Source organism: Cryptomeria japonica, chromosome 3 (assembly GCF_030272615.1).
Source record: "Cryptomeria japonica chromosome 3, Sugi_1.0, whole genome shotgun sequence".
Taxonomy (NCBI): Eukaryota; Viridiplantae; Streptophyta; class Pinopsida; order Cupressales; family Cupressaceae; genus Cryptomeria; species Cryptomeria japonica.
In genome coordinates, this window is record NC_081407.1 from 197664062 (window position 1) to 197790739 (window position 126678).

Below are 126678 nucleotides of genomic sequence, written 5' to 3' on the forward strand. Positions count from 1 at the left end.
TTACTTTTCTTTTTCCTAGTTTCTCTCTCAACCCCTCCTCTATAAATATGAGGGTGCTCTTTGTAAATATTATCTTTTAGCAATGCAACGAAACTCTGTCGAATTGTGTAGCATTTTGAGACTTTGAGGTAATTTTGTGAAACAATTTCAAGTGAATAAAGGAGCAGTTGTGCCTTCAAACGTTGTGTTGAAGCATTATTTCATGTGAAGGCATTGTTCTTATGCCAGTGTAATCATTTGACCTTTGAGTTTACTTGAAGCATAGTGTTAATGTTGCGAGTTAATTAAAATAGAATTGAATTTGATATCTGAAAGTCTTGAGCTACAATACGAGGTTTAATATTTAGGAATCAGAGTTAGTAGATAAGGAAGTTTTTGGTAAGTCATTGAGCTTCATATATTCCTTCTCTCACATGTTCTAGATAGTATTATATCTAAAAGTCTTTGAGCTTCAATATATTATCATTTGTTTTTATTTAAATATTTATAAGGAATTTTGATAGTCTTTGTGCTAAACGAGTTCCTCAGTTGAAATCATTCCATTAGTACTACACAACATTACTCTTTTGTGTGATTTTATGGTATCAGTTAGTATCATCCTTTCTTACCTTCCTTAGTTATAAGTCTTGTGAGAAATACCTATTATGAAATAAGAGAATAGGAATAGCATTAATCCTAAAACAAGAGGAGTTAATGATTGTGACACCCAAATTGTGATTTTGTTTTAAGTTCTTATTCAAGACTAGATAGGTAATAGGTGATAAGAAGGCAACCTCCCCTTTATGAGGGGAGATTTAATCTCAAACATTGTGGTTGAAACTATGATTTTGTGAACTTCCCCAATTTACAAAATCTTCAACCAACGGTAAGTTGCAAATAGTTGACTAATTAAAAAAAAGTTGCAAACAGCTGAAGAAGCATATCAATTTGTATTGAATGTAAAAGATAAGTTGCTAAAATAAATTCGTATGACATAGAGTAGGCAAAGAGGAAGACATCAAGGTGGTTTTAGAGGAGATTATAATGAATATGTTGAAACAAAAGGAGGTGATATTTCATACAACAATGAAAGATTTGATAGATATCAATGAGGTAGAGGAATATATTATAGAAGAGGTTAGAGATCATTTTGAGGAATTTTTCCATGTGTAGAGTAGAAATACACAAAGATTTTAAGTGCCCTTGATATCAAAGAATTAATATCAAAAGACCTTAAGGAAGCACATGAGACTCATATGTAGATAAAGAATCAAGTGGATCACCAAGTTGAGGCAATGAACTAGAAATAGGTGAATCATTGTTGATAACAAAAAGATTTTTTGAAAATCAATGGTGTAGATAGAGATGCACCAATACAAAGAAGATATATATTCAGAAAATATGTAAGGTACAAGGAAAGTTTTGTAAAGTTATCATTGATGTGGTAATACTAAAAATATAGTGTCAAGTGGGATGGTTGATAAGTTGAAGTTGAAAATGATGGATCATCCTACTCCATTCAGAATTTCATAGTTGCAGAATGAACATTAGGTGTTAGTAATTTTTGGTCAAGTTCAACATAGGATCATGTCATAATAAAGTGTTGGTTGATGGTATGACTATAGATGTATGAGATTTGTTGTTAGGAAAATTATCTATTACTATGATACAAATATTATTCATAATGATAGAGAACATCCTTATACTTTGATAAAGGATGATGAAAATATATTCTTATTATATTGAAAGAAAAGAAACAATAGTTATATGGTAACAATAAAAAATTTATTTGGTAGATGGTAGAAAACTATTAAATAGTTTGAAGTATAAAAAAATGTGTTTTACATTGATGCCAAGAAATATGTGGTAGTAGGTGTTGGAGTTATCTTTTATTAGCTAATAATTATTTATTTAATTATTAGTCTATTATACTCCATGTTTAAGCTAAACTTAGGAATCTTATAATTCTTTAGGGTTTCAAGTATCCTCTTATAAGGATCCTCTCTTTGTATTTTCATAACTGTAATTATTGAATTGCATTCTTGTTGCACAATCAATATGACTCCTCTTTTCTAGATCTCTGAATTCTGGCCTCCATAGCTTTTTTGCTTCTCTCCTTCTGTGACAGGTTTGCATGCAGGTGATCTTTGGGAATTTTAGAGTTGATTTTTTCTCAACTCCAATATGGTATCAGAGCTCCAGATCTGCATGCCCCTATTCTCTTCATGAGAGATTTTGGCCCTTGTTCTTCATATCTGTGTATTCGGGGGTTTGTGCAGTTGTTTTTTTCCATTTCTAGGGGTAGTTGTTTTTTCGTACATTTTGGTTCCAAAAGGACCTCATGGTTGGATTCACAAGGTCGTTTCCACGAATTTTGATATATAATTCGACCTATTCGCTGGCAAGGGCATCTGGGCCATGATTTTTTCATTGGCACGCTTTACGCAACAAAAATCCGTGCGGATGTACCTGCAAATGCGTCAGAAAATTTTCGTCAAAATAAAATAATAATAATATTTTATTTTTTTTAACCCTCTTTATGCCCTAAAAGACGGGTTTTTTCCTTTTTGTCGTAATTTGGTCATACGGAGGCATTTTTCGACAAACCTTATATCGTCGGAAAGCTCTTCCCGAGCTCTATCCAAATATAGGGTTTGAATTTTTTATTTTGCATTTTTTATGGTGTTTATTTTTTCTGTCAAAGCCAGGAGTTTCTTTTTTCACTCTGGGGGACATAACTTGAGCATCTGAACTCCGTTTTTCGAAAACTTTATATTGTTAGAAAGTTTGTTCTGTGTACTTTCCAGTAATATGAGTTTTCTTATTCTTCTCCAGGCATATTTTATTTAGTTTTTTGTTTTTCAACACTCTAGTGAATATCTTGGATGTTTCAGGTCCTAGGATCTATTTCTTTGAGTAGGATGTCTCGTCTTTGGTTGTTCTTGTTATTTCCAGTCTTCTGTCTCTTCTGATCATCGTAGCATTTTATTTATGCAAACGCACTGAAATAAAGTGCCATCATGCATTGTATACTTGGGATCATGCACATCTTGTGCCTTACTGTACATGCACTACATTATAAAGTGTCATAGGGGGGTTGATGTTTGTCTTTGTTTGCCATCTACCTTTGTCATGTGAGTGTTCCTTCCACGACATTAGCCTCATGATGTGTGTCAAGTGAGTATTCCTTCCACGACATTGTACTTTCTCTGCACCTTCGATGTTCCTGGTTCTTCGTCATGCAGTTCTTGTTGGTCATTTTTTTCAGTGTACATGTCTCTCTCTTTTTTCAGCATTATGGGGAGGTTTGTCCTGTTGTTCTAATACTTCCTTTGTTCTATTGATCAACTCTTCAAGCTCTGGTGTTTCATTCCATCTGTATCTTCGAATTCATTTGTTTGCCTTTGTTTTCCATTTGATTCGAGTAGTGTCATTTGAGGGCACTCATGCAGATTACAGTCTTCTCTACCTGGTCATGTCCCATTTCAGAGGAGGTTCTTTAGATCAGCAGTTACTCTTCGACAGTGTTTGCAACTATTTCATGCTTCAGTGGTGTTCTTCATGCTTTTTTTGTCCCTATCTTTTGGAACACTGTTGTTTGGAGGATTCTTCGTCCTTCACTTGAGTTTTCATCTCTTCTTGGAGAGGAGTTTTGTTCCCACAGGGTTTTCTCCTTTTTCTCCATTTTCCAAAGATTTTATTGTACTTGGGTACCTCATCAGGCCTAGTTGTCGGGACCCATTGTTGCTTTCATGCATTTTTTTACATGGTTTTTTAGTCTTTAGTTGTTTTTTAGCTACTCCCTAGGTTCATCTTAAGGGGGGGTGATGGAGTTATCTTTTATTAGCTAATAATTATTTATTTAATTATTAGTCTATTATACTCCATGCTTAAGCTAAACTTAGGAATCTTATAATTCTTTAGGGTTTTCTCCTTTAAGGTTTCGAGTATCCTCTTATAAGGATTCTCTCTTTGTATTTTCATAACAACTGTAATTATTGAATTGCATTCTTATTGCACAATCAATATGACTCCTCTTTTCTGGATCTCTGAATTCTAGCCTCCATAGCTTTTTTGCTCCTCTTCTTCTGTGACAGGTTTGCATGCAGTTGATATTTGGGAGTTGTAGAGTTGATTTTTCTTCAACTCCAATAGTAGGAATGAAGGAGGACTACAAATATAGGTATGAGAATCGCTAAGATAAAATAGTGGCATAGTGTCATATAATATCCTAGATATATTTCTACCAAATAAGGAGCATTAGTCATCGTATGGATTTGATTCTAGGAGTACGTTTTCCAAGTAAATCTATGCATATATTGATACTAAAAGAAAATGAAGAGTTGAATAAAAAAGTCTAGGAATAATTCAGCAAGTGTTTGATCAAAAAGAGTTCAAATCGATACCAATAGTACTACCACCATAGAAAGAGAAGTCAAAATAATGTATACATATTCAAGAGAAAAAATCACAATAAATTACATATTTTCATAGCTAAGAATCGATAGATCATTTGAGTGGAGAAAATATTTTGCAAGATGGACTTAAAGAGTTGTTATCAATAGATTAGAATCAAAGGAGGAGATGAATGGAAGATTCTAAGACAAAAAAAAGTATATGAATGGTTGGTTATGCCCTTTGAGTTGACTAATACAACAAATGCATTTACGTGATTGATGAATGACATATTGAAGTCATATTTAGGTAAGTTTTGTATTATTTACTTGGATGTTATTCAATTTTTCGTAAGAGTGAAAAAACAACCAGAGCATACCATATTAGCATTGCAAAGACTAAGAGATCACAAATTGTCAACTAATATCAAGAATTATAGTTACACGAAAGAAGAATTGGTATATTTTTTGTTCGTAATTTTTGTTAAGGGTTTGAAGAACCCAAAACCCTTTTTACAAAATCTTGCTTATAAGATAAACATAGCCAAACAACAACCTACTGAAAAATAAATTGAATGAATGATTCAATAATCGGATAATTACATTGAATGATATACACACGTATATATAGAGGTTACAAGACAATGTTCTATAATTAACTAAAAAGAAAAAGCTAAATGCTAAATAAAGCTTAAAAACTAATTAATTAAAAAGAAAAAGCTAAATGCTAAATAAATCTTAAAAGCTAATTAACTAAAAAGCTAAATGACCATTAAACAAGGAACTAAATATAGGTGACTAAAATATAATTAAATATTCTAATACCCTCCGTTAATGGTCATGCTATCTATCACACCAAGTTGCCCTCTAAATTTGAGAAACTTTGTCGGGCTCAAGGACTTGGTGAGGATATCTGCAGTTTGATCTTCTGTAGCAATGTACTGCAATATCACTGATCCATCTTCAACATGCTAGCGGATGAAATGACAATGAAGCTCCACATGCTTTGTCCGCTCATGGAAGACTGATTTTTTGGCTAATTTTAGAACCCCTTGATTATCACAAAACAAGGGAGTAGGTCCTGGTTGAGACATTTGCATGTCTGCAAGCATCCTACGTAGCCAAATTGCCTTACATGATGCCTTAACAGTTCCCCAATACTCTGCTTTGGTCGAGGAAAGAGCTATTGCCTATTGCTTCTTGCTAGTCCATGTGATTGCACCTGTACCCAAGCTGAAAACATACCCAGAAGTTGACTTTCTGTCATCAACACAACCTGCCCAATCTGAGTCTGTAAAACCAACCAACCTAGGATCTTTGCTTCTACTATACAGAATGCCAAAATCAGGAGTGCCCTTCACATATCTAAGCACACGCTTCGTTGCAACCCAATGTTCAACTTTTGGGGCTGACATGAAGCGAGAAATATAGCTCACAACATAACTGATGTCAAGTCTAGTGGCGGTGAGATAGATGAGGCTGCCCACAAGTTGCCCGAATGAAGACTTGTCCACGACAGGTGAATCTGATTTGGCTGATAATTTGAGCCCTATCTTCATAGGTGTACATGCAAGTTTACAATCTTGCATTCGAAACTTATCTAGTAGGCTCTTGGCATACTTTGACTGAGAAATGAATATGTGGCTATCAGTCTGTCAAACCTCTACACTGAGACAATAATGGAGAAGTCCCAAATCTGTCATATCAAAATGCTGACACAAATTCTGTTTGACCTTCATGATCAGATGTGTTGCATTGCCAGTAATGATGAGATCATCAACATAGACTACTAGAAATAGAATATCATCACTAGTATGTTTGACATACAAATTGGGATCTGAAGGACTGCTCTGAAAGCCTTGATCAATCAAGTACTTATCAATTTTGATGTACCATGCATGAGGAGCCTGTTTGAGGGCATAGAGTGCTTTGACTAGTCTACATACTTGGTGTTCCTTACCGGCAACCTTGAAACCTGGAGGCTGCGTCATGTAGACTTCTTCCTGCAAATCACCATTGAGAAAGGCACTCTTGACGTCCATTTGATGGACTTTCCATCCAAATTGAGCTAAGAGAGCGAGGACAAGCCTAATGGTACTCATCTTGGTTGTGGGAGCAAATGTCTCGTCATAGTCGATGCCCTCCTTCTGTGAAAACCCTTTTGCCACCAACCGAGCCTTGTACTTATCAAGACTTCCATCAGCTTTATACTTGACTTTAAACACCCATTTGGAGCCAATGGGCTTCTTTCCTGGAGGAAGATCAGACAATACCCAAGTGTTGTTTTTTAGAAGACTATGTTGCTCCGCTGCCCTAGCCTTTTCCCATTTAGGTACACCTTTAGCCTCTGTATATGTTTGAGGCTCATAAATACTGTGAATGTTGGCCATAAAAGCAAAATCAATTCTGTGTTGTTGGCTCTTACCTCTAATGGATCTACCCTCAATGAGCTCATCATCATGAAGATCACCAATGGTCTTGGCCCACCACTTAGGCCGGAGAGTAGAAGTACCAACATCTGCTGCAGGATGAAGAGTGCCTGGAATATCTGGAGCAAGCTCCTCTGGATGTGGATCGAGAAGATCTTGAGGAAAGTCAGGGGGTGCAATGTCATGCCTAGGAGACCCCACAACTTTAGAGTCAACTAAATCCCTCCCATCAAGTGGAGCTAAGGGAAGACGAACACCCATACTTACAGCCTTTGGAGGGTGATCCTCAGTGCTCAAATCAGGAGAAGAAGGCTGAGAAGGCCCTCTTTCTTCATCAAATACTACATCTCGACTGAATATGAGGTGATTAGTGTCTATATAAACCAGCCGATATGCCTTGTGGTTGTCACTATAGCCGATGAACATCAATTTCTGACTCTTTGGATCCAGTTTGGTGCGCGTGGCATCTGGAATCCAAACATAAGCTGTAGAGCCAAAAACTTTCAAATGACTGATTTTGGGCTTCCTGCCAGACCAAGCTTCCTCTGGAGTCATCTTCTTAACGACCTTTGTGGGAGACCGGTTCAGAAAGTAGACTGCAGTGAAGATCACTTCCGCCCAAAAGTGTTTTGGAACATTTCTATGCTCCAACATAGACCGAGCCATCTCAGTGACTGTACGGTTCCTACGTTCAACAATACCGTTTTGTTGTGGGGTGTAAGGTGTGGTAAGTTGATGCTTAATGCCATGTGATGCACAAAAGTTGGTGAACTTTGTAGAACAAAATTCCCCTCCATTGTCGGACCGAAGAGTGACTATCTGACAGCTAGACTCTTTTTCCACTAAGGCCTTAAATGTTTGAAACATGGTGAACGCCTCTGATTTCTGCTTAAGAAAATAAACCCACATGCGTCTGCTGAAATCATCAACAAATAATAGAAAATACTTGCATCCAGTGACTGATGGAGTGTTCATGGGACCACAAATGTCTGCATGAACAAGTTGCAAGACCTTGGATGCTCTCCAAGCGTCTCCATCTGAAAACAGAGTCCTATGCTAATTTCTAGCTTGACACGCTCCGCAAACTCCATGATTCTGAGTTTGAATCTCAGGTAATCCTACGAATAGATCCTCTCGAACCAACTGAGAGAGATAGTGGACATTGAGATGCCCATATCGCTGATGCCAAAGAGTGTTGATTGAAGTACTCTTAGCTGCCATGGCGAGCTCCTGAGAACCAGTAGAATCAAATAAAGACCATGATCCTCAATACCAACTGCAACTGTAGTGCGAGTCTCCCTGTCAACAATGTTGCACTTGTGCAACCCGAAGACGACATCCAGCTGTGGTGAATGCTGCATAATCTGACTGACTGACAGTAGATTGAGCTTCACACCACGTACAAAGTATGCATTGAGGAATATTAAATCCCTCCCACCAAATGAAATCTGAACATTGCCATTGCCGACAATAGTATACTCTTCACCTCCACCAAAGATCACTGAATCAGTTAAAGGCATGTACTTTGTAAACCAATCCCGACAATGTGTGAAATGTCGAGAGGCTCCAGAGTCAATGTACTAGGCTAATGATTGAACATCATCAGAGGAAGTTTGGGCCATGAACGCATAGAAGGCAAATTCCTTCTGATCAAGATGCGTGGCAGAATTGGCTTTCTGCTTGGACCCTCCCTGTTTGGATTGCTGGGATGCTATCAATTTTCAACAATCTTTCACCAAATGGCCATATATATGACAGTAGGAACACTGTAAGCTCTTCTTTTTGGAAGACTGTTGAGGTTGACCTTGACCTTGTCCTTTTTGCTGGATGGACTAACTAATAGGAAGTATTGTACTCTTATTATTAACTTCATTATTGCATTCACTATTAGTACTCCCCTCTAGAGATCCCTTTTCCTCCCTGGAATGATATAACTCAAGTGTATGCTAATAAGTTCATTATGAATGTAGATCATTATTCTTCTTCACTGTTATTAATATAAAACTGATCATTATGTTTAGTCCAGATTTATCAATAACCTATACCAATTTATCAGTTCATAGTTGACTTTATCCTTATGTCTAGTGATAATCATTTCAATTTGACAGTATACGAATTCATTAGATATTACTTGCCAATCTATAATGCAATTTATTTTATAATATCTAATCCTAGACATGTTGTACCTTACTGCATATTTAATAACAGATTATTATCAAATTTATAACCTTGAGAAATCTGTATATATATAAAACGTATTTTGTCTGTTCTAGTAACTGACACATAATATGGATCTTATTGCAATGTTATAAAGTAGTTTCTGTATTTTTCCTTGAGACGGGTGAGACATACCTGGGACGTCTCCTCTCTGTATAGAATCTGAATCCTCAATGTTGGTGATTCCCGTAATCTTTCCTCCTCTTCTTTTGCTGACTATTCTTCTTTACATCCACGTACGTAATCCCCTTAGCTATATTTTCAATCCGTTGCAGACCTTTGATCTTTTCTAGCCTGATGTTTCGACCATTATAATTTATGTGGCCTTCCCCTCCCTTAATCCTTAGAGGTCATACTTCATTTATATCCTTTCATCTAGCGAAGAGGCATGACTCCTATTATTAATAGCGGTTGGCAAGAGAGTTGTGTCTTTGCCTTCGTGTGTCTTTTGATTATGTTATCTCTATTGATTAGACATCCTTACTAATTGCTATCTCCATCTCTTCTCATGGAATATCGATCTTGTGATAGTTAACATTCCTTAAATAATATCGATGCCTTAAGATACTATTATTACTCTCAATGTTCCATATCACCGTTGGCTGATAAACCACCGTCTTAACAATGCCTTTGTTCTCTTAGTCCTCACTGACTAATTCCCAAATGGTGGTACTTGGTATTTTAATAGGCTTTCTTGATTTAGTCTTTTACATCTTCTTACGTATTGCTTGGAATGTACACCCTTGGCCACCTTCTAATTGTGAATCTTACGTAGCATTGGAGAAGATTCCAATTATTGGTCACGGTTATTAATTTTCGGTACTTATTTATTATCGTATCTTCCTGTTTATCCATATTTGTTATCACATTGGCTGATTCTAGTCTTCTCTTAATTTATCAATGCATTGATGCCTTAATATTAATCAATACTTAGCATCTTGTATTCTTAATTGAATCATTGAAGAGACCGTGTGCTATTACAATTTGGAGTCTTTCTTTCAAATTCGTCTCGTTAGGAGACTTCCCGAATTTGAACCATCTCAACGAACTGTGTTATGAGGATTAATTTTGGACTAATTTGTTTAGGGATATCACATTGGTTCGTTGTTTTGGCCTAGTGACCATGTTCGGGACATGACAAATTGATACAATTTCCAAAAAATTTGGACAACTTTCTTTTGCTCCTCCAACCTTCTTCATGCTTCTACCATTGTTAGACCATTGCCAAATACTGAAATAAGGGGAATATAAGTATGGGTGTTTGGTAGGCATGGAGAGAGGGGAAATGTAAAATTAAATAGGGGGTGGAAGGAAAAAGTGGTATGGGTATTATGGCCGATAATAATAAAATGATGGATGCATGCAGTTGAACTCTTTGTTACAATTTTAATAAGGGTTGCTCAATGCTGAGAGGATTATATTTGTTTTTCATTACTCATCCTTCTTCAAATGTACCTTTTAGGAGTTTTTGGCCTCTTGTAGTTTCAGGCTTGATCTAAGCTTAGTATTTAGACAATCCTCTTAAAAAAAAACTCTAATAATTAGATCACACTGACACTAATTTATTAACAAACCCTATATAACATGCTCGCATTATATGACAAATCAATTGAATGCTCTGAGCTTGAAGAATAAGGTTTTTGTCTAAGGAAAGAACCAGAGAAAGAAAAGGATTAGATTTGCCAAGCTGCTTGAGGAGGTTTAATTTGAAGTGCCAAACCTTCTCGTGAAGAGAAGTAATTATGCCCTTGTGAAAGAAAGTGAAAGTAATATTGAAATAACTATAAAGCAACCAAAACTAGCACAAATGAAAAGACGGGCAAGAAACAAACCACAGTGCACCCATACATTACCAGAGAAAGTGCAAGAAATACTTACACCTATAAGTGCTGACCACAAGCAATTCAAGGTGGTAAACTGAAGTACCCTTGGTTCACAAACCAAACCTCAGCACAGCTTTGAACAAGTTTGCATCAACGATGAGGATATATGATTGTACCAAAGTCGGCATTTGGCATGCACTCACACCAGTCAACTAAATTGCTTCCAGAAAAAAAAACCCTAGTGTGTGATCTTCTCCCTAAGGTACTTCAAAAGTTGAAAATGGAGCATCATTAGCAAGAACTGGCAGCTTAACAAACCCATTACAATTTCCTGATTCTTTTCAAACATGTTCATCCACAATGATTTATAAGTTATAACCCAGGTTTAACATAAAAAAGTTGGAGAAACACAATTGTTGACACAAAAGATTCTTAGTTTCCATGGCAATAAGTATTTCCAAAATCCACAGACTGAAAGGCTTGAATAGCTTGGAATGAAAACAGATGTATCCAAATTTGTCAAAGCAATGCAACTCATTGTAGGAGACAAATTATAAAAGATAGCACTTGATAATTAAAATGGATGCTAACAATGAAGATCTATGGAACTGTGATAGTCAGACACTGAGCATTACCAAACAGGCAACAAGCTCAAACAATCTATGCTTTACAAGAAAACTTCAACAAATGTCCTCAGAAAAGAGTGTCATTTTTGTTTCCATCAAAAAGAAGATTGAAAAATGTATCTAATGACTCTTTTGCACCAGTTGGAGATTTTTCTGAAGGACTGGCATTTGATACAGCTTTTAACTTCTTATCAGACCTCTCTGAACCTGTTGCTGTAAAAGCTGGATTCACTGAGATGAAAGCCACTTTCCTCTTTGTTCTGGAATTTACAACTGTGGGCATTCCACTTCCCATGGAACTATCATTTCCATCTAATACAACCTGTGAACATTCTTGATTATGGTCATGACTATTATTAAAATTGGTTTCTTCTTTTCTAAATTGAATAGCTGATTTCTCATTTGCATTCCTGTCAATATCAGTTGCTTCATTGATTGACTGAACCTCCCTTTGCTTCCCAAGTAAACGGCCTTCCTGATTCAGTTCATTGGCACCTGATGCTGTTTCAGAACACATAAGCGATGTCAATTTTATGCTATCCCCAAATTTGATAAATGGTATTAGGGGATAACATCAACTAGTTTCTCAGATTTCCAAATGCTTTTCTCCCATGGCATTTAGTAGCATGTTAAGTTATACAAAAAAGAAATAAATAAATACAAGGGATTTACAAAATTCAACTACTTATACCACAGGACTTAAGAATGGGACACAATAAACACAATCCTAAGCTGTACTAGTCTCGCTCCTTTCAAACAACCATAGAAAGAAAGGAAAAGTCAATTCATATTAAGTCCACTTTATAAATTATCTGAAAATCAAATAGTTCAAACTCTTCAGATACATAGAATTATTGCACAAGCCCATTCTGATTCAGTTATCATTTTTTGGAAAGATTTGAATTTGTTCTGTTTTTGTGTATCACAGCCAGTCTTTGTACTCAAAAACATGTACATAGTTTAGTGTACTGAGTCTTTCAAAAGAGTTGTCAAATTTACAAATGCAATGGTAGGCATGTAAAGTATGAGGTTCGTTTGAAAAAATAATTTACAAAAAATAGGGGGAGATTAAAGCTGAATGAGGAAGATGAAAAGTCATACTCTGTGTGCTCTGTTAGAGCTTTCTTTGACATGTGATCTACTCCCCTTGGTGATCATTATTTCATTGGTTCCTTACTTAAGGAGTTGATTGGTAATTTTGGGTTTTCTTGTTTTCCATTTTCCTAGTGCTTCTTTGTCTCTGAGTCACTATTCCTTGTATGGGTCTTGTTGGTGGACGTGTTATCATCTACCGAACACTTAGAATAAAATACCACAAGGATACTCTATCGTCTCTTGAACAAAATCACTACTTGTGCCAAGATTGAGAGAAAGACCACAAGGCGACTCCAAGGTCTATATGTGCGAACAAGCGACTTTAGTGGGATAGCCTCTCGGGTAGTGTATGATGAAAATCTCAAGGGGGACTTACGCTTATTAACTGGTATCATTCAAGTTGAACTTAGGTAGGTTTAACAATTTATGTTCTATGTTTTTGGATTTTTCTGGTTTAGGACTTTAAAAGAGATAAAAAGGATGAGGGTTTAGGGATTTTATACTACTTCTAAGCTATTCCTATGAATTCAAGAGACGGTAAAGACTGGGTGAAACCGGTAACGATGCTTTGTTTCGCTACACTCAGACAACTACGCAACAAGTGCAATCTTCTAGGGTTATGCTTAAGATTTTCACACTTAGGAAGAATACCAACAATTGAACAATATCATTCCAAGTAGAAGTTAAACATCCATATTAAAAGCTCAGACTAACTTTGCACATTGAATGAAAATCATTCATCCAACAAAAGTATGAGCAGGATTTCACCAATCAATACTATCAGATCTATCATTCATCTAACAACTTGAAAACAAATTACTTAAGCAAATCTATCTAAGTGTTGAAGGGAATATGCAACCATGCAACCATTTAGCAATAAAAAGATTTCAAGACAATACTGATAATGAGCTTTTATTACTCAAATAGCTCTATGCAACAATTTCATAAATCTCTCCACACTGAAATGAAATGAGAGAATGAATTATATAGAGTTTTTGAAAGCAAAATAAACGGTCGAGATCTTAGCCACACTGAAATGAAATTTTTTAATGGGCATGAGGTTAGACACCTTAGCCAAATTATTCTTCAAGACTGGTCATGTGATTGCAAAGAAGATGTCCTGAACTCTGACCTTCAGATTCTCCAACTACATATTGCTCTCCCGGATGGTCTCCTTCCCAATCATTTTTGCAACTACAAGGAAGATCTTGTCCTTCTATTCTATCAGCATCATCTTTCACCTTTTCCAAGACTTCATTTTGCGCAACCAGTGTCCAGTGCCAACTGCTGAAGTCATAGGCAGCCCCTGCTTCAATTATCTTCTGATCAACCAACTCTCGAGATGAAACTCCTTCCAATTCTCTAAGGCATGGAATGATTCTATCCTGGACATCCTGGAAGTCAGCCCACATTTCTGCCATGTTCTCAATCCTAGAAAGTAAAGAAGAAGTTTGATCATATGCTGATGAGATTCCTTCTATAAACTTGGTTGCTTCTTCTCTTATACTTTCTATCCAATCTTTAGTTTCTCTTGTTGTTACTGCATCTTCCTCAGAACTTTTGACTACCTGTTGTGAATCCAAAAGTGAGAGAACCTCTAGATTGGCTTGATCAAGTGGCTTAGTAGTCAACTGTCGAATATATTCTTTCAAGCGCTCAACTTCTCTCTTATGTTCATTCTTCTTTTGTGTCTCTTCATCCATCTTTGCCTTCGGGGAAGCAACTGAATTATCGAAGTCTTCTTTTACTTCGGCCTTTGTGCTTGGTCCCAAGTCAAAAGTGGTGATCTCATACTCATGAAGACCAATGTCTCCCTTTGCTTTGTTCACCTTTGGTATAGCTATCTGCACTTTACGGTTGCCTGTCTCATACCTTTGGATGGTGGAGAATCTTTTAGCCGGTTTCTTCACTGCAACCTTTTCTAGTCTGGCTAGGAAATCTATCATGTCATCTTCTTTTGGATCCTCTATTGCTGGTATCTTTAGTTTCAATCTTTCTTTCAACCAATCAGGAACAATGGGCTGCTCAATGCCTTCCATCTCCTGATTGTCTTTTTCACGTCCAATACCTCGAAGGGCAAAAATCATCCCTTCTTGAAATTCTCCTTCTTCCATTTTATTTTATGATTCTAGAATCTTTGTGCCAGTAGGAGATGGTGGTTGTTCATTTTCCTCGTGGACTGATTCTGCATTCTCCTCATGAATTGAAGAAGGAATGTCTACTTTTGCCAATGACTCATTAATAGTTTATATATATCTTTCATTCTTAGATGTGGCAGAACGAGATGGTTCCACCCTTTGCTTCTTCTGAGCAGGTTCTTCATTCACAGTTGCTTTCCTCTTTCTATTAGTACTGATACTCTGAGTTGCTTCTTCATTTGAGACATATCCTTTTGTTTCTCCCATCAAACCATAGGTTAAGGCTATATTTCTCCATTTCAATTTATGACACTGTTGTTCAACCCACCACCTGGAATATTTCATGACTGGCCGCATTAGGGTGCTTAGGTATGCATGCTCTGGCTCTGACCACTTGATAGGAGGAAGGGGTGCATGCTCTTCAAAACCGAGTTGAGTATGCTCTCCATTATCTTCCAGCTGATCTGGCACAATGAAAGGTCCAGTCATCCTGATCAGGTTTACTGGCAACCTAGAACACATCTGTTTCCTAACATCAAACTCATTTGCTGTATTGGCCCAAAAATCTTCTATGTCTATCTTGTGTATGTATCTTTCTCCATTAGCTGATCTGATGTTGTTATGCGGATCATAATTTGCTTGAGATTGGTAGAATGTGAAAGGATACCACTATTATGAGGATCATAATTTGCTTGAGATAGGTAGAATGTGAAAGAATACCACAGCATCTCCAACCTGGCACTTTCGGCTGCATGCGTTGTTGGACAAGATTCTTCCATGTTTCCAATGAAAAATGGGAAGGATATAGCTGCTTTCTCCCTTATTCTTTTGAAGTTCTGATATGTCTGAAGCTGCCTGAGAACCTCAAGCAGGACTATCCTGTTAGTTGGGTAAATTGGAAGTTTATAAGGACGACCTTCAAAGCCTTGGACTCTTATGTATGTGAACTTTGGAAACTGGATAAACCAGGATCCATATCTACTGATCAAACTTTTAGCCTCAGGAGATAGCCTCTGGTGAGTTTCTCCTTGTAATATCCTTGTAATGTACATCAGAAATGCATCATATGCTCGACAACTCTTTTCCTTAAGCTGCAGCTGTAGGTAACAATCATAGGATCTGAATTCATTCTCTCCATTGCCAACTATGCCTCTACAAATTAGTCCAAAATATCTATAGGTTGCATTTAGTAGATAGACTATGTAAGAACTCACGTAGAATGATTTGGTCTTTTCCAAATTTATCAGCTGCTCATGGAGGTTATTGTTGATTATGCGAGACCAATTAAACATCCTAACTCCTTATGTGATCTCGTCCATGAAGAAATACATCCATGTTTCGAATGGTGCACCTTTAGGGCTGCCCATTAGCCTATTCAGCTGCAAGATAATATCACCATACTCCTCCTTGAAGTATGGGTGCAGCAGGACCTTAGGTACTTTCCCTTGGGATCTCTTCTTCTCCAACCATGATTTGTTTACATTGGCTACACAGAGCTCAGACTGAGCATCATAAATCTTCTTAGTATCCTTTTTTGTCTTGTAGGTGGTCTTACTAAATTTTGGAATTCCAAATGTTTCTTGGATGAATAGCTCTGAATGGTTGGCTAAAACCCTTCCATCGAGTGCAATTATTTCTCTTGATTGTACATTATAGTGTCTATCACACTCAACCATAAGTTCACAACATTGCTTGGCTAGAGGAAACCCTGCTGCTTGGACGTTGCCATTCCTCATCATCCAGCAGGCTATAGGTGTTGGCAAGTGTCCATCAAGACCATACACTCTTTTCTTGAACTCTTCTACGTCAACATGTCCAAGGTCAGTATCTGTGACATTCTTCCATTTGGATTTGATCTTGGATTCCATCTGCTTCCCTTTGTTGGCAAACTTCATCGATGCTTCCTGAATGGTGTTTCCTGCAAAACACATGAAAACTTAATATTATTTTCAGATTTTAATTCTGATTTCTAATCCTTTTTCCTAAAATTTCACTTTCAGCCTGATAAATGGTTAAGTTTCTGTGAAAAAGTGGATTGAAAGTGAAGGTTTGACCAAGAAATTGAAAAAAATAAGACAGAAGGAGAAGGAAATTCAGTTAGATTGCTTGGCTTCTAACACTTCGAAATTTTTACTTCTTGAAAATTTTCTTGGAGATCAAAGATTTTAGAGAAAACTTCTTCTCAATTACTCTCTTAATTCTCTACCTGAATAGTGAATTGTGAGAATGAATTGGTTGAGAATATATAGAGTTTTAAGATTCTTAAACTTAGAAGTTTTTTTTTTGTTTTATTGTTTTTTTTTTGTTTTTTAATAATTTTTTATTGTTTTTTGTGTTTTTTTATGTTTTAAGTCTTTCCAAAATGGAAAGTTTTATTTTCTTTCAAAATTCCTTCTTAGCTAAAGAATCTTCTAGAACCTTCTAGAAGTCTTGAATTTCTCAAAAAAATTCCAAGTGTTAAAAATTATTTCATGAAATTAACTTTTTATTTTGGAAAATAATTTTAATTTTTCATGTGACAAATTTATTTTGCAACTTGTGTTCTTGATTTCATGTGGATAAAATTTTGTCTTTCCTTATGGCGTGCCAGCTTGATTGTCTTCCCGCTTAATGGATCACATTTAGGTGGCTGATTAGGCATCTTCACATATTCCATTTATGCCCACATGAATCAATTTGTGTCAAGGGTTTGATCAATCTTGCAAGGGTTTGGACAATTTCTTCATGCCTTAGGGTTTGAGTTTTAGAACAAATTTGTTTCAGTCTTGATGTCTTGGCATGCTTCATGGGAAGTTTGGACAATTACATGTCTTCTTGTCTTTGGCAAATTTGGATATATGATCGGACGATTTGTCTTCCCATCTATTATTGATCTTGTTTGCTTGGAAGGGTTTTTAGCATTCCTTTAATCATGGACATGTTTCATGTTGGTGGAAAGTTCGAACAGTCACATGTCTTTGACAAATTCCTTCTTGTGTCATGTTTTGGATTGTTTAGCGTGCCTAGAGACTTTCCTCTTGGCAAGGCAAAGTTCACATCTCCTTGGGCAATTTTTTAATTTGTTCTTGAAGACTTTCCTCTTGGCAAGGCAAAGTTCACATCTTCTTAGACAATTTTCTAATTTGTGCTTGATTCAATTGGACAAGATCTTGAACATGTTTTATTCCTCCGCGAATTTTGGATGATTTTCTTCCTTGGATATAGAAGGGCGGACTTTCCACATCTTTGGACATATTTTGGTTCATGCTTTCAATATGTTATCCTTTTAAAACCCTACGCACGAGTTTGATGAGCTTATGCCATCTTTATTGACTGCAGATCAGAGTTTAGTAGGGTTTGGACAGTCATGTCTTTTGGGCCATGATGGGCATGTGTTTTTGGAAATTGCCTTGTTATTGTGCTTGCTGTTCACAGTGAATTCCAGTGATGATCAGACATTTCATTTTGCCTTCTGTCATATTTTCTGTCAAGGTTTACTTCATCTTTGTGTGATGCTTTATTACCCAACCTTAGGCGGTCTTGGATGAAAATGTTCCATGCTTTGTAAGATCGATTTTATTCTTGAATGTCTTCTTCTTGGCGGAGTTTATATGCCTTTAGACAGGTTTATATTTGCTTGGGAGAGCATTTAGGAGACTGTCAAAACATGTGCAGATTTGAATAATCTCTCCTTTCCATGGAGAATCTTGGAGATTCAGAATATGACAAGAGGAAGATGCACTATTGTCTTATCAGCAAACCTTTAATCTGCTGTCAATGGAAAACTTGGAGGGTTTTGGATATGTCGAACTTCTTAATTGCTTCTTCAAAACCTTTGAACATGCTTTATCTTTTATCTCCAATGCAAATTTTGCTATCTCTGCTGACAGTTTGATAACCTGATCGTGCTTTGTTACTAATCTGATTGTCTTTCATGCTTGGAGGCTGTTCAATCTTTTGCTCGTCCTTGGCTATTTTTAGACACAGGCTTATGCTGCTATCGAACTTTGATTAGCAAAAGAGGTGTTGAAAACCTTATCTTATAGCTTCTTGGAGACTTCTAGAAGCTTTATTGTTTTATTTCATTCGAACTCTTTGCCTTCTTCTAGAGGAGAGCCTTGGAAGCTTCCATCATATGCAAGATTACACCACAGAATGGTTGTGTCCAAGATTACAACACAGAGTTCAAAAGACATGCCATGTTCTTGAACATGGACTTGCAAGATGAGGATGTGCTTATAAAGTACCTCAGAGGTCTTCATGCCCACATCAAGCAAAGGTTAATAAATTAATAATCAAAATCCCACAAGACTTGGACAAAGCTTTTGTCCAAGATTATCATGTAGAATAACAACTATTACCATCAATGAAGGACTTGGTAGTAGGAGAATGAGAAATTTTTCCAAAGGATATGTTGCTGAAATTATAATATCTAAGGAAACTAAGAGTCTTGGTAAGTTGGACTCGGAGTGAAGACACCAAGGCAAGCCAAATGGCTTTCAAAAGGAGGAGGAGGGGAAGCCCATTCCTCACTTAAGATCTCATTGGGCTTTCTTGAGACCAAAATTCTCTCTAAGAAGGGAGGTATGACACATAAGGATCAAGGGAAGTCAAAATTCATCAAAGGAATTACTTCCAGACGTTATAGCGCTCAGAAAATACTCAATTTTGTCACTGGAACAAAACCATCCCAAATATCACCAATTTGTGCAATGAGGTGGTTTCATCCCAATAACAAAAACATACATACAATTCTATGTTCTTCCTAATTCCATTTATTCAACCTTCTAGTGCACAAGAACATCCCAGCGTCTTTATAAGGGCAAAAGGAAGTTGGCTTGTAGCATGAGAAGTAGATTTTAGTGTTCTAGAACATAGTGAAGTAGAACTCCAGTTGTAATTCATACCATAGAGTCAATAGTGTATGTGTAACCAAGTGGAGCAAAGGGCAAATTCTATTCCACAATAATTCACACCTCATTGTATTTGTCTAGCTTATCTTTATAATTCAGCAATAGTACATTTGCCACTACCAAAGCTGGTTTAATCCTTTTTAGGGGTTTCTACGATGAAAATCAATGTGCTTACTTCTCTTATCCAAATATTCTTTGTTTCTTAGCTATCATTTATTTTGATTATAAGTATAACACTCTAAAATTGTGTTAATTCTCTTTTTTCTACTAGTGTGTGAGATTATGGACATGCATTAAGAGGATGATGCTTGTGAAAGAGGTCAAGATACCAATTACTGTAGATTTATTGAGGTACAAGCATGCAACGGGCATAGTCCTCTTTTCTGCTAACTAGGGGAGAAATACCCAAGCACTTGGTAACAAAAAATATCAATCTTAACATCACTTCCCTTGAAAAATTTATTGTGCAGGTTTGCTTATTTACAAACTTATGAATGTCTTCTTTGTAGCTGATTGGTGGTAAGATTTAAGAGCAAAAATCCCAACCTTCAAACACTAGCCATCTACTAAATTGTGTCACAACCTTGTGACGCTTTGGGGTGTAATTGCAATTGGAGCTTCCTTGATGCCTTTATTCACACAAATAAGTGCAACATGTTGACACAAAAGTGCATCAATGACCTCTTCGTTATAAATACAATCTTCAACTTTTCTCAATAAAGTAGTGGACTTAAAAAGTCACGAGACAATTGACTTGGAGACATTGATCCATTTAGTAACTTGAATATCAAAAATGAGGTCCCCATACTTACAAAAGACAAGATTGCTCATTTGACAAGCAAGAAGAGAAGAATGCAACAAAAGCAAAAGAAAGAGGCACTGGATTAAATGGTATCATGGTTGAGGATGATGGTTATCATATGGACGAGTCATTATTGTTGTGACGTTTTCACACATCACCCTGTTGATGTGTTTTTTACGCACATGCACACACAAAATAAAATACCCAAAAGTATCTTATCCTCTCTTGAATAAAATCTCTCAAATGCTGAAGATTAGCTCAAGGATCACTTGAGAAGACTCCAAGGTTCATGAATGTAGGGTCGCTACATGTGGATAAGCCCCATTGGTTGTTGTGATTGCTGTTTCATCAAGGGGCATTTTTGGTTACGAAAGATTTCATGAAATACTTTGTGAATGATATGCAGTGAAGTTTCTTACCAACACTACTGAATGTTTGTCAAAAAAATGGCAAAAGATAAGGGTCTAGAGAGGTTCTAACTTTAAGCTATCCTAAGAATGAATGGATGAAGACGACATCAGTGAAACTCTACTAGTTTGAGTATCGCCATACAAGAACAACTCCACTAGAACTAGTACAATCTTCTAAGGATATTTAGGAATTTTCAAATCATCGCTAAGCATAGAAACCATTACTTCAACGCATGTAGATGATTGAGCAACAATTGAACTTCAGCACTATTAATGATTCCAGTTGACCACACAAGGCGCAATTACAATCAGTAAGAGGTTAGTGGTGTGGATGACAAGTTTCACAATACATCAAGTACAACATCCCATTATTCAATCTAAATACTTAAACTAATATCAAAGATTGACTTGAGAAGATAAAGAACCATGCAATAGGCTTCAAAGATTGAATAGAAACACCATAACTTCAATGTTTTATTAATCTATTTAGCCAAACAACAACAATTCTTTAAGTCCTCTTATCACTCTTGACTTTTATCTCTAATATCTAATCTCTCTTTACTATTATAGCACTATTCACTATTTCTCTATTATTCTATTCACTATTAACTTTTACAAATGAAATGAGCGGAGTTTATTTAGGACTCTCAAATACAATGAAGGGCCGAGATCGAATGGAGATCAAGTGCCAAAATTTCGCCACCTAAACCCTGATTAGGGTTTGATACAAATGAAACCCTATCTAGATAAACATCATCCTGTTAACAACAAATGAGAGAATAGTATGTGCCGACACGGAAATCAAGGAAGCGTCCTCCAATAGGAAAACAAAATGCCAAGTAGGATCATAATAAACTGTCTTCTAGAATCTAGTTCCCTTTCTCACGTTCTTTTCTGGCATATTCGATGAATCTGGTCACTGTGCCTTCTACCTCTGTCATTGGGATCTCAGGTAGAGACTTCAACTGCTCTTAAATGTGCATGACTTCTTCGAAAGCTTTGATGATGGCATTATCCCATTCAGGTTCGAGTTCTTGAGTTTTGCTTGCTAAAACCACGAACTCAAGCATATCATTCAACTGTTTCTAGGTGATCATTCTATCAGTCCCATGGAAGATGATTCTTATCCTTTCCTCCAACTCTCTAGCTTCTATGATCGTTCATGGATCAATCTTTCTCTCTAAAACAATTTGTGCTTCTTCCACTATCTTATCATGAATTCAATGCATATCATCTTGAACTTCAGTGCATCCATTTCCAATCTCCTCAAAAATGACTCTTTGTTCGAAGTAGGCTGCTCCATCGTAGAAAGCTAGGTGTAGATCCTTCTCTTGTTATCTTCTCTCTTGTCAAAACTTCTTGGGATGTTTTCCTTATTACTTGAAGCACTAGAATGATGACATCTCTAGCATGAGCAAATGCTTCAAAGGCTTCTATGAGGACATGAGTTCTCCCAAGAACCTTTATGATTGTGTCTAATGTCTTCATTATGCCCTTCATGAACTTACTAACTCTTGTGTATGCATCCTCTATCCATGCATCCATCAACTGTGTTGAATTCCTCATCTTTTCCATATGATCAACTGCCTCCGCGGGAAGCAAGGGTGGCGGTGTAGTTGCTGGACTCTAATGTCTCAATGGTTGCTAAAATTGTTGGACATAGTTCCTCCACGCACTTATCTCCCTTTCTAATCTTTTGTTCTTTTCTATTTCAGCTCTCAACATATCATTTACTGCTTTCAATGAATCAGTTGCATCACCTATAGCTTGCTCGGAGGTGAGTGGACCCAAATCAATAGTCTCCATATCATACTCATCTGTTGTGATCTCACCTTTATACTTCTCAACTCTTGGAGTAGCTATTTGCAATTTCCTTGATCCCGAATCATCTCTAATCACCTTAGACATTTTCGTAGCTTTCCTCTTCTCGGTGACCTCTTGAGTTTGGCTTAGAAGACTCGCTATATCATATGTTTGCTCTTCCTCAACTACTATCACTTCTTGAGCTAGTCTTCTTTTAGCCATTCTGGAATAGAGGATCTTCCTTCTTGAATTTGTACTTCTTCATGCATTTGCTCATCTCTAGGTGGTGAGGTAGTCTCATCATTATCCTCTTCTTCGCCTCCTTCGATCTCTTGAATGAGATGAGTGAGATCTTCTTGTCCTTGAGATGATTTCTCCTTGCCTTTATCGTTGTGAACTGTAGACTCTGTTGATTCATTAGCTCCTTGACTCAACTCTTTTTCTATCCTTCATTCTTCATGTCTGGAGGAAGGCTGACTTGTATTTGATTTATGCTTCTTTTTTGAGGGCTCCTTTTCTCCACGATCTTCCTTTCTCTTAGATCCTCTTGAGTTAGATGGTTGAGGAGCACTCCCACTTGCGCTTGCTTCATTTTCATCATCTGCTCTTTCTTCTGAGTGAAATGTCAAAGCTATATTATGTTCCTTCAACTTCTGGTGTTGTATGTTTGTCCATATGCGGGTGTATTCCAAAACTGGTTTCATCAATTCTTTCAAGTCATCAACCTCTATGTCGACCCACTTGATTTTGATTTCTTTATCTTCTTTGGCGTAAGCTGCTTGGAGATATTTGCCCCTATCTTGAACTTGATCAACAACATGGAACAACTTGCATTTCTTGATGAAATCAAGTGATAGCCTAGAATACATTTTCTTCTTCACTTCCACATCATTTTGAACATTCATCCAATAGTCCTCAAGATGCCATTGTTGTCTATACTTTCTTCCCAAAACTTCTTTTACATTACCATACGGATCGAAGCAATCTCTAGTTGTGAATGGCTTGAGTGAATGGAATGCTAACTCTTTCTCGACATCTTTTGCTGCATGAGTGGATGGGCATACTTCAATGGAATCTCCAAGCGTGATGGGGAAAGAAATATCGGCTCCATGCTTATGCCTATATGCCTTGACATATGCCAATAACTATCTCACCACCTCGAGTAGTACCACTCTATTCGTTGGGTAGCACGGCAACACGTAGGGAGGAACATGACATCCTTGAACTCTGATATATATGAATTTCGAGAACTGGATGAACCATGCACCATGTTGTTCTACCAATGCTTGTGCTTCTGGAGAGAGTCTTTGCTGCAATCCACCTCGAAGTGTCCTCGTGATATGCATAGTGAATGCATCATTCACTCTCCTATAGTGTTGTTTTGGTGGATGCTTAAGCTATGGATAACAATCATATACCTTAACCTCTCCAGGTCTTCTTCCGACTACGCTTGTGTACATGAGTCCTGGATGCTCATAATTTCTTGCAATGGAGTATATGATGTAGGAGCTCATATAGAATGTCCTGGTGCGCATCAGCCTCCTTAACTGTAGATCAATGTTGTTGTTGATGAGCCTTGCCCAATTGATTGCATTCTTGCCATGAGTAACAGTCTCAATGAAGTAGAACATCCAATCATCAAAATATGAAGCCTCACGTGCACCAACCAATCGATGGAGTAAGGTGATGAAGTCTCTGAATTCATCATTGAAGTCTATCCTATGTAGTCTATCGGGCCATCTGCTTCTACCACCTCTACTCTTCTTCAACCAAAATTTGTCAATGATCATCGCACAAGCATCTGGATCATCATCATAGGCGGACTTAGCTCCTTCCATGCTTATGTAGGCCATGTCCTTAGGTTCGAGTAGATGAAATGTATCACTGATTGTTGTCTCCGAGAGATATGCGAGCATTGTTCCATCCTTCGCCACAATTCTTCTTGAGGTAGAGTCATAATGCTGGGCACATTCCAGAATCAGCTCATAGCTTTGCACCACAGGAGGAAAACTAGATGCATTTATGATCCCACTTTCAATCATCTTCTTGGCTGTAGCAATAGGTTCACTTTTGTATGATGGGTGTCGGAACTTCTTGGTGTCAAACTTCCTGAGATTGGTGTCTCCTACTTCGCTTTAATACGACGTGATCTTGCTTTCGAATGCACCACTCTTCGAGTCTTCCTTGATGAGCGCCTGACGGGAAATGGTTTTGCTTGGTTTAGGAGCCACCATATTTCACCTATGAGAGATATGTAAGTTAGGATAGTGGTAAAATATCGATTTAATGAGATCTACATGATAGCTATTAAATGAGTCTTACATTCAATGAATGTGAATAATTTATTCTTCAAGATGAATTAGGGAGATCTAATTCACATTAACAAAATCACTTTCAGACTTAAATCAGACCTGTCCCTAATTTTATATCAGTCTAAATGATGCAATTACTTCTGATTTGAATTCAAAATATGATCAACAATCTGACTGTTAATGTCCAGAAATTCGTTATCTTTCAAATTCGACTTAATTTCTTGCTATTGAAGGATGAAATTCGCCCTCCAATCTACTCAAATTTTCCCTTGTAATGATGAAGTCGCTGCTCCTTTGGGGTGAATTCGCTATTGATAACGATCGAACTAGCCTTTTCTAATGAACTTTGCTGATTGCTGATGATGAAATTCGCTGAAGAGGGAGAAGAATTGTTTGATGTGATGTTGAAATGATTGTTTGAATGCCTTCTTATATGCGATGTAGGTGAAGAGTTATGTCTTTTCCTATGAAGGCCGACTTGTCTTAATAAAATAAAATAACAAATTACCTCATCACACTAGCCGACTTATCTCTTTTCCTCAATTTCAAATTTTATTTTGGGCGCTAAAGTAATGCTTGGTTAATTTTAATGCATTGTAAAATCAATGAAGCTCGCTCTTCTACTTCGAGACATGAAATTCGCTCATCTCCCTTAACTCATGAAGTTCACTCATGTTCTTCAACTCATGAAGTTCGCTTATGTTTCTCAACTCATGAAGTTCACTTGAAATTCGCTCTTCTCCCTGGATTTGTAAAGTTGAAATTCGCTCTTGTAGTTCAATTCATGAAGTTGAGATTCGCTCTTGGAGTTCAATTCATGAAGATTGTTGATGTAGCTTTGAAGATGAAGATCGCTCTAAGTGGTATGCATATGAAGTTTGTTTCTCTCACCTTGCTTATTAAGTTCACTTGTCTTTTCTCAACTCATGAAGTTCAATTGTATGAAGTTCGCTCCAATCTTCCAACTCATGAAGTTCGCTCCAAATCTTCAAGTCATGAAGTTCGCTCCAATATTCCAACTCAAGAAGTTTGCTCCAAATCTTCAAGTCATGAAGTTCGCTCCAAATCTCCAACTCATGAAGTTCACTCCAAATCCTCAAGTCATGAAGTTCGCTCCAAATCCTCAAGTCATGAAGTTCATTCCAATTCCTCAAGTCATGAAGTTCGCTCTAAATCTCCAACTCATGAAGTTCTCTCCAGTTCTCCAACTCATGAAGTTTGCTCCAAATCCTCAAGTCATGAAGTTCGCTCCTCTATGCCTAAACATGAAGTTAAGGTTTTGGGGGCTTGGAGAATGAGGTGAATTGAAATCAAATATTGCCTTCTTGTACATCACCTTGATTTATTTTCTCCCTTCAAACTTGCAAGATGAGGCCTCTTGGAAACAACTTCAGCCAAGGATATTTAAAGTGAATTTTGCTTCTTATGAGAAACAATTGGAGTTTTACCTTTAACCTCGAACTCTTGGAGTGTCACTAACTAGCAACTTCTTTAGACTCATCAGCTGAGCTCCTGATTGACTCACATGACATCTGGACCTCATAAACTTACTCATTTAACCTGCGAAAAGGAGAGAGACTAGACTAAGAGGCTAGGACTTGAAAAAAAAGGGGGGTCCCCATCTTGATGGGGCGATGTGTGAAGTGGTCATAACACACCCCATTGCAAATGGGGACCCCCACTTTTTCACTTTAGGATTAGGGTTTTAGAATTGTTGTCAATCTCTTAGTTGTTAGCCTTTGCTTGTGAGGAGGTTGGTTTTGTCGGATTGAGACTTGCATGATTAAATTGTATGAGGTGATCAAGTCATCAAGATCTCATTTGCAAGCATGGATAGGTCTTAGGGTTTTTGGATGTCAAAGGCTAGATTTGATGGATGGTCAAGAATTGCTTTCCATGATGAAAACAGTGGGCTTATCTAAATTTGAGGGTAAAAAATTGTCTAGGGCAAAATTTTGCTCAAGGTGTGGTCTTGGCACAGGCTTGCTCATAAGGAGGTATTTGTGCAAATGAGAGGTGAAATTGCGCCTAGGCTAGAGATGGTTTGAGGCAAAGATGCATCAAAACAATCACCTTGACCAACAATTTATCAAAGGCAAAGATGAAATGCAAGTCTTGTTTTGTGCAAATGAAGAGGAAAATGTCGCCCAAGTTTGTGCAAATGCAAGGACAAAAGTCGCCATGTTCGTGCAAACAATCCTTAATTTTCTGCCCTAATTGTCAATACAAGCATGAAATTTCTGCCCAACTTGTGCAGTTAGACCATCAAAAGTCGCCACACCAAGATGAAATATAAGTCTAGTTTGTGCAATCAAACCCCAAAAAGCCTCTCAAACTTGTGCAAATGAAGGCATGAATGTCGCCTAAGCAATTAATTTGTGCAAATGAACCCCAGTTTACTGCCAGCTTTGAGAAATTCAAGCATGGAAAGCCGCCCTAGTTTGTGTCATTGAGCATGAAATTTCCACCAAAGTTGTGCGATTGAGGGCCTAAAAGCCGCATAGGCAAGAACAACTTGTGCAATTGGATGAAGATATGCCGCCAAGTTTGTGAAATTCAATGATGAAATGCTGCCTGATTTGATGCAAATGGATGATCAAAAGCTGACCAAGCAACTTTGTGTGAATGAAGGTCTAAAAGCTGCCACCCTTGTGCAAATGAAGCACAAAAAGCCGCCAAGGAAAAAGATGTAAAACACTTGTTAAGTCGGCCACATAGGAGTGAAGATGAATCGCTTAAGGGAGAAAGTAAAACATTTTATTTGCCAAGCCAAGTCGGCTAAGAGGTGAAAAGATGTGACCCCATACAACACTTATATAGACGGGATTCTTCGTCACATTTCAAACATCATTCAAGCAATCAGAATTCTGATTAACACTTAAAAGCAGAGCAAGCCGAAATTCTTGGACAAAGACAGCGATTTTTCAGATAATTTGATCACTTCATTGATCAAATTCACAACTTGAGTGAATGCAAATTCATTTACAGAAGTTTGGGGGTGTTTTGAAGCAATTTCCATCCATTCCTTGAGCATCAATTGAGCAAATTCGAATATACATCAGACCTGTAGCAGCATCAAGGACAAGGTTAATCAAGATCAGACCTTAATCATACCTGCAACACCACATAACCCAATCTGAAAATAAAGAATCATAGCACATAGAAATGGAAGGCAGGTGAAATTAGTATGTATTATATGTGTTTGATGCCCTCTTGTTTGCTTTGCAGGTGACTAAGGAAGAAATCAGGAGCAAGTCTGATTGTAGGGGGATCAGGACAGCACTTCAAGGAAGGATTTCACCACAAGTAAAGGTAAGGAATCAAGTGAAGGAACTCAGCAACATGAATAAGATTCATTGAGGAGAGAAATTTCATATCATGGAAAAGGCTAGCATGACAGCAAGAGGAGCATAATATCTTCAAGGTTTTCATTGCATCATGGAGTATGTGAAGAATTCAAGACTTCAAGGAGTAAAGGAGAGATCATACCTATACCTCACACTTTCAACACTGCAATTACTACATAGGGGTTACTCCACAAGTTAAAGGTCTCCAACATGAAGAGCTTACAGCACCAAGGTGTTCAAATGAAGATCAAGGTAACTCCAAGACATTCCAGACATAAAGGACAAAGAACACTTTAGCCAAGCAAGGGCAAATCAACATCAAGCCAAGATAAGCAAGGGTTAAGGAAGTTTCCTTAACCATAATGATGCCTTCATCACCATTGCACCAAGCTTGGAGATGCTGGATGTCAAGAGATATTGCTCAAACACTTTGTGGTGATCTACCAAATACAAGCAAACTAAGGTGGCATTCTTGTCGTCATCGACCAATCAAAGGGCTCCACGTCAACATGTCCAGATGCAATGTACCTAACTCACCCATGGAGGCACAAAGTTCCAGATACCTAACCTCATTTTCTATTGATTCACATTCAATGTGTGACACATGTTAAACTAAATGTAATTTTCTCATTGGCCGGAATGGAGTTTGCTGCTACAAACCCTAATTAGGGTTTTATTGTAAAATCTTGGCCATTGATTTATGAATCAATCTAAGCCATTGAATTGTATTGAGAGCACTATAAAAGGCTCAAATCTATCATTGTAAAGGTTAATAGTTAATACTGGAGTAATAGAGAATAGTTCAGCAATAGTTTAGAAGCAATCAATAGTTAGCAATTAGAGTAGAGTAGGAGAAGGCAAAGATTGTTGCCAAGATCTTGTTGTAAGAGACATTGTTTTCATTGAAGTTATAGTGAATTCTCTATGTTAATTCAACATGTTGCATGGTCTCTACTTCTCCTTTGCTTTAAAGTTGGTTAGATGAATGGAAGATATCATTATTGATGAATGGTGTACCTAATGTTCATACTACTTGTAATTTGTTGATTGCAAATTGTAGTGCGTAGTCAACTGAACTTGAGTGAAAGCTTAACTTTTATTACTTTATGCTCATTGTCCATGTGGTTGATGTGCATTGGTGATATGAAAATCATTTGTTTATCCTTAGGAGATTGCACCAGTTTTGTGTAGTCGTTCCTTGATGGCGAAACAAAGCTTGGTTTGGTCACACTTAATCAACAAGTAGTTCCTACATTCTTAGGATTAGATTAGAATCACTAAACATTATGTCTTTTGCCCTTTTATTTTCCAAGGAAGTAGTAAGTGCCAGCAGCATTCAAGCAAGAGCTCAAGTATCAACGTAAGCCCCCCTTGGATTACCAGAAATCACATCAACCGTTGAGGTATCTACACGTCAAGACTTGACAATAGAAACCTTGGAGTAGTCTCACATAATTTAGAATCCGAGGAGATTTTGTTCAAGAAAGGATAGAGTGCCTTTGATATTTTATTCTGTGTTGCATGGTGCATAAAAACACACCAACAATTACCTTCTAGTTTGAGGGTGGAGCTACATCTGGCTGCAAGAAGTAGGACCGCAACCATCAATGGATGTATATGGGAAAGAGACTTATAGTTGTAACTAGCACAAAATTGAAATCATTTATAATAATTTTCAATCATTATGTGATTCATAACATATTATATGGGTTGTTGTATTCACATGTTGATGCAATATTGTACTCTTTTTTATTCAAATCTAATAGAAAACACATCCCTAGCATTCTACAAACCCGTTTCATATGTTATATAATTATATCTTGCATGAAATATGTTTTTAAGGAATGTAGGTATTTTTTCTTAATTTGACATGTCTTGGCCAGATTTTGTCAAGCTATTGAGTTCAAGTCAGAATTGGGTCTCTCAATTTTTTTCAATTCACAAGTTTTTAAACTATGGTAGGAGCTATATTCCTAGGGTGTTGTTGCAAGTGCCATCATCTTCTCATATGACTTTTTGAGAGCACCTACTGTTGGTGTTGGAAATAAGCCACACCCGGACTGACGATGGACTGGTCCAAGAGGGGCCAGTAGCTCAGTGGTAGAGCACTCCAGCAGCATAGGGAAGGTCCTAGGTTCGAGTCCTAGCTGGTCTATGTCTCAACATGGTATCAGAGCCAGGTCCAGGCTAGGAGCCCCGAGCACATGAGAGGTGTGGCTTAAGGGGGGGTGTTGGTGTTGGAAATAAGCCACACCCGGACTGACGATGGACTGGTCCAAGAGGGGCCAGTAGCTCAGTGGTAGAGCACTCCAGCAGCGTATGGAAGGTCCTAGGTTTGAGTCCTAGCTGGTCTATGTCTCAACACCTACAACTTCAAGGACATATTGGGAGCACACAATTTATCCTATAAATATGGATTAATGCTGGAGAACGTTAGTGTATATTCGCACATTTTGGAATCTTACTTCTCAAGTTCTTGATGACTAGTTGTGGATAGTTCTTGATAGAATCATGGGCTTGGTTTATAAAAATAACAAGTTTAGTTGAAAATGAACCAAAACAAAAGATTTTATATTTAAAGCTTGCACTTGTTCACCTTCATCTAATCCTTCAGTGCTGTTGTACTTTAAACCTTCCATTAAATGCTCAGGCAATGGCGTTCTCTGCATATCTGCAACCTTTCTCTCACTTTCCACAAGCTTCTCAATTAGACAAAACTTTACTTCATCCCATTGGCATTCCAAGGTAACTAATTGTTTGTTTGGCGGAAAGTAATCTCTAAATACCTGCAGCAACAACTTGTTAGAAATTTGTTTGTAAACAATACTGAGCAAGAAGTCCTATGCTAAAAAAAGTTTAAAACTGCTAAGTCAGAGACTTCAAATGTCAATCAACCTGCACACCAAAAATTGAAGTGAAAAACATATGTTTCTTTTTTAATACATCTGATGAAAAAATTCAACTAAAGTTTGTTGTGCTCAGTCTAACATCAAAAAGACTGATCCTCTATAGATTCAAGGTAGAACTGATTGGGACACAAAATATTTGCATATCATTTGAGCCATTGTATGAACAAAATGTTCATTTGTTTAATACTTTCAGGAGGAGTTAAAGAAATTACTGATGATGTTTATTGATGTGGTCGCATACTCACCATGTTTAATATCTCCAAATAGGAATAAAGGAAAAACAACAATATCTTCAAAAATATGCAACAGAAAATTCTGAAATTTTATTTGCACATTAAAAACCCTTCAACAAACTCAGATCTAGGCTCAGAATATTCATCTGATTTTTCTGCTAATTTATAGAAATTTCTGAACATGAAAAAGTTACAGGAAACACACTAAATCTGCCCACAATTTTCAGAAATAACTCACATTATTCTTTTTCTCGTTTTTTTGAGATGACAATGACCAGCAGTATCCAGATATGTGCTCAACTACCTCAGAAATGTCTTCAAAACGCGACCCTTGCCAAAACCCTCAGAAAATGAGCACTAGGTCTCACAATGACATCCCAGTTGTCCTTGCTGATGTTAGTTTCAATGATGCTAAAGATTATGTAAGAAATTATCTGTAGGTTGTCCAAATTTGATTCAGATAACTTTGAATCACACCTCCAAAATGGCCTCACAAACCTTATAAGAATATGCAACTCTGAAAATGATATGCTAGGGCATCACAAATCAAAGCCCTTCCACCGAAACACACTCTTCAATAGGGAGCCCATATGTCTCTTTGAAACCAAGAATAGTCAAGGGTTTCAAGCCTCAAGTCAAGATTGCAGTAGCAATAGAGAAAATTCTGATCACATAATGAGCTCCAAGAGAACCCTAATATGTTATATAATGACTCCCAAAATAATGATTTAACCTCAGCTATAGATTCATTGCAAGCCCAATCCAATGCTCCAAATAAAACCCTAAAAATGAGCGAATAGGCTCCTTATTTTCCAATGCCCCCTTTGACCCTTTTTGTGCATGCTTAATAAAAATCATTAAAAGTTTAGACTCAAAAAGGGGACATATTAAGTCTTTAGGCTAAGAGTCACTTAAGTTGCATAAAAAGACATGCCCACAACTTAAAATCACTTTAGTTGAATAAAAACACATGCCCACAACTTAAATCACTTAAGTTGCATATAAAGACATGCCCACAACTTAAGAATAGAAAAGAGAACAAGCCAAAGACTCCAACACTTACCCAATGATGCTCTAAGTCCTCTTCCTCTTGGGTAATCCAAGGAAAGGACAGCCAGTGCATCATTAAGCAGAAGATGCAAGAAATGACATTAGAGTTTATAGTGGTTTTGTTGATTATATTATGCGATGTGGTATTCTAAACTTAATTCCTGTTTTTAGGCTGCAAATAGATATATATCTATAATTTTTACATGTTTTTTGCACAGAACTAACCCAAAATGAACCCAACCCCAATTGTTTTTGCCAAATCCACAATCCCAAACCAAGATCCATGCCAGAATCCGATAACATAATTAATATTAATCCTAATAAAGGGAACCAAAGAAAGCACTTGGATGCTATGTTACATATCTTCTTGTTTTGATAAGTGATGTATGGCTAATTTTGTGTCAAACAGTGAGACAATCATGGATATATAAATTTTAACCCTATGCAATATAAAATAAGTCTGAACACAATATTGAGATACAAATGGAAATCTACATGGAAAATAAAAAAAGGATTCACGTCCTACATAATTTGGAAGAGCATAATGATTTTGATTGCACCACTATTGCACTCAAACCCAAACAAAGAAATTGAACGGTCAACATTATGGTGTCTAATGCAAGTATAAATAAGTACGGAAAGAAAAATGGAAATTGAATTGCATTGATGACATCCAAAGAAAATAATATAAAGAAATGCCTAACCAGCCTAATACTATTTGTATATATTTAATATTTATCATGATAGAGTCTGTTTCTAAATTTAGGATGGCTTGTGCAACCAAAAATTGAGAATAGAATTATATTCTATTAGAAATAACATCCAAAACAAAATAAATATATACAATAAGATCAACAGCTATGTAGAGGTATGTGCCTTATACATGGGCGTGCAAACTGCTGCCATAAATAAAATTAAAATCCTTCGAATGAGGGAGACTCTAAAGTTGTAATGAAACTGCTTGACAGATAGAGAAGAAATAGAACAGATATTCATCAGCAGCTAAAGTATATAATTAGTAAAATTGTTGAAATTCTGGCAGAAATGCAAAATATCACATACAACATGCTACTAGAAATCACAGCACAATGTCAGATCTTTTGGCAGTGCAAGCCATACGCATTGACTCTCTCATGGGTCTAAAACTATGAAAGGTCAAAGCTCTCAACACAAATTCAAACTGCAGTCAACTTACAGAAACCGTAAATCAAACTCTGTTATAAACTTCTGACTTATTATGATGAATAAAATCTTTTTTTAAAAGAGCTGTAAATAGGAGAAACTTAGAATCTGGAATAAGTCCCATGGCCACAAAACAAAATTTATTTCAAGGTGTGAAAATTTCTACTCTTTACCACTCTCAATATGTTCTTTTTTTAACTATGTTCCATAGATGTCTCTCTCGCCCTTATTTCCTATTCCTTTCTTGTTTATCTTTTTAAACACTCCATACTAGCTTGGCCTTTTCCCACATCTTTTCTCTATAACTTCCCAACCCTTGGACTACATGTTAATACTCCTTTGCATCACTATTGGTTCAGCTTATTTTTTCAGCCATCAATGTCCCTAAAACTAACTCAGCACCTTAACTATTTTCCCATTCATGTCTCTCTCTCACTATTATTTCCTCTTAGACTCTTGTTTCACATCCTATCTTTTTAGACTTAAAGTAGCCTGTTCTTTTCACACATTTTTTCTTTTAACTATGAACCCCTCTGACCCCACATAAAATACCTTTATAACAGTCAACTCTCTAGTCACTTTGTTTTTTTCCCACCAATGTCCTTAGCACTAAAGTCCTGCACCCTTCAATCAATTTTTATTAGGTTTTTTTAGCCTCATTGAATCCCAAGAATACGCACTATCCTTTCCACCTATAACCTTTAATTCCTCCATCTCCTTAGATTCCCTCACCTCAATATAGAATTGTTTTTTCCCAGAGCCCCTAAGTGTTTCCATCTAACAAGCTTTCATCTACCATCTCACTTTTTCTCTCCAAGTGAATGGGCTCTTCTGCATATTTATATAATCTGGTATGCATAACACACAAAAATCAGAAATAACTGCTAACATAGATATTCATCAGATCACTTCAAATATGGAGATTGCTCTCTTTCAGAGATCAAACCGAAGAGAAATAATACCAATAATGTATGGAGGAGAAGCAATAGCTAACAAAATCTTAAATGCTACAAAAGGAAATAATGGCACACTACCATATAACATGATTATTTCTGGGAGAAAACCCTTCTGGGAGAAAACCCAGCAAAAAGTAGTACTCATTAAATTAACTCACAATTGTTCATGGGCTTGGCAAGTACTTACGAGTTTTTCCCCACTGTGAGTTATCTCAAAGTAAACCCAAAGAAGTTTTACCTGAGTTTTTGATAAAACATCAATTTTTTCAATTTTTTCCGCAAGTACTCATTGAAATTCAGTGAATCCACACCAAAAAATCTATGTTACCCTGAGTTTTCGGGATGGGGATGGCAAGGGACGGCGGAACGCATTTTTGGGACGGCAAATTTTTTTGCCAAATTTGCAGATGGCAGGGGGACGGCAAAGGGGACGGCTATATAAAATATAGGGAAAATTTAAAATATATAGGAAAATTCGCATATATACATTATATTCATATGAACACATGGATATAGCATGTGTATGATACTATGAAAACATTTTAGAATGTAAATTCTGAACATACAACATTGCCAATACTTGATATGCAATTATGCATTCATAATTCAGAATTTCAATTCATTCACATTGTCAATATGCATATCATAATAGATATTAAAGAAATAACATACAAAATGTCAAAATGCCCAAAGGCTACACTGCTGCCATATAGTTTCATTGTCAATTACGATATGAAAATCAAAATGGGACTAATGAATTAATATTTTATTATTTTGATTTCCTATTTATGATTTATTATTTATTAATTTTAAATTTTTAAATGTTTACCAATTAATTTAATAATTTAATATTTTCTATTTATAATATGAATTAAATTTTAATAAACTTATAATTTAATTAATGTTGCCTTTTAAATTTTTTAATTACAATTGAATTAATAGGGGCCCATATTAGAAAATTCAAAAAAAAATGAAAATACGACATTTTTTATTTTTTTAATATTTTTAATAGTCTTAGATGTGGGGGGCGTCCCAGCCGTCCCCGAGACATATGGACATCCCCCCAAGCTAGGGAAGACGTCCTCCCGTTTCGGGGACGTCCCCTCTAAATTCTTGGCAATTTGGGGACGGGGGGAAACATCCCCTGGCCGTCTCCAAGTCCTTGAAACGTCCCCGGGACTGGGACGGGGGTTTTCAGGTCAGGGACGCGTCCCCGGGTTACATAGCAAAAAATTGGTGCAAGATATCTCTTGGTTAACAAGAGATTGAAAGAGGGCTCTGCTCTTTATCTGGATAAGCCATCCACACAGTGTTCGGAAACTTTAGTCCTAAGCTCCAAATGGTCAGGCACAGGTTAAAAGCAATTTCGACACAAATTTGAAATGAAAAAAAGCAGTCTCCACTCTATAAAACCTCTATTCACCCTTCCATACCACACTCAACAGGAAGCATGTTGTATCATACTGACATAACAAAACATGCGTCACACAGGTTGTCAACTAATTTATCAATGCTGGAAGAATACAACTAACTTCACGTACCAACAAGTTTGTGGATTGATTAAAATTTAATTGATTTACAGAGGATGAGATTTTTTATTTCAAGATGCAAGCTATGGAAGATGTGGTTACAGCAGAAGAAAGGGAGATTGGATTGTCATTGGATAACATTGATATGGCAAAGGAGTCATTTCCATCTAGCAATAGGGTGGAGCCACAAGCACAGTCTTTTAGGCCAAGTAGAGAGCCACAACCAAGTGCAATGACCATACCCTCTACCACCCAATTTTTCACCATAACAAGGAAGAGGAAATTGTAAAAGCTTGTGATTTGTTGCTTGCCTAGATGTGCTATTAATGATGATGATTTTCAAAGACAATCATCATAAATTCATAATAGTAATCAGTTACTATTGTATATGGCTTCACATGATTATATGATCTTGTAATCCATGTGTATTCAAGAATCAAATCTAATCGAAAACACATCCTCTTGTTTTTTGAACTTAGTTGATGCATTATGTAATGAAAAATTGCAAAAAAAAAAAAACTGTTTTTAAGAAATTTAAGTATTCTTTTAAGTTGCCAAGTTTTGTCGAATTTTTGCTGAGTTGAAAAGTTTGGACTTGCCATGTTTTTGCCAAATCCGAGTCTACTAACTGTGGTTTACAATACTATAAGATATTTCTTACTTGTTCTTAACACTAATCCATGTGCATGTTGTATTTAAAGGCACGTCAATAATATAAACCACTAACTTGTATGACAATATAATGGTTATAAACCATTGGCCACAAAACCACCTATAATGCCACGCAAATGACCCACTGTATTCCCTAGCCAAGGCACATCCCTGGACCCCACTAGGTATGCCCATGTGTAGAGCATGCAAAGTATACCGCACATATCCAACATGAGTGAAATACAAGAAACCCTCAAGAGCATGGGCCACACAAGCTTCTAAATAAAGGTGATTAACCTTTGACAAAGCTCTCACAACCTTTTATTAATTAGAACAAAAAAAATTCGAATGACCTGTGAATGGTAATTTTTTATCACTGCATTCTTGATCTGTCTGCAAAAGGATTTCAAGTAGAGCTACATATAATTGTTGGGAAGGGGAGTTGATGATAAGCAGGTAAGATTAGACACTAGCTTACATGAAATAGATTTCGATGGATGTAGAGTATCTACATGGAAAATAATGGTGGGATTTCAACACACCAGAAATATGCTACAATATGAGCATATGACAACATAGCCACAGTGATTATGATATTTCTGAAAAGAAATGGATGCAGGTGTTTAAGAGACAGCAGAAACCAAAAAAAATTGCATACACGAAGATCTGCAATCCTAGTATTCATCAAATGAAAGGCAGCTCCTGAGACTGAGAAAGAGCCTATCCTAATAGATGATGATGGCATGGCCAGTGACCAAGCAATCATTTTTCGATCTCAAATTGCAAAGACGGGACATGGATACATCAGACAACAGGGCTAAAGTAAGATACCACCTATTTCTCAGGTAAATTTTAGGGCATCTACTTGGGAAATCTGTTTTACCTAAATATCAAGACCCCACCCAGGTCTACTCTATTGCTGAAATACATAATAAGGCCACCCAGATAAAAGACCAATCAATCCTGAGTAAAATCATTTTAACCATTTCTCTTTTACAATGCAATCCATATCAGGCAAGTTACCCATCTTGTCCTCCCCGAGGTCTATGCCAGCCCATTTGATGTAGCAATCTCAGTAGTATAATGCCCATACAGATCATATGCAGAATTTTACCTCTGATTATTATCTGAAAGGAAGGCCAACCCCACTGACTGAATCCTCACTGAATAAGGCATGTGTCAGCAACAGTGCAAATCAGTTAATAAATATTCTCACATTAAAACTTAAATATTACTAGCAACTCAATAATTGACCTTATTCAACTTGATTTTCTTATTAATGTTTCTCTAACTATCTTATAAATGTTTCTCAATGTGACATGTTTGAATCGGTATTTACATGTGCTGGAACTACGAAAGCTCTTAAATCAGCATGTTATTCTTAATTCCTGAATTACCAATGCAAATGCAGATAAATACATGGAGATAATAAATCTGATTGAAAGGAATAAGATTGTTTTTCTACGCAAGTGTATGAGGTCTATCCTCACCAACCAAAACCTAAAGAATCTCCATAAAATCATATTATGAAGGCAACTTACTAGAAGATTCAGTAAAATTAATTTTGACTCAATTTTCTTATTAATGTTTCTCTAACTATCTTATAAATGTTTCTCAATGTGACATGTTTGAATCTGTCATGTCCCCTCCTTGATCATTATATATAACATAACGAAACACTTATTATTATTTTTAAATATAATAAATATTAACGAACAATTATTTGAAATTTATTTATTTATTAGATATTATTATTTAATTAATATTTATTACTAATAATATTCTTGAAATATTCAAATAAAAATAAATTGAAACTATGGTGCTGTGGGGGAAGAATTGAGAAATAATATATAGACCATCTGGTGAGGGGCAACATACGGTGACATAAAGAGGGGAATGATAGCATAGAAGCAGAAAGAAACTCATAACAACAACGATAAATAAATGGGGATAACAATTATGTTAAAAGATATTGATATATGTCTTGAAAGCAGTAAGAATTAGTAAACAACGATTTGTATAAGGCTAAGCAATGGCAAGGAAGATAGTGTTAGGTAGTCGATAAGAGTCTTCAAGACAACTAGCATGTTAGGTAGCCGATAAGAGTCTTCAAGACAACTAGCCACCTTACTAATACCAGTTGATAATGTTGGTTAAGACAAGAAGACTAAACTAATCGATATCGGTTATGAAGAGGCACGAAGGCAGCTATTATTAGATCTACTAACGACTGCGACTATAGTGGAAAGACTGATCATTGTTTTGAAGGGTTTGATCAAGAAGCGATGTGACTAATCAAGTCCAAGGGATGCCATCCTTTTGAGTTGGGAGGTATAAGAGCAAGTCCAAACACATCGAATTGGGGGGCATAGCAAAGGATGGACGATTCACCAACAGTCATACACATCTGACGAAAAGAACATGGAATCGATCATCAGAGGAGATTGACCATCGTGATACGAATATCAGAAACAAAGGCATCATGAGCCCCTACATAAGACAATAACAATCAACTTCAGATCTCAGATACCGGTTCTCCCCTATTTTGGCTGGGTCCTGGTCCTGGTCCGTGCCCGGTCCTGGTCCTGGTCCGGTTCGCTCTGGGTCCCACCCGGGTCCTGCCCAGGCGGCTGGGTTCCCTGTGGGTCCTGCCATGCAGGACCCACAGGGAACCCAGCCGCCTGGGCAGGACCCGGGTGGGACCCAGGGCGAACCCAGGATGACCCGGGTGAACCCAGGAGGACCCGGGTGAACCCAAGCCCGTGGGTTCCCAAAAACGGGGCCCACGGGTTAGCAAGCATTTAAAAACAATAAAAAAAATATATTTTTAATCATATTCATAATTTGCAAAAAAGATAATATTCAAGTTTCAAGTTTCAAAATGTGAAAATGTCATGACACAATAAAGTATAAAGTTAAACATTCAAATTACAAGCCATCTATGGGATTTAAATTCCATATTCATCTTCATCTGAAGCATCCAACCCAAGCCATTAATTCAGAATATTTATTGGCATTGGCAATTATGGATTTATGATTTATTGATTTATGATTTATCTGTTATCATCTATGTATCATTGTATGGGAAAGTTACTTTGTATGTTTGATGTTTCATATTTGTATGTTTGAACTGTGAACATATATAATTTTGATGTTTGAAGTTTGAACATATATATATATATATATATATATTAAAAAAAATTAAAATATATATATATATGTACGGACGAACCCGTACCCGTACCCAAAATTTATTTTTTTTTGCCGAATCCGCGAACCCGTACCCGAATCCGAACCCGAATCTGACGTGTTTGATATCTTACCCATGATCTAATTATCATATTTGGTGTTAACATGAGGCTGACCACTGTGTTAATCTTAGAGGATCTGATTAATACTGAGAGGGGGGGTGAATCAGTATTAACAACAAATCAAACATAGACCAACACGAGAGTCATTTACCAGTAAGTGTTCATTAACCATGCATAAACTGAAAGTAAAGCATAACATCACATCAAAAACATTCACCATATGAACACCATGATTTTCACGTGGAAACCCAAATAGGGAAAAACCACGGTGGGAATTGGTACCCACAAGAATTTTGCACTCTTTCGGAATGCGCCCTGTTAGGAGCCTAGCCCGGTTAAGCGCTTACAAAGATGCCCTGTTAGGAGCAAACCCTGTTAGGAGTCACCCGGTTAAGGGATTTACCTTAGCCCTGTTAGGAGCTTTGATCTATTAGGATCAACCTCGCAAAAGGATTTAGAACTCAGATGTTGAGTCACCCTGTTAGGGGATTTACAATGTGAGGCCTATCAGGACCTACTCGGTTAAGGGATTTTATCTACTGCAACTGTTAGGGAACAACAGTGAATGATCTGTGTATAGCACTCAACTGCTTGCTTGATCAGATCCAATTAAGCTCTAAGTCTGCAACACTCTGGCAGAACTTCTCACACTCTGGTTCGGCTTCACACACTTTCACAAAAATCGCAAACACAACAAACATCACTATACCGACATAAATAACTTTTACAACTAGGTCGACAACAGAACCCTAAGACTTACAACATAGATCATCACAGATCTTTACAACTCATTACTGAGCATCATATGGATCATTACAATCAATTGCAAATCAATATCAACCGTTGAGTGATCGTAACTCATCCCAACAACTCGACCCCGATACAAAGTCAAACCCTTAGCACACTCCGCTAGGCACTTTGCATATTCCCAAGAAATTCGCTTTCCAAACGCACCAAAACATCTTTCAAACACTTCATGCGATTTGTGCCACGTCATTGCCAACATGTGAACTTGATGTAGATCACTGCCAAACCAAAAATCATTACCGGTTAAGAGAATTCTTTACCGGTCCTTAAACCCTGGCAAAAACTCAACAGAAATTATAAACATAACTTCCGGTTGTCACTACATGATGTGGTTCCGATCAGATACATGTTACAATGATAAACACTCAAATTCAAAACCACAAAGCCTCAATCATCACCAACTGCCAGATACAATCAAAATATTTCCTCGTTTATCGGTTAAGGTCCTAATTCCCAGTTTCTTAATTCTTTACCGGTAAACTCTTTTTGGTAAACCAAAAAGATTTAGATGACACAAGACAACATCAGTAGACATGAATAAACATTAGTTGCCATCAATGACAACACAAATAACTGATCAAAGTCATCCATCATGCAATCTCAATCTCTTTATCACAATCTCATCACAAACAGTCTTTTAACTGGTTCAGTCATCATTCTCCATCTGCATCAGTTATGCCAATCATGCCAACACACTGTGCATAAATGATTGTGTGGAAGGAGATCTATATATATTGCGGGAGGTGCTTCTGGTCAATATTAAAATTGATATTAGAACAAGTCAACACCATTTCACAAGTAAGGAGCATGATATGGTAAGTAATCGATATTGGAGTATTGAGGTATGTCGTTAGTGCCTATTGTCGTGGTATCTTTGCAATAGAAGATTCTCGAATAGTGAATAGGGAGAGGATTGCGATGAATAAGGTATGTTTTACAGGCCATCGATTACTCGACAAACATTAACTAATAAAGCCATTGCCATATTAAACTAATCAATTATTTTGGAGGAAGCAATTTGCTTGAGGAGGTATCATTATGAAGAGATTTATATCTAGAAAGCAACCTTCCCATCATATATATATGGGAGATTGAACGCATTCCAACAAGGGGACATTACAGAATCAGTATTTACATGTGCTGGAACTAGGAAAGCACTTAAATCATCATATTATTCTTAATTCCTGAATTACCAATGCAAATGCAGATAAATACATTAAGATAATAAATCTGATTGAAAGGAATAAGATCATTTTTCTAAACAAGTGTATGAGGTTTATCCTCACCAACCAGAACCTAAAGAAACCCCATAAAATCATATTTTGAAGGCAACTTACTAGAAGATCAAATAGAAACTTATAGAAAAGGAAATATAAAGATCTAAATTCCTCCAAGTTTCTCCCCATGCCTATTGTATATAATACAATTGCAATGTAAATTCCTCAATCTGCATAAGGAAGATAAACGAGACCATTTAAGAGATTATACGAGAAAGAAACATACTGCAGGCCCTTCCTTTGTAAGTCTTGAAGACTGTTGAGCTTGAGACATACTTGCGGACATATTAAATACCCACACAACATCAAGCAATATCTGCAAAAGGCACTTCAATAATCAATTTAAATCTTGTCACGATGTATGGAAGTGAATGATAGCACAATCAATCCAATTTTAGCTGGAAAACAAGAGGTTTTTGGCATCAAATCTCTACTATAACACAAGGAGCGATAAAGCAATATATTTCATCATAGTTCATAAACAGAAAGAATTTTATATAAACTTGCTGAATAAAAAGAATGATAGAGTCATCAACTCTAATGTTGAACAATGACGTACTTAGAGTTAAAAAGAATTGTTACTTTCATAAAGTACGAGGTTTACTAATGACAATTATTGCTAAATCACAACCATTGTATCTGTTCATGGAGAATGGTATTTATCTAAATTGGAGATACTAGACTAATAACATATTTCCACCATCATAGTCATGTCCAATACCGTTGTACATCAAGCTGTTGATAAGAAGAAAAGAATTTTCATTTCTCCAATTTTGTTATGTGCTACATGCTTATTCTATACTATTATTTTCCCTTGAATGTTTTGTGTGTTCATACTCACTCAGGTGGACGAGATTATTATTTACATCTTTGGCATTGGCATTGTATCAAAACCCATCCATTGTCCCTGAGAACTAATATTGTGAGTGATCCTTAATTTCATCCACAAATAGCAGAAAATAAGATCGATTACAATTTTAGCTTGTGCTACATATAATTAAGACAAATGACAATCAGGAAGTAAAGAATATTGTGATAAGAGAAGGGAACACTGAATTTTTATCCTACAAAACCTTTGAAAGAGAAAATCTAGATTTTGTAGTGGCAAATGTATTGCTACAAAATTATTAGAAGCTAGACAAATACAGCGAATACAACCAGATGTGAAATAATGTGAAGTACAGTCTGCCCTTTGTTCAATTACCATAATAATACTCAAATCTATAATAAGTCTATGCCATGAATTAACATTGGAATTCAACTTCTCTATGGTCTATAATACTCAAATCTACCTCATATGCCACAATACAACCCCCTATTCTCCTTATAAAGATGCTAGGACGTCCTCATGCACTAAAAAGTCCTAGAAGCGGAATTAGAAGGAGAAATGTAAAACTGTTTGCTTCAAAGTCTTTGTTTCAGATGCCATGAAGAAACCACGCTTGGCACAAACTGGTGATGTTATAATCATCAAGACAGTTATGAAACCACCCCAAGGATTGTAAACCATTCAACAAATTCAAAGCCGCCACTATAAGGGAACTAGAAATTACAAAATCACTTCCTACTAGGATCTCAAATAAAACCTAGTGATTGCTAAGAGTTGTAACATTTAGATATGATTTCTCTAAATAAAGTTTGATTCCTCTCAATCCTTCTTGATCACACCTCCCTTTTTAGAGAGGCTTGTGGTCCTACAAAAGCTTAATGAGACATTAAATGAGAAAAGAACTTCCCTACCCCCTCCTTCGAGTACCATTTAGCTTGCCTTGGTGGATTTCCTTTGCGTCCAACTTGCCAATGCTCCTAGTTTCCTATAATAATTTTCTAGAATACCACAACCTTTAGAAGTAATTCATGGTCAGCAGTCCTACATTGATGATGATTCCTTTCCTCTAATGTTTGTGTGGGACATCTGAGGTACTTAACAAGCACATCCTCATCCTCCAAGTCTACACACCATGACAGACTTGTGTTCTAAACCCACACACTTTGCCCATTCTCTTGTTTAAGATACAACCACTTAATTGTTTGATTAGTCTTGCAACAAATAGGATAGAAATTCTTATCTAGCAATTACTTAATTTCTTTTCATCTAGAGACAGACACTATACAAGAACATGTCAAGTTTTGAGACATGCAAAAGATTTCTTATGTGTCAGTCTAACATTATGTCAGAGAAACGAGAATCGCCCGGACTCGCCCAAACGAGTTTGGGTCCAAGTCATGCCTCCTGAGTCTGCAGAGCTCGGACTCGGACTCGGCTGAGTCTGAGAGGCAAAATCGCCAAACTCGACGAGTCTCATGCCTGAAACTCAGCCGCCGGCTAGGTTAAATAAAATGACAAAAAAAAGAAGTTAAAAAGTCTTTTTAACTTCTTTTTTTTTTGTTATTTATCCTTAGCCCCTAAAAGTGAACTTCATTTCATTCACTTGCAAAAATAGGAGTAAAGTGAGTTGTGAAGAAAAACAAGGGTGCATTGAAGAAAAACCAACAAGGAGGAAGCTCAAGATTTCTTCCATTTATCGCATTGGGGCTGCATTGTGTTTAGATTTGGTGCATCAAGAGTTGGATAGGAGTTTGTAGCTCAATTCAAGCTTGTTGTAGAGGTAAGATTGTTTTTTTGAGATTTTTTTGTTTCTTGTATGCAAAAATTCCATTTTCTATTCATTTATTTTGAAAGTTTTACATTTTCTTCCAAAAGCTTTTGTATGTTACTATGTAGGGTTTGTAAATTTTAATTGTTTTAAAGTAGGGTTTGACAAACCCTACAATTTTTTTATTTTTTTTAATTTACAAACCCTACCTTATTTTTTTTGAAAAAAAATGTTCAATGAGAATGAATGTATTAATTTCTTTTTGAATTTGTAATGTTTTATTGCAGCAACCTTCACTTTCTTATTTGCCTTAAGTTTCACAAAACTATCATACAATGTCTTCTAGTTCTTCTAGACCCCCCATTAAAAAAGACCCTACTTGGAAATTTCCTGAGGATTTTCCAGGGCAAAAAAAGGGGCAGATAGTGTGTTTTTTTTTTTTGCAAAAAAATATTCCATGGAGGCATATATAGATTGAAATACCATATTGTTGGTGTGCGTGGGCATGATGTCGACCCATGCATAGAAGAAACCACTGAGGCCATACGCGAGTGCTATGTAATGGTTGAACAAATTGAAAAGAAAAAGAAGCAAAAGGAGGATCTCGCGGCCATTGGAAGAGGGGCAGCTTTAGGGACACCTTTAGGTTGTGTAGGAGGGCCTTCTTCCTTACCTCCATATCGCCCCACTCACTTTGCTACTGCTGGTGCTTCCGCTTCTACTTCTGCAAGTGCCACTTCTCATGTTCCTAGCACTGCCAGTGGTAGTGGGAGTGTTAGCATTGGACCTAGAATTCGTAAATCTAGGTTGGATACCTTCTTTGCGCCTCGCCCTACTCTTGGGTCCCAACAATCGCTCGAGAGCATGGGTTGGAACAAGGAGGTCCATGATGCCGCTAAAATGGCAGTTGGCAAGTTTTGGGTCTATGACAGTGTTCCATTCTTCACAGCCAGGTGAATGTTTTATGTTTGATTGTTTTAATTTTTATACTCTGATTGTTCGTTTTATTTTTTGTCGTACATAGTACATACTACATAGTTCATTACTACATACTTATCTCTTTTAAATTATTTGTGACATGTCTCCTTATTGACAAGAAATGGTTGATGCCCTTACCATATGCGGGGCGGGGTTCAAAGCCCCTTCTGAGTCTGATTTGAGGGGACCCATTTTGACTGAATTGGTGAATGACGTGAAGAAGGAATTGGTTGATCAACGCCAAATATGGAGCAATAAAGGTTGCACCATCATGATTGATGGTTGGACGGATAGGAGATATAGAACTCTCCTTAATTTTCTTGTTTCTTCTACAGGTGATTGATTAATTTTAGTTTCATTTAGTCATTATCTTTTTATTTTTCATTTAATGATTTATTGAATGATCATTGATCTTGCTTTATTTTTTATTTCAGGGGGCACCGTTTACATCAAGTCCATCGATGCCTCCGCCCATTGCAAGAATGCCACCTACCTATGTGAGCAGATAGAGGAGGTGATTGATGAGGTGGGTGAGGAGAACCTAGTACGGGTGGTGACCGACAATGCAGCAAATTATGTTGCTGCAGGTAAACTTTTGATTACAAACTAATTTTGTTTGCAAATTAATTACTATTTTGTAACTTCATTAATTACAATGCAACAAATTATGTTGTTGCAGGTAAACCATTGATGGAGAGGCACCTATCTATAGTTTGGACTCCATGTGCCGCCCATTGCATTGACCTCATGTTGGAGGATATTGGAAAACTCCCATGGGTCAAGAGATATGTAGAAAGGGAGAGAAATGTGTGCAAATTTGTATATAATCATTCATGGGTGTTGGCTCTTATGAGACAATACACAGAGCGGGAGGAGTTAGCTCATCCAGGAATCACAAGATTTGCCACAAACTTCATCACATTGCAGTCCATGCTTCGCTGTAAGTCGGCCTTGAGACGTATGATTGTTGGTGAAGAGTGGTCTTCCTCATCCTATACTGCCACCCCTAAAGGGAAAGATATGGCAGACTGCATTTTTGATGAGCGAGACGTTTGGATCCCTTGTGATGAGATAGTGAAGGTAAATTTTTTATAAATTCTACAATTTAACTTTTTGTTTTATAACTTATTCGTCATATTCTCTTATTTGCTTATTTAATCTAAATTACACAATATTTTCAATTTTGCAGTTTGTTAAGCCCTTGGTGGTTCTATTGCGAGTTGCAGATGGAGAGAAGTCTGCAATGGGCTACATATATGAGGGCATGGATAGGGCGAAGGAGGGCATCAAATCCATCTATGGAGGAGATGAGAGCAAGTATGGTCCCATTTGGGAGATCATTGATAGGAGATGGCATCATCAGCTTCATAGGCCCATCCATGCAGCAGCCTATTATCTAAATCCGGCATTCCATTTTAGCCCTACTTTCAAGGTTGATGTGGAGGTCCTTAATGGGCTATACTCAATCATGGAGAAGATGGTACCTACTGGTTCTACTCAAACAAAGCTCATTCGAGAGCTATAGTTGTTCTCATTGGAGGTCCTTAATGATGCCAGGTAAAAATAAATTGTAAGGCTTAAATTTAATTTTATTGTACATTGTTAAATGAGTTTATGAGTGAGACTGATTTTATTTATTTTTCTCATTTCAAACTCAGATAATTGGTGGAGCTTTTTTGGCCCAATGACATCAAATCTTCAGAAGTTGGCCATTTGCATCTTGAGCCAACCATGCAGCGCATCTGTTTGTGAGCGCAATTGGAATATGTTTGAGCACATACACTCCAAGAGGCGCAATAGATTATCCGTGGAGAAGATGAATGATCTCGTCTTTGTTCACTACAACCTCCGCCTGAGAATGAGAAAGAATGCATTAGCTGACATCTCTCCTATCATTCTAGATGAGGTTGATCCTAATGCAAAGTGGGCCACTGAGACAGATCATGTGGCTATCTTTAGTGATGATGACACTGATTGGATCGACCAACTAGATATAGAGGCTGAGGTTGTAGCCATGGTAGGGGAGGAGCGGAGAGCACGAGCAGAGACAGGAGATTCAGAGGCAGATAGTGACACAAATGTTCTTGATGTTGGTGAGCATGGCATAGTGTCACGGGAAGCGGCTATGGCTGCCGAATCATCCAGGACCTACCTTAGACACCTTTTGCAGGGAGTCGAGGCCGGAGGGTCCACGCTCTTTTGAGCCATAGGCTTGTAGTTGTATTTACCTTTGGTATTTGTATAGATCATTTGATGATGATCATATGATGACATGGATTTTTTATTCCATGAGATTTGTACTATTTTATACATTTGACAATATTTATATATCTATGTTTGTTGTTTCCTTCAGCTACAATTTGTGTTTATGCTTATGTGATTGATGTATACTTGTGTATGTAATCAAATGAGTCGAGTTTGATGATGTTACTGTGTCTTTAAGGTGTATTCAATAAAGGGTGCATGAAACAAGTTTTAAATCTTTAAAAATCTCTAAATTTCTTGATTTTTTCAATTTCCCGAGTCCAACCAAGTTGACTCCGAGTCCCGAGTTCGAGTCCGGGTCGGCCTTGTCGAGTCAGAGCCGAGTCCAAGTCTCGTTTCTTTGCATTATGTACACTAGGAAAAAGATCAATTTGTTATTTAGAAATTCAGTATTCACTTGTCCTTCGAATGATTTTATCTCTACTTTTGCTTCACTTCTAAATGGGGCATGTTCATATTTTACTTAAATCTTTTTGTTCTCAGATAAATTTTAAGATTTTGTCTAACACACTAAGCCTAATCTGTGAAAAGCAAAGAAAAGGTCACCTCCTCTAGCTAAAAGCAGAAACGAGAAGAAGATGAGTACAGACTAGAATTGAATCCAAGACAATAGTCACAATTCATCAAATTAAACAAACAAATTGCTTACAAAGCTACAATCACCTACTTTACAGAAAAGTAAAACGGTTGTGGATATATGAATTTACCAAAACCTGCAAACAGCTATAAACCTTCACAAGAGAAATATAATTCACCAACAGATGAATGATTGAGATTGAGATGATATCAAATGTACATGAGCTCTGCTTATAAAGCAAGGGTAGGTACAACCACCCAACACAAAATACTAGATGCAAGAACTAATAAAATAATATTAACCTTACCTAACACCTAGGAAATGATAAGTTGCCTAAGTAAACTTAAGCATGTGAGTAAATATTCATTTACTCCAACACCCCCCCTTAGATGCAACTTAGGGAGAAGATTATTATGCAATAAAGCAAGATGAGTCCCAGCTACTAGGCCATGTTAGGTACCCATGTACAATGCAAATGCAAACAAAAGAAATCTCTCATAAAGCGGAGAAAAGGAGAAAACCAAATGGGAAAAAACTCCTCTCCAAAAGAGAGAAAACAAACAAGCAAATCATGATGCATGAAGGACTTAAGACCCCCCAAGGACTACATACATCATGCATATACAATCAAGTATCCCCCCATAGAAAGCAAGAACAGAGACATAATATCCCCCCCCATAATGAAGAAGCTCCAATGTCGATGAAGTATGCTTGGAAACAAAAGATGACCCAATATCTACAAGCAACACATCTTCCCTTAGGAAGAAACAAGTCCATCGAATGATGAAGAAGCCATGCCATGTCCAACTGAAAGGAGAAAGGAAGTTTCCAAATGTGAATCTCTGAAAATAATAAGAGCCTCCAAGCTCAAAGAATCCATCACACAAGCATGATCAAACTGAAACATTAAATGTGACAAATCAAGTGAAGGAGGAGACTCATGAATGCCAATCTCCAAAGAAGGTGAAGAGGAATCTCCAACTAGGATAAGACTATCATCAAAGAGAAGAGAAACCCCCTCAAGTATGTCTCCCAAATCTGCAATATGAGACTCAACAAACATATCTGAAATGCCATCCAAGTACTCATCCCATTCTACAAGATCTGAAATACTATGATCATCTTGCTGAATAGTAGAACTCAAGTCCAAAGAAGCAGGAGATGGACGAGTAGGAAGCTCAAGACTCGTCTCAAGAACACAATGATTCAAGTTGTCATGTCCCCTCCCTAATCATTATATATATAAAAAACCTAAAAATAATAATCATTATTTATTAATTAATATAATATTTATCAACGAATGATTATTTGAAATTTTTTTTTTTAATTAATATTCATTTATCAATAATAATATACTTGAAATATTTAAATTAATATTATATTACATAGATTACGAACAAATATTACAATTGGCCTTCATGTAATATTCATCGATGGTTCAAAAAGACAAGACCATTGAGTATTGCTAGTTTCTGATGAACATTAGCGGACATCAACCACTTAGTTTCTACTCCGATATTGGAGTGCTACTGTACAACTACTATACAGTAATCACCATTGCCTAAACGTGATGATTAGCTAATGGAAGATAGCCACAAAAGAAAGTAACGCAATAGTAGTAACACGGGAGTTAGGAATTGATTCGTTGTGATATTGAAAACAGTTCCACTCTATAAACAACAACGATTATATTAATAAATATGCTTATCAAGAAAGCATCGATTCAATATAAGAAATGGTCTAAAACAATTAAGACACCTAAATGGTGTAGAACACAAGATGCCACTGAGAGAGGGGGTGAATCAGTGGTTATCAATATTTCCAACCTTTTAAACCTGATTATGTGTACCGGTTAGCAATTCAAACACTAAGTGAATATACCGGTTGGACAAGGAAGAGATTAAGATGCAAGCACACACAAAGACACATCACATAACACAGGATATACGAGGAAAACCCAAAGTGGGAAAAACCTCGATGAGAAAAGCTGCTAGAGTCTATTGCTCCAATCTAGCCTCACAATAAACAACTGTTACAATGTTTAGGGCACCAACCCAAGGAGCACTAACCCTTGTTGATTTAGGGCATCAACCCAAGGAGCACCAACCCTTGTTGATTTCGGGCACTAACCCAAGCAGCACCACCCCTTGCACCGAGCACCAACTCAGTGATTACAATGATATAAAGTACTACAATAATCTACCTTGTCATTTGTAACACCTCTAATCAACTCTCTCTATCGGTTTCTCTCTTCACTACTTCTTTGCTTCAATCTTACCGGTTCAAACACTACCAGTTTAACTCTTCTTTGTTTCTCTGCTTCTCATCACTGTCAATTATCTATTCACTCACTCTGACCCCTTACCGATCAGCCTCTGCCTTTCCTGACTTCCTCTGATCTTCACTCTGCACTCATTCACTCTCTGATGCCTTAATACCGGTTCACTTGACTGTTAACTCTGTGAGAGTTCACCGATTAAACCCTGAACCATGCCGGTTGAACCTTATCTGCTAGATCTTCTTCTTCTAGCTCTTCCTCTCACTTCTTGATCTGCTTTCACTTCAGCAGTCTGCCCTCCAACAAATGGATCAATATATGCTCCTCTCTTACCGATCCTTTCTCTAACACACTCAGTCTCTTCAAAGTTCTGCACTTCAACGCTCCAACTGGTTAGTTTGCACTCTTTGCTAGCATTCGGCATCCAGCATCAGACCTCCTTCATCGGCGTCGACAGCAGCAACCACTTAGATCTTCAGCCTGTATATTTATACTCGAGCTTTCCCGCCAAAACGGAAACTCAAACTTCATACCCTAGGGTTTTCTTCGCCGACTCCATCTGTATCAGATCATATCTGATCTTGTCTATCAGATTGTCAACTTGTAACAAATCAGATAACACCACCAAGTCTTTTCTTCCAATACACGTTTACTAAACTTGGAAAACACGGGCTCTGCTTCTGTCAATCACATTAAATGTGCCAGTAGCTTCCTTCTCTAGAGCGACAAGATGATCAGATATCTTGCATCGATCAACTCACCAAGAGTCGTCTTTCAATCTGCTTTGAGCTGCCAACCTCTGCTATAAACCGTGAGTTCCGCAGCGACATTTAATGCAGACTCGGTCAGCAACCACCTCACCGACGCTCTTCACCACTACGTGTCAGCCATTTGGATACTACGTGTCTTCTTTGTCGACATCCACCTTTGCTCACTATGTCGGTCCAGGCTTAATCACTGACCACAACACACAACCGGGGTATACCTTATACTACCGATTCATCTTACCCTACTGGTGATGCTCTAACCGATTAACCTTCAATCCATGCAGTCTCATGTTCTGCCAATGGGATCACAATACCTTTTCACTTCATATGACCTGATGCCATACTCTATGTTCTACTTGTCCCTTGCTTGCTTACCGGTGGACATGTTTTCCAGTTGATACTACACCTACCTGCACACTAGACCGGTGTTCATTCTTCTTCACAGAGCACATATCAATCAAATATTAATGTGCTCTTTGGTACACCAAATTGCGGTTTCAATTACAGATTCATGCCAATGTTAAAAGCATATATTCCGAACCGCAAACCCTGGATCCTCTCCAATCATCCATACCGGTTGCTTGATCACCGCTCTATTCCTATTTACCGGTTGACAATACTCCTGCCTCCATACCGGTAACATCCTTGATAACTCCATGCCATCAATCTCCAACTGTCACCAACTGTGGTAACATAAATCTCCATCTGCATCCTGGTTGCACACTCTGTCTGCAATGCTAAAACTTTCCTTTCTCTTTATTAGTCTGGACATCATCTCAACCGGTTTGCCAAAGTGGCAAACTCATCACTACTTACTCTTCCTCTTCTGTCCCAGTAGCTCATCTTGCCTTCTCTTGTTGATTCGGTGCATATCTCTGATTTCATACACCTGAGGCATCTTTATGTTTCACTTAGGTCATCCGGTATAGGCCTTCAACCACCTGCCTTTAACTTCTTTGATTGTCTTATCTCAGACGGTTATGATGCATTCCATGCATGTTGGGAGATAAGCTAAGTGTTACCACTTACCGATGAGAGTAGATGGACTGATGTACTTAACCTGCCAATACCTGGTGGGAGTGGATCTTTGTTGCTCATTCTGCTTCCGGCATTGCACTGATATGAATTTACTGAAACTGAGCAAACATATCTTCAATCGGGCACATAACCTGATAGACATCCCCTTTGTCTACCTTACTAACTTGCAGCAGCCCAAACTCTGTCAGTCATATCTTCATCTTGTGATAAACTCTTCATCCAGTGGGAGTCCTATTGTATGACACCCAACTGCATACCGGTTGCCTGCACTTTCTCCATTAGCTCAACCTTGCTTTCTTACCGGTCACATGCTTACCGGTTGGCAACAACAGAATGCCAACACATTACTCACCGGTTGATTTCCCATACCGGTCTCCAATACTTACAGGTTAACATCCCATACTGGTTGACATCAATGACAACACAATGTCAACAAATGGCAGTCGTTAATAGCTATGAGAATAGCGATTACTATGGGCAACAATTACTTGCAAAAGGAGTTATCAAGGCATTAACCATTGTTTATGAAAAGAGACGATTAAGGAAGAGGCATATTGCTTCACATTCAAAGGATGTAGTCTTTCGGGTTTATAAGATATATATGGAGGATCAATCCAATTCTCAAGAAAATCAACAATTACTTTCTGATTCTTTTAAAACCTTATTGGATCAAGGGAAGAAAAAAGAGAAAAGAAGATTAATTCAGAACTGTCATAAAGTTTACAGACAGCAACTTCCTTGTTATTGGTGGTATGCATGGGGTGTGTTTAATAAGTATGTTTAATTTATGAAGCCCGATAATATCTTTATGCAGAATTTGAATAGTATTATCAACATAGACTGAAATATGTACTATGTTAATACATAATTCTTTCATGAGTGGCAGACCAGATCTGACATGTGTCAGTTTTGTTTACCCATTACACCCATTAAATATATTAATAACTAATAATGTTTTTACCAGTGGTAGTATTAATAATTTATATAATAGGTTATTAGCAAATACATAAATCATTGGTAATATTATTTAATTCATTTATTTGTTTATGTATATTTATATACTCAAATCAGAATAAGGAATAATATAAGGGTTAGAAGTATAGATATTGATATAATGATAGATATTAATACAATAATTATAATTAATATAATATCTTTTAGAAACTACTCTGCAGTATAACATACAGTCTAATACTTTATGAAAATATATAAACATATATATATATATATATATATATATATATATATAGTAATTTGAATGAACAAATAAATTTGAGATTATAGATTAGTTTGTATTATCAATTCAATATCAGGAAGAAGATTATGATAACACTGATTTGATGCATGTTAAGATAGATTTGTCTCCTACTCAAGTTATTTTTAAGTCAAAAAGTATATTGAAATAGATTAGTTATGGTTAAAACAGGCCTAGACCTAGTAGGGGACATTACACAAGTGTCCAAACTTCTCCTCACAAACATGATTCACCGTTGATGGATGGGTGTGCACATCAGGAACACCATCATCACCATCATCAGAAAAATGTGAGAAGGAATACAATCTAGAAGCATGATCCACAGCTCCTGTTGCTATGACATCTCTAGTCTCCATGTCCCTAATGTAGATATAATCAGGAGTGAACTCCACTATCTTACCTTGTGCCCCATGACTAATTTGATAAACTGAAAGAAGGTTAGTGGTCAAGGATGGTACACAAAGAACATCATTAAATGTCCCCTCTCCCATTTCAATAGAACCCTTCCCACAAACCTTCATGTATGTGTTGTTACCCATCAATATGTTAGGAGAATTACAAGAATCAAAAGAAGAGAACATATCCATAGAAGATGCCATATGATGAGAGGCACCTGAATCAAGAAGCTATCTCCCATTTTCAGAATGTGTAGTAGCCATGAGTGCATCACTTTTCATCTTATCAATGCTATGTGAAAGTCTTGCGGTTCCTGACTGTGTAGATGAAGAAGTTGTCGATGGTGAAGAAGGAGAAGAAGGAGACCCTGATGAGGGCAGCTTGATGTTGTTCTTTTGAAGGAGGTGTGTAAGCTCATCAATCTTCTTAGTATAACACTTATGCTCATCATGTCCTTGTCTTTTGCAATAAGCACATTTCATCTTCTTCTTGTTTGATGATTCCTCTTTTGAAGAGGTCTTGGACTCAAGAGTAAACTTGGAAGGAGAATCCTTTTCTTCCTCATTAGACTTGGCATCTTTATGTTGCTTCTTCCCTTTGCCACTTGAAGCCTTTGAAGTGGAGTCATTTGCAAGAAGTGCTTGATGTTTTGAAGGCTTCAATGTAACCATGTGTGCCAACTTTGTTTGTTCCCTTGTGAGTTGAGCTGCAAATTCATCAAGAGAAGGCATCTTGTGTGCACTACCAAAAGCATCCATAGTAGCATAGCATATAGAAACAAAAACTGAATAATCAGGTCCAAGCTTAGAAAGAATAGAAAAAATCACTTGTTCATCCTCTTTAGTTACCCCACAATTAGATAAATCCAATCTAAGAGAATTGAGCTTAAAGAAAAAGTCTTGGATATTGTCAAAATCACAAGAATTTAGACTCGTTAGTTCATTCTCCAACTTGAATTTCCTCATCTTATCTGGCTTACCAAAGAGACTCTCTAAGGTAGTCCAAATATCATTAGGAGTTTTACAAGATGCAATATGATATCTCAAATCGGGAGAAATGGACAAACGAAGAGTACCAAGAGCTTCATCTCTTCTATAAAACCATTTCCTCTTTTTTGTAGTACCTACGGGTTATGGATCAGCCAAGAGTGATTCTATGAAACTTCTTTGTTAGCAACAATAACTCCATTTGATTTTTCCACTCATGATAATTATATGGAGTTAGGAGTACAACTTTTGACAAATCCATGATACGATGAAAGAGAATGCAATAGAACAACTAATTATCCCCCCACAATACAAGCAATTAAACCCCTTTGTACAAAAAAAGGTGACACTAAATTTGCAAATTTTCAACCATGTGACCAATTCAATAACTGACTGAAATTCAACAGATTACACCAATGTACCCCAGCCAATATAAAAAAGAAAATAATTACCACGATGTGGGATTTATCTTTTTGATGCGCACCTCAAAACTGTGTACCGCACTGGGGACACCAATCAAAACCTCGCACATACAATCTACGAACAATAATAGATCTACAAATGATGTGACTTACATAGATCGCAAGCGCAACTGGTAAAAATGCTGCTGTACAAAAAACCAAGTGGGCCGACAACCATATGCAAATCAAACAGGTCCACAAAAGGCCGACAAATCATAAACGTGGGCAACCAGCCAAAAAATTAAATTAGCCATGCAACTTAGGTATTCAGGCTGATCAAGTGGGCCAATACACAAGTTTGATCCACCAATGCAAGTCAACAATTTGCCAAGTCAACAGATCCGCCAAGCAATAATGAAGGAACTGCCTCCAAATAGCTGATTGAACTCGCTTAAATGCCAAATAGTGAATAAATACAGGCCACCGATTCTCAAAGCAAACGGCTAATATACATAGACCAAAAACAATGAACCCTCCAGAATTGAATGTGCCCAATCCAATCCAAGAAGGTAGGTCACAGCGCCGATGGTCAATGAGTTAATCCACTAATAACAAAGGAAATCATCAGTATGAATGTTGAGCATTCTACTCCCAGTGTCATGTGGCAAAGCAAGATCGAGATTGCTACAAACAAGATAATGCTTTGATGGAAAGAAGCTGCCTCAAGACGCCCAGCCATAAATTTGAAGCATTGAAGCCAAGAAGAATACAGCTCCAATGAAGAATGCCTTCAATCCAAATGTTAAAAAGTGGGCCAAAACGAAGAATATTGTAGTGTTTTGACCTAATACACATATCCCCCCATCGCAGATGGGGACACCCTGTTTTCGCATTTTAGGTTTTGTCCTAGCTCTGCATTTTCATAAACCTTCATTTTAAGAGAGTTAAGAGTTAGAGTTTTGAGGTCATTCCGCGCCAAACTAAGAATTTATGCTCAGAATTGAATTTAAGTGTTGTCAAGGTGTTCAGAAGGTTCGAAGGACGAAGATCGCAATTGCTTTGGGTCATTTCTGACAACCTGCTATTTTTAGAAATTTTTGTTTTTTCTGCTTTTTTCTACTTTTTTGAAAGTAACATATAGGTTTTGTTCCTTGAGCTATTTTATTACTACCCATTTTGTCAGAATTTGATAATCTCGCCTCTAGATATAAAAAGCAGGGCTTCAAAAATTTTATTTTTTTTTTTAAATTAGGGTTTTGTTCTTTAGGTCGTTTTGATCCTACCCATGTCTTCGAATTCGAAAAATTTTGCTTTTAAGTGTAAAAAGAAAGGGTTTGAAATTTTTTGCTTTTTTCGAGATTAGGGTTTCAATTCCCATGCCAAATTATTCCTACCCATGTTCTCAAATTTTGAAAATTATGTCTTTAAGGGTAAAAAGCAAAATGCAAACCCTAATTAGGGTTTTGTTCCAGAAAATCAATCATTTTATAAGCACTAATGTTCTCAGATTTCGAAAATAAGGTCTCCAAGCGCAAAAAGTAAAATGGAAATCCAGATTAGGGTGTTTGTTCAGATGAACCAGCAAGGTATGAACATGGCATGAACACTGTTGACCAAGTCAAAAGGAAGGCAAATGGAATGGCACATTGAAAATTTCACCTAAGTTGAAGTAGTAAAAATGCCAGATAAATTCGACAAGGCTCAAGGTTAAGCAAGAGGAATGGCAGATGATCAGTCAAAATCGTCCAAGGATGTCAAGCATGGAAGATGTTTTAGCAAAATCAATGTCTACCAAGGCATAGGAGAATTGTCCAAATAAAATTGGCCAACAAATGTTAAACTCCTACCAAGGGTTAACTAATCCATGGCAAGACTCAAACTCCTAATTAGGGTTTTGTTCCAGAAAATCAGTCATTTTATCAACACTCATGTTCTCAAATTTCGAAAATAAGGTCTTCAAGCGCAAAAAGCAAAATGGAAATCCAAATTAGGGTGTTTGTTCAGATGAACCAGCAAGGTATGAACATGGCATGAACACTGTTGACCAAGTCAAAAGGAAGGCAAATGGAATGGCACATTGAAAATTTCACCTAAGTTGAAGAAGTAAAAATGCCAAACAAATTCAACAAGGCTCAAGGTTAAGCAAGAGGAATGGCAGATGATCAGTCAAAATCGTCCAAGGATGTCAAGCATGGAAGATGTTTTAGCAAAATCAATGTCTACCAAGGCATAGGAGAATTGTCCAAATAAAATTGGCCACCAAATGTTAAACTCCTACCAAGGGTTAACTAATCCATGGCAATTCTCAAACTCCTACCTAGGGTTAAGCTTATTTGTACACAAAATTGTCTGACAGATTCTCCAAGTGTACCTCATAGTCAAGCTAAAATTGTCCAACAGATGGCAAACTCCTATCAGGGGTCAACTAACTCATGGCGACAGTTAACAAACTCCTTCTCAAGGTTAAGCAAATAAGAAGCCAAGGCATGAAAATGGTTAAGTATATGCAATTTTCACCATGTCCAACACTTTCAAAGTCCGCCTTAAAATTATGGCATGAAATAAAGATGGCAAAGATTCATCCAAGGCACAAACAAACATGTCAAGGAATTTTCAAAGTCCGCCTTGTCCATCATACCTTCAAAATACGCCTAGGCAAAGGTTAACCATGGCACAAGGAAGATGTGCAAAGTACGCTAGAATTGAGGAAGAATGTCTTAAGGCAATGTAGGGCCCATTGAAGATAGCATAAAATGAAGATGATATGAATTGCCAAGATGATGACTTGGCAACTAAAGCAATAAAACATATGATATGTCTTCCTAAAATCCGAACTTCTAGAAGGAGATCTAAAGCAAACAAAACTGTCTAAAATTTGATGAAAGCTTCCAAGGAGAAATTCGAACTTCTGGAAGGAAGAATAAAGCATTAAAACTTTCTAAATTTGCAAACTCCCTTCTAGAAGAAAGCAATGAAAGGTTCGAACTTCATAAAGGAGCACTCAAAGCAATAAAACTTTCCTAAAAATACATCCTTGTGTGACAAGCAAAAGGCTAAGATAAAGCTTCTAGAAGTCTCCAAGAAAACTATAAGACAAGGTTTTATTTCATTAAAGACTTCATTATTTGCCTAGCAAGGAGAAGTTCAAACTTCTAGAGGATAAAATAAAGCTTCTAGAAGCCATCTAAGAAGCTATAAAGGAGGTTTCATCTCATTAACTCTTCTTTCTTCAAAGCAAAGATTGAATTCTTTATAAAATTCGCTAAAGGGAGCAGCTCCAAATATCGATTAAGTTATCAAATTTGCAGCAAGGTTAGCAAAATTCGACTTTGGATAACAGTTTGAAGGTATAGATTCAAAGGTTTGAAGGAAATAAGTTTGATATCCTCTTCAAATTCACCATTGATAACAGTTTGAAGGTATAAATTCTGCTTTGATCATCTCCAGAAGGAGGAATAAAGCAGGTCCAAGTGTTTGAAAGGGGCATTCAAAAGGTTCAAGATCGCCATCACCAGGGTTTGCTGATAAAATTCTGAGTTCACCATTGATCATTCTTGAATCTGCCTTGGGAGAGAGAGAGAATCCAAATCTGTGCATAGTTTTCTTAATAATCATTCAAGTCTGCACTTCACCTTGTCCAGAAGACTATCGAATCTGCCTTTGATAAAGTAGTAAGATAAATCTGGAGAAAAAAAATTCAAAACTCATCCAAGATCATCATACACAGCAGATTGAGGGTTTGCTAAAGATAAAGCTTTCATAAATTTGCCTTATTTGCCATAAAGAAAGAAAAACTTCTGACAGATTCCTTGATCCTCTTCCAAGTAAAAAAAAAAAAATTCTCTATCCAAGGTTTATAAAATCACTTACCTGTTGCAATCCCAATTTACCATGATCAGCAAGGAGATAGCCGATTGAAGCTTTAAAAGTCCTCTAAACCTGCCTTAGAAGAGAAAGGTTGTTCAAATTTGATGCACATGAGATGATCTTTCAAGTATGATACAAACCTGTCTAAAGCCTATAAAATTTGCCATGAAGATGAGAAATAGAGCATTCCAAGGGTTTGGAAATGAAGCAAAATTGTTTAAACTGTTATCCAAAGCAGCAATCAAAGAAAGTTAGAAAATTGGAGGTTCGCTGGACACAAAGGAATACACATGTTTGCCGTAAAGAAAAGTATGAACAAACTTAAGATTGTGTCCAAGCACAAAACTTGTCCAAGGATGTGGAATGTCCGCCCATGTCCAAGAAAGAAAGTTCTAAAAATTTGCTAACAAAAGTGTGTAAACCTCCTCCAATTCCGTCTTGACAAGAATTTTGTCCAAAGAAACTAAGCACAAAATCTGTCCAATGAATTGAAAACTTCGCCTTGTCAAGAGGAAGACATTCAAGCACGAAAACTTTTCAATAGAGACGATGACATATTCTCATCCAAGACCACCTAGGGTTGGACAAATTAAGCATCACACAAAAATGAAATAAAAGATATGACAGAGATGAGGACAAATTGTCTGATCCATCTTGAAATTCACCATGGACAGCAAGCACAACTCCCAAAATTCACTAAATATAAAAAAAATAGTTCATGACAAAAGAGACGCATGATTGTCCAAGCTCACCAAGACATGGTGGATGAAGATTCACCTAAAGATGACTTTCCAAAAGTTCTTCCAAGAATCGATCCAAGATAAAAAGACATGTAATTGTCCAAACTTTCAAACCCTAAGGCATGAAGAAATTGTCCAAAGACTCCAAACCCTTGCAAGTTTGTCAAACACAAGTTCAAATACATTCCAATTATCCAGGCATAAATAGAATATGTGAAGAAACCTAGCCAAAGACCTAAAATTTGAGAACAAATTTGCCATGCCAAGAGAATAATTCTTATCACAATTCACATGAAATCAGACCAGCAAGTTGGAAAACATTTTCCAAAATTTTCAGGAATTACAATTTTCAACAGAAAATTTTCAAAATTGGATAAAATCGAATTTTTGAGAGAAGAAATAAAACTTTCCATTTTGGAAAGATTAAAACAAAAAAAACAAAAAACAATAAAAAAAATTATTTAAAAATTAAAAAAAAAACAATAAAACAAATCAAAAACTTTTAAATTTAAGAACCCTTCAACTAATTCACTTTCACAATTCATTATTCAGGTTTAAAGTTTTGGAGAGCATTTGAAAGAAGTTTTCTCTCAAATTTCATAAATTTTGGATTTTTGAAGAAGAATTGTCCAGAAGATCACTTCTAAGTGTCTAAGAGTCTAGAAATTAAGCACTTTTCTCTGATTTTAAGGCAGAATTTAAGAATCGAAGGTAAATTTCAGTCATAAAGAGGATTTAAAAACTCAATTTGACTAAATTTCCTCATTTTTCTGTCTTATTTTTCATTAATTTCTTGACTAAATCCTCGATAAGACTTAATCTTTAACAGGCTGAAAGTAAAATTTTCAGAAAAAAGAATTTAAAATCGGAATTAAATTCTGAAAATACCATGGAGTTTTCATGTGTTCTTACAGGTAACCATGAAGTTCGCCAGCAAGGGAGCGCAATTGAAATCCAAACTCAAGTCCAAGTGGAAGAATATCACTGACACAGATCTCGAGCATGTTGATATGGAAGAATTTAAGAAAAGAATGTATGGACATGATGGACACATTCCTAAACCTATTGCTTGCAGGATGATGCAAAACGGAATTGTCCGGGCAGCTAGATTCCCACCAACCAAAGAATGTGTCAAGCTAATTGTCGAACGTGCCTTACACTATAAAGCACAATCTAGAGAAATCATTGCACCAGATGGAAGGATCCTGGCTAATCTTTCAGAATTGTCCATCCAGGAGACATTTGGTATACCAAAGCACGGTAAAACCACGTATAAGACTAAGAAGCAGGCCCAGAGGGTTTATGATAGGCAGTCTGAACTTTGTGCTGCAAATGTAAACTAGTCTTGGCTTGAGAAGAAAAGACCTCAAGGAAAGGTGCCGAAGTATTTGCTGCGTCCATTCTTCAAGGAAGAGTGTGGTGATATCATCCTTTTGTTCAATAGAATAATGGGCAGCTCTAAGGGTCAGCTATTTCAAACATGGATGTACTATTTCACGGATGAAATCACCTCAGGAACCAAGATATTCAATTGGTCCCACATAATCAATGATAGCCTTCATGAACAGTTGATGAACTTGGAAAAGACAAAGACAGTCCACATGAGCTCATATATAATTTATCTATTGCTTGCAACCTACAGATATTCAGGACTGATCTGTAAGGGTATAATAGGAAGTGGTGAGAATGAGTTCAAGGCATATAATTGATATCCTCAGCTACAGCTCAAGGAATAGAGTTACCGAGCCCATGATGCATTCTTGATCTATATCACAAGAACACTACAAGGAGGCACTCACAACAGACTTTCTCTTGAATCGAAAAATCTAATCAGCAAGTATGAATCCTGATTTATCCAATTTCTGAAGTTCACCTATATCAGAATCCAAGGTTTTATTGGTCATCCCTATCGATTGCCAATCTATCCAACCAGCAGGATGGACCTACTGGAAGTTCTCACACAATTGGAGACATATCAGAGTTCCAAAAGAATAAGACAGAAGGCAACCGTATCTTTTCCATTCTTCATTTGAAACATGGAATAATCTTGTTCAACTGCGCAGGCAGCTGAGGGTGACAGACTTGAAATACAGTGGTATCCTTTTACCTTCTACCAATCCAGAACCAATTATGATCCTCACAATAACATCATATCAATAAAGGAGGAAAGATTCAGGCATAGAATAGATATAGAAGATTTTTCGGCAAATGTTGCTGATGAGTACGAAATCAGGAAAAGGTTACATTCCAGGCTATCTGTGAATTTCATCAGAGAAACTCAACCTTTTCTCGTACCAAATCAATTAGAAGATAATGGAGAGCATACTCAACCGGGTTTTGATGAGCATGCACCTCTTCCTCCTATCAAGTGGTCAAAGTCGGATCATGCAGACTTAGCCACCCTAATGCAGCCAATCATGAAATATACTAGGTGGTGGGTCAATCAGCAGTGTCACAGGCTGAAGCAGAAGAATATAACTTTGCCATAACCTGATGGGAGTAGCAGAAGGATATTCTTCAAATGAAGAAGCGACACAAAATGTCAGACCAAGCGAGAATGCTAAAAGGAAGGGGAAGGCAATTGAGAATGAAGAACCTATTTAGAAAAGGCATGAGAAATACATATTCAATATTGATGAGCCATTGGTTGAAATAGAAATTCCTTCTTCAGTTCATGAAGAAAATGCAGAATTAGTACATCAGAAAGATGAACAGCCACCATCACCTACTGGCACAGAAATCCTAGAATCAGAGCATGACACAGATATTGAAGAGGAAGAGTTTCAAGAAGGGATGATTTCTGATCTCCAAGGGATTGCACATGACATAGAAACAAAGGATGACCAAGAGGTAGAGGGCATAGAGCAGCCCAATGTTCCTGAATAGCTGAAGGAGAGATTGAAGATGAATACACCAGTAGTAGAAGAACAAGAAGAAGATGACATGGCAGACTTCTTGGCCAAGTTAGAGAAAATCGTTATGAAGAAGCCAGCCAAGAGATATTCTACTATCTAGAGAGATGAAAAAGGCAACCGCACAGTGCAAACAGCTGTGCCTAAGGTGAACAAAGCAAAGGGAGACATCGCCCCTCATGAATTTGATATCATCACTTTTGACTTAGGCCCAGTCACAAAAACCCAAGCAAAAGATGACTTAGATAATTCAATTGCTTCCATAAAGGCAAAACTGGATCAAGAGATAGAAAAGAAGAATGAGCACAAGAGAGAAGTAGATCACCTGAAAGAGTACATTCAGCGGTTAACTACTAGGCCACTTGATCAAGCCAACCCAGAAGCCCTCTTACTTTTGGACTCATAGCAGGTAGTCAAAAGTTCTGAAGAAGATGCAATGACAGCCAGAGAAACCAGGGATTGGATGGAAAGTACAAAAGAAGAGGCAGCCAAGTTCATAGAAGAAATATCATCGGCATATGAGCAAACTTCTTCTTTGCTTTCTAGAATTGAGAACATGGCAGAAATGTGGGCAGACTTTCAAGATGTCCAGGAAAGAATCATTCCCTACCTTCGAGCACTCAAAGGAATCTCATCCCAAGAGTTGATTAATCATAATATAATTGAAGCAGGGGCTGATTATGATTTCCACAGTTGGCTCTGGACATTGGTTGCACAAAATGAAGTCTTGGAAAAGGTGAAAATTGATGCTGATAAAATAGAGCAAATAAGGGCCATTCGGGATAAGATTTTCCTTATAGTTGCAGAAATACTTGAGAAAGAAACCATGCGAGAAAGGGATATGCAGTTGGAGAATCTGAAGATCAAAACACAGGATATCTTCTTTGCCATCACAGGACCGATCTTGAAGAGTAATCTGGCTAAAGCATCAAACCTCCTTTCCATCAGAGATGCCTTTTAGAAGCAGCAACTAGACTGGGAATTCACCTTTGCTCTTTGTGCAGATGACTTAGAAGGATTGGAATTCAAGGTCAACCTATTGCCACATGTCACAATGGAGGAAGTGGACCGAAGTGTGTCCAAATTCAATGAATATCAAAAGGAAAGGGATACAATCCTTAAAAATAGCATCTTGCAACACTTGACTCTTTTGTAATTGATCTTTGGTGCTATTTTGGGAAACTCTATTTAGGGTTGGGTTGTTTAGATCTCAGCCGTTGATCTTAGATCGATCTCGGCCATTCATTTTTCTTTCAAAACTCTATATGAACCCCCATTCTCTCATTTCATTGTGTTGTGGAGAGTTTTATGAAATTGTTGCACAGAGCTATTTGAGTAATAAAATATTCATTATCAGTATTGTTTTGAAATGTTTTTATTGCTAAATGGTTGCATGTTTACATACTCCCTTCAACAATTAGATTAGATTTGCTTAAGTAATTTGTTTTCAAGTTGTTAGATGAATGATAGATCTGATAGAATTGATTGGTGAAATCTTGCTCATACTTTTGTTGGATGGATGATTTCCGTTCAATGTGAAAAGTTAGTCTGAGCTGTTTTTAATATGGATGTTTAACTTCTACTTGGAATGATATTGTTCAATTGTTGGTATTCTTCCTAAGTAAGAAAATCTTAAGCATAACCTTAGAAGATTGCACCCGCTTTGCGTAGTTGTCCGAGTGTGGCGAAACAAAGCATCGTTACCAGTTTCATCCAATCATTGCCGTCTCTTGAGTTCATAGGAATAGCTTAGAAGTAGTATAGAATCCCTAAACCTTCATCCTTTTTATCTTTTTGTAGTCTTAAAACCAGAAAATCCAAAAACATAGAGCATAAGTTGTTAAATCTGCCTAAGTTCAACCTGTGAATGATATTAGTTAACAAACGTAAGTCCCCCTTGAGATTTTCAGCACGCACTGCCCAAGCAGCTATCCCACTAAAGTCGTTCGTTCGCACATATAGACCTTGGAGTCGCCTTGTGGTCTTTCTCGCAATCTTGGCACAAGTAGCGATTTTGTTTGAGAGAGGATAGAATATCCTTGTGGTATTTTATTCTAAGTATTCGGTAGATGATAAAACGTCCACCAACAGGTAGCCACAGAGATAAAGGAAACCCATGGCTGGATAAAATACGGGTCTTACAAAATGTCCCGATCCAGAGCAAATATGCAGCATTCACCGTGATGGCACAAGCTAATGTGTAGTATTTGCACAAGCTCCTGATGAAAAACAACAGTATGAAAAGCTGATTTGCAGCCAACTGCCACAAAGCCGGCCAATCATAAATTATGCAGTCTAATACAAGCAAGTATATGATCTTGCGATCTGAGAGAAGAATCACAAAGCTTTGTGAATGCACAGGCTAATGAAGCTGCAAATCAATAGACTGCATGAATCACAGTTCTTAGCACGAGCTGATTTTTACACACAAAGAACTCAAATTGGGATGCAAAATAATGCACCAATAAACCTGCACCCTCATCAATGGATGAAATCACAAGGAAAAACAATTTTGCCAAAAGGTAATGGCAAATAAATTGCCAAAAAATAATCACCAAGAAAAACAAACAAGATCTGCAATTAATTTGGCGCAATAAAATGCATCAACTGCAAATCAACATTTCTTGATATCTGACCTCAAATTTGTCTGATGAAGATTCTCAAGAGCAGAAGGAGTTGCTGGATGAACAGCTCTGATACCATGTGGAAATTATGAATTTCCCAAAACCTGCAAACAGCTATAAACCTTCACAAGAGAAATATAATTCACCAATAGATGAATGATTGAGATTGAGATGATATGAAATGTACATGAGCTCTGCTTATAAAGCAAAGAGCAGTTATGAGAGCGCCAATGAGGTGCAAGGGTAGGTACCTGTACAACCACCCAACACAAAATACTAGATGCAAGAACTAATAAAATAATATTAACCTTACCTAACACCTAGGAAATGATAAGTTGCCTAAGTAAACGTAAGCATGTGAGTAATATTCATTTACTCCAACAACGGTAATAAAAATCTCGCAATGTCAAATAAAATCTATTCAATTCACTAAACATAAGATAAAAACAAAGACAACTTGAACAATAATCTTAGCACCAAGTAGGCATAAAATTACCCTTAAAAACTTTAAGTGTCAATAACCCTTATTTATAAGTTTTTTCAAGAGTTTTGTCTCAATTTATTCAAGATAAACAGAAAGCATATTAAATTTCCAATTCTGAAACAGTTTCCTTGCAATCCAAGCAAGCTCAAAATACAAAAAATGTCTTAAAATACGCCAATTTAAAACCAGAAATCTCAAAAGCAGATTTCTGAAAAAAATACCAAATCTCCATATATAGATGTTCTAGAAGGTCATCTAAAAATAGTTGGGATCCAAAAATAGTGATAGATAACAATAGCCAGTCTGATGCACAAATCGCTCCTCTCGATAGCTCTAAAACCAGCTCCACCATTTTTACCATGAAAAATACTTAGAAGACACTCAAAATCATTGAAAGCATTATCTATTCACCAAACAATATTGGTGACTTGAATCTAACTTATTCTAAAACTCATCAATACTAAAATTCAACCTTCTAAAACCCTAAACCTTGTTAAGGATGAAACCCTTTCCAAGAAAGTTTTGCAACTTCTCTACAAATCATTGGATATGATCACCTCCATATGATCTCCTCTAAAAATCAGACTATCAACCTCAGAGCACCATGAATGAAGAGTGAAGAAATGATAAATGTAATAGTAGTGTGATGCTTATTCATTGTCCTTGCTGAAAATTGTAAGTAACCCTATTGATATGACACCTGTTGTAGCACCAATTCTAGTTTCGTAAAAGTGTCGTCGTTGGCTCAATAACAAGTGCAGTTGCCTCACTATTTGCTGTAGCTGTACCAAAAACGATAGTTGTAAGAAATATCCTTAGCTAGATCACAAACCTGCTGTGAATGCTTGTACTGGTGAACAATGACAGTGCAACCCCTGACAACCTGCTGAACCTTGAGGATACAAACTTCAGCAAAGCTGCTGCTGTAGATACACAAAAACAGAGGCCAGATGAAAATGTATTGTTGCTAAGCCTGCCAAAAAGAATTGATTCATCCCTATCATGGCACCTTGCAAACTGAATCTCTCTACAATCTGTTGATGGCCACTTTTCTTTATTTCAAATCATTGCCCAAAGTCTGCTCTGAAGTATGTCTATGGACTTTAATTAATTTTATTTAAAAAAATAGATTGAAAAAATTAATAAAACAAATAAGAGACACATTGAAGAAAAACTATAATAAAAAATAAACATATAAGATAAAAAGCTTTAAGTAGGAACAAATTTAAATTTTAGATCCTATGCAAAGTTCAAAAGTTAAACTATAAGGGCCCAAGGAGTGTTGACCACACAGTTAAGCCATTGATAGACACGGATAGTGCTCAAAAGTTTCAATCCCTCGCTTCAACTGCTGCATGAGTATGGGGCAGTTCATGTAGCAAAAAAAACAAAAAAAAACTTAAATATCCATCCTGATCTAAAACATATTTGACATAAAGCAAAGCAACACACACACACTAACAAACACAAAGTGATTTTGGACCAGCAACACAGAAAAAATGCATTTGGTGACTTTGAAAAAACCCACGGTCTTTTTCAAGCAGCCAATGGAGCATTTGGTGTAGTCTGCCATATATTTGGTGCATCAAAGTGTGCAGATAGAGAAGCAAAGAAAATGTATGTCTTTCTTTACCTCTTTTTTAATTTATTAATCCATTTATCAAGTTTTCGAAAACTAGCCCTGAATAGTAAGACTATTACTTCTCTTGGGCAAACTGTCATTTTTCACTGGTACTTGATGAGCCATGCAGGAATTTTTTGATGAGTAACTTGCCAAGGTATGCTTGCACACAAGTTCACACATGCTGGTGAGTTACTCGCCAAGTTTTTAATCTATAATTATATTTTTCGTTCCAATGAGAAAATACCCTCCTTCAAAACATACCACCTTCAGTGATAATAAAGGGGAATTGGTTTACAATATTGCAAAACCAAACTTAGTAGAAAAGCCATTAATCGCCTAAAATTCTGTAGACGGCAGATATGCCGCAAATAAAAAATAAGACTTTGTTTTGTTTTATATAATGGCAATGTAATGAGCTATAGTTCTCGATGGGGTAGTTGGTAGTTGCCGGCGGTTGGCACTCTTAACCAACTGCCGAGTGGTATATATATCTCATGTTGTATTGGGAGCAAGGATGGTAAATGTTGTACTCATCACATGTTTTGGAATACAAGATATATAATTATGCCATAAGTTGTGAATTTTGTATTGTTCGTGTTCCTGTTACATTTTTTGTTTATTTCTAGTAGATAAAGCACATATCCCATAGGGTGTAAACATTTGGAGCCATTGCCGATACAAACTCGAAGATCAATATGATGACAGGCAGTATGCACTCGTAATGGGTCAATCATTCGAACAGCAAGTACGTGTAACTGAAAATGACAGCAAAGAAGTGGTAACACAAGAAGAAACACAGGAAGATCGATTGATGAAAGGCTCGGTAGATCTATGGGAAGTTTCGGTCAAACAATACGTGCAAAGGGAAGCTCGGGAACAAGCAATCCCTGAAGGCACAGTACATGACAAACTCATAGTGAACCTCGCGGACTTCGATCTTCTCAAAAGAATCCCAAGGTTATTAGCACAAAACCTAATTGAATTACAAGACCAACAAGAGGAGACTAACCGAGAGCAACATTGACAACAAATACTACAATGATATGAAGAGAGGGCTCATAGGGAGGAAGAAGAGCGAGATATCGGCAGACATCGTACCCCCAGCAATTAACGGCCCTACGACCAAATAAAGACCAACATACCAAAAACACCCGAGAGGAAGGGGAGGGATTGGTAAGAAGATCTCTCCATCTGAGAGAGCAAAGTGAGAGGAGACAATGGTTACGAAGAATCGTCGAAGGTTCAGCAAGTCCAACAAGAAGTAGGAGTCAGAGTGCTAGCTGAAGCCGTAGTCGAGAGAGAGAAAGACCACATATGTGGAGTTGGACGAAGTTGCCAAAAACCTACCACTCTCGAATTACGAAGTAAGTGAAGATCTCGCCGACCAATCCAGTAGCCAAACCGTACACTTTGCCTCAAAAAAAGACTCTGAATCTAGTACCAGTACCAGTAGCTCGTCCGTATGGTTGGTACATGGTGAAGGAAAAAGGAACCTGCAAACAGAAGTTGTCAAACTTTTTGAAACAAACCTATAGTGTATTGGGAATTTGTCCCTCACTGAACAACCGAGAATAGGGAGGCCTAAGCCAAAGACTCCAAGGAGGAGAGAATATAGAAGCGAAGAAGGTGACCAAGGTGTAGAAGACACAGAAGGTGGACACGTAGAGAGCTCGCGCATGATTGAGAGTGCAAGAGAGGCACAGGAATGCAAACAAGAGCAAGATAGTCCCATCTAGTCAAATACACACGATACCTTCCAAGTGAAGACAATGTTGAATACCCAGGAGAGGCAAAAACTCCCGAAATTCACAGGGGATGGATCGGAGGATCAAATACGCCATTGCAAGACCTGTATAAGAATATGGGAGGCAATTGGTCAAGATGACCAAGATTATTCGCTAAAGGCATACCCAGCTACCCTGCGGGGAATTGCCATCGACTCATATACAGACCTAGAGGCTCAACGCAAGGCAGGATAGAGTGAATTGAGGAAAGCATTTCAAAAAGAATTCAATTTGCTGAGAGATGATAATGAGATTGTTGCAGAAATTTACAACACTAGACAAGGCAACAACGAGAATGTATGAGCATATAATTGTAAGCTCGAGGAACCGTTGAAGAAGATGGAAAACAAACCATCATTTGTTGATGATTGATTCCTTCCTTGAAGAAAAAAATGAGGGTGGCAACCTTCAAGCACCCCCCAAATTTGGCGCCCATCTACGCACTTGGGCTCTAGAAGATCCACTTGCAACAAGGTGTGTTGTTTGATGTGCCTTCCAGTACCCCATTCCTCAAGTGCTCCAGCTTCTCCTTGGGTGCCATTTCATGCACCTACAGGAAGGTGTGATTTTGATGTGCCTTCCAGTACCCCCTTCCTTGAGCGCTCCAGCTTATCCATGGGTGCCATTTCATGCACCTGCAGGAAGGTGTTTTGTGGAGGACTTCTTCCAACGCATAAATTTGGCATCCCCATGTATTTGGATGCAATGCTCTGATGATGGATTTTTACATGATGTTTCATCCAAACTTGCCATTCTTCAACCGTTTTCGAGGTGCCACGTTTGGAATTGAAGTGCTTTGAGCTAGACTTAGAAGATTTTCAATGCTTTCCACTTCTAGAATGGACGTCCATAGTGATGGAGGAGCACCGGTGTGGTTCTTACCAATTGAGCAGTTTGCAGTGGAAATGCTTGAGATCGTGGCATTTCTTCTTGTTTGAGTGTTTTACGTTGTGGATTTGGATTTATTCCCTTGTGTTCGTGATCTTTATCATGTTCGAGTTTCATGGCATTTGGATTTGTTTCCGGTGAGATATGGATTCCGATATTGGCTCGATTGATATGTTCTTATCGATTAGTCTGGCAGTGTGTTGAGCGAAGTTGGATCGGGTTGCGGTTGATCTCCGTGACTTGCGGATCGTGGAGTTATGTTTCTTGTGTCTTGTTCGATGTTCTCGGAGGACCGCGTGATGTTTTATGCATTTTGGAAATTATTCTTAGTGATTTGAGCCAACATGTTACCATTAGCATGTTTCATGTACCGGTTGGTCTTCGGGCCGACTTGATCAAGTTATTATTATTTGTGGACGGTATAAATGGAAGTTTGCGAATCATTTGAGAGGACATAAAATAGAAGACAGGACATAGAAGATCTACGACTGAAGTTCGAGATCGAGTGAAGATGTAGTTTCCGAAGAGATTCTGGTCCGGGGAGACGAAAGTCGAGATGGCTGAAGTCCGCATCAGTGCAAAACAGTGCAAACTGTTACCGGAGACCCATTCATCGAGCAGAAGATCTACAGATCTTAGATTTGTATATTGATTCCGGACAGATTCTGGTCCGGGGAGACTAAAGTCGAGATAGTTGAGGTCCGGATCAGTGCAAAACAGTGGAAGCTATTACCGGATGATGAATTGTTGAGAAGATGATATGCAGATCATAGATCTAAGTTGTAAGAGTTGTTTTTGTAATCCTCGGTTGCGGTCCAGCATGTGGCATGTGTCATTCTTCAGACTGTAATAAGAATTGTTCATATTGTTTATCGGTTATGTATTCTATGTTGTTACCGGTTATTCTTTCTGCTATTTCTGGCATTGTGTTACTGGTTACCGGTATATTTTGCATGGTGTTTGTGTTAGGCTGCAAGGATGGGTTGTCCTTCATTGGATCTCCCTACCTTGACTGCATCACATAGTTAGCCACTTTTTGATCACTTATCCTGCTTTTCAAACTTAGAATTGTTTAGGAATGCTCTGTCTTTAGTGTTTGCCTGTGAAGAACCCGCCCAAAATAGAAAGTGTTTTAAAATGTTAGGATTGGGGCAAAATAGGACGTGGGGACACTTACTAAAAATAAAAACTTACTATAATGGAAACTGCTAAAAACAGTAAGTTTAAATTTTGGAAAAATTAGACCAATTCGGGAGGCAGTGAAATCCCTAAAAATAGGAACTTTCTAAAAATATAAAGTTGCTCAAATTTCACTAATGGATTCCTTAAAGGAATTTGATTACAATACAACACTCAGTTTTTCCATAACCCTAAAGGAAAGGCCTCAAATCGAACTCTGAAGGATGAAACCCTAAAACGGACAAAATAGGCTCCAAGCTTAGCCAAATTTGCTCAACTGAGTTGCAAACTTGATCAAATTGACCCCCAAACACTTGCAAACTGAGGAGACTGATTAGACTGCCGCGAAAAGACCCAACAACAAAAACCAAAAAATCGAGAGGGCCTAAAAAGTAGGGGTCCCCATTTGAAATGAGGAAATGTGTGATTAGGTCACAACAAGCGCAAGTACTCTCGGACTGGATGGAGGAATTCCTCAACCTCCAACATGAAACATTTTATAGGTGCCATCACGCTGTCGGACTTTTTCAAAAGCCCTGCACACACAGATACATGCCAATGGATGGGAAAGGTTTCAACCACTCAGCCGAGTGGAACTTAACACTCACAACCAACGATGCACCTGGACACACTCACAGTTGATGGCCAACCTCAGAGAAGAAAGAAGAGACGGCTAGAGTAACCTAACTTGCAGGATGGTAAGCCTAGTGCCGAAGAGGAAGATGTCGAGGACGAGGGAAGTCCCGGCAAAGAGGAGGTAGACACAGTGGATGTTGCATTCATGGAGAGCAAAAGTGGTGTATGAAGCGAGGCATGAAGATGAGAGGGAGATTCACTCCAAGGGTGAGACATTGGAGGACAGGGATGACTTGGCCAAAGGAGTTGCGCAAGCGCCGAGGGTTATTGTAGCACAACTGAAGGTTCCTATGGTGTTGAGAGGTTCTGGTGGCTGCATTGCATTCGCACCAGCCATGTTGTCCCCTATAGCACGTTTGGTAGCAGCGAACCAAGTGTGTATCTCCACACCACTCGACAAAGCAACTCCTGTGGGTATTTTGTTACACCCTACTAGACCTTCAAAAGGGGTGGCACATCAGTTGCGCAATCGAGAGACCATGTACCTAAGAATATCGTTGTAGCCAAAGGGAAGGTACGTGAGAATGTCGCACATGAAGGGGACACACCTATGGTTGAAGGGATGATAGGGGATGTTGCGGCTGAAGGGGTAGCAAGCGATGTCAATGCCAAGCTTGACAACTTCCTAAGTAGATTTGATATGGGTATGATAGACATCCCACCATCGTCACCAAGCCTTACTTTGGGCATCCATGTGTAGCAACATGCAAAAGGGCCCCCGAAAGCACAAGAGGGTGATGCTACACAGGAGGATAGGCAAGCCTAAGAGGTGATCGATATCAAGGAGAGTGCACATCTCGGTGGCAAGGGGAATGTATCTAGGCAAGTGGTTGAGGTGGTAACTGAGGCATCTAGTGGACGGGTGAAACATGAAAGACATCTTTGGGTTTCAAAACCCAACCCATAGGATGCCAACGATACCATTCAAAGGTACCTCACAGAGATGAAGGAAATTGTTGCAGTCACTCGAGAGGTAGTTGAACTAGCGAAGTGGATCAACATAAACCTACTACCAACTAAGGCCAAAAGAAACCTAACGTTTATGAGGAGCAAAGTTTGGGCAGCACTTTAGAGCCCATGGGTAGCCAGATACTAAGGCACATAGAATGGTGGAGTCATGTCGATAGCCGCATGTTGGCGAAGGACCAAGTGGGGTGCTAGGTACCCTACGGAGCATGGAGAGCACATTTCCTGCTATTTTTTATGAGTTACAAAAGACAACGCACTCGACAAGAGAGGCAAAGGTAGGCAGATTGGTTGTAATGGAAGAGTTCATACAGCAGGAGCGCCTTACCAAAGTAGAAAGGGAATGGAGAGTGACATTAGAGACAGAATTAGAGTAGCAGCAGGTGGCCACTACGGAGCGAGATACACAACTGAGAGAGGCAGAGGCCCGTCTAGTTGCATTGTCTGGGCAATTGGAGACCACACAGAAGGACCTCATAGAGACAGTCCAGTTGGTGAAGGTAGCTCGGGAGCACCAAAGGATTGCCGAGAGGGACCTTCGAATTCAAGTTAATCAAGTGCAACACCTCTGTCAGCTTTCCACCTTTCAAGGTGCACCCGGACCAACCTCTTCAACTACTCCAGGGACGTCCTCTCAAATCCCCTCTTCTCAATAGTTCTAGTTGACTAGCCCCATTTTGTTTCCATCATCTAGAAGACGACTTCTTTTTTGGGGGAGTTGATGTAGACGACAAATATGCCATGAATAAATAAATAATAATTTGTTTTGTTTAAATAATGGCAATGTAATGAGCTATAGTTCCTGAAGGGGTAGTTGGTAGTTGTCGACGATTGGCACTCTTAACCAACCGCCGAGTGGTATAAATATCCCATGTTGTATAAAGAGCAAGGATGGTAATTGGTGTACTCATTACATGTTTTGGAATACAAGATATATCATTCTGCCATATGTTGCTATGAATTCTGTATTGTTCACGTTCCTGTTACATTTTTTGTTTACTTCCAGTAGTTAAAGCACATATTGTTGTTTTATTATGATCAGATTAAGAGCAATTTGAAACAGCAACATAATGAACACTTAACACACCAAGAAACCTTGGGAAAACCCTCCTACTCGAGGGAGAAAAAACCCAGCAACAAGAGATCACTTATATATTAAATAGAGGAGCACCAATCTGCTTTACAATTAGGCCAGACACTAGGCCGATTTGAGACTAGAATTATGACACCATTCTAGATACAATCACATAGACAATAAGCTCTATCAACTTCCTTGATCTGCTATAGATGTCGATATTCTTCTACTATATCCGATCTCCTCTAATATATTGATTTGCTCACTCAATGATAACAATCTGCTCTAACTGTTGAACTGTTCTGCTATTGTATTATTTGAATTACTTGAATCCGATGGATACATTTTTGAATGAGGTCACTCCTTCTATTTGTATGAGAGAGGCACCCCTTCACAAAGGGTCGGCCCTTAATGAAATAACATGTCTTTTCACAAGGGTGGCTGACTTTCACAAGTTGGCCCCCTTAATATATATATTTCATTGGCTCATTTAAATAACTAAGGCCGATAGGCCAAATAGGCATTTATTTTCTATGTCGGCCTTAGAAGGAATCTGACCATAGCTACAAACATCAACACTCCCTCTTAGCTGGGGAGGAATCCTTCTCGATATCTAAGTCACATAGTAACATCCACCATGGCTACTCCCAAAGGGTGGGTCCATCATGGCTACTCCCATGCATGGAAATGCAAATGAACACAAGTGCCCATCACCGAGTCACTCAACGTGATGTCGTCGTCTCATCATGACATTCACCATGGCTACTCCCAGAGGGTGAATAAACACAAGTGCTAAGTCATGAAGTCTCTCAACATGACATCCACCATGGCTATTCCTAGAGGGTGGGACAAGGGCTTTCACCTCAAACTTCTCCCTCATAGAGAAAAATGCATTAACAAGGGCGTGTACCTCAAACTTCTCCCTCACAGAGAAGAATGCATTGACAAGGGCTTGCACCTCAAACTTCTCCCTCATAGAGAAGAATTCATTAACAACAACTCCGCATGATGATGTGGCTCCCTCTGAAGCTCCAAGTACATTCGTCAACTTCCTGACCTTCTCGTCCAAGATTGCCTTCGATGAATTTGTCAGACTCCCTCTAAATATTATTTCCTCGTCTTCGAAGAAATTGATTGCATAGACAATTTGTATGGGTTCTTCCTCTTCGAAAAAAGCTTCCAGCTAGCAACTCAATCCTATGACTGCAAGCATGCAATCTCTTATGCTTCTTGGTCCGTACTTTCTTTATCTTGAAAGACCGCATACAAAACATGACTTATGTGCTTAGCAAATTCACCACTAGTAGCATAAGTAAAAGCCCCTATGGCCAAATTGCTTCCTCATGGACTGTTGCACTTCTGCAAGCAAATACTTGTTTTATAAAATGGAAATGCGAAATCTTAGAATCTCCACTAAAGTCCCCTCCATATTCCTCCTGAATTTCAATCTCTCATCATGCTTATGCTCCTGAGACCGTCCTGAAGGCATTTAAGAGAGATTACTAATAGTTCATAGAATCAAACTATCTCGAATTAGAAGCATACATGATTCACTATTACAATGAATTAATAGCTTCATAGAGGATTCATGAACATCATTTAATGATACAAACATAAAAATACTTCTCTTTATTATTGGTACCCATGGAGTTAGTCCTGAAACTGTGTCTCATCTTTTCATCCACAAAGACTAAGACACTCAGTCCAGGAACATCGCCCTTCAAGTCTGAGACACGCCAACCCTTTCTGAGTGTTGTAACTCATGCCAAGGGTCTCAATGATACACGACTTCCAAGGATGAACCCCCACACCCAGTATTAGCTTCCAGATATGACGTCTAAATTTGGACCTGAGATTTCCACACCTGGTACGATGCACCAAGACTGAAAATGTTGAACAACGACTTACAGATTGAATAGGCCACCCTGTAGAAGGCTCACGTTTAGCTCCTAAATCTTCATAAGATCCTCCAACAGATGGATAAGCCTCCAGTATTACTCACGCAGATGTAATAGGTCTCCAGAATGGATGAGTGACAGTCTTCTTACATCTGAGTAATAAATGATCGTAGACAGACTTGAGGTTTACAACAGTGTTGAATACTTACAAGTTGCTCTTTTTACAGCAGTGAGGGCACTCTCCAATTCAATGATGAATCCAAGTATAAACAGTGAGTGGTTAGAGTTGTGACAACTGTTAATCTAGATGGATTAATCCCTTCTCAAGAGGTTCTGATCTTACTCATTTTCTTATCACCGATTACTTATTTGAATGCAATTCTAAACCTTGCTTATGTTGTCCTCTGTCTCTACAAGCATTACGAATGTAGATCTTTGTTTGCTTGGTGTGATCTGGATCGAACTCAAAATCCTCTGCTCCGTCAATCTGAAAACTCCACGTGGGCAAGGAAAGTCTAAGCACCAAGTAGTAGGATGTTGATACACCCCTTGATGGAGCGATTAAGTGGCCTTCAGCTTGGGTAACGAGCTTGCAGGCTGGACTTGCTTGCCTTCTTACAGCCAATGGACTTCTCCTATAATGTCTCGCCCAGGTTCCTAGCACAAGGTATTGGCTGGTCAATGTGACTAACAGGTAGAACCTGTAGAAGGGTCCTGACTGAATCTTCTTGTAGCCATATAGATCTCAGTAGAATTCAGGTCGGCGAACACGCCTTGATCTATGTAGCTGCATTCCCCAGTTCAAACTCTAGTGCACAGATAGGGATCTGTGAGATGAGACCAGCAGCAATCAAATCTCCCTGACTTAGCCTAAGGTAGAAGCACATAAGAAAAATATTCTGATTTTGAGGCTCTTCAAAGAAATAGGTAATGATTCATCGGATCTCTAGAACCTGCTCGCTTGATTCTCTAACCATAATCTGCAGTAATCTCCTTTGCCGTAATCAACCCGCTCTAATACCATGTTGTTTTATTATGATCAGATTAAGAGCAATATGAAACAGCAACATAATTAACAATGAACACACCAAGATACCCTGGGAAAACCCTCCTCGAGGGAGAAAAATCAACACAGCAACAAGAGATCACTTATATATTAAATAGAGGAGCAGCAATCTGCTTTACAATTAGGCCATACACTAGGCCGATTTAAGACTGGAATTATGACACCGTTCTAGATACAATCACATAGACAATGGGCTCTATCAACTTCCTTGATCTGCTGTAGATGTCGATCTTCTTCTACTATATCCGATCTCCTCTAATATATTGATATGCTCACTCAATGATAATAATCTACTCTGACTGCCGAACCGCTCTGCTATTGTATTATTTGAATTACTTGAATCCGATGGATACATTTTTGAATGAGGTCACTCCTATTTGTATGAGAGAGGCACCCTTTCACAAAGGGTCGGCCCTTAATGAAATAACATGACTTTTCAAAAGGGTGGCCGGCTTTCACAAATTGTCCCCCTTAATATATATATTTAATTGGCTCATTTGAATGACTAAGGCTGATAGGCCAATTAGGCATTTATTTGCTATGTCGGCCTTAGAAGGAATCCGACCATAGCTACAAACATCAACACATATCCCATAGGGAGTAAACAAATTCTATTTTAAGCAAATACCTGGTCAGGACACTTCTTAGTGCACACAAGCCCCACCCAATGTTGTTATAGAGATTCAAACTCCGTTAGAAACCACCGAGGATAGAGGCAAAGAGAAGATGACAAAGATGGCCCAATGGATATTTTTGCTTTTTATCTTCATTCCCTTATAATTTGAACATTAGTGTTGGCCTTAGATTTCACAGATTGGGATAGGTTTCCTATATTGTACTGCACAATTTTTTAGTATAGGTTAGAATACAGATTAAACACCATGCGACAAGGAGTACAATTGAAGATTTTTTATTCTATTGTCTGATTATATTTTGTGGCTATGTAATTAGTTTTTATTTGTCTGATTATATTTTGTGGCTATGTAATTAGTTTTTATTTTTGTTTTATTTATATCTATTGAAATTTAAAAGTCAGTGCTTGGAACCTTAATGAGGAAACATACAAAGGAGGAGTTGACTCATCCTAGTGTAGCCTGCATTGCAACCAATTTCACCATGCTTCAATCTCTACTTCAATCAAAGGCTATTCTAAACATTAGTTTGTTAAGTGGTCCAAATCTTCATACTTGAGGACCAATGCCAAAGTTGAAGTTGTGGATTGAGTCTCTGATGACCAATATTTTTGGCCCCCTACAAAAGAGATTGTAGATAAAGTTCTTATCACTTTCCTCTCTTGTCTGCTTTACTAGTTTTAAGTTTTTTTTTTAATTTTGTTTATGTTCTCTTCTCGAACGAACGTTGCATTGTTAAGGCAAAAAATTACATGTGCATACAATATCTAGTTTCATTCTCCCTACCTTTCTAGTCCTTTGTATTGTGCTCTTCCTTGGGGCTGTGTCTCCTTCACTATTTAGTATTTATGCCTTCATTGCCTCCAACATAGACCCTTCCCCAACCTGCTCCTCCTCCTTTCGTATAACTATTTGGAGTTTTGTTTCACCGGCTCCTTCTCTATTATGCCTTCCAAGTTGTTAGTCTTCTTCAAAATTTTAAACAGTGAAATTGAAAAATAAGATATGTAAATGAATCAAAAACATAAAAGAAATCAAATCGATTTTCGAATCTTACAATCCCACTGCAAACCTCAAAAAAGACAGATATGCTACTTCACTGTTGGAATGTGGATGCTAAATATCTGCAGCGTAACATTATTTCTAAAATAAAGAAAATTTAATTAATGGATGAAGATTATGTTCCTAAAATGAACACTTAAGAGGGACAATTGGAAATTATCAGAGTTACCCGGGGACGCGTCCCCGACCTGAAAACCCCCATCCCCGTCTCGGGGACGTTTCGGGGACTTGGGGACGGCCAGGGGACGTTTCCCCCCGTCCCCAAATTGCCCTATATTTTTAGGGGACATCCCCGAAACGGGGGGACGCCTGCCCTAGCCTTGGGGGACGTCCGTACGTCCCGGGGACGGCTGGGGACGGCTGGGACGTCCCCAATCCGTCCCGGGGACGGCTAGACGTCCCCCTTATCTAAGGCCATTAATAAATATTAAAAAACTAAAAAAAGTTGTATTTTCAAATTTTTAAAAAAAAATTCTAATATAGGCCCCTTATTAATTCAAATTGTTAGTAAAAATAAAAAAATTAAAAGATAACATTAATTTAATTCATAATTTTGACAATGAAACTATATGGCAGCAGTGTAGCCTTTGGGCATTTTGACACAGAGATTAGAAAATCGCCCAAAAATCGCCAAACTCGGCAAGTTAATAGAAAAATAACACCCAACACCTTTATGAAAGAATAAGTTTTTTTGGCCTCGCGGGGCGCTGCCCCTCGACCCCGCAAGGGGCGATGCCCCTTGACCCCACCTTGGGGGCGCTGCCCCCAAACCCCCGTTGAAAAATATGGGGGGAAACCGCGTCGATAGAAGTAGGGAAAATTTAACCTCTTTGTTTTGACATTTTGTATGTTATTTCTTTAATATCTATTATGATATGCATATTGACAATGTGAATGAATTGAAATTCTGATTTATGAATGCATAATTGCATATTGTCTATTGAGTATTAACAATGTTGTATGTTCAGAATTTACATTCTAAAATGTCTTCAACTTTTCATAGTATCATACACATGCCATTTCCATGTTTTATTGTTTTCATATGAATATAATGTATGTATGTATGCTTTATCCATGTTTTCATATGAACATTTAGAATTTTGAAATTTTCCTATATATTTTAAATATTTCCTATATTTTAATAGCCGTCCCCTTTGCCGTCCCCCGCCGTCCCCAAATTTGGCAAAAAAATTTGCCGTCCCGGAAACGCGTCCCGCCGTCCCCTGCCGTCCCCGTCCCAGAAACTCGGGGTAACTTTGGAAATTATGAATGGATAATTAGTTCATGTTTAATAAGATAATAAAATATTATTTAATAAATTAATTAAATGGATAAATGAGAATGGGTAATTAGAGAATGGAAGTTAACTCACATTTAATTAAATAATAAAATATTATTTAATTAAATGGATAATGTGGGAATTCTTAAATGATTATTAATAATGATGTGATAAAGGATAAATGATTAGTGCTAATTAATGGTTGATAATGAATAATGTGATAAATATCTAATTAACGATAATCAATTAATTTTCATGATAAGAGGAGTATCATATTTTCAGTGTCTACACAAATACTCAACCCATTCCCAGTCATCTTACTCAAATTTCTATTCTTGTTCTTAATGCTCCTTATCTATGGTTCTCTGCTTGAATCATGTGGAAATGTATTTATCTATACATTCTCAAATTTTTCATCCAACATTTTATCCAAATTCTTCCTATTTTTTGTTATTTTAAACCCTAGGTATGTTAACCAGATTTATCTAATTAATTATGCCCTAGGTTGTATTCAGATTTGCAGTATTTTAGTAAACCAACATAGATTAAATTGTGCTCTAGATTGTAATCAAATTTGCAGTATTTTAGGAAACCAACATAGATTAAATTGTGCCCTAGATTTTAATCAGATTTGCAGTATTTAGTAAGCCAACATAAATCAGAAATAGAACAGAAGACAAACAAGCATACACTAGGAAAACCTCCAAGGAGGAAAAATCCAGCATGAAAGACCCAAAGGTCAGATTATATATTCTCCTCTAAAATATAAGTACAATACTTAGCTCGAATCTGATCTTCACATATCAGATCTGTCCTTGTATGCTTCAATGACTTGCATCAAAATCTACTATGTCCCTTTGGACAATTTCGCACCAAACTGAATAAGTTCGCACTTTTCCTTAAGTTCGCACAGCAGAGCTAAATCGCCTTTTGATATGATTAAACTTGATTGAAATGACTTGCAAATTGTCATTTACTTATATGCATCTTTATTCCTTTTAAGTCGGCCTCCTTGTAAGTCAGCCTCCTTATTATTTTTGGAGCTAATGTTATTGTGGAGTGTATTTAGCGTGGCATGGTGAATAAGGATGGGGTCACGTTATTTTTAGGGTAGGACCCGGTCCTAAAGGGGGGTTTGGATGTTGCCTTAAGGCAATCCGAACCCCTATATCCCTAGTTACAATCAACATTTTTGGCTATTATATCTTCTTTTAAATCCAAAAACCATAAATGATTGTGGTCCCATGATTTCCAATTTTCCTCCACCAAAATTTTTACATGCACAGCTTTAGGCATCGATGAGGCTCTAATACCATGTCAGAAAACAGCACACTTCAATTCTAGTAAGCAAACATTAAAAAATACATTTGGTACATTAATATTGAAACATCTACAATCAAATGAAAGCGATCACAAGCAATCAACTCAAAATTATGGGATGGAAAGTTCTGTTTTGATTACCTCTATAGTTAGAATATTCTACTCCACTAGATTTTTTTCACATAGCATATAATAAACAACCCTATAATAATTTATACTGAACAACTCTTCAGATCTAAGGCTCTCCATGGTAACAAGCAACTTTTCATTACTTGAATGACTGTTTCCTATTCATCCCCTCTTTGATAAGGTACGCCACTTTTTTTACCACCAATGAACACAAATGAGCTTAAATATGGTATATTAATTAAAATGACCAAACTTGGCAGAATACCTAAATATACAACATTTTCTTCAACAATTTCAATGGAAGCAGGGTCTGCAATGCTTTTACTTAAATAGAATATGAGTCAAACAATTGAAGAAGTTTGATTTTCAAAATGACAACCTAGACAATCCAATCTATTACTATTTTATTTTCTCAGTTGTAAACAAAAAATAGCTCTTAATGCAAATAATTTATGCAGAAACATTATATTTTATTCACAAAAATGTTTATTACTAACATTTTGACATTTTGTAGAAGACAAAATGCAAATGGATTGATTCACTTCAATATATTAATATCTGTACATCCCACATGCTACTAAACAGCCTGCTTTTGTGTCTTTCTATATGTATTGTGCATGCAAGCAAACAGGCAACAACAAAAAAATGTTAAGATTACATTTTTAGAGATGAACATTATAAATCCATAATATTAGGAATCAAGAAAGTGATACAAACCTGCTGAACCAAAACTCGAAGGCGAGCAAGACATGATAGCATTGTTAGAGCAAATGGCATGAAGAAACTCTGGCCAAGCAAAGTAGATATCCTTCTGTGAATTAAAGTCAAGATGACTTATGAATTGACATATACTTGGAAATCATATGGACTAATTGTAATAGGAGCTTTGATGAAGTGAAATTAAATTCTTTAAAGCAATTATGAATTGATTAACAAATTAAATGTGTGATTCAAAATATAGTCTCCATAATTACTCCAGTTTTCCAAGTCATTAGATATGGGGATGTCAATGCACATAGCCTTGGAGAGGTGTATGAGTGCATTGATACTATGCTTGACCAAATGAGGGCTGTCGTGCAAGAGGACCCCACGTTATCATTCTACAGTGATCCCATTCGGCCAATCATTCATCAAATATGGGAGAACCTCCACACTCGCTTGGACATGGCTACCTATGCATTGAACCCAAGTGGTACAAGAAAAGGCCTGGTAGAGCTCCACCTATACAAGATGTTGAGGTGAAGGTAAGGTTCTTAGGGCCATCTAAAAGATGTATGATCTTGTAGAGGATGGCATCCTCCATACTAAGTGGACAAACTTTTCTACTCTTAGAGATTATTCTAAGGTGGCCAAGATGGATATGGCAGCTATGGCATAGGAGGACCCAATTTTGTGGTGGAATTGTCATGGACGATTTCTTTGATTACCACTCTAGCCATTCCATTACTATCTCAAGTTTCTAGTTCTTCTACTAGTGAGAGGAACTAGTCTACTTATAGCTTCATCCACTCTCTTGAGAGAAAAAAAATTACCTCTAGGAGAGCAGAGAAACTTGTGGTTGTACATAGTGTTTTACATCTCATTGACCACAAGACACTTTTGAACAAAGAGCGCCCAGCAGCACAATGGGATGTAGAGCCAAAGGAGCCAACACAAATTAATGAGGAAGCTATAGTTACACGGGCAGTTCTGCTTGGTATTAGTTTGGATGAGCTTGACCATAAGGAGTCCATTTCCAGTAGTTCTAGCGATGAGAAGTTTGGGGATAATTAGAGGCCTCACTTTACTCCATTTTATTATTTTGACATCATTGTACTTATTGAAATCATCATTAAAAAAATATTGAATATAATGTAAATTTCAGATTCAACATTTTCGTTGTTCAAACTTCAATGTTAAATTGTTAATGTTCACTTCAAGTTTAGAAGTTTATGAATTTTAGTATTTTACTAATTTGCATTTTGCCAAAGTTTCATTTGTAATTCTTATACATATTTTTATAACAGTTTTTTCAGCTATTACATGTATATCAACGCCACCCCCCACCATCACTCCACCGCTGGCCCCAACTTCCAGCCCCAACTTTAGGCCCTTGGTCCCCCAGTCCCTAAAACCCATCCTCATGTCCCTCCGTCAAAAAACTTTGTGGAACTATTTAGATACAACAAGAAGTAGGGACAAAAGGAATAGTTGAATAAATTCATGCAAAAAATTTACTTGGCATATAATTTGAGTGCGCTTTGAATCCTATAATTTCCATTACTTGTATGAACAAAGAAAAACATCACAAATGACAACCGAACTCCATTAGATATATTTTGTCCCATTTCTTCAAAAGGATATTGCTGAATGTTCAGAACATGTAGTCCTTAGGATGAAAAGAAGTACCAAAAAAGGGCACCCATAAGACTTGGGAGGAGCTATAATGAGACCTAGCATTTCCAAAGTTTGTTCTCCCTACCCTCATGTAAAGAGATGATCAAAACTGCCAATTCTATATGATGAATAAAAAGTACATATAATTAATCATATAAAAGGCTAAAATAAGGATACAGTCCTGCTTCAATAATTGGCTCAGTCATCTGCAGAAACACAATGCACATTAGAATTACAAATGCTGACCCAAATATTGAAAAACAAAGTGATAGATAAGTAAATAAAGAAAACACAAGAAAATATTTTAATATAGATAAATTTCACAAATGAAAAAACTGTTCTTATACTTCCTCAGCATTAAAAACAATCTCCATGAAAGAAAAGGATAACACCAAACAAAATCAATAAAATGAATCGCTGAATTACTTAAATCCTTTTTATGTAGACTTGCTACAATGCATAAAGGAAAAGATAATTTAAATGTTTATTGTCTTAGACTAACTAAGATGGCAATGAAAAATTTATTATTATATTCCCTCTGCATAAATGCAATCCACATAAAAGAATTTTAAAAAATTTTAAATTAACAGATAGATAAATAACCTATTTTACTAAATATTATTAACTATGTTACCCCGAGTTTCCAAGACAGGGATGGCAGGGGACGGTGGAACGAGTTTCCAGGACGGCAAATTTTTTTGCCAATTTTGGGGACAGCAAAGGGGACAGCTATATAAAATATAAGGAAAATTTTAAATATAAGGAAAATTTAAAATATATAAGGAAATTTTAAATGTTCATATGAAAAATAGATAAAGCATGTATATATACATTGTATTCATATGAAAACATGGATAAAGCAGGTATATGTACATTATAGAACCTTAACATACCACATTTGTGTTCAAAATTCATTGTCAATACTCAATATGCATTCATAATTCAGATCATTATCAATACTCAATATGCATTCATAATTGAAAATACATTGTCAATATACCAGCACTTGTTTGCATGTAGTTCATTTATCTTTCTGGTTGGAGGATATTTTGATAGTCTTCCATTTCTATTATGACCTACAACCCCTTCTTTATGCACTACAAAGTTTTGGGTGTTTGTGATTTTATATACCAAGCTGCTATTCAGATTTCTGAGTGCTTTTGGCTATGATTCAGACCTATTTACCTTTCAAATTAGTGAAAAGTCAAATTTGCAGACCTGCAACCACTTTTTTACGCACTACCAAGTTCTAAGTGTTTGTGAAATTTATTGCCAGGCTGCTGCCCATTATTTTTAAGTGCTTTTGGAAGTGATTTGCACCTTTACCCGTCATATTAGTGAAAATCCACTTTTACAGACCTATAGTAAAATTAAAAAATGTTTGTTTTTTTTAGCATTCAAGTCTTTTTTTTTTTTTTAAAATATGCTCGGAAAAGGGGGACAGTTAGGGGACGGGGGGATGTCCCCTTTGAGAATCACTGCCGTCCTCAAGTTTCTGAGACGTTTCCCACAGATTTTGCAATTTTGGCAATGGCGGGGGGACGGCCAGGCCCCAAGTCCCCGAAACGTCCCTGGTACGGGGACGGGGGATTTTAGCCAAGGGACATGTCCCCGGGTAACGTAGATTATTAAAGATAAGCGAGGGAACATATTTTACTATAGTTTACATATACGATATACCTAAACATTATTGGCAATACAAAAACAGAACATATTTATCAGAAATGGAAGGGCACAAGGAAAGGTGGGTAGAGTAGAAAATTTCTGGCGACCAGCAATTTCATGAAACTACATGATTTCCGACGGCCAATGATTTCCCATCATCTCGAACCTGAGACACACCCAAGGCTGGACCGACCCGGTTCAAACCTGGCCCTGCACCCTGACCCTAGGCCATGATTCCAGTATCTAAGATAAACAAGATAAAAAGAGTGGATCTCTAAATTGCTTGAACCCATTTCACTGCTTTAAGAACATGTTAGTCGCCACAGACTTACTAAAATGCATTAACTTGAATAACAATAAAAAACAAACTACATCCAATGCCTAGCTATGTTAGTATATTTTCCACTTATTAGAAAATTCAAAATTATAAATAGGAAGAATGATTGTTTGTCAAAACTCTCTTATAATATTATTTTTTCTCACACCAAGGAGGTCTGACTTTCTGAAACATATTTGACATTTCAATGAAAAGTTGTGTTCAAAATTTTTGCAATCTGATCTTCTGCAGAATAATAAAACAATTCCACTACCTTATTCTGTACTTTCTACTCTCAGAATTGATGTATCTCACTATATTCAATTCTAGCATTTAAATTCAAAAATTTTGAGAGCCAAATGGGGCATAGATTGGAACAAATCAAAGTTGTACAAAGCATATGGTCCAACTAGATATTGCTGAGAACACAACACAGACAAATTGCTTTACATGTTGCTGCTATTACTGATTGTCATGCCCCCATCAAGATTACATTCTTCACTATCATGACCCCGACTATAACATATTCATGGTCACTATCCTAATTAAATAAATTCAGAAAATAGTCTTACTCCGTAAGACTTCACAATTTTCTGCATATACAATCAGACCCGGACTAACAGCAAAGGAAGAAAAAGATAATGTGGCAGCAATTTGTATGAAACTAATATGCAGATTAGATAGGTTTAAAAGCAGCGATCGGTATGTAAGAAGATGGTCATTCCTCATCATGACAGTAATGCTAACGAAGTGGCATTGAAGTTAATATAAAAATCTCAATAGTCAATGATAAAAGGGAGTCAAACTTAATGTTTATTACCAATAAAGATTCCATAAATCATCCCATCAAGTGAGTGCTGGAAATTAACACACAACAAATAACTTAATGGCATACTGTTGCAAAGGAATGTCTAACTAAAAAGCAGTGTTAAAAAGGTAGCAATTAGGGTGCATAATGCAGCGGTTAGGGAGAACAATAAGGTAGCAAATGAAGTAAACGAAAAGCAGCGATTAATCATAGGGGAGTGTGTTAACAAAAGGGTGTGTCTTTTCACGTAAATATCTCTTTTCAAAAAGACACATATCTTCATATGGAAGCATTAAGATATTAAAGATAGAAGGAACATTTGGAAAGGGAGGAGCAGAGAAGTTAAGGATACGCATTTGATCTAATAAAAGTTGCAGACTCAGAAGATATAGATTAAACAGCAGTTACATATTTATCAAATATTGTGGTATGAAGTAGAATGCATGGCAATATGATTTGGCTAATTTGTTATTGGTCTTTCATTTGATAGGAAGCAGGAATGTATGTAGATATTCTATTGCTTCTAATTTATAATTAATAATGAAGTAGGAATGTATGATGGCTTCTAATATATATAGATATGCATAATTACCGGTAATGAAGACTCCTTTAAAGCTTCAGCCAATCTGCTGTCCCATTATGGAGGGAGATATGTACATATAAGGAATGCAAGTAGCTAGGAAGCCATTCAGATAAAGACACCCCAAACTATGTAATCAAACGAGACGACTCCAAGGTTCCAATAGCCAAGTCTTGACCCTATACATGGATAGACTCAATGATTGTGATGTGATTTGCTGGAATCACAAAGGGGACTTACGTTGATACTTGAATTCTTGCTTGAATGCTACTGGAAAGTGGAAATTTACTTGACTTGAAGAAAGGATAAAAAAGAATGAGGGTTTAGAAAGCAGGTCTAATCCTAGGAATGTAAGAAACTGTGAATAACTTAGTGGAATTCTACTAGACTTTGCTTCGCCATGCAAAGAACAACTCCACAAAGCTAGTGCAATCTTCTAAGGTAAGCATATGATATTCAAATTACCACCAACGACATAGACATCATCAAGGGGATGCATATCAATGAGCAAGTAGTAATTGAAGTTAAGCTTGGACAAAGGAGTTCAGTTGACCATGCAATGTATCTAGCAATCAGTGAAATACAAGTAGTATGAACATGTGAATTTCAAGATTAATCATCCACAATAGCTTTCATCCATTTAATCAACATGAAAATAAATGAGAATTATAGACCATGCAAATGTTGAATCAACACATGAAATTCACCATATCTTCAATGAACATAATATGCTTCTTGCAACAAAGTCTTGGCAACAATCTCTTTTTCTCCTATTCTACTCTAGTTATCTAACTATTGTCTGCTACTCAACTATTAAGGCTCTCAATACAATTGAATGGCCAGGATCAAATCCACATCAATGGCCAAGATTAAAAGATAGAAACCCTAATTAGGGTTATTTACACCCATTACATAGCATTTAATGCTTGACCAATGATAAAATTACATTTTTAGGACACGTCCTTCAAAAGTTGACCAATGAATGAAGAGGTTAGGTACATAGAACTTTGTGCCCCCACATGTGGTAGTTATCCTCCTCATTGGATGAGTCATGTGCATTGAATCTAGACGACCTGACTTGGAAGGATGTGATTGGGTTGAAAATGACTAGGTGCCACCTCAGCTTACTCCTTGTAACTCATCACAAATGTTTGTGATTTGGGCATATCTCTTGATACTCAACATTTCCAAGCTCAATGATGAAAGAGATAAAGGTAGGAGATATTCCCAAATTGCCTCATCTTCTAGCTTTGATTAACTCTTCTGGAACTATCTTTTGTCTTGATCGCATTTGTCATGTGGAAACTCCTTCCTTATGATGTCTAGAACTTGTTCTTGCATTGCTCTCCATTTTAAATCTCCTATCTTTGTCAAGATTCCTTATCCTAACAAGTATTTTTGGATTTCCGAAGGAAATACAATATAGTCATATATTCCTTCCTTAAACTGGGTCTCTACATTTGCCTTGTAGCGCCTTTCCTTGTCTTTTCTCATGTCATTAAGTTCCTTCCTTGAATGTTGTTGATGAATCATCCATAGTGCTGATTCTTATTCTTCCTTTTCATGCTGATGGGTTCTTCGTCATCTCCTTCATGAGTATCTTGAATATGCATTGGTGAGTTCTCCATGATGTTAATTTGCTTCCTTATGTATCCTTGAGATTGTGATGATGTCTTTCCTTGAGTTCATCCTTAAATGCCCTTTGCATTTGCATCTTCTTTCCTCCTTGGATGTTCATTGCAATTGATCTTCGTGTCTTGACCATCTTGATCAAATGCCCTTGAGCTTGATCCTTGATTCACTTGCTGCAGTGGGATATCCTTCCCCTTCACTCGTTCATCAATCAACAAGCCTCCTTTACAATGGTAAACTCCCTAATGCTGTCTGCAATCTGCACCTTCACCCCTTTCCTTGATCATTCCTGCAACATAAACAAAGAAGACATCAAACATACAGGATATAGACAGATTTATCAACATCCTCAATCTGATGTGCATCCTAGTTGATGTTAAAATGGTGATTTGATCCTTGATTTTCATGTCTGATTTGTTATGTTTCAGGTCTGATTTCATTTGAACTCTGATTGCCCATGCTTTCAGTCGGAGGCTTCACCTCCTAGAGGTCTGATTGATGTTTTCACCAAACCTGCTGCACTTCACCACTAACCTAGGAGGGGGATTCTAGGAGGTCAGGAATGTGATCGGGGTTTTGGAGCAGTGAGGAAGGTGATTGAAGTTTTTGGGAAGTGACGAATGTTCCTCTTGTCATGTTGCTGATTTCGAAAGGTGAAGCACATTTCGGGGATTTGGGAGTGCTAGGCATGTGGTGGGGTTTTTAGAGTGTGAGGAAGGTGTCGGGCATTTGGAATGGCAAGGAAGGCATGTGATCATGGATTTGGACATATGAGGAGTGTGTATCTTCATTGCCATTTACCTTCAACTTGGGGACTTCCATCACCCAATTCATCCTTAAAATATTTTCATTCTAATTGGCCAAGGCAATCACATCCAAGCCTTTTAAAAAATTCCTTGGAAGGTCAGGGACTTAGGATGATGAAGAATGTGCCTAAGGAATGGTCAAAGGTTTTAGGCAGTGAGGAATGTGCCATGGATAAGGATGAGCAAGGAACATCTGCTTTATATAAGGAATGTGCCTACTTCTTGTGTGTTATGCACACCCACCCTACTTCACAAGGGACCCTCGTCGTTTTTGAAGTCTGCCCGATAGCAAGAGATCTTGTGAGGTTGCAAAGGCAAAGGAGAGACAAAATCTTCAAAGGCCCAAATTCACTGTGTAAACCAAGTGAAGCAACAAAAGATAGAAATTGCACAAAGAGAGGGCAAACTGTGAATCAAAATCGTGTTCTTTTTCGTCTAAAATGGCCCATTCCTCTCAAAACCCAAAGTTTCATTCAGTAAGAAGGACGCCAAAAATCCCTTCTGCAAACGCCAAACCCCGCGTTTCACAGAAATCAAGCGTTTTGCTTCAAGGGCCCGATTTTTGAAGGGCAAACAAAAACAAAACCTAGAGTCACGCATTCCTGGTGAGATTGTCGAACTTCATGAAAACACCTTTGGTGTTGGGGAGCCTAATTTTGGCCTTTGATTACATTTTGAAGAGAAAAGATGAATAAGTCGTGCATTTTAATTAAGAGGCCGAATTTTGTCAAAGGCAGGACATTTTAAAGGGCATCTAAAATCGTACAAAAGGCCCCATTAGCCCGAAATTTGAAGACTTAGGCAAAAGGAGAAAACCAAAATCGCACCTAAAGGGCCTAAATGGCCGAAAATTGAAGCAAACCAAACTCGCAAAAGGCCCCATTGACCCGAAATTCATAAGCAAAGACAAAAGGGTTTAAAATCGCGCAATTTGTCTCAAATTCCCGAATTTCACTAAGGTGTCTAAACAAAATCACATGTTCCTTATAAAATCTTTGAATTTTGCTAAAGTGACATTTTGAAGGTTAAAATTTGCAAGCTAAAAGTTCGCACACTTTCATTAATATGTCCAAATTTCATTTAGAAGAGGGTTGAGTTTTATAAGGAACATTAAAATAAAAGGGAGCATCCAACTCTAGCAAATCGTGCATTTTGTGGGAAAGTGCTGAACTTCATAAGGGGAGCATTTTTAAGGGCAAAGTTTGCTCCCTTTGGCCAAAATGGCCGAATTTCTTTCAAGTTAAAATAAAGCTGGCATTTTTCTACCAAAGCCCGAATTTCTCCTTTATTAGGTGAAAATCGAATCAAAGGAAAATTCGACACTTATATTAATTTTGCAAGAAACCAAAGTCGCACATTTTGAAGAAAATGGCTGAATTTTAACAAATGATAAGTTAGGTGCTTGTATTTTCACCTTAAACGCCAAGTCAAAAGAAATCAAGCCATTGTCTCTCCGAAGCCAAGTTTTCTTCAACAACGGGCATTTAAAGTTAAAATTAATATTTGTTAAATTAATTTATTTAATTTTTCAAATGATTAATCCAAGTCGAAATTGGTTGTTTGCAAATTGGCGTCAACCTGAAACGCAAATTGGAGACGTGATCGCGATCGAAGCCGAGAAGCAAAAATGCGCAACCCAAGATCAAAATGACAAAGCATGGAGAAATGTGCCACCACTGGACCGCAAAGTTGAAACCCGCCCTCAAGACCGAAGACAAAGAACACGCAGGAGCACTAAAATGTGCAAAAACAAAATTACAAAGCTGGAAGAAATTCCAGAAAGTCAGTTTGCAAAACTGAATTGTTTAATGTACAAGACTGCCTGTGGACCCCATCTAATGAATTCAAAATGAGGGGACACAGGTCAGATATTTCCAACTACCGGATTGACCTGAATTGATGCCAAACAGTTGTAGGTAGTTGATAAAGTGGTTGGGGGGATAACTAAGGATTAAATAGGCATGGGTTAGAGCTGCCAAGTTCTAGAAGGCAGATCAGGATTGTTGGATGCAGTCAATCCTGGCCCTTGATTCAGAATTGTAAAATCTATAAAAGGCAGGATGCCTCTCATTGTAAAGGGTTTAGACACAAAGAAACAGGACTCGAACTCAGCTCGGACTAGGCTCCAGACTCGGCTAGACTCGGGAAAGTGAAAAACTCAAGAAATTTAGAGATTTTTAAAGATTTAAAACATGTTTCAGACACCCTTTATTGAATACACCTTAAAGACACAATAAGATCATCAAACTCGGCTCATTTGATTACATACACAAGTATACAGCAATCACATAAGCATAAACGCAAATTGTAGCTAAAGGAAATAACAAACATAGATATATAAATATTGTCAAATGTACAGAATATTACAAAACTCATGGAATAAAAAATCCATGTCATCATATGATCATCATCAAATGTTTCATACAAATACCAAAGGTAAATACAACTACAAGCCTATGGCTCAGAGGAGCCTGCACGGCAGTACCCTCCGGCCCCGACCCCCTGCGAAGGCGTCTAAGGCAGGTCCTAGATGATTGGACAACCATGGCCGCTCCCCGTGACACCATGCCATGCTCACCAACATCAGGAACATCCGTGTCACTATCTGCCTCTGAATCTCTTGTCTGTGCTTGTGCTCTCCGCTCCTCCTCTGCCATGGCTACAGTCTCAGCCTCTATATCTACCTGGTTGATCCAATCAGTGTCAGACTCGGAGGTTAAATTTTCCCTACTTCTATCGACACAGTTTCCCCCCATATTTTTCGAAAGGGGTTTGGGGGCAGCGCCCCCAAGGTGGGGTCAAGGGGCATCACCCCTTGCGCGCTCCCTATCGCGATACAGGGCAGGGTCGAGGGGCAGCGCCCCGCGAGGCCAAAAAAACTTATTATTTAATAAAGGCGTCAGGTGTTATTTTTCTATTGGCTGACATGTTGTAACTATAATTTTTCTCATTCTCAGGCGAAGGTTGTAGTGAACAAAGACAAGACCATTCATTTTTAAAAACCTTTTTAAAATGTTTTTTTTTGTCAAGGTACTTAACCCAGGTAGTAGCCGAGTTTGGGGCTCAGGACTCGCCGAGTTTGGCAAGTTTGAACCAAACTCGCCAGACTCAGACGAGTCTGAGTCCAAGTCCGAGTCCCAGAGACTCGGCGAGCATGACTCGAACTCGGACTCGCCGAGTTTAGGCGATTCATGGCAATTCTCGTTTCTATTAGAATAAGTTAGATTTTTTTAGAGGTAAAATCAGTTAGATTATTAGGAGTAGCATAGAACTGCTGAAGAAATTGTTGTAATGGCAGCTAAAATCAATATATGAACATTGATTCGGTGTTTGTTATTTTGGTTTTATTCTGTTTGCGTGGTTTTCTTCCAGCTTGTTAGAAAGTAGAGTTCAATGGTTTTAATGGCGAATTGTGGGGGGTATTTATTTGATGCATTTCAAGTTCACACCATTGGGGACCTGCTGATTGTAGGTCATCGTCCATGGTTCGTCTAAACCTCACATGTGCTTAGTTCAATCATATGTATTTGTTTTAGGCAGCGCCAAAGTTGGGTGCCTAGATGAGTATCTCCGGTCTAAAAATCCTTCATCCCCTTGGAGATTGCACTATTCTTGTCGAGTTGTGAGGGTGTCTCTAGCGAAACAAGAATCGTTTTTGTCGAAATCTATCTACCCGCTGCATTAGTTGTTCCTATCATTGCACTTAGGATCCCTAAACCCTTCTCTTTTGTTTTCATTTCACAATCTGAGAACCGCAGCGAACCAGCTTGTTGCAAACGTAAGTCCCCTTGTATTACCAGCAAAACACATCAAACCGTTGAGCTATCTTGCAATCATGACCTGACATTTGAAACCTTGAGGTTGTCCCCTTTGATCAACTTAAACAACATTAGGGATTCCTTACACAAGAGAGGATAGAATACTCAGCAAAACATTGCATTCTGCATTGGTCGGATAGAGTTGTAGCAATACGATTTTCACCACGTCAACACTACTTAGACTGATTTCAGGCCTGATTCCACACACTTCAAGTTTGTTTTTTCCCCTTTTTATCAACTTCTCCTCTTGCCTAATCAAATACCAATATTGTTCCTTCCTTTCTCAAGACATGGATCACAGTGACAAAATCATTACCTTACCGCCTGGCCATGGATTTGGGGAAATGAGGAATGTTTCCATGCCTTAGTCAGTTTTGCTAACTTCAACTTAGCCATTCTATTCGCCCCTACTATCATGTTGATCCTTGTTCAATTTAAAAAATCTCCCTATCCTCATCCATCAAGGCATCTTCATCATCACTTCACTTCAATTGACTGTTCATCACTTCTATGCTATGTCGTGAGGAAGTCCACCTGTTCGTTTGACTACCTATCACCTCCAAGACCCATACATTGACCTAACCAAGAAGTTGCACTGCATCCCCTAGCCAAGCCAAACAACTAAACTAAGACAACCTACAAGAAAAAAGTGGGGGTCCCCATTTGCAATGGGGTGATGTGTGAAAACATCACAATAGGCTAGATGGAACAACTTGAGGTGCCTTGTATGATCTCCCAAGTGGTGCTCCATAATGATGATGGGATGTTTGTGTAGAACCTTAAAGGAATCCACATGCACATTATGTAAACTACAATGATGATTAAGATAATGTTCCTAACCCTAGTAGGAGAGATCAATTTTATATCTAACATGATTGAGGGGTCTCAATCAGTATCTAATTGGTAAATGATATCTCTATTTCATTTCTTATTTACTTGGGATTAAAATCTAGGGCAAAAACTGGGGCATTTACAAAATTGAGAAATTTCACCGATTCCTATTGGATGTCCAAGGATGCAGATCATGTTCTATCATGAATCATCATTGTATATTATAAAGAACCTACATAGTGTATCCTCATGAAGTAGTAATTGACTTGGCACAATCTAGGGAGAACTTCAAAGGACCTTTCTTGAAGTGATATAAGATCAATTGCCAAAACCACAGTCAATAGCTTATAACAATAAGGTGCTTCAACAAGTTTTATCCATTGAAGACAATGCATAGCTCCAAATTATCCCAATTTTCTCAATGAAGGACAATTCCTCCAACTTATTCCACCATAGCAAAGGAATTGATTCTACTAGCTACTTTATGATTTGAAAAGAATCTTTTGCTGGCAAGTTTGTTTGCACTCCAGGAACATCCATTCATCTTCAAGAAAAACTATAGTTAATTGTTCAACCTGCAGACCATAGAGCCATAATTCCTGAGCTGAATACAACTGCTGCATTTTTATACTTCGTTTTCATTTCAATATGGTACTGAGATAAAGGAATAGATGAATTTTCTCACAAATTTTATTTTTTATCTTACTAGAATAGGGAAATAGATGAATATGCTCACAGGTTTTTCCCCTTTCTCAGCTGTAACTTCTTCCCAAAGGTTTCTCAACAACGCCAAATGACAAGGATGTTCTAGTGGTTGAGTAAGTTTTCAGCTAAATCTTCATTGCCATTCTCATACTTTTTAAAACTCATTCAAGCACTCATCCTCACCAACTATTTCATTAATTGGACTATTTGCTTCCATTCAAAAACATTCAAGTTCCAAGACATGTCATCCAAAACTTTCTTCATAGAGGTCAACATACATTGCTCTTCTGGAGATTCTTCGATGAAGGCTAATAGACTCTTGTCATTGCTAGTGCTTCTCCAACTAGGCCAAGAAACTAGCTCTAATACCACTGTCGTGAACCAAACCTGGAACTGATGAAAAGCAGAAAATAATGACTGCAAAAAGATTGAAAAGTTTGGAAAGCCTCTGAAATTTTATTTTTTTTTGATTTATCCTGGATGCTTAAATCTCTAGAAAAAACAAATCCAACCTGAACAAAGATGAAAAAAACCTTTAAGTATTCCATAAAACATTCCCAAACCAGTACATATAAAAAGCTTGCTGAGAAGATATGTATGCCAATTCGAGCAAAATCCAAGAGCAGTATGGGGGCCATATTTGGCTGTGAGCAGACTTCCAGGATTTGGCTCAGATTCTCCAGCCCAAAAACACACTTTCACTTGAGGCTTTAAGACCTTCTATAACTCCTGCAGGCAGTGAATCTGACTTCATGTTCTTTTTGCCACCTGCAGGATCAGTTTATTGTGATCAGTGTATTCCTATTGATATTTGTTGATGTGTTTTTTATGCACATGCAAACACAGAATAAAATACCCAAAAGTATCTTATCCTCTCTTGATCAAAGTCTCTCAAATGTTGAAGATTCTCGTAAGGATCACTTGAGAGTATTGCAATATGGATAAAGCAGGTATATGTACATTATAGAACCTTAAAATACCACAATTGTGTTCAAAATTCGTTGTCAATACTCAATATGCATTCATAATTCAGAATTCATTGTCAATACTCAATATGCATTCATAATTGAAAATACATTGTCAATATGCCAGCACTTGTTTGCATGTAGCTCATTGTCACTATGCCAGCACCATGCCTACAACTAAGCCAAACTCGGCCATATAAATGAGCTCCGGGAAACTTCCCGAAGGGTTACAAATGGGCTGACAGGGCAAGGTAAAAACTTAACTAATAAAAGGGGCCCGAAAGATTTTATTATTAAATTTGGGGCCATACAATAGTTAATTAAATTATTTAATTATATCGGGGACATTACACAATGGAAGTGGAATTCGCTCCCACTGAGAAGCAAAGGAAGTGAATTTCGCTCCAATCAAGGAGCAAAGGAGATTCTCTCACATTTAATCAAATTTTGCCTTTCATTACTTCAAGTGCATCAAATCAACCTTAAGAAAGGCTCAGAGTCAATTTCGCTCTCAACCAAGAGCAAAGGAAGCAATTTTCGCTCCCAATGAGGAGCAATGGAAATGAAAATCACTCCAAAGGGGAGGCAATGGAAATGATCTCCAAGGTGAAGTTCAACTCCCTTTTACCCATCAATTTTCATTCTACCAACTCAAGTGCATTGCATTATGCTCATGTAGGGCTCTAGAAGCAAATTCGCTCTCAACCAAGGGCAAAGGAAGTGGATTTCACTCCAACTACGGAGCAATGGAAATGATTTTCACCCTCAATCTTGAGCAATGGAAGTGATTTCAAAATGCATCCTTTAGCTTCGTCGTAGCTCACACCCTAGGGTTTAGCTTTCATACATCAAAAGACCTCAGTACCTACCTTGAATGTGATTTGCTCTCAACCCGAGGCAATGGAAGAGAAATTCGCTATCAAAGGAGAGCAATGGAAGTGTTTTTCGCTCCTAGAGAGGAGCAATGGAAGTGACTCAAATCTGCCTTCTTCTCTCCATTACTTAGCCAAAATGATGATGCTTTTGGCTTCTTCTATGATCAAAATGATGCTAGAGGCTTCAAAACTCATTTATCTCCATCAAATATGCTCAAGAAATGCACATCGCTCTCAAGTAAGGGCAATGGAAGAGGATTTCGCTCCAACTAGGGAGCAAAGGAAGTTGCATCCTCAACCATCTCAATTAAAGATCATTGATCATTCCTTGCATTCCTTACTCAAAAAAGACATCTCATAATGATTAGAGGTAAATTTAGTGACTTGAAAGGCTTGAAGAGGGATTTAGCTCCCAAAAGAGGGCAATGGAAGCGAAATTCGCTCCAACTAGGGAGCAATGGAAATTTTTAGATACTTAGTCAGATTATACTCCCTAGACCCACTTCTCACTGAAATATATTTGAGTCACCCGGATGATGAGGAAAACACCCGCATTGTTGATTATGCTTGATCTTAAGGGTTCCTCCATCAAACCTCTTTCTCACTATGCTCAATTTGACCTCTCCAATGCAAAGGTTAATAGCGAAAGACCCAAACTACTATCCTAGAAAGCAAAAAAAAAGTGGGGGTCCCCATTTGCAATGGGGTGATGTGTGAATACATCACAACAATATCTACCTAGCTGCAAGTAACTAACTGCATAACTAGAAAATGCATAACTCATGGGTTATTGACATAACAATTGATGAGTAACTGATGAATGTGTGAGGAAATAGTGACATATTCCTACAAAGTATTAGTTAGTATATTCCTCCATAATTGATCCAATCCTGCACAACTATATGGAAATGCTTATGCGTAACACATGGGTGGATGCTTTCGAGCTTCATAATATGTACTCTGAATCTGCTGCAAGCCTGCAACAGATGACTAATACCACCAAGGCTTGTTCCAATACAAATGGTCAATACCTATGTATTTGTTGAAGTCCACTGTTGATTTCATTTGTTTTCATATTAAGCTAGTAAGATGTGGCTTAGATTGGAGTTCTCGTGGTGCCTGAACTGGAGTGGTAACAATAAGGAAAAAGATAGTTATCTGCAAACTGCAAGAAGTGAGCTGGCTGGAGTACAAAGCATATTGCATTTGTAATTAACTTATAGAAAATCACGAAAAACAAGTAGAGAACGCTTAAAGACTTGGATTTTTTGTCCAATCCCAGAAAGTGTCTGGAATGATTGTATCTTATCTATGATGTATAGATACCAACTGGTCTATATCTGTTGACTTTTTAGCTCAGTACAGAACTTTTGCACAGATCCAGTCTGAACGTGCAAGTAGTTCAAGCTATCTCTATTTTGTAATTCATTTTAGTAATTCAAGTGAATCTTTTGTTTCGTTAATTAGGATTAATAAAGCAAAGAGAATCACTAATGACTTAGATTTTTTATTCCAAGTCATCTCCTGCATGAGATAAGGTTGCTTTCTTTTTTGAGAGATAAGAATGCTAATTTTGGAAAATTAGGTTTTAGCTAAATAGTATAAAGATTAATGAAAGATAGAAGTTTAGTACCTCAGTACAATGTAAAAATTCCATGTGCTGTAGTTGACAGTTGTGGAGGTTTCCTTGCAAGCTTAACAGAATGCAAAGCTGATCTCAAGGCGCAATTGTTGCATACTTATGTTCATTTCAACAGTTTGAATTTCAATGATTTGTGTGATTAATTTAATATTTATTTTAGCATTAAAAAATTAGTTACTGTAATTGGAATTTTGATAAAATCTTGGTCTTGTCTTCAAGAATGGATAATCTCATAAACAAGGTTTAGACTTTAGAGAAGAACAGGATGGGTTTATAATAAAAGAAAACCCAATATCGATTTCCCTAGAAGACTTTATTTTAAGGATGTGAATAAATGTTCTAGGTCAGGAACCTGATTTGAGTTACTAAATCAGGAACTGAGCTAATTCTACTAAACATGCACTGTAAGGTGACACTAAAACTGTTTATTCCGATCCCAACTGGGGCTTGTCAAAAAAAAAAAAATTGAAAACATTGAGAACAATAAAAATATTATTCTACTCTATGAAGAATTACAATAAACCACACTCTCAATTGCTTTCTTCTCATAAATTGCCAAATTAGCAACATGAGAGCAAAAAACTAAAGTGAGTATCAAAAACATAAAATATGAAGGGAATGCCAAGAAAGAATCAAATGGGTAGACCTGTGCCAGTAAGCGTGCAACTCCTAGAAGTCCCTTTTGAAAATCCACTCCTTCAGTGGCCTTTTTTCCAGCTTTTAAGCTGTGAAAATAAAGAATTTAACAATATAAGCAAAAACCCAGAAAAAAGAAAAGAAAAACTGTCTACTTGATCATAGGTTCAAAAACAAGAACTTGGTTTATATTACCTTGAAAAAATCCAGAAAAGCATTCTTTGGCAAATAATGAAACATCCAGATGAAGCAAGCACAAAACATAAGTCAAATAGACTTATATGTAAGCATAAGTGATTCACACAGTTGCCTTTGAGCAAAGGTATACTATTACACAACAAAATGTTGAGAATAGGAACATCTCTATCATCATTATCCTCCATAGTTGTGTCAATCAATTACTTAACAGACATTATTGTGTGTCTTACAGGTTGTGAGCTCATATCATTGTAGGATATTTTGAACTTATAGATTGTATCTTATACATTAAACTTTTTCATTGTAACATGAAAAGAGGTGATTCACTGCAATCAAGGGTTTCAAAATCTGCAGACTTAAAACATGGGTTTAAGGATCTGGTATGTCTTCTGTTATTTACAATGCTATCAGTGTTTTTTGTCAATAAGAATATGAATCGTCACTAAAAAATTAATCTATGCTATACATGGGCTGTTATGAAGTAGAATTCAGGATAATACAACTAGGGAGTCTTCAATGTCTTTGGTTGTTTGAAATCAAAAAAGTCGTGCAATTCAAGTTAAACAACAACCTAAAGATTGCATGAATTGTAGCTTCAAACTTTCACTGCAATCATCTTTGAAAGAAAAACGTGATCTTATCAATGAGGAGCATCAGTTGGCTTTCATTAAGTTAATTGCAATGATGAGCTATTAATATTTTCCTGTATTTGATGATATTTAAATAGGAACAATACGACCAAGAATTCTTCTACCTGCAGAGATATTAATCTGGATTCTGATTTGGTCTCTAATACATAAGCTGTACACTAATTTTGCATTGCAGATTACATCGAATGTGTAAAGATGTTACCTTCAAGCAGTATTAATGCAGGCAGCAAGTTGAGTATGGGTTTCAGATATTGTATTAAAAACAAAAATCATTTGTGTTTCTCTAATTGACTGAAAGTTGTAATATAGTCTCATTTCCTCCTGCAAATGTGTCCATGCATATTCGATGTGTTAAATTCAACCTTAACTTTCATGATTATTTATAAGTATTCTAAGGTCACACGGCTGAACATTTAGCTTGTAGAAGATTATGTCAACATCTTGGATGCCCTCTTCAGTTGGATAGTTTAATTTGTCCTTCAAATCCAAACATAAATTCTAAGTAGTTGCTTGTTCTCAATCCATCAAAGCATGGTCTGAAAATAATGGTTTTAAGCGTGTCAACATGCTTTGATTTTATTCCAAAATGAAAAAATAAAAGTAACAGCCACTCCTTCACCATCTTCCTTGAATAAGTTGTTCCAAAAGTGTGTTTTAGTTTGCGACCATAATTGTGTTAAATAACAAACACAAACTCAAATCAACTACAAAATGTTAACTATCCTCCTCAAAATTTGTTGTGAAAGTGTAAATTTAAACTCTCGTTTATGCTCAAAGGAAGAAATGTCATTGTAAGCAACCATGTGAATCCTGGATTCTAATATATTTCACCGTAACAGCTTTTGCAGGAAAGAAAAGAGTGGAAAGGAAAAAACGGGACATCCATAAGTACCTCCATAATCCTAGAAATAACATTTGAATAGAAAAATAGGATAGAGAATCACACAGTGAAATGGGTCCAACGCACTGTGGACACATTCCTGTGTAAAATATTACTCAGCTTTGTCCCATGAAATATCACCACAATTACAAGGCACGGACATCACTACAATATGTATAGATCCACTGGTAATTGGGCACATCACATGGCTATCATAACACATATTCTCCAGTTTAAAAGAAACATAGTTGCAAGAATGGTAGTAATAACCACAGCTAAGATGTCACGATAGCAATAAATAGCATTAGCATGAAACAGAGCAGACCTCACCTCTCCAAAAGACTAATTGCTTGAGTGGGCGTGTTTCCTCTGATAATAGGGAAATGCTTTTTCAGAATTATTTTGAGGTTTGCAAGGTGAAAGAGCTTCAGGTCTCTCCTCACCTACATCCAACACACATGAAGAAATTGAGCTTCATATTCTAAACAAAACCATTTTCCAAATTGTTCTTGAACATGCCCATACCCGTTTCTGGTAAAAATAAACCCTAAAACTCTAATATAGCTAGTAGCCGGCTGTTTAAATTATTGTTATGACCTTCGAGAGAGATATGTAGTATAGGCAGCGGCGGTGCTGGTTCTTGCTTTTGTACATAACTCTCTCAAACATTTCACTCTCCCTGCGGAGGTGTTGGAGCTGCTCCTTCAATCGCGCCTGGTGTTCTCCAACTTCATCTCGTTTTACTGTTTTGGGAGCCATTAATACTGTACAACAAATTTGATTTCTATAATTTTATGAAAAAATTCTAAATTGGATGGTTTCTCGAATTAGATACATTCATTTCTCGCTCTTTTCAGGATTTGGGTATTAAAATGATAGTTGGCGGCGATTACTGTCACAGTCAGAGCGATCTGAGAGGTTTTGAATCGACCCTCACTGGCAATATCAATGATTACCCGAACGTTTGAAATTAATTGGCATACCATAAAACTCAAAATTTATAGTTTATTTGATTTTAAATGCATCACGCTGATCGATCATCTTTTTTAGCCCTTACCCCCGAATCGTTATCTTCACAGGTTCTTGAATCTTTATGAGGTTTTTCATTTTGTGTCGTGATAAATATATTTGTTTGATTAAAGTTTGCTATAAATATTTTAATTAGTAATTAGATTATGTTTAATGGCATCTTTTTAATTTTCTCATTAGAATGGATTTCGGTTATAATCAAATAAATTTATTGGAAATCATTTCAAATATAGATTCAGAAGTTTGATTTTTAAAGATTTTTTTAGATATTTTATTGAAATGATCCTCACTTTGCTTATAGAAAAATACATGTATAATTTTTTTTTTGCCATACATTTTTATATTTGAAGTGAAAATGATGGGAATATTCATATATTTGACAAACTTTTTATTCTTGACATTGTCGTGAAGGCGATTTTCTTAGAGTCGATGTTTTCAAAGTATATAATGTCGCTTTTATTATAGTTAGACTTTGTGATTTATGGATTATTAGTGCTCTAGCCGTTTTTGGTGGGATTTGTCAGTGGCCACCACATGTGACAAGAGAATTCGAAGCTTTTCTTTATTTTTTGTTCCATGTAGGTCCAATGTAACATTGAAACTTAATGACAAAAAATGCAAGTAGATTCAATGGCTTGCTTTAGTTTTTATACACAATAATAATCACTTTACCAAGCGTGTTTTTGGTGAGTCCAACTACAACCCACAAATTTATATTTGGCATATGTCTTGCCCAATGCACAATAACACATTTGTTTGGAGTTGTTTGTTATCTAAATATGAATTACTATGCCCTTTTCTCTTTATAATGTAGTGTGTTACTAATGTGGATAATGCTTAACATTTTGTTATTATGTGTTTCAACCAAATCGTGTGTTTCAACCAAATCATTTGTTGCAAACAAATGTATGGACGAACAAAATGTATCTATTGCATTCGCAAATAGGTTGTAATTGGTACATGACATGAATAATTTTCAATATATCTGTGTTTCCTAAACATTCCTTATATTTTTAAAATGGTTATGAAATTTGGTTTAGGCAAGTTCATCCCCATGTTGTTAGAAAGTTGCGCCTAGTGTGACAACTTTTTGAAAGCTTCTATTGAGTGTTGCTCCATATGACAATCCAACATATATTAAAATGTCATATGCTAGTGGCAAATGCCCTAGGTCAACAACAAGCACAATAGAGTGTCCATCAAATGGGCATAGATTGTAATATGGGGATGTTTCACACAACTTAAATTGAAAAATTGTTCTAAAAACCTTCATCTAATGAAGCTCATTTGTCCCTTTGAAGACGATGGCTCCATGTATACTTCAGGAGGAGGCATCCTTGGTCCACCTGACTTGGCAATTTGAGCAACTATAACTTCTTTATCTATCTCCATTTCTTCATCATCATCAAAATTTCATGGATCTCAACTTGTTATGTCTATGAGGGAGGTGGTTGGCTCTAAGATGATTTAGTAGTAGTAGTTGGACCCTTTCCTCCTTCTTGTGTTCCCTCACCTAGGGTCAATCCTACTGCTGGTCTCAGAGGTGTCACAACTGCTTGAGCTACTACTGTCAAACCTATTGTTACTCTTGCTTATGTTACCTTCTTGAGGTATTGGCACCTATGCATTGTCTCACCTAACTTTTGTTGTATATTTGTGTCTTCCTCTTGGGTCATCAGAGCTTCCTTAACACTCAGTTGGTCTTGTTTGTTCTTATCCTTACTCCTACTATACTTGGTTATTTTGGATTATGGATTGTTAGTTGGCTTCTCTTTGTTCCTATTCTTACTTCACACTTTTAGAAGCCTAAGGTTAATCCATTGTAAGCTTCTATTTACCACCTAAGCTTACACCACATCAATATTTGTGTCTTCTTTTTTTGGCCATCTAATTCGAGCGAGGGGCCTTTGAGACACCCTATGTTCTTCATAAACAGGATCGAGGATCTCACCATCATCAAAGAACTTGTCATGAATGTCCTCCTTTATACCAAAAGCTTTCATTTAGAAGGTCATTAGTCTGCAATGCCTTCTCTTCCTAGATTCAAATTTGTCTGGCATCCCAACCTAAAAATCTTCTAAAGTAAGCTTATAACTCAAAAATGTATTGGACATTAGGGATTTGAGTTTGCCCATTGGGTCATAGAATGGCCTTTTAGATTTGTATTATATTATGTTAAGGGCCTACAACTCAAAGACCTCTGACCTAGTTGTTTGTGAGCTAGGGCACTCATTGAACCCTAACTTGAATGATAATCCCACCCTGGGTTTGCACTTCAAAGTCATTTATGCCTACACTTCTACAATCTATAAAGAGAATTTCAAAAGAATAATTTTGTCACTGCAATATCAAGGAAGGAGGAAAGGGTGGTCATAAACACCACTTACTCTAATATATGTTGACTTGGGGTTTTCAAGAAACCAAATCCCCCGCGTCTCTACCAATTGCATTGCTTCTTTGGATAACCCATATCAAACATTGTTTATCAATTTCTTAACTACTACATAAAGGAAGGCAACATTTGTTAGAATATTTAATCTTTACTTGGCTTAGGTTTATTTGTATTTAGTTTGGGATATTCCTTTGAAATCCCTACATGTAATTTATCCTCTAGTACATGTGTGGGGACAAGTCATTTCTTTTATTTTCCTTTATTAAGGAATATTAGTTTATCCTCCTTAAGAGGATGTTGACACATTGCACGCACATATTATGAATGGTGGCATTCATAGATTTGGGAGTTACTTTGTATCTCCTCTTCTCATCTATATTTAAGAGATTCTTCTCCTCTCATTCTTCATTTTTGGATATCATTGTAATGAGCTTCTTGCTCTATCTCTCTCTTTCTTTTCTCTTTAGGCATAATACATAAGGAGATTTTCTTTGCTTTTCCCCTTTCAAAAGCTCTCGTGTCTCCTCTTCAAATTTTGGGTGATTTCTCTCAAGTTGCTCTCTACTTTGCTAACATTACTTCAATCAACATACTTACTTGGATTTATATTTCATTTTCTTGCTCTTGTATTTCCTTTCATGGTATTAGAGCAGGTTACTAATCCTTGTTTAAGTGGAAGTTGATGAAGGTTACCAATTTTTTTGGGAGCTCACCTTTCTTGGAGGCACTGTTTGAGAGAAGAGAAGAAGTTTGTTCTCTAACCTGTTTTGTGCAGGTTTTGATTTTAATTTTTTTATAAAAAAACTTGCTAACAAGTTTGCATGCAGGATTAATCCATCTAGAGGAAAGTTTATTCTCTTTTAGTTTTGGAAGGCTTGCCACCAAAACTGTGTTGCTAACTTTCTTTCCTGCATACTTCAGTTTATATTTGTTTTGGAAGGCTTGCCGCCAAAACTGGTTTATCATTGAGTTGCATTTGTGATTTTCTTGTAGGTTCTAACATTTCTCATTTTGCAATTTTTCCAAAAGTTTTATATTTATATCATATTCTTTAGTCAATCTTTTCATACTAACATATTTTGTATTACACTTTTTTTTTTCCTGTTTTCTGTTTACTGTAGAAATCGTTTTCAAATAAATTTTTCGCCTTTGTTGTTTATATTTTCATTACAGATCTAATCAATATCAGAAATTTAAATTTCTATTCCTTACGTAGTCATTTGGAAAAAAATTGTTTCTGCTCATTGATCGTAACGCTTCTTTTGTGTAACGCTTTTCATAGTAATCTCATACTCCTTTCTTCATTACCTGACCTTATTGTCTTTGTGGATTATTTGTTCTGTAATGTCCTTATGGTTTAAAATTTAAAAGTTTCTTAATTCCTCTGTTGTAATGCCTCTGCTGGCATCATATCAGACCTGCCCCTCTTGTCTATGTCTGCTCACTATCCATTTTTTTATTTACTAAGTATTTCTAACTTCTTTGTTGTGTAACGTCTACTATTATCATCTCAGTTTCTGCACCTACCTTTTGCATTCTATGTGCGTCGTCTCCTTATTCATTTCATTCATTTTTTATATTGCATCTATTTTTATTCCTTCCTTCATACGTTTCATGCATGCTTTAGTTTAGTTAATATAAAAGTTTTGTTCTAAAAGTTTTAGAAAGTTTATAATTTAAAGAACACGATTTTTTTTTTTAATAAGTTTTTAATATATAAAGTTCTTTAAATAAAGTTTTTTGTTACTTTTGCAAAAAAATTCTTAAAATTATAAATAGTTGTATTTTATTAAAGTTTTTTTTAATATAAATTTTGTTTAAAAGAATTAAAGTTTTTTAAATAAAAGTTTTAAGTTTTTTTTTTCAAAGTTTTTTAAAATTTAATTTTGTTATTAAAGATTTTAAAATAACATTTTTTGATAAATAATTTTTAAAAATTTGTTGTCTTTCAAGCTTATTTTTTAAATATGTCTACTTTAATTTTAGAAATTAAATTAAATAGCGCTAATTATCATTCATGGAAAATACATATTTCTTTTATTTTCCGTTTCAAGTACCTTTTGGATGATGTAATTGATAAAAGTTCAGAGTCCGCTACAACTGCTCCTCAAGCTGACCAAGATAGGTGGAAGGCTCAAAATGAGGAAGTACTTGGTTTAATTGATATTTCTATGGTTCCTAAATTGTATGTTCTTATTGGAAATTGTACAAAAGTGTATGAAGCATGAAATTTTTTTAAAACAACTTATGATAGCTCAAATGAATCCCGAAAAATTCAGCTTCAAGATCAACTCGAAGATGTCAGGTATATAGATTTTAAATGTATCGAAGAATTCTTATTAAAGTTTGATTCTATTAACAATCAATTAACTAGTTTAGGAGTTAAACTAGCTGATATACGTTTAATTCATCTTATTCTAAATAAATATCTTCCTCGTCAATTTCAGCAATTTATTACTAATATGCATGTTGAGCTTACTATTCTTAGTTTAGCTACTCGATTAACTTATGATATTCTTCGTAATTTATTACATCAAGAAGAACCTAAATTAATTCAGTTTGGTACTCTTAAAAGTAGTGAACATACTTTTATGTCTAAAAATAAAAATCATAATAATCATTATTCTAATAATAAATTTCATTATAAATCATATAATAACAATTTTAATAATAATCAAAAGAATAATTATTAGAAGAGGCCCCATTGTACGTATTGTGGTAAGGATGGTCATATGGCTAATAATTGTTTTAAGAAACAATATGGTAAAAAGCCAATGAACCAAAATAATCAAAATAATCAACAACCTAAACCTCATTATAAGAAAGGTAATAATAATGGTAATTCATCTCATCATGCATTTACTTGTAGTTACAGTGTTTCAAAGCTTCTTGAATGGATTATTGATTCTTGTGCATCTCAACATGTTACTTCTCATAAAGAAATTTTTGATTCTATGCATCCTGATATTTCAAATATTCATGTTCAACCTGCTAACAATTATACTTGTAAAGTAGAAGCTATTGGTGATGTCAATGTTCCTAATGGTAAATTACATGATGTTCTTTATGTTCTTGAATTAAAATCAAATTTGCTTTCTGTTGCTAAGCTTTGCCAAGATTATAAGATTGAATTCTATAAGGATATGTGTTGTATCATTGATCCAAAGCATAACTAAGTTATTGTTAATGCTAAAATAGACAATGATAACTTATTCAATTTTTATGAGTTTGCTCGTTCAAAGTATTATTTGCTTACTACCATTAATTTTTATGTATGGCAAGAAAGACTTGGCCACATAAATTATAATAAAATTGCCTTGATGCAAAAACCAAATATTGTAGATGGATTGCCTAGCATTGTTCCTTCTAAGATTGTATGCATAGGTTGCATCAGTGGTAAGATGCATAGGGAGCCCTTTCCTCATGGTCAATCATGGAGGGCAAATCATAAATTGCACCTCGCTCATAGTGACCTTTTGGGACCCATGGAGAATACCTCCATCCAAGGATCAAGGTATGCACTTACATTTGTTGATGATTTTTCTATGAGAACTTGGATCTATTTCCTTCATAGCAAGGATCAAGTTCTTGATGTTTTTACTGAATTTCATATGTTTGTTGAAAGGCAATCTGGTTTTAAGATTAAAATACTTAGAACTAATCATGGTAAGGAATATGTTAATAATGCATTTAAAGGTTATTTGAAATTTTTTGGTATTAAACACGAGCTTACCATTCCCTATACACCTCAACAAAATGGTGTAGTGGAAAGGAAGCATAGAACCATCGTTGAAATGGCTAGATGTTTATTCCATGCTAAGAATATGGATTATAAAGTTTGGGCTGAAGCTATGGCTTGTGCTACTTAACTTATTAATAGAACACCTACCAAAGTCTTAAAAGATATAACTCCCGAAGAAGCTTGGTATGGTAGAAAGCCAAATTTAAAGCATTTAAGGATTTTTGGTTCCATTGCTTATGTTCATAAACCTAAACAAAAAAGGCACAAATTAGATTCTAAATATTCTCCTTATATATTTGTTGGTTATGATGAATATTTTAAAGCATATAGAATTTACAATCCTATCACTAACAAAGTTAAAGTTGCTACAGATGTTTGTATTGCTGAAAATGGTATTCAATATTGTTCTAATGTGCAGGATACTGAATTTGTTGAAAGTAAGGTTGTGGTTGTGGAGGACAAATCTCCTTCTCTAAACCCAACTCCTTCTCTCAACCCTACTCCTAACGCTTCTATTTCTAAAAGTGATAGTGATGATGATCATGATAATTCTACTCCTAATGATTCTTCTTCTAGTTATGATTATATTACTTCTAAAAGGAAGCCTAAATGGTTTAAGACTTTGATTCAAGAAAGTGATGATTATTTAGCTAGAATGGATAAACTTAAGGCTGGAAGAATGAATTATCGCAATTATACTTTGATGTCTACTATTCTGAATTTAAACGATCCTAATTCTTTTGAGCAAGCTAAAAAATCAGTCTCATTGGAAAAAAGCTATGGAAGAAGAGTATGATACTTTGCTTGCTAATCAAACTTGGGATTTAGTTCCTTTGCCTCAAGGTGAAAATCTTGTTTCTTGTAAGTGGTTATATAAAACTAAATTGAATGCAAATAATGAAGTTACTAAGTTTAAAGCTAGATTAGTTGCTAGAGGTTTTTCTCAAATTGAAGGCTTAGATTATAATGAAACTTTTGCTCATGTTGTTAAAATGCCTACTATTAAACTTGTTATTGCTTTAGCTTCTAATATGAATTGGCCTATTCATCAAATATATGTTAAAAGTGCTTTTCTAAATGGTGATTTACATGAGGAAATTTATATGTCTCAACCTCCTGGTTTTGTTAAGGAAGGTAATGAACATTTAGTTTTCAAGTTAAAGAAATCAATTTATGGTTTGAAACAATCTCCTAGAGAATAGTATACTAAGATAAATGCATTCTTTCTTTCTCAAGGTTTCATTAGAAGCAAAAATGATCCAAATTTATATATTAAACATAGTGAAGATGACATTGTGATTATCATTTTATATGTAAATGATTTAATTCCAACTTCAAGTTCCAATAATTTGATTTCTGAAATTAAGTTTCAACTCAATCAGAAATTTCAAACGATTGATTTAGGACTTTTACATTATTTTTGGGGAATGCAAATTTGGCAAACAAGTAATGGTATTTTTCCATCTTAAAGTAAATATTCTCAAGATCTTTTAGACAAGTTTATTTTGATGCTAATCATGTTTCTACTCCATGTAAATTAGGCACAAAGTTAATGCTTGATATGAATACTCCTTTAGTTGATGCTACTTTATATAGAAAACTAGTTGGAAGTTTAAATTATTTAACTCTTACTAGACCGGATATTGATTATATTGTGGGTTTAGTTTCTAGATTTATGTCTAAACCTCAACAAACTCACTTTAAAGTTACAAAAAGAATTTTGAGATATATTAAAGGAACTCTTAATGTTGGTTTATTTTATGATGCAAATAGTCATTTTACTTTAAAAGGATTTACTTATTCGGATCTAGGGGGAGATCCCAATGATGAGACATCTACTTGTGGATATTGTTTCTTTGTTGGTTTAGGTGTCATTTCTTGTAATGGTAAGAAACAACAATCTACTTCACTTGGTTGCACCGAAGCTGAATATAAAGGATGCACTAATTCCTCTAAAGAAGTCTTATGGCTTAGAAGATTGCTTGAAGATTTGGGGCTACCTTTACAAGATCCAACACCTTTGTATTGTGACAATTAAAGTGTCATTGCCTTGGCTAAGAATCCCATTTTTCATGCAAAGACCAAACATATGCTCTGCAACACCACTTTATTAGAGAACAAATTGAAGACAAGCAAGTTTCACTTCTATATTGCAAGGGTGAAGATCAAGTTGCAGTTATTCTAACAAAACCACTTTGTAAAGAAAAGTTTTAATTTAATTGTAAAAATCTTGGATTGCAACCCATTCAAGGGTTTGATGTAAACTCCCCAAGTAAAGCTTAAGGGGGGGTGTCAGAATATTTAATCTTTAGTTGGCTTAGGTTTATTTGTATTTAGTTTGGGATGTTCTTTTGAAATCCCTGCATGTAATTTGTCCTCTAGTACATGTGTGAGGACAAGTCATTTCTTTTATTTTCCTTTATTAAATAATATTAGTTTATCCTCCTTAAGAGGATGTTGACACATTGCACACACATATTATGAATGGTAGTATTCATAGATTTGGGAGTTACTTTGTATCTCCTCTTCTCATCTCTATTTAAGAGATGCTTCTCCTCTCATTCTTCGTTTTTGGATATAATTGTAATGAGCTTCTTGCTCTATCTCTCTCTCTCTTTTCTCTTTAGGATTTTACTTCATTCATAATACATAAGGGGTTTTTCTTTTCTTTTCCCCTTTAAAAAGTTCTTGTGTCTCCTCTTCAAGTTTTGGGTGATTTCTCTCAAGTTGCTCTCTACTTTGGTAAAATTACTTCAATCAACATACTTCCTTGGATTTATTTTTCATTTTCTTGCTCTTGTATTTCCTTTCAACATTCACCCTTCTGAAGTCATGATCTACTCATTTTATGTGCAACTAAGGAAAATGCTCCCATGGCATAATAGTTTAAGAACCTTCTCTTATTCTACCTCTTGTATCTAGTCCAGGGCATACTCCTCTCCTTGCTACGAGCCACACAACATAAGTAATCATATAGAACTTCTTTGTTGTTCGTGCAAGTTGCAAATTTGTTCATCTAGATTCTGTGAGATTATTTGCTCCCAATGAAAATGATGTGCATTCTTGAGGATGGTGTATATCTCGTAGTAGATCCACAGCGTTTAATATCTAGATTCTTCTTTACCAAATGCTCTGCTATGCATTATGATGATATCATTTATTGCATCCTTGAAGTCTATCATGTGAATATTATTAGTGACTTTATTCCTAGACTTCCTAAGATGCATAATCCAAGTCTTGTTCAAGTACTCTGTATGCCTATCCTACTACTTAGCATACTTAGCTAAGGCCTTTTCTTCACCAATCACCAATACTTAATTGTATTACGAGATTTGAAATGTTTGGACCACCACGTTAGGAGATAAATCTACAATCAAATTTACTCTATTATTAGTGCATTTCCTAGTGGTTGGATTGTAAAGTTGTGCCTTTGTCATGATAAAATCCATTGATTACATGTCTTGAGGGAACACATCTACATGGGATAACTAAGATCTCTATCTTATAGTATAGAGTGGTAGTTTGGGGATCCCATGTTGCTCTTCTCATTGCATCCATATCAATCTGCCTTATTTTTGTGTCGGTCACCCATTGTACTTCGATCAAAAAATTGATAAGGTCGGTTGCCCTTCATACATATACTTCACAGTGATGGGTGCCTTCTCTATCTGATAGGGACGACCCTAGATTGCTTGAGTCAGCTTGACTCACTCCAAGGCCTTTTTCCTAGCCTAACCCAGTAATGCTCCTCTCTATTTCCCTAATCCACTCTACATCCTCATTACCGAGGATTGTTACTCTGCTCTTGTGAATTCACTTTCGTAAATCCACCAACTCACTATTCAACCGAATCTAACCAGACACCTTGCAAGGTTTGTTCTACCATTAGCTATACCTTCGACTTCTCCTAAGTCATTTTCCTCTCAAGCTTGGATCTTCTCTCCTATTGATCCCATCTTCCTCTGGTCTAAGGCTAGTAGCCTAGACTCCGGTCTACCCTGCAAGTGATTCCTCTTGGTCACTGATACCTAGTCGGGCTATCATCAAGCTCTCCTATGGCCAATCTATTGAAATGATCGATGCCATTCCCTGATGTGCTACATATAGAACTGTACTGTACATGGTTGGCTCTTCTTGACAACCTCCAATGGTCGTGTGGATCCCACGAAGGAGAATCAAGACAAAACCATGTTTATCACTTCTTGTCACCAACAGAAAACGAGAAACAAAAAGACAACTTTATCTACAAAGCCAAGCTTAGCACGACTTCAAAATTGGAACTCACAAAACACATAAAAAGTAACATCTACTCTTTCCACACTAGCATTTAAAGATTTAAGTCATTATTTATAGTTTACAAATAAAAATTGAACTCTGAGAAAAGAAACCAGAAAACGGTCTTCAATTTGCTATTCAAAAGATCTTCTTGTTCTTCGTGGAATCAAAACCATCCAACCTTCTTATAACCTCTTTAAAAAATTCCCATTGGGTCTTTTATAGCCTCCTTGACATGTCATGAATCATCCCTAACATACGAGATTGAACTCGACACAATCAGTTTCCGATTGTAACCAACTTTGTATTTCCATCGGGCCATCGGGATAGCATCAAAACATTCACTCTAATGACCGATGACAGTTTACCACTCATGCACCTTCTTGTTAGGTTATTGGTGTAGCGTCAAGACACCTCTTGTCAATGGTGCGCTCCCAACAGTATGTTGTTCCATCAGGTCTTCGGTGTAGCTCCCAAACATGTTGGGTCGATAGTCGATGATGCACTCCAAACATTATGCCTTCCCATCAGGTTATCGGTGTAGCTCCTAACATGTTATACTGATAGCCGATGGTGCGCTCCAAACCGTATGCCCTCCTATTGAGTCATCGGGCGGCATGAAAACTAGTCTTGTCGATACCTGATGGCTCCACTTTGAACTCACTCCACTCGCTCCAATCCGTTGGTGACCTCATCGGGTTATCAGGGTAGGTGGAAAATACTCCCACCGATATCGGATGGCTCCACTTCGGTCTTATGCATACTCATTGGGCATCGCGGTAGGGTAAAACTAGTTGTTTCGATAGCCGATGGTAGCACTCCATACACTGGCGGTTTCATCGGGACAAGTCTTGCCAAAACATGAATTTTCAAAAAGAAGACAAAATGCACTCCAAGCTCCTAACAGACAACCTAATGGACTAGAACCACTCCTTATGCCAAAATTGAAAAGGGTATTTGCTCACCCTTAGGTGCTCCTGGACCATACTCCCCACATAAAAAATCAAGTTCCCCTGGGGGCAACAAGGCGACATCAATGCCTAGTCTCTTGAAATCAGATTCTGCAACCCAAGTGGCTTCAGCTTAAGGTAATTGGTGCCACTTGATTAAGTGTTCCATGTACACTCCATGCCTCATTTGCTTCTTCACCCTGGAATCTAAAATATGTTTCGCCTCTGGTTTAGAAACGGGTGGTACTAGAATATCACTGAGAGTAGTCTCCCCTTCTGGATTTGGTCCATCTATCACTACTACGGGACCTTTAAACTGAATCAAGTCTTGGACATTAAACACAGAGGACAATGCCAAGTTTTTGGGTAAGTCCACCTTATAGGCATTTTAGCCATATTTAGCCAAAATTTTGCAAGGACCTATTCTCCTCATATGAAGCTTACTAGGGACTCCCTTCTGCAATCTTGCCTTGTTCAAATGTACCATAACCATGTCTCCAACTGCAAATTGAATGTCTTTTCTCCCCTCATCTGCTTTAGCCTTAATCCTTTGCATAGCGTTGATCATGTTTTTTGCACTTGTTCATGCACCTCTTTCATAAACTAATTGAAATCCTCTACATGTCCACTTCTTCCTTCCAGGCTTCCTAAATCTCTAAGTTCACAAACACCACGCGGGTGGAGTCCACAAACAATCTCAAAAGGACTCTTACCTGTAGTTCTGTTGACACTGTCATTATAGGCAAATTCTGCCTGTGGTAGCACTTGATCCCACATCCCTCCATATTATTTTGTCAGACACCTCAGAAGATTACCCAATACTTGGTTAATGACCTCAGTTTGACCATTTGTCTACGGATGATAAGCAGAACCAAAAGAAAGGTTAGTTCCCAATCTTGTCCACAGAGTTTTCCAAAAGTGTCCCATAAACTTCACATCCATGTCTGAAACTATACTCAGAGACGGCCCATGAATTCTTACCACCTCTTTGAAAAATAAAAGTGCAATGTAACTAGCATCATGCGTAGTCTTGTAGGGAACAAAATGACTCATTTTACTAAACCGGTTAGCAATGACAAAAATACTATCCAAACCAGTCTTGGTTTTTGGCAAACCCACAATAAAATCCATGCTAATGCACTCCCACAATCTTTTGGGAATTGGTAAAGGTTGGTATAGTCTAGCATTTGAACTAGGACCCTTGGCTCTCTAACACACAATACACTGCTCGACATACTTCCTGATATCTTTATGCATTTTCGGCCAATAATAAAATCTTTGCACCAACTCAAGTGTTTTATTCAGACCAAAATGTCCACTAAGACTTTCATTACGTTTTTCCTATATGAGATTTTTCCTCATAGATCCCCTTGGCACACATAACTGACATCCCTTAAACAAAAGACCACTTTGCAATGTGTAATCTGCATATTGGCTATTGAAATGATTATTAAACTCACTGCATACCTACCTCAAAGAAGTCTTCATCTTCCCTGTAAAGCTCCTTGAAACTCTCCACACCTATGCTCTGCAAAGTCACTTCTTGGACAGTGAGAAGTTTTCTACTTAAGGCATCTGCTACCTTGTTCAACTGTCCCTTTTTGTGCTTGATAGTGAAAGTGTATGCCTGCAGGTATTCTATCCATTTGATGTGTCTATTGCTCAACTTTTCTTGATAATTGATAAAACTCAGGGCTTGGCTATTTTTAAACACTACAAATTATTTTGGTAAAAGATAATGCCTCCACTTCCTAAGAGCTTGCACTAAGGCATAAAATTCTAAGTCATAGGATGAGTATCTCTTCTTGGCCTCATTCAATTTCTAACTATAGAATGCTACTGGTCTTCCCTCTTGGTTCAAAACAGCTCCTACTGCTATATGACTAGTATCACATTCTAGGGTAAACAACTTATCAAAACTTGGTAAAACTAGGATGGGTTGGGTAGCTATCCTCTTTTTGAGCAACTCAAACCCTTGGTCGACTTCTTTAGTACACCTAAACTTAGTTTTCAACCCACCCTTAATTATATCAAGAACAAGAGCACAAATTTCACTAAACCTCGAATGAACTTCCTATAAAATTGGGCAAGTCCATGGAAATTTCTTACCTCGGTAGCAGTTTTCGGTGTAGATCAACTCTGTATTGCTTCCACATTGCTAGGATCCATTTCCAAAGTGCCTTGAGATACTACAAAACCTAGATAAATGAGTTCTTGTTTCTCAAATTCACATTTTTCAAGGTTGATTGCCAATTGTTCCTCATGTAGTTTCCTTAATACAATATGCAAGTGTTCAAGATGCTCTTCCTCTATTTTGCTGAATATGAGGATGTCATCAAGGTATACCACTACAAATCTACCTATCGAGTCCTTCAACACCTCATTCATCAACCTCATGAAGGTACTAGGGTCGTTAGTGAGCCCAAACGACATAACTAACCACTCATATAACCCCTTTGTAGTCTTAAAAGTTGTTTTCCATTCATCCCCTTCTTTAATCTGGATCTAGTGATATCCACTCTTTAAATCCATCTTACTAAAATAATTTGCTTCTCCAAGACAATCCATTAAATCCTCAATTCTAGGGATAGGAAATCTAAATCTTATGGTGATTCAGTTTATTGCCCGCGAGTCAGTACATATACTCCATTTACCTCCTTTCTTGGTTGCTAACACCACTGGCAAAACACATGGGCTTATACTTTTTCTGATTAGACCTTGGTCAAGAAGCTCTTGTACTTGTCTTGCCACTTCTTTGTTTTGTTCAGGAGTCATCTTATATGCATCCTTATTAGGCAGTGATGCTCTGGGTATAAAGTCTATCTGGTGACTTACTATTCTGGGAGGAGGTAGTCTTGCAGGTGTTCCATCACTCACAATGTCCTTAAACTATTCTAACAACTGTTGAACCTCTTTAGGTAAAACTTCTTGTTTGGTCTTCTCTGATTGACTTGGTTTCACTAAGAGAGCATAATGTTCCCCATCTCCTTTCTTGAGATCCCCCAGAAATTATTTTCCTCCAGCCAACAACACATTAGGACCACTAGTCTTGGTTCCTTCATCCTCTACCAAAGATTGAATCTTGTATGTCACCCCTTCCTTTGTGAATGCATAAGAGTTCTTTTCTCCATCATTGATAGCTTTTCTGTCAAATTGCCACGGTTTGCCTAGCAACAGATGACAAGCGTCCATGGGTAGAACATCACATAAAATTATGTCAGAATATTTCCCAATTGCAAATTCAACCCATACTTGTTCATTTACTAACACATGTTGTCCTTTATTCAACCATGTGACCTTGTAAGGATATTTATGTGGCATGCTACTCAACCCAAGTTTACTTTCTGCTTCTTCGAAGATGATATTGTCAATTGGTCCTGAGTCAATGATCACTTTACAGACCTTACGGAGTACCTTGCACTTTACTATAAAAAGAGACCTCCTTTGTTTAGGGTCTTCCTTAATCGGCTCCCTAATTAGTACCCTTCTAAACATTAGATTCTCACCATTCTCTGAGTCAAGATTGAATTCAAAAGACTTCACACTACGAGAATCCTCTTGCACATAATTGATTCTTTTCTCTGAATGTGATGAGGTTGCCTTCTCCAGACACCTATAGGCAGGATGACCAAAATTACTGCAATGGTAACACTTCATGTTTGCAAAGTATGAACCTCCGCCAGAACTTCCAGATCTACCTTTGTTATTATTGTTATGACCTCTTCCTCTACCATAGTTTCCTCTTCCATTGGATTCATTAGTCGGATCAGTCAATTTTGACTCTCCTTGTGATCTTATTTCACTTCCTCTGCCACTGTAGTTTCCTCTATAACCTTTTGAATCTCGGCCTCTACCTCTGCCTCTACTGGAGCCTTCATGTTTCTTCTTATTATTTTCTTCTACTTTCAAAGCCAACTGATAACATTTATGAATGGTAGTTGGACTCAACAAACTTATTTCCTCTTGTATGTTCCATCTCAAACCGTTAAGATATCTTGCTACTCTGATGCTTTCATCCTCCATCACTTTTGACCGTAGACACAACTTCTGAAACTCTTCAGTGTAGGTACTTACATCTAACTCCTTCTGCCTTAGGTTTTGTCTTTTCCTATGCAACTGCACGTCATAATCCTTAGGTATATAATCCTTCTGATTTTGTTTACCATACCTTTCCAAGTAGAGATGGGGATCTTACCTCTCTCTCTCTCTCTCTCTCTCTCTCTCTCTCTCTCTCTCTCTCTCACATTTTGTATAAACTTCCACCAAGTAACCACAAAACCTCTCATTCTTGACTTAGCCACTTTAACCTTTTGGGCCTCAATCACACCTTTACAGTCAAAATGATTTTCCATTCCCTCTATCCATTCCATTACCAACTCTACTTCCATCTTGCCACTAAACAGTGGTACTCCTTCCAAAGGGTTTTCACTCATTGCCTTCAAAGCCTTCAAGAATGGTTCTTGATCAACAAAAGCGTCTGGTGCAGGGATTTCATCCTGTATCGCCACCATTTTACCCTTCTCGTCTACCTTCCCACTCACTTTTGTTGTCTTGACTTCCATCACACCTAGTTTATGCTCCAACTGCTCCAACCTTTCCTTGAGCAGTCGGTTTTCATCTTCTTGGTATTCGACCTTCTTAGCCAATTTTGTATTGGTCACCATATTTACTCCTTCTTCTGATACTAGATCAGTCTTGCACTCTTCACCCCAAGTCTTTAACTTGCTCTGATACCAATCTGATAGGGAGGACCCAAGATTGCTTGAGTCAGCTTGACTCCCTCCAAGGCCTTTTTCCTAGCCTAACTGATGGGTTGGTGCTTGGGATAAACTAGCCTAGTCTATGCTCTTGGATCCTTTCCTTGGATCACCTAGTGTTCTCCTCACACCCTAGGGTCCCTAGGACTTCCTTTCCTTGAGGAATCCCCTGACCTTGCCCAATCCACCCACCAATGAGTTGCTATACTGCTCCTAAGGTCTCACCTACTCATGAGACTCAAAACCCCTTACTATGGCTAATAAGGGCTATAATTGTTCTACACCTTCTAGGGTCTTAACAAGGTTAAATCGGGTCTTAAACCATGTTTTACATCCCTCCATGTGCCCCCAAGAAGTTGCTACCTTCATCCTTTTTACCGATTTCACTGTTTTGTGTTTTTGCTTACAAAACAAGGCTACAAGGATTAGGACCAATTAGGCCTCCTACCCGGTCCTTTAGGGATTTCTCTCACAAATGATGCATACACAACCCAAACTCCCAAAATAGACTACAATTCAATTGGCAAGGGCTCAAGGATTTTCTAGGTTTTGGGCATCCAAGTGGTCGTATAGTTCCTTGGGCGAATTTTGGGGTTTTAAGGGTTTTGTGGTCTGCCTGGGTCACAGTGAGTGTTTTGTGTTTTATCCACCTTGTCTGGATTGGTGGAGGCTCCTCCTTCACACCAATGATGTTTCAAACACTCCTCTACACCTCCTCCAAAGGGTGTACTTTCCTCTATCCAACCTTGCTCTCCAAGACCTCTGCAACTTAACCTCTCCTAGCCGGGCACTGTCCAGTCTCGCCTAGGAGTGGGTCTTTGCTTGGCCTTCCTGCATTTTTAAGGGCCCTGCTTGTTTTGTAGTATGGTACAAGTCCTACACTCTCATTCCCCATGGTTTCATGGTGGTTCCACAACGGGGAATGGAGTTATGCAGCCATTTACACAATCCTATCCAAAACTGGACAATAAGAAGACAATTTACAAACTATTTACAAACACACTCAATCTGCAAATAAAAACCTAAACTAATTGCTTGAAATGAAAGTATTTACACCATGAAAGACATTCCACATAGTTTTGGACGTATCTCAATCCATTAACTTGCTTGGTTGCTTCATTCAAACTGACTGGTAACAGTTTTACAGTCTCAGTCTGGTCTTTTTGCTTGGGTTGTACAATGTCTGACATCCAACCCATCCAATTAGGGTTTGCAACATCTTGTACCACCCATACCTCGGTCGGTGTGCCAAAATTAGGGCTTTCCATGCACAACAAGGGTCCATGACCATTTTGGGTGGAAAAGTTGCTTGACAACTTTTAAAAGTTGTCATGCAACTTTTGCATCTTTTGAGCAACTTTGCCATTGTTGCTTTTCATGACTCCTAAGCCTATTTTGAGCTATCCTAAGGAAATCAACATGCCAATAAGGCCTAATACACATTCCAAGCACACTCAACCTCTCCTGCACAAGAAATCACAACAAAACACTAAGGACCTAAAACTAGGACCTAGTCTAGCACACATGAGCTCATGGCTCTTATTCATGTACAATGGCTTCTAAAGAAGCATAACACCAACAAAACAAATAAAAATAAAGAGTTTGGAAGGGTGCTCCTACACCATACTCCCCCTCTGCACATAACTAAGAAAAAGAAGAAGAAATGAGAGTCGGGTCTATTCCAAGTGTCTTGAACCTGCTCTCCTCCACCCAGGTAGCTTCAGATACTGGTTGATCTGCCCATTTCACTAAGTGCTCCATGTAGACTTGGTGTCTAGTAGACTTCTTCACCCTTGATTCCGAGATCTCGTCTGCTTTAGGCTTCTTCACTTGAGGTAAGGTATTTACATCCAAGTCCTGCAATACCTTAACTTGGTTCTCAGTCTGCCCTGCTATCTCTCCCTTGTACATTACCAGATCCGCAACATTAAAGATTGGTGAAATGGCTAAGTCTGAAGGTAAATCAACCTTATAGGCGTTCTCACCATATTTTTCCAGAATTTGACAAGGTTCTATTCTCTTCATTTGCAGTTTGGTAGGCTTACCACTTTGCATCCTGGCTTTGCTCAAATGTACCATCACATAGTCACCCACCTTGAACTGAACTTCTCTCCTTCTCTCATCCACTTTGGCCTTTAGTTTTTGAGTGGATTCAAGGATGGCCTTCTTAACTTGCTCTTGAACTTCCTTGATGGTTTGAGTGAAGTCCTCTGCTTGCCCGCTCTTCATTTCCAAAGTACTAAGGTCTCTCAACTCACATACTCCCCTTGGATGTCTGCCATACACAACCTCAAAAGGGATTCTACTAGTGGTCCTATTCACACTGTCATTATATGCATACTCTGCTTGAGGAATGATTAGGTCCCATGTCTAACCATATTCCTTAGTTAGACATCTCAACAAATTGCCTAACACCCTGTTGATGACTTCAGTTTGACCATCTGTTTGTGGATGGTAAGCTGAGCTAAATGACAAGTTAGTTCCTAGTCTCTTCCATAATGTTTGCCAAAAATGACCCATGAACTTGTTGTCCCTGTCTGAAACAATACTTAAAGGGAGTCCATGAATCCTAACAATCTCTTTAAAGAAGAGATGTGCAACATAGCTAGCATCATGTGTAGTCTTACATGGTATGAAATTTCTCATCTTGGAAAATCTATCTACTACTACATAGATGTTGTCCATACCTGTTTTAGTCTTGGGAAGTCCTACTACAAAGTCCATGCTTATACATTCCCAAGGTCTGTTAGGGACCGATAATGGTTGATAAAGACCAGCATTGCTTGATCCTCCTTTGGCTCTTTAACACACTCCACATTGCTCTACATACCTCTTTACATCTCTTGGCAACTTTGGCCAATAGTAGTACCTCTGTACTAAATCCAAGGTTTTGTTGACTCCAAAGTGTCCACTTAAACTGCCATTATGTTTTTCTTGGATGAGGTTCTCCCTCATGGATCCTCTAGGTACACACAACTGGTTACCCTTGAACAAGAGACCATTTTGGAGAGTGTAATCTGCATACTCACCATGGAAATGGTTCTCAAACTCTTTGTAAACCTTGTAAGCTGATGAGAAGTATTCATCTCCTTCATAGAGGTCTTTGAAACCTTCTATTCCTATGCTCTGCAACTGTAACTCTTGAATTGTCAACAACTTCCTGCTTAATGCATCTGCCACCTTATTAAGTTGCCCCTTCTTATGCTTGATGGCGAAGGTGAAGGATTAGAGGTATTCCATCCATTTCAGATGTCTATAGTGGAGCTTCTCTTGAGTGTTAATGTAACTCAATGCCTGGTTGTCTGTGAACACTACAAATTCCTTTGGAAGTAGGTAATGCCTCCATTTCTTTAGAGACTGCACTAATGCATACAACTCTAGGTCATAGGCCAAGTACTTCTTCTTTGCTTCATTAAGCTTCTCACTGAAAAATGCCACAAGTCTTCCCTCTTGACTCAACACACCACCTACTACAATTCCACTTGCATCACACTCCAAAGTGAATAGCTTATCAAACGTAGGTAGGAGAAGGATAGGTTTTGTGGCTACTTCCTGTTTCAACAATTGAAATGCTTTGTCAGCCTGCTCAGTCCATTTAAACTTAGTTTCAAGGCCTCCTTTGATGGTGTCAAGAACTGGCGCACATATGCCACTGAAGTTCCTCACAAACTTCCTATAGAATTGAGCTAATCCATGGAAACTTCTAACCTCAGTCCCTATTTTAGGTGCAGGCCAATTTAAGATTGCCTCCACTTTGCTTGGATCCATCTTCAAGGTTCCTTTAGATACCACAAATCCTAAGTAGACCAGCTCTTGCTTCAAGAAGTCACACTTCTCTAGGTTGATGGATAGCTTCTCCTCATGCAACCTCTCTAAGACTAACCTCAAATGCTCAAGGTGCTCCTCTTTGGTTCTGTTATAGATGAGAATGTCATCTAGGTACACCACCACAAATCTGCCTGTGAAATCCTTCAACACTTCATTCATCAACCTCATGAAGGTGCTCGGCGCATTGGTGAGTCAAAATGGCATCACAAGCCATTCATACAATCCTTCTGTGGTTTTAAAAGCAGTCTTCCACTCATCACCCTCCTTAATTCTTATCTGGTGATAACCACTTTTAAGGTCTAGCTTGGTGAAATACATAGCCCCTCCTAAACAGTCCATTAGATCCTCTATTCTAGGAATAGGAAACCTATACCTTATGGTAATCCTATTGATTGCTCTCGAGTTAGTGCAAAGTCTCCACTTACCTCCTTTTTTTTATGCTAGCACTACCGGGACTGCACATGGGTTGATGCTCTTCTTAATCAGTCCTTGTTCCAATAACTCCTGCACTTGCCTTGCTACCTCCTTATTCTGATCAGGTGTGAGCTTATATGCAGCCTTGTTAGGTAAGGATGCACTGGGAACAAAGTCTATTTGATGACTTATAGACCTTCTTGGTGGGAGTGTTGTAGGTGTTCCATCACTCACTATGTCCTTATACTCTTGCAATATTCGCTTCACCTCCTTGGGTATCTCTGCCTGCAACTTGTCTTCTCCCTCCTTTGGCTTCACAAAGATGGCACACTTCACTATCTCCTCCTCATGTAGCAAGTTTAAAAACTCTTTACCGGTAGCCAATAAAACACTAGGTGTTCTTGAAGTTCCCTCTTCATTCTCTGTCAAAGACTGAATTTTGAAGGTCTTGTTGTCCTTCTTAAAGGAAATGGAGTTCTCCTCTCCATCATAGATCACCTTCCTATCAAATTGCTAGGGTCTTCCTAGCAATAAGTGACATGCATCCATAGGTAACACATCACAAAGGATCTTATATTTGTATCCTCCAATAGAAAACTCTACCCAAGTCTGTTCACTGACTAGCACACTCTGCTCATGATTCAACCATGTCACCTTGTATGGATTAGTGTGGGGTATCCTTGTGAGTTTCAACTTCTTGACTGCCTCTTCTGATATGATATTGTCAGTTGAGCCTGAATCAATTATCACCTTGCAAACTTTACCAAGAATCTTGCACCTCACCCTAAACAATAGTCTTCTATGCTTAGGTTCACTCTTCTCTCGCTGTCTTATCAAGACCCTATTAAACATCAGATTTTCTCCAATCTCTGATTCAATATGGTCCACCTCAGGGGTCTTGCTGCTTGAAGAGTCTTCATGTGCATATGCAACCCTCTTTCCACTGTTTGATGATGTAGGCTTGTCAGAGCATCTATATGCCGAGTGTCCCAATTGTCCACAATTGTAACACTTCGTTGTTGCAAAATAGGAGTTACCTCTGTCGGTACCTCTACCCCTATTTGGACCACCTTATGCACCTCTTCCTCTAGAATGTCCTCCTCTGAGATTGGCTTCACTGCCATGTTCAGTCAACTTGGTTTCTCCTTGGTTCCTCAGCTCATTTGCCTTGCTTTGATAACCACCTCGGTGATTCACTTGATCTCTACCTCTGCCTCTACCCCTATTATTGGAGTCTCCTTTCCTTTTGTTCCTCTCTTCTACCTTGGTAGAAAGCTGATGACATTTTTGAATAGTAGTAGGAGTCCATAGGCTTATCTCCTCTTGAATATTCCACTTTAGGCCGCTTAGATACCTAGCCACCTTAATAGATTCATCTTCTTGGACTTTGGATCTAAGACATAGCTTTTGAAACTCCTTTATGTAGGAGGTCACATCAAGATACTTCTGCTTCAATCCTTGTCTCTTCTTATGAAGTTGGACTTCATAATCCTCTGGTAAGTAGTTCTCCTTAATCTTACTCACCATAGTTTTCCAATTCCAAATAGGTAGCTTTCCCATACTAACTCTTTCTTCTTGCAGGTACTTCCACCATGTCAAAGTTGCTCCCCTTAATCTTGATTTGGAAACTTTAACCTTTTGAGCCTCTGTCACTCCCTCACACTCAAAGTGGTTTTCCATGCCCTCAATCCATTCCATAACAGTGTCTATGTCCATTCTTCCACTGAAATGTGGCAATCCTTCAAAGGCTTTGGTGTTCAAGGCCTTAATAGCCTTCACAAAAGGTTCTTCATTGAACAAGGGATCTGGTTCAGGGATAATGTCATCTATGTCTATAGTCTTCTTGCCTTTACCCTCGGTGTCTTCATCCTAAGGTCCTTGTGTCCTCTGATCCACCACTTCCTGCAGTTTATCCCTTATCTCGCTCATAGCTTCTTCGAGGAGTCTATTCTTCTCCTTATGTTCTTCCACCTCTCTAGCCAGCCTGCATTAGTAACCATTCTGCTCTCCCCTACTGATTCACCAGTATATAGAGACATGCACAGTCCAACAAGTCTTTTACTTGCTCTGATCCCAATCTGATGGGTTGGTGCTTGGGATAGACTAGCCTAGTCTATGCTCTTGGATCCTTTCCTTGGATCACCTAGTGTTCTCCTCACACCCTAGGGTCTCTAGAACTTCCTTTGCTTGAGGAATACCCTGACCTTGCCCAATCCACCCACCAAAGAGTTGCTATGCTGCTCCTAAGGTCTCACCTACTCATGAGACTCAAAACCCCTTACTATGGCTAATAAGGGCTATACTTGTTCTACACCTTCCAGGGTCTTAACAAGGTTAAATCAGGTCTTAAACCATGTTTTACATCCCTCCATGTGCCCCCAAGAAGTAGCTACCTTCATCCTTTCTACCAATTTCACTGTTTTGTGTTTTTGCTTACAAAACAGGGCTACAAGGATTAGGACCAATTAGGCCTCCTACCCAGTCCTTTAGGGCTTTCTCTCACAAATGATGCATACACAACCCAAACTCCCAAAATATACTACAACTCAATTGGCAAGGGATCAAGGATTTTCTAGGTTTTGGGCCTCCAAGTGGCCGTACAGTGCCTTGGGCGAATTTTGGGGTTTTAAGGGTTTTGTGAGGGTTTTGTGGTCTACCTGGGTCACAGTGAGTGTTTTGTGTTTTAGCCACCTTGTCTGGATTGGTGGAGGCTCCTCATTCACACCAATTATGCTTCAAACACTCCTCTACACCTCCTCCAAAGGGTGTACTTTCCTCTATCCAACCTTGCTCTCCAAGACCTCTGCAAATTAACCTCTCCTAACAGGGCACTGTCCAGTCTCGCCTAGGAGTGGGTCTTTGCTTGGCCTTCATGCATTTTTAAGGGCCCTTCTTGTTTTGTAGTATGGTACAAGGTCTGCACTCTCATTCCCCATGGTTTCATGGTGGTTCCACAATGGGGAATGGAGTTATGCAGCCATTTACACAATCCTATCCAAAACTGGACAGTAAGAAGACAATTTACAAACTATTTACAAACACACTCAATCTGCAAATAAACACCTAAACTAATTGCTTGAAATTAAATTATTTACACCATGAAAGACATTCCACATAATTTTTGACGTATCTCAATCCATTAACTTGCTTGGTTGCTTCATTCAAACTGACTGGTAACAATTTTACAGTCTCAGTCTGATCTTTTTGCTTGGGTTGTACAATGTCTAACATCCAACCCATCCAATTAGGGTTTGCAACATCTTATACCACCCATACCTTGGTTGGTGTGCTATAATTAGGGCTCTCCATGCACAACAAGGGTCCATGACCATTTTGGGTGGAAAAGTTGCTTGACGACTTTTAAAAGTTGTCATGCAACTTTTGCATCTTTTGAGCAACTTTGCCATTGTTGCTTTTCATGACTCCTAAGCCTATTTTGGGCTATCCTAAGGACATCAACATGCCAATAAGGCCTAATACACATTCCAGGCACACTCAACCTCTCCTGCACAAGAAATCACAACAAAACACTAAGGACCTAAAACTAGGACCTAGTCTAGCACACATGAGCTCATGGTTCTTATTCATGTACAATGGCTTCTCAAGAAGCATAACACCAACAAAACAAAGAAAGAGAAAGAGTTTGGAAGGGTTCTCCTGCACCACTAACCCAAGAATGCTCCTCTCTATTCTCCTAATCCACTTTATGTCCTCACTACCGAGGATTGTTACTCTGCTCTTGTGAATTCACTTTCATAAATCCACCAGCTCACTATTCCATTGAATCTAACTAGACACCTTGCAATGTTTATTCTACCATTAGCTATACCTTTGACTTGTCCTAAGTAATTTTCCTCTCAAGCTTGGATCTTCTCTGCTATTGATCCCATCTTCCTCTGGTCTAAGGCTAGTTGCCTAGACTTCGGTCTACCCTGCAAGTGATTCCTCTTAGTCACTGATACCTAGCTAGGCTATCATCAAGCTCGCCTAGGGCCAGTCTATTGAAACGACCGATGCCATTCCTTGATTTGCT

General features: G+C 37.4%; 1 protein-coding gene across 3 annotated transcripts; it reads right to left on the reverse strand.

Annotated features, from left to right (window-relative positions):
* Window positions 1–11393: 11393 nt before the first annotated feature.
* On the reverse strand, window positions 11394–102361 carry LOC131061591 (uncharacterized). Of its 3 annotated transcripts, XM_057995360.2 has the most exons (9): window positions 102152–102360; window positions 101856–102022; window positions 101589–101701; window positions 99541–99619; window positions 84429–84457; window positions 82593–82686; window positions 42399–42488; window positions 30864–31053; window positions 11394–11969 (listed from the first exon to the last, which is right to left on the reverse strand). In XM_057995360.2, the coding sequence occupies exons 2-9, from the start codon at window positions 102015–102017 to the stop codon at window positions 11536–11538; spliced, it is 1191 nt and encodes a 396-aa protein (XP_057851343.2). In that variant the 5' UTR covers window positions 102018–102022; window positions 102152–102360; the 3' UTR covers window positions 11394–11535. The 3 variants fall into 3 exon arrangements, with proteins under 3 accessions (XP_057851343.2, XP_059074139.1, XP_057851344.2); XM_059218156.1 differs by having other exon boundaries at window positions 101856–102360; XM_057995361.2 differs by lacking the exon at window positions 42399–42488 and having other exon boundaries at window positions 101856–102361.
* Between the last annotated feature and the right edge of the window lie 24317 nt (window positions 102362–126678).

Bases quoted from the DNA above. Each gene is read 5' to 3' on its own strand.
- LOC131061591 (XM_057995360.2), bottom strand. From the start codon at position 102,017: ATGGCTCCCAAAACAGTAAAACGAGATGAAGTTGGAGAACACCAGGCG. The intron at 84,458-99,540 runs GTCTACCCATTT...GTGTTTCTGCAG, and splicing joins TTGCACGCTTACTGGCACAG to ATGACTGAGCCAATTATTGA. The intron at 82,687-84,428 runs GTATCCTTATTT...TTTAATTCACAG, and splicing joins CCAATTATTGAAGCAGGACT to AAGGATATCTACTTTGCTTG.